Below are 117,455 nucleotides of genomic sequence, written 5' to 3'. Positions count from 1 at the left end.
ATACTATTTAAAACTCCAGTTGCTGGAAATCTCTGGTGGTACGAGAATTTCAGCTGCCTTTTTTGAAGAAAGTTTCACGTTCCCTTACTTCTTCCCTTCTCCCCACTTAGTTGTAGGAAAAACAAGCTGAAAATGCAACCCAAGTATATTCCTGAAACAGAAAGAAGCTGAAAATAATTGAGCACTTGTTTTCACCTAACTTCATGGGTTTTGGATCTCACAGGTGTCAAACCAAGTCAGCAAACAGGTTAATTATCTGTCTATGAATTACTTCTTACTGTTTCTCAAGTGATAAATAAAAGAAAGAGAATATAAACTCCAGAAATGCAAACAACTTTGCAAATCTGCCCCAAGCTCCGGGGTCCATCTCTGATCCTATGGACAGATGGTCATGAGCATCACCATTGCATTAAGCACAACCGCTGAGTCAGCACAGTCCTCAGCAGTACGCGTTAGCAGAGCTGAGCTCTCGCTCAGCATTACAACCCAAGGAGAAGCAACTGCTGACCCGACTGCAAGACTACATACAGCTCTCTGTTTTAAATGTGGGGTTACAGAGGGTCTGTCAACCGAAGTAAGCCAGTGGACTTAGATTTTATTAGTATTATTCCTGGTGTAGGTTAGGGATAAGGAATAAGGAACACTTTCAGTGGTTATTGCTGTACTGGATTGGACTCGTTCTGGGCTGGAAAAGAAACAGGTGATAAACACTTTAAATAAATACAAGAGCAGTTCAGCTTCCGAACAGCTAACATGAACAAGAAACTGGGCGTTCAAAAGCAGCCATCTCTGAGCTATAGCTCCCAGACACGTTGCACAGGACACTGTCAGGTACTGGAAACCACAAACATCAAAGCCCTGGCCAGGAGGAAGAGCGAAGCCCTGCAGTGGCTGCTACGTAGGACCTCCTCAGCATGGACCAACAGGCTTTGGAGTACCGCTTGTCTGGGGTTGAGATTTTCATTACAGTCTAAAATAAATCCTTAAGTCTGTGCTATCATCTGGCACATTTTAATCAAATTTAATGCTCTCGAGCATTGTAAGGATAGTTTCTATCACTTGATTTTAGTACATATTATCCTTCAGTGCTGAATGGAAGAGGACCCTTTGCCTCCACATCTGAGGGGAATTCTTGAAAATGGGGGAAAAGCATTGAAGTTGTGGGACAGAGGTTGCATCTGGTTCTAGGGCAGAATTTTCCTTCTGTGAGCGGTCATTGCCATGATACTAATTCTGTTTCATTGATCTTCCATGGCCAGCTGAGATAAAGCTGAAATCTAGGTGGTTTCTGCAGCATCTGCATTTACTACTGAAGTATACTGCTTGTACGTCAGTAAGAAATGCTGCGGCACTGATGGAGCATTTCCAGCTCCTGGATGTTCATCGAAAGAATTATCTGAATGGAAAGTACTTCTAAAAACGAGATTGGCATTAATGCTCTAAAATTACAGGCCCTGTGTAATGTTCTGAAAAGAGACACACAGAATGCTAAATCGCTTAGGATTTAAAACCAGAGATCAGAGACATTACAAATATTGCACTTCAGATGTTACAACAAATGCAGCACTTTGTAATACTAAACTAGCAGCTTGGTTAATACAAGCGGTTGGCAATACCCCAGAAAGCTTTCAGATACAGCATGTATCGCCATGTCCTCCCTGCGCTATCATGCCCCAGCTGCTCTGGGAGCTTACATGGCCTGGCTACTCCTGCGTTGGCTTCTGAAATATGTATGGCTCAGGGGACCACGCAGAGCCACTGAGATGCGTTTTCAGCTCTCATTGAAGATACTCCTTTCCCTTTCCCCCTTCCATTGCATCCTTCCCTGTTTATGAGACAGAAAAAGGTCCAAGAGCCTATGAAACCTATTTGATTTTATGGTATTATTGTCCTCTGCATCCCAGCAGCATGTGAAGCCCCAGGCCTGCTAGTACTGTACAAACATGATAACCAGGTCCTGGCACAACGAGCTGATAATCGACACAGGAAAAACCCAGGCCAGCCATAAAGGAGATCTTTACAGCTGTGCAAGTGAGATGCCAGGAACACAGGGCAAGAGGGGATTTCTGGCTCACTGAAGCTAATTCCTTAGTACTACAGCAACCTCATCATGTAATCCTTTCCATAAACTGATCGTGCTCTGTGTTAGAAAGCGGATGGGTTTCTTGCCAATAGTGTCCTCCACGTGAGACTGTTTGCAACCCCCCGTCCACTGGTTCACAGCTTCCCCACCTCCCGCCTGCAGTTCTTGAGTCTATTGCCATGTTTTTGCAAACCCTCACGGTGCTCCAGCTCGAATGGCACCTCTTCCCATGGATTTACCCCACTGGCAGGGATCTAAGGGTAGCAGAATCAGACCAGGCTGCAGATGTTTTTAGTGAGGGCTGTTTGTCCTCTGTGTTCACACTTGGGGAAGTTTGAGGGAAATGCTGCATCTGGAGGTTTGGCTCTTCCTCTGCACTAGAGAAGATTAAATAGGACTAAAAGTAACTGCTAGTGAACCATGAGTTAGAAGTCACACCTCCAAAAGAAAAATGAGTTCTTTTTCCGATGTTTCTGGTTTGTTGGAAAAGTCCTTTTTTCCTGCAGGGGTGGGATGGAGCAGAAGAAAGACAGAAAATTATGAGCACTTTAACATTGCCTTCAGCGCAGAAATTACATATGCCTCCTTCATAAATCAGGCCATCTTATTAATACCGTCCATTAATTCTGAGCAGTATCTCGTCTGCTACTATGTTTTAATTGCCTGTGCAACCTGTCTGGGAGCAGCGGGCATTTAAAATAAAATAAATCCTGCTAATTATTGCTCTCAGCTTTGTGCAGACGATGCCTGAGAGCTCACTGTTTTCCAGATCTGCAGTTTTATTGCTTTCTCTGTTATGTGACCGACCTGAATAAGGACAAGATCATGCTGCTGTTTGACTTGCTGGACCGAAACACGAGGGGAAGGATTTGCTTTAATGAGTTCTACACGGTGGTGTGCACCCTCCTGTCCCATGAGGTGTGTACCCTGTGGGTCCTGGAGTCGGTGCAGGCACATCCGCACCATCCAACATGCCCGTAAAGGGAATCAGCTCACTGGACCTGATCTTTACTCATGGCATGCAAGGGATGGAGAGGGTACCTGGGTCTATGCTGCTACATAGAAAAGGAAAGCAGGGAAGTGAGCAGTCCCCCTGTCAATATCAACCTTGCTCCTCTGGGATAAATCTACCCCTGAACCTTTTGCAAGGTAGGAACCATCTAAACACTCCTCCCAGCTCAGGCTGTCCATCTTAGTTCTCCAAAAAACAAGCCCTCGGCTGTGTCTACCTACGGGGAAGAGAGCAGAGCATCCGTTTTCACCTGTCTATTCTTGCTAGCTTGTAGGTGCAGGACGTGCTGATGCCCTTCTTCAGCCTCCCCGGCATCACCTACAGCCCAGGCTGGGGAGGGACCGATGCCCTCTCAGGGAAAAGCAGCGAGGACAGCAGGCTGCGGTGAGGGAGAGAGGTGGTAAAGCCAGGGTTACCCCCAGAGCTCAACCTTGCTGTTGGATATGTCCTGCAGCTCCGCTCTGGACCAGACACGTGGCTGAAGGCCAGTGCTCGGGACCGCTGCCTGCAGGACTCGGGGAGGAAGGAGACGAGTCGACCGCAGGACACAGCCCTACAAGTCGTTCGGCACGCGGGAGGGATGGGAAAGGACCTCACAAAGCAGCCTTGGAGCTCGGCTGGCTGGCGGTAGCTCTCCCCGGCACAGCCTGAACGCAGCCGGCAGCGGCCACGTGCTCCCGCATGGCTCCGCGGCAGGAAGCACCAGGATTTTGGTATTTCCTGCGGGCGCGACTAGCGGGAGGTCACCTTTATTCTTTGGACGCGAGCACCGGTTGGTATTCCACATATTCTATCCAAGCAGGAAATCAGTGCTTATCATCTGTTTCTAAACTTTTCTGCCCAGTAACAGAATGATCTTGAAAAGCAGTTCATCCACCGGCACACGGGACCCGCTTTTCAACTGCTGGATGTAGACAGGGATAATATGATTGATTTTAATGAGTTTGAAGCCAAAAGGTTTCTCTTCAACATCCAGAAAGAAGTTAAGAAGATATTCAAGGACACTGGTATTTCTGGAGATGAGGTAAAATTGGAGAAATTACAGTCAAAAGAGAGGCCGTGAAAATGCTCCTAAACTCAAAATTAATCCTTGGGATTAATTTTGTACTGCAGCCTGCAGCCAATTCTCACTCAAGCCTGAGTTTTCTTCCTGTTAACTTCAGGAGTGGGCCTTTGATGACTTACCACACAGTCTGAATTGAAAATGTTTTAACAGTAAGACGGCAACAGGAAGAACTAATTTTTTTGGGGGTAAACCGGACATATTCCTCTGTCTGAGGAGACTGATGGGAGGAGGTGGGCAGGACTGGCAGAAGTGTCTTTTTTTTAAGCCATTTTCTTCCAAGTTCATTACTTTCCAAGCTCTCTGCAGTCCATTCTCAGAGCTGCTAGCCAGGGGGTACCTCGGTGGGGTACACTCAGACTTGAAACTCCTTCTAGAAACATTACGAGTGCCTTACCTCGGCTTATACCCGTGCCATGGAGATGCCGATGCCAGAGAAGAGCCCCAGGGGAAGCTCCTTCTCTTCTCCGATGGATCCCTCATTTTGACCTTAGACAAGCTCCGGGTTCCAAGGAGAGGCCGTAGGGATCTCGCCCATCCCTGCCCCATGGCAGAAAGGGAACAAAGCTGGTAACAGCACCTCCCCTCCAGCTCTGCATTGACACAGTCCTCCTTACGGAGGTGCATGCACACATCCCTTGCCAATTTGATTTTGCCACCAGCTCACCTTTGTCCCCTGTCCGGTCACCGGTGCTCTTTCAAATCCCTCTCTGCTCTGAAGTACTCCCTGATTAATGACCGCCTGCCACTACACTGGTAGGGAATCAGTCATTCATAGACTGTAGATGTCTCTTATCTCTGTCACAGCTTCACACCGTCCTCATGACTTCAGCATCTCGGCATGCTCGGGGAGCACATTTAGCAAGACAGCCATTAGTAACTGAGGCAGATCCCTTCTCTTTCTCCTCTTTCCTGCTGCCAGGTTTCTGGGTTATTCTTTTCATCAGTAATTCCCCTCCTCTATGTTCCACCATCAGCATCCTCTTCAATTATTTGTTACGGGCAGTTGTTACACCTCTCCTGTAAGCCCTGCAGGGCTTGCAGTCTGGTTCCTGTGTGGTTTAGTAGTGCGGCGAGGTATCAAAGCCTCCATCCTGCTCGGGGCCAGCACATAGGTCTCTGATGCCCTCGGAGTAGTTTCCTGGAATAAGCTGTTCCAGCCCCAACTTGCATTGATCGTGTCCTTTCATCTTGAGGTTGCCTGATTAAGAGGCCACTTTAAGCAGGAGTACCACGGCTGTGACACAGCCGTGAAGGCACCCCGCTCCCCCCCATCCACCCGGCCACACCATAACCCCAGCTGTTATGAATCACTCCAACATCTGCAAGTCATTACAAACAGTAGAGAAACAGCCATGTGCCAGGGAGGTGCCCTGTGTGCCTGTAACATGTTCAGGATGAGCTGGAGGCAATCAGTTGAAACTAATTTGTCCCGAGTCAGTTGGGAAAGCAGAGCAAGTTGGAGAAGGGGATGAGAGCCTGGACTCAGGGTCTTTCCCTGAAATAAATGTTTACATTGGGCAAGGCTGCCTTGCTAAGGTAGGGATCTATCTCCTCTCCAGAACTAGCAACTGAACTACAGGGAATTCAAGATATTTGCAGTCTTCTGCATTGACAAACAACAAAAAGAGGAAGGGGATCATGAATAGCTTCCCAGCAGAACCAGCGAGCTCCTAACAGACTAACAAGAACCCTCTACCCAGCTGGGAACAACACAGCCTCAGTTCTCTGTCCCCCTGGGCTCAGCTTACAACTGCCAGATAGAGGTACCAAACTTGTAGGAAGTGAATAAATCAAAGTGCTGCAGTAAAGCAATTGCCTGTTCTGTTTTCGCCATTGCACATCGCCACTGGTGAGCACCAGCGTCTGGTGTCCGAGGAGGAGGAAAGACTGATGCAACTTGGACTTCAGCCTCGTGCCTCACAACTCTCCCCTGGACTAAGCCTGATGTTAGCGTTATCTTCCCCCAGGTACTGCAATAGGTGTGTCTTCTCGGTATTTGAGAGACGACCTCTGCTCGTCCCCTACGCTAGACACTGGTTTAGCGAGAGCCTTCCTCCCCAGCGCTGCCGTTTTGCCATGTGGAGATGCACGCAAAGCAAGGCTGGTTTGAAATGGGGCAGACTGGTCTCCGAGGCCGGAGCCACTCACGCCGGCAGCTTTCTGCTCCCACGCTTTCTGCTCCGCATTCCCCGCCTGCGCGCTCCAGGCTGGGGCAGCTCCCGGCATCCCTGCTGCCGCCCTCGTGAGGAACAGCCCAACGACAGGAAACGCTGTTTGCTTTGTTAACGAAACCACCTAATTAAGCCCATGTGGAGAGAAAGCGAGAGAGGCAGTTTAGTTTCTCTTGCCAATATTGACTGTTTACCCTCTGGGCACGGCAACCCGGTGAATTTATTTCCCCCTCTCACCTTACACACAGGGCATCACACCATTGAGCCTCCTCCAAACTCACTGCCATTAGAGAGCTTCCCTAATGAAGCAGCATGGCTGCAGCATAAGGGACCAATTAGAACAGAAAATTCCAGTCTCCAAGCGCCGCCACTGAACTCCCACGAAACAAGGTTTCGGCATGCCTGTAAGGCAGCATCCCACCTCTCAGACCTTTGCAACTGCTGAGTCCAGAGAAAATAAACTACGCAGCTGAAACCCCTCCCAACTTTCCAGGATTATTCAGAGGAAGAGAGAACACAACGAACCACTCTGCAGAGCAGAGATGAGAGCTCAGTGCCTTTTCCGTAAGGTACCTTGATATTTTTAGCCCAGATGTGGAGGGATGAGCCACCCCAAGCTTTCAGCCAGATGCTTCCTACAGCATCCCGCGTGACTCTGGAGGTCTGCCCTGACCAGCCCAGTTCCTCCAGCATAAGCAGCAGCAGGAAAATCAGGTCCACAGTTAAAGACCGTTTCCCTCAGCGCTGTCTCTGGAGCCCAGCACCAGGTATTAACGCAGCACCGCTCCGCAGGAGCGCAGACCGAGCACTGGTCAAACTGGGATGCAGCTTTAGCCAGCAGAAAGCAACCAAGAGCTTGGCACGGGGCCAGGAGCGAGGGTCCAACATCCACCACGGAGCACAAACCCCGTGCTAGTTGTAGCATGTTATGCGATGCCAGATAGCGAGATACAGGTCAATGAAATACGAGCATAGGCACAATACAAACATTAATGATATGTTAATGAGGAATAGAAACACTGTCATCTATGTAACATAGCTCGAGAACTCATACATTGTCTTCTCCCCTAAGCTCGTACGCTGCAGGGTGCGAAGCCGCGCTCGATTTCACCGCTTGCAGCAGTGACAGTGAAAATTTCAACTCTCGTGCACTTTTGACCTAGAGTCCACATCCTTTTGGGGTTTTGCTCGAGTCAGCAGTCAGCGCGGAATGCCCCAGCCCACTTCATACACCAAAATGTGCTACAGCTGCACGCTAAGGACAGCGTGGCGTGGTGCGGGTATGTCTGCACACGCGCAACGCCACAAGACGGACGTCCCTCTTACTGCTTGACAAGCCACCACGCTTTGCTCAGCTAGGAGATGGGTAAAGGAAGATCACGCGTAGTTTTATAATCCTGGTGTTTGAGGAGATCAGCTCCGAGAACTTCTCTGTCCGTGCTAGGGGAGGTGGAAGCAGGGGTGTCCCATGGGTCAGAACAAATGGCTACAAACAAGCCTTTGCACCTGTTATTTTACATATATATATATTTAAAAAGGGAATATGTATATATGAAAGAGGTTATATACACACACATATAAAAGGAATTAAAAAATATAAAAATATATATGTATAAAAGGGAAAAAGTTCCAGGAAAATCACATGCTTGCTTGTTTGTAACTCGCATCACAAATTCTACCATAAAATTATTCTAACATTTAAAAAAAAAAATTGAGATGTTTAGCTCTGGTAACATTAGACCAAGATGGCCCACAAAAAATTATTCCTACTCCTCTGATACCTTAGGTAGTTAATCAAGACTATAAAAGTGGTGACCTGAATTAAGACGACATGTCATTTAATGTAATTATAGGACAATTACACAGATCCATTATTTTGCATTGTTCACCAAGGAGCCAGAAGCACATCTGCAGACAGCAGGAGCCTGGCACAGAGGAGGCTCACGCTGGATGTCTAAGTGCATCTCCAGGCCCTGCATTCTCCATGGACTGCACACCTTATTTGCAAGATAAAATGTTGTCACACACCAAAATTACTACCCAAATGCGCCTTTAGGGTATCAGACAGGTAATGAAAAAGTTGCAGAGCTCCAGCTCAGAATTAAAAGCCCTACTGAAGAAATTTAAAAAAGAAAAACAACACTGAATTTATTTCTTAAGGCATGGCATTTCCAGGATTACTTTTATTTTTTAAATGCAGGGGAAAAAAAAAAAAGAAAAATCTGTTTTTTGTTTTAAATACAGGAAATTTTGTACAGCAATTCCAATAGAAGTTCATGATGGTTTGCTCTCAATGGTAAAAGATCTTCCCTAGGTTAAAACAAACAAACAAACAAAAAAATCACATAATTTAACAGTCTAAAGACAACCTGCTTGTGCTTTGCAGTTGGTTAAAAATACGTGCACACACTACTGCGATATGTCAACCAAGAAACAGAGGTACGACAGAAAAATACATAACGCATTTTAAAAGTTACCTGATGTTCACAGCATCTTTATATTGACCTAGAATCCTTCATTGACTGAAGGAGCCAGGGAGGGGAAAAAAGTTAAAAAGCATGTTTTACACAACTGGTATATTTGATTCTAAAAGACTTTATAAAAGTTACGGGGGGGTGGGGGGGGTGGGAAACGGTCACATCACTGGAATCCCCTCATCCTTGTTTCACTGCATGTTGGAGCTATGTATTTTCTGTGTCAGTACCAAATCTAGCACCGTATCTTACATAATATGAATGTTTGTTACATGGCACACACAAACAAACTGCATACAAAAAGTTTTACCATAAAAATGAAGATATTTATTCAAGAAGTACAAATTTGATGGTACCAGCCATCTTTGAAAGCCATTACCATGAGGCAGAGAGGACACAAACTGAAGTCTCTTGCTCAGAGCATATGAAAGCAAGTGTCTTACAAATTGCCAGCTAATGCAGTCATTTCAATCATTGCTCAAAAGCCACCTCCACTTTTTAAACATTCCCTGGACTTGAGAGGCACAAATAGGGTTTTTAATACAAGACCAGTTAGTTATTTTAATAAAGCCATCAGCTAGAATTTATTTTGTTTTAAATTTCCTTAAACTGTCTCCAGCCTTTGACTGGATTCAAATTTCCTAAAGAAAAAAGGGACTTGGGAACAAGCAGGTGCAGAATTTTTGGAGCTCAAGATGAACAAAAAGGTTTAAGGCAGGAGTCAGGATTTTAAGTTCTCTATTTGCCCCATGGCTCCGATTGAATGGTCTTCATCTGTAAAGCATACAAATACCGAGTTCTACTGGATAAATACCCAACAGGTGGTCCTGGTTGGAGGGCAGGAACATACTTTTTCATGGAGAGTCCAGTGGACACATTTATTAAAAGTCTCAAAGTCCACGGTAAGAAGCCCGCTGGTTAAAACATCTCATCTTCCCACTATTTGACTTTTGTAGGCTCAGTGGCATGTATCTCCCTTGGAAGGAGAGCTATAGCTCCATTTCCTATGAACAAGAGCAACACACACGCGGCTACGGAGTATCTAAGCAGATGAAATATGGAAGAGGAGAGCCATTTGCAGAGCAGAGCAATCAAAAACACTTTATAAAAAGGAAAGTTTTAAAGCAGGCAGACTTGTATATACAGTCATTAACCAACAGAAGTGTTTGTAGCTGCAGATATAATAGCAGGACATTCATCTTCTTTGGGAGAAGACAGAAGCACGGTTGCTGGAAAGTTTAACTCCAAGGCTTCCTAGATCAGTTAACTTGCAAGGCAGACCAACAACATCTAGTGGATTTGAAGCAGTTTTTTTCTTTTTCCAAGAAAGTTACAGAGCATACAAAGCTCATCCCCCCACCCAAAGCAAGTTTTCAAAAACGCCTTTCTCAAATACCGCTACATCCTACTCCAGGAGAGCGCAAGCTGTCCAAGAGCTGCCAGCCATCATCCAGGAGGGAGTCAGAATTACGGGGGAAGTGGTGAAGGGCAAAGGAAAAAAAGCCCCTTTTTCTAACAGAGGCTACTTTCATTTCAACAGAACAGGATCTGAGCAGCGCAGTGAAAAAGCCAACGAAAATCTTTTTTTTTTTTTTTTTTTTTTTTAAATGTAAACATTCTCTGCATAAGGTGCAGGGTCTTGGATGTATGTACAGTGACATAGAAAACAGTTTGTAAAATATAGATCAAGAGTCAGAAATGTAGCTACCACTTAGGCTTCTGAAGATAGAAACGGAGAAACGTACAGCATTCATTTTGTCAACACTTAACACAGCGAAAATGCTTTCAAAACTCCATGGCTAAAAGCATCCCACCATTGTAACAAAGATTTTTTTAATAGTTTTTAAAAAGTTTTTACATTATTTACTAACAATGGATATATATGCAGAAGCATGTCATACTACAGCAATATTTTATCAGTTGGCCATCTGCTCTACCAAAGGTTATGCATGTTGCCATGTGTTGCCTTGTTGCTCCAATGAACCCCTCTTTCCTCTCCTCTCAAAGCAACTTAGAAACTTTCTGTGAAAGGCAAAGAGGAGCTGAGTTTTGTTTGGTTGCTCCTAGGGTGAGGTTTTTTTGTTCTTGTTGTTGTTGTTACTACTTTTAGCATTGGGGTGTCTATTAAAAAACCCAATTTATTACACTGCTGACTCACAACATTTAGTTTTCCAAAACATTTTCCAGATCCAGAGAAGCAAAGGTTTTCAGAAAACTCTAAAAAAGTTCTCACAACGCAGCTATTCCAAGCTGTGTCTTCTGCAGAGGACACCAATAAACTGTGATGCACAAAGAGCCAAGGTAGTCAATGAAAACTTTTGGGAGCTGGATGCTCTGAAGGAGCAGCTGTCACTTGGTGTGGAGGACGACCCTGAGCATCCTTCTGTAGCATGCTGAGCAATGTATCTACAGCATCTGTGGCTTCTCTGGAGCTCCCTCTCCCCAGTAGACTGTGTGTGTTCATGCCTCTCTGCCCTTCAAGCTGTTCAGGAGTGTGGAATTTCACTAGGTTATCACTTCTGGGTCAGACAGAAGCAACAATAAAGAGTATAAAAATCTCAGTCACATCAAACAGACCTGTCACTAACATGGTAAAAAATGTTATCTACTGGCATCAGTTCATAGCCAGAGCTATGAATGACACAAAGGGCTGATGGGTCTAAGAAATAAAATAGAATAAAATAATCCTATTACTCCTCACTTGTCTGTACTTGGCATTGCAGTTCATGGCTGCATGCGTTAAAAAAAACCTGTTGCATTGCTTCAATTATACCCAAGACACCACACGGTGCCGGGCAGCACACCAATTACACGCCAAAACCCAGCCCAGGCCATGCTGCCAGCAGCGTTGAGCTGCAAGCTCAACAGACTCATGCTGCAAAATAAAGACGCACACACCAGTGTGCTTCCATCCATCCTCCCCGTGAGCAGCTACTGGTGTCCACCACGCAGACCTGCACCAGTCCTTCCCACCAGGGCTGCCAGCTAAACAGCAGTTTAGTTCTTGGTTAGTCTCACTTCAGCCATGCCTACTCTGCTCTGCAATTAAACCAGCCTTCCCTCCCTCCTTCCCTCCCTCCTCCAGGCACGCAGGGAGCTCTGCTCTGCCCAGACACCCGCACGAGTCCCACGGGAGCCCCAGCCCAGTCCCCTGCACTGGCATTTGCACCGAAGACCATCTCGTAGGATAAAGACAAGGCATTTCAGAGACAGAAATGACTGTTCTCTCAACGTATATTGCAACCTCTAGTTATATACATGGGATATGTTAGTCAACATGCTGTATGCCTTCATTACTGATTTTTATATATATATATATATATATTTCAAAAACTTAGAATTCTTTCCTAATACAAATCTTTTAAAATTTGTTTCCAGCAGGGTATGTGCTTAGTACATCTGTCATTTTATATAGAAGAGGTTGAAAAGTCTTACTTTCACCTATCAAAGCATTTTACCACTGAATTTTTTCAGTTTTAGATATGTGCTTAAGGGGCAGGAGGTGGGGGAGGATGTTAGAGAAGAGAGTATTTTCATGAACCAATTCGCTGTTCTACTCAAAACCCACTCATGACATGGACTTCAGATCATCACCTTGCTCCCTGACATAAAAGCAATTAATATAAAGCATGGTCATCTATTACGGCATGATATAACTGAACCTTTTCCAAATAAGAGAGGGGAGAGAGAAAGAAGGAGGTCTCCCAGACCCTACACGCTGTAATCTGAAAAACAACACATAGTGACAATAGCCTGAACAAAAATAGAAAAAGAAAAAAAAAAAAAATCAACAAAATGTATCCTACAAAAAAAAAAAAAAAAAAAAGTAGTGTTTTAGTGTTCACAGCTACAGAACTGTCACTCTGGTTTTGCTCCTCCTTAATCTATCATGATTCTCCCTGTTCCAGAAGGGACTGCAGGGAAATGACATTGTAAAGACCGTTTATACAGACATGCAAGTTATGCCTTACAAGACAAGCAGTGTCTTCCTGGCATGAAACCATCCTTTGCCCTGCAAAATCCAAGAGATTTTTGAGTTGTTTATATATCAAATATTTTTTTCCCCTCTGGAATGCAAGAGATCTGGCTGCAAAACCCCAGTATAGTAAATCATATTTGTCTTAAAAAAAAACCCTCTCCACAATCGAAAACTTTTGTTATAGATTAGTATTTATCAGCTTTGATTTCATCTTTAAAAGGAAAAAAAAAAAAACCCAAACCAAGTCACTTTGGTGTTTATGAGAACACGGAACTACTCGGCCACTGCACCTCAGTCATCCTGTACCAAACTGGGGCAAAAACTGTCAGAAAACCATAGGCTTAATACAACACAGGGACTAAAAAGAAAGCTGTATCTATTTGGAGTAGGGCGGGAAATGCATACAAAATGTGGATCCATTTTCCAACCATCAATGTAAATTCTGCACCTGCTTCCACGTGCTGGGAAAGACTTGTGATGTTGTACAAGTGACCCCTGCTCATTCTGGCTCAATGCTGATGCTCATGGAGCAAGAACTCCCTTCGAGTCCAAGAAACCGAGTTCTATGGAATCAATGAAGGAGCAAAAGTAACAAGTTTAAAATTGTCAATGTAACCCACCAGTTTCACTAGCAGACAAGAAAGAGCTGGCCAACTGTAGCTTTAGACCGATCATTCAGAGAGGGAAGACAGAAACCAATAGTTTTGGAAGAAGTCAAGTCATTTCAATGATGGCTTAAAACCCAAGCAAACTAGAAACTGTAAAAGGAACAGGGCGTTTGATCTCCAAAGGCATTGCCAGACAGGGGTGCAGAGCAGCCAAAGGAAAACAGAGAGCATCTCTGACTGAGGGAACAAGCAATTCGACTGCTCCTCTGCCCCCCAAATATGCTCCGATTCAGATTTTTGAGACTACAAAAGGATTTGTCGTTTGCCAAAAGGGTTGCTCTTACATTCTGAAGGGAAAGCACTGGCTGTGAAACACCACCGTCACGCTCTGGGCTGCGGGTGCGTGTCGGTGAGGATACCTCCAGTTGTCCTGGCTGGAGAGTCACCAGAGCTAGAAGACTGGCTGCTGTTTCAAATGACAGTCACAGGAAAAGCTGAAAACCGTGTGCTATCGTGTCCTTCTTACCATCTCCCATGCTTTGTGCCCTCTAGGAATAGAGGGGAAGCTGCAATCCATTGCATGTAGGTGTAACTGCAGTTTAACCTGGACCTATTACACTGGTGCCATTTGATGACGGTGATGCACCCAACCGTTAAGCACAGACCAGTGCATCACTCACCTTAGCTAGCCTGATCAATGCTTGTTTTAATGGTCTGAGTGATATACAGTAATTCAGCAGGCACGTACTCAGGTGCCAGTCAGCCAGTAAACTTCAGGCTAAGTCAGTCTTGTAGCAAGTAAGTTTACAGTACAGTACGAGAGAGTATACATTGACTAAGTTATTGCCTAAGGCTCCGGCAAGCTACGTTCCCAGCTCGGGAGCCAGCAATGGCACAGGACTGCGTTGCCATCTTGGAATGTACAATTGCTTGGTCTGAGCATCACCAGGAGCCGCCCGCGCAGGATGGAGACCAAGCCCCCAGCCCAGGGGCTGCCCGGGGCTTGCTGTGCCTCGGCAGCCCTGGGCGAAGCACGCGAGTTAGGTCAAACTAGAAAGGATCCCTGTGAACAGGCAGCGTGGGACCTATTCAGAGCAGCTGCGATTCTTGCGTGAACTGTATGTGGTGCTGATATGATATTTTATAAATTGATTAGTTTTTAATTTTTTATTTTTTTTTAAATAAAAGTGCTCTCTTGCTCTGGCTCCACATATCAGGACACCACCTACAGTTTTAAGAATCGTTACATATTTGTATTGTTTAAGCGAATGACAACCTCTTCCCTCCCTCTTTGTACCTCCTCTCTTTTCCCTTCCCCTTTCCGCTCCTTCCTTTGCCCTTGCCCTGTGCTGCTTGCTGTTGTGTTAAATACGAGATCAGGCAAACCCCAAAGGCCAGTTTACATTTTTATGTTTTGTTTTTGCAGATCTCCATCACAGATGGAATTTTTGCTGGTCATTTCTTGGAACCAATCCATTAGCAGGACAACCCAAAAGAAGAGAGGGCAGTGAAAACAAACCCCATGACAGAGACGGAGGAAAGAAGAATCAATAAACAAGCAGAAATCAGTTTTCCACCGGGGTGGGATTTGCTAAGGGCTGGCTCACGATGACTTGCACCACGTAGTCCTTTGGGATTTTCAGCTCCTCCAGTTTCATTTTGTCTGCCAGCGGCCTGCCCGAGAAAAACCAGCGCTGGCTGCCTGGCTCCACTCCCTCCACCGCGTGCAGCCGCCTCTTCATGTGGTACACCGTGTCCATGCTGCGGACCATGAGTTTGAGGTCTTTGCCTGTGGAGAGGCGCAAACGAAGCTGGCATTCGTGCCCTGAATTGGGTGGGGGATCAGGAATATCCAGAGTCTCCAGGTCACCCTTCTCCTCTATCATGTTGATAGGTGGGGCGAGGCAGTAGACGGGAAGCTGGTACCGGTTGCCCAGTTCATCGTAACACTCTGTAAGAGCACCTTTAGGAGATAAGAGGGGAAAAAATGAGAATGAATGCATTTCACAGTTAACACTGAAGTGGTCACGCTCAGAAGCATTTACCCTACTATTAAACCATCCGAGCAATGAATTCAGGCTTCAAAGCATTCATACAAAAATCTCAAGTTTTAATTAAAAATTGCTTCAACTTGTTTTCACATGGAAACTTGGGGTTCAGCTAAAAGCACCCCCTAAAAGACAAACACACCCCTCCCTCCAGATAAACCAGGATAAACTTCAAAAGCAGCAGGAAGGAAGAGACGAGGGAGGATGATATGATGTTGTCCCCATGTGACATTTAAAAGAGGAATCTTTCTCCGGCAGCACGGCCCGAGATTCAGGGCACACGTGCACCCAGAAAATGCTACTTGGATGAATTACACGATCCTGAACTCGAGCTGTGAAAAGACAAAATGGCAAAGACCAAAGGCAAAAAGACCACTGTGAAAGAAAGATTTTGTAACTTCTCAAACGTTCAAAAATTGCTGAAACAGCTTCATACAGGACTCATGTTTTAGCAAACACTGCCAGAACAAACAAAACATGACCACCCAAGTCGGACATCTCTGCGGCTCTGTACGGAGCCCGGTGTCACCACCAGAGCACCCAGCACATACTTTATATTTGCACGGCATCTGTAACTCCCCTATTCAAAGCCCTGAAGTTTCAGGAGTGATTTTTATTTCCCCAGACTCCTGAGAGGTTCCTCAGTATAATCCGGGTTTGTGGTAAAGATGACTGAGCAGCGGTGCGCTGCCTTGCATACGGTATTCCTTCCTACCAACACGGTACAATGCACACAGAACAGCTCAAGAATTGTAACATTTACTGAAATAAATACAAGCTGACTTTTTCACAGTATGAGACACACTTTATAAAGATATTTCAAGAACTACCCTGGAAAAATGGCAGCACATTTTTCATAACATTTTAAGGGTTAAAGAAAGAGGAGGCTGAAAGCAGAGCCCTGCTGCATACAGCACACGTCACCTCTGCAGCAAGCCAGGAAACCGAGATGCTGAGGAAGGTGTATCCTAAATCACAGCAGAAATCCCTTCTCGTTGTGGTTAAAAAACCCCAGATATTCACACCAAGCAAATGCTTCTCCCCGTTTTGAATTTACCTGCTATAACAAATTTCCACATTTTTGCCCCTAGAGGGGGCACATTCACTTGCAAGATTACCCATCCTTTTGTACTTGGAAATGTTTGAAGAGGAGCCAAGTCCTTGAGCTACAGAATATTTAAAAAACTCTTTGACTCGGCAGTTCTGCACACAACACCCAACAGCTCCTTGTTAGAAACTAAGGGTGTTTTTTTAGTTGAAGGTTTTTTCATGCTGACGGTGAGCTGTCTTTGCTGTTTGATCAGCAAAATTACCACAATATAAAATTATAACTTGGGGATATACTGTGTCACGTGTCCCACTGCGACAGCAGCATCTTGTGCTGGAAATCTTCTTTCGTTTAGACAGAAGTCCCCCTTTTTAAGGATAATTTGTGTTGATGAAAACACACAGAGGAAATCTTTGGCTAAAAGATCAATGTTTTAGGTGCAGCTGCTTTTGGAGGTTTTTCTGTTTGTACAGGTAGCACCAAGGCAGCTATGCCCTGAGATTTATTGAGAAAACAAAACAAGAAAAGGAAATCCAGAAAAATATAGTTACACCACTCATTACAGTCTTGTATAATTTATGAATCTCAGAGCACACCAGCTTTTATCAAAACTGTATTCGATCCATACCTTTAGTGGTACTTTGTGATTTACAGACTGAAGCTTCCATACTTCAGTTTTGTTTTACAATGTTCATTTCATTCTGTACACCTGATCTATTTAGTAAATGTCACAGTACTAAATTTTGGATCACAGTTCATAGAAACAAGTAAATGTAGTTTGCTGCTTAAAAAAAAAAAAAAAAAAAGAAAAGTCCAAACTTCAACAGCCTTTAAAATTTAGCCAGAGCAGCTAAAATTGTACCTTTCTTTAAAAGCCATGTATCTTAAAAAGAATGCTCCTACTTTAGAATAGCATACCAAAGAGTTAATTTTAAATACCATGGGGTAAGCTTGCTAAGGAATTTCTTCATCATTTATATCCTTGCCCAGCTGAACTAACATCAAGGTCAAAGCATATGCTATAAACACCGGGTTGCTTAATCATAATCAGATAAGCAATATTAAAAAAATCCTCTAAAACAGCAGCTAACTTGGAGGTCTGTCTTTTAAAAAAAAAAAGAAAAAAAGAAAAAAGGACAGCAGAGGAAACCTACTGCCAATAAAAACCGCACAGTCCCATCCCAGACTGAGAAACGGTTTATAAACAAATTCTTAATGTAACAGCAGGTTACCATAAACCTCACCGGTAATCCCACTCTTCTACTCACACAGGTAAAAATGTCCCTAAGACTCTCAAGTCCTATTACCTACCACTTAATGGCTTTCAAGACCGGATATACTGATTAAAGCACAGAAGACGACTATTGTGAGCAGAAGAGACTTTACGACAGTACCACCTCCTTACCGGCACACCACGGTGCTGAAGGCCAAGCGGGAGCTCCAAGGAGGAGATGAGGAGATGTTGGTCCTCGCCTCCAAAGAGACACGGAGCTGTGCACACACAGCCCCGTCCTCTTCAGCCAGCTAATTCCCACTGGGCTTTACAAGGCTTTCGGTTAAGTGATCTTTGGAGAGGGTCAGGCTCTGCTACAACCTTCAAGATATTGTAACAGGTAACAAACTCAAAGGCAGAACATGAAGCGGTGTCATGTTGGTTGGAATTCAAAAATGAGACGATGGCTGAATGTGTTAACCAGAAGGTGTGGTGAGTGCAGAGCTATTTTAAGCTATGCAGGCAAATGCAACTTCATCGGAGAGGAAGAAAGTGGTTGAATTACCCACAGCCGCCACAGCAAGGCCTATCTCACCAGCCAGATGGCAGCTCTTCACCGAGGCATTCGCTGCAGCGTCCCTTATGCAGCGCAAAGCACGCAGGAAATGAAACATTCAAACTACAAAACCCTTCGTAATTTTGCTGTTATAATTGAAAACCATGTTTCTGACCCTTCCTGCAAGATACAATCAGCATGGGCCAGACAAGTTATTCAGCAGGAAGGGGCACTAAAATAATGTCAAGCTTTTATAAGAAAACACAAAGAAAAAAGAGAAAAAAAATATTTTTTTTGTTTCCCCGTTACCTAGGCAACCGGGGTCCTCACCAGCATAGGAAGGATGCAGCCTCCCTTAAACCAGACAAGGAAAAAGCAAGCCAAACACATGTTTCGCAGTTCAGGCAGGCAGCCCTGTGCCCTCCCCTGCCTGCCCCACGCTCTGCCGGCGGGCAGGGTGCTCGGAGCCGCGCGAGGACAGCCAGCCCGCAGCCCCACTTATACAGGTTTCCCCTTCCCTGCTTCCCCTTCCTTCCCCAGATCCCGCAGCTGGACATTGCATCAGGCCACCAGACCAAGGCCAGATGCCAAAGCCTAGAGTGCGAGTCGGTACTTTGAATTTCCACTGCTGAAGCATACAAAGAAACCATGTAAAAGGGGCAGATTTCAGGAAGAAAGCAGCAGAGAGGATGGGTGGCAGGCATGCAGGTCTAGGCGGAGGATTCTGCACTGGACATGAAAGATCAAGCTGTTGTAAAAAGATCTTACAACGATACTGAGGAGACAAATGAAGCTTATCAATACTTCATGTGCTTGAGTATTATTTGTGTATTTAAATACTCCTCTAGACACCGACATGACTTTAATAAACTTGGACACAAAACGTCCTGGTAGCAACACGAAGAACTGCCTTTGAGGAAAGCCAATGACTGAAGCAACCAACAAACCAACCCACCCACCCAAACCCTAACCCTCTCCAATTTTCTATCATTCAGAATTAAGGCACCATGGCATGTGATCTAAGGAATGCTTTGAGAATCTCATTGACCGATTCATTATTCCGAAAATTTCCCAGTTAAAGATTTACACTGTCAAGCAAGCTCTAGAGTCATTAAGCGTGGATGCTGCAACATAGTTATGGAGTCAACTTTATAGGCTCGATTCAAGTCAGACAGAACAGAAGGTACAATGCTAGAATCAGAGCGGATGGGATTATTTTAGAACTTCAAAAGTAATACCGGCTTGGAGACTGAGGAATTCTGGAAGGATCTGCAAGGCAGAGCTTCTTGTTGGTTGTTATCCAGGTAGGAGACAGCTTGAGAGTTTCGGGCGGAAAAATAAGCAGATGTGATCATCAAGCATACAGTTAGAACATTTTGAAATTAATTGCCTTGCAGGCTGTAAAAGCTTTGTTTTACTAAAATTATTAGGATGGAGATATTTCTCTGGATTAGTAAGGGAAAACACTAAAAAAGGACAGGTTGAGATACTGCTTCCACCCCTAAGCAGTTCAGAGTTTGGACTGACTTGTCCTTCTGCACATGAAAGGACTAGCAATTTAAAGAGACCTAAATGACACAAAGCTAAACTTTTGCAAGAGTTATTGAAATCAGGCATATATTACCACACTCATCTAAAACCATAAAAAGTTTAAAGGCATTTTAATGGCATTTTGGCATTTCTGCCAAAAGCTGCATACCATTCTCTCTTCAGAAAAAGCAGCAAATTTTTTGTTTTCTGTTCATGATGTGTCTTCTATTTCTTTAAGATTTTGAGCAGTTTTGAGGAGGATTGCTCAGGAATGCCCAAAACTTAAGAACTGAGCAGATTTCCATCTCTTCTTCCCTTTCCCCAGACAGACTCGCTGCAGAAAGAGAAATTAAGACAACACAAAACACAACCTAGCATTACAATGAGACTAGCTAATTTAAGGAGCTTAAGTGTCTGTGTATAACACATTTGCCCAAGGAACAAGCTGGTTCATTTGTTTTTCTTACTGAAAAACTCCATTCCAAACCCAAGCTGAGCCTTGATCGCTGAATAAATTTGCAATAGTAGAGCTTTCACCTGTAGACTATTGGTTTGAATCTGATACAGGTCACTCATGCCTGAAACTCATTATGAGCATCAGAAAACAAGTGGATCTTCTTTTGGGTCTTACAGTACAGCAGTTCCTAGAGAGCAATGACCGAGGCAGAAAAGCTGAACTATCTCTCCATCTTTATTAGTTGCCAATTCCAGGTCACAGCTGGGAAACACAGGATCTTATAAGAAAAAACCCCATATACTGACGTCAACAGCATGCGAGAGCTGGTGAACGGTGACTTTGCTCAGTACATGAACAGGATTGAGACAAACAAGTGAAAACACGCAGTGGTTTGTTCCAGCTCACCTACAACCATCACGAACTGGGAGGAGTTAATAGAAAAAAAAGCTCTTTCACATTAAACCCCATATAACTTAATAATGACTGAAACAGCTTAATGCTGCAGTTAACAACTGTAGCTCTCCTGTTTTCTGGAGGGCAACGTGTGGGAGTACTTGTGCAAGCCTGTGCCTTGCACCATGTACAGAGAACAATAAAGCAGCTATGATCGTTAATGGTGTGGATGAAGCACTTCATAATAAACCACATATGTAAGCCCCCTCCCATGCTTCTTCCACACTAAACTTCCATGGGCTATGCAAATTTAAACTACTGTAAAGCTACTGTACAAAGCCCTTATAAAGCTACAAGCTCGCCTCCTAAGCCACAGCACAACTGCTTACGCAACACAGCTCTGCTCTCATCTTCAGCCTCCCTTTATAATAAAGAACTTACTCCAGCTCCTTCAAGAATAGGTTTTGTAGATAATAAGGGTTAAGCATTTAATAATTCTCATTTCAAATTCACTGAAAAACAGCTCTTCCATTATGGGAACATTATTGGTCTGGCTCAGTTCCACAGAGGAGAACAACTCCCAGAGCCAGCAGGAGATCCCAGTGCTTCAGGAGCTGCTCGGTGAGCAGGGACCAGCTCACTCCCGCTTGCGGCAACTGGCACAAGACAGAATGGAATTGTGCTTAGTGCATTACAACAAGGGAAAGGAGGAAAAAAATAAGATACTCTGCTACTGCCTTTGTAATCGTCTCGCCCAGTTCTTTGGCAGGAGAACTACCTTGTAGCTGGTTCACTGAATCAGCTATTGCACGGCTCATGCTCATCTCCGTGCTTGGATGTTCTTTAGAAAACCTGGCTCACCTGGCCTCCAAGATCACTGATAAAATAACGTACATTCAGCTGTCTGAAAATGCTCTGCAAGGCACTAACCTGAGACACACTTGCAGCAGAGGGTTGGACTACCCGGATTCTTGAGGTCCCTTCCAACCTGAATGATCCTAACTAGCTGCTTTTGCTGTAATAACACTTTAAAGAGCAAATCTCAGTTGGAGTATCTAGCCAAAGATCCCCCGTGTGTATCTTAAGTCATCCTGCTTCAAACTAAGCACACCTCACCCTAGTGTGGGGCAGGTTTGTGAACCAAGCTGTCGATCTCATGAGTAAACCACTCTTAAAACCAGTTTTGCAACTCACGCCTGCACACTGGCACATGGCAGGAAAACCCAAACCGCTATCACCGAATCAGCGGCGCCCGGTACCTACAGAAACCAGAGGGCAGCAGCACTGCAGAGAGCAAAGCTCGCACTCCAAGATGGCACTGTCTGCGCTTACCTGCCAAAGAAACCGAGATGCATCTAAACAGCGAAGCGAGACAAGGGGGTTTGTGCAGCTCCTTCCGCACTAATCTACTGGGTAAGAGGGATGTGCCATTGTCACTCAGTCTGAGGTATGTCTTGTCCACGTGTTGTAACCGAAAGCCAATCTGCCTGCATGCCACTGCTATCTATGTTTGTCAGAAACCTTTTGTTTTGGGTTGGATTTTGGGGAGGGGGGGCAGGGAAGGAGTAGGGGGTGTTTATTTCAGGAAAAAGCTGGTGCAGGTCTGCAAGGTGCATCACTGGGCACACTGATCTGCTCCCTTTATCATAGCAGAGCACGAGCATCAGTTAATTCATTAGCACTAATTAACTAGCCTGAAGGTGAAAAATAATTAAGATTAACACAATCTTCTAAAAGACAAAAATTTCTGCACTAGATAAGCAAGCCACTTTTCTTCGAATTTTAGCTGCAGTTAGCAGGTGTGCATCCCTTGCTGTCCCTGCTGTGCAGGAGCGGGGAGGGCAGGGCAGGGAGGAGAGAAGGATTAGCTGCTGTGGGAAGAGGGACGGATGGGGATGGAGAATGGTTTGGGAAGAATGCTTGTAGGGAAGGTGTGGGGGGGTCAGGGCCCAACTCCCTCAAAATTCCTCTTGAAAATCCTCACTTATGTCAACAACAGCAGTGGCAATCCTGTCAGAAGAACTGGGAATTGCAGCCCCACTGTGCTCCTCTGCCAGAGAAAGAGAGGACCTACGCCAGAAAGCTCAACTTGACAGTGGTCTAACTTAAAGAACACAGCTAATTCTTCCTTAACAGCTTTACTAGAGCACAAATACCTACAGTCTATGCAGTTCATTGGCTTTTCATCTGCTCTGGTTGTGGCAGATAGTAACTAAGACACCCATGGGACCGGTACACACCTGTAATCCACAACGTGGCTAAGGACTGACAGTTACTAGACCAGGGCTATGAATAACAACTACAAACTAAACAATGCAAGAAGATAGTGAATTTTAACCACAACCAATGGGTTCAGTGGCTGGTTAACCAGTCACCTAGTCATGGCATCCTTTACAATAAGTCTCCCCATCCCTTTCCTTGCAGGCTTTTGGCACGATACAAACTCTAGAACAGACCGACTCATCGGTGAATTGTTCTTTATCCAAATCAGGTTTGATAGAGAAAGTCAATTATGTATTAATGCCCAGTAGTTGTCATGTTAGCAATACCATATGTACTGCCACTTCTGTATCACTCTGTAGAACTTGGATCTAATATTGCAAGAACGTAACAGCTTCCAAGAAACATTACATCAGGGTTCAAAGATGACAAGTCTTTTTACTAATGAAGTATTCATGTACCGTTCTGCTTTGCATGCCATTAAAATAGATGCCTGTCTAGACAGGCTTCTTAGATAAAAAATTTAAAAAAAATATGGTGGGCAAAAGAGCTTTTCTGTATATCCTCTTCACTTACATTTGCTGTTCTCCATTATCCATCTGCTTAAAGGGGGTGGGGGAATTTGGAGAAAAAAAAGAAAGCATAGTATCACAATCATCTGAGCCTGCATCATATCCCTCCATGGACAGCTGATGTGGCAATGTTTAAAGTGACCAGGTTATCTGTTCAGTGTGAGGATGCACAGAAGCTGAACTCAGATTTACAGAAGCTGTCATTGCCTTTGTTACCACTGAATATTTAACTAGTCTGTTGTTCCCATAAACCAAGAGTGAATACCTAGCACTCAGCAGCCAAAATCCTATGTGTAACACCAGGGAAAAACAAATGGGAGGTTAACAATAGCATTTTACACAACTGATAGAGATTTTCCTTCTTCTTGCCAACCACAAAGACTTAAGCAGTTTTTGCTTTCTTTGGAGGTCTACAAAGCTTTTCCTCTGCTCTCCTAAAACAGGCTTGTAAAAGTCTCCTTCTGATGCAGAAGTCATGGATATTTGACTATGATGCTGAAGAAAGGCCACCAGAAAACATAGCATACTGGCTCTTGAGGTACAGACGCTTTATTCTTTCACAAAACAGGAGAAGGGAAGATGCCATTTGGACTGCAGAAGTTCTGTTAATCCTAAACTAAACCTCTATGTTTACAAAGGCTCCATCATCCTATAAAAAGCAACATGCTTTGTGAGCACTGTTTTCGGAGGAGAAAAAAGTCTTTCTCCATTACAGTAGGACGTTTTGCGTAATAACTATAGAAAACATAACTATTCAGTCTCACTTTCCAAATATGACAAACTACTTCGTCTTCCAGAAGTAACTGGAAATAGCGAAGTAACTGCTGTGCTATTTGGATTTTACTTTAAGAGTATTCTCCTTTAGCTAAGACCAACAGGACACTAGTGATCAACACTGTGGACCACTACATCATCCAACAAATATGCCAGAGCCTGCTGCATTCCTTTCCAAATAGGACAAAAGGCAAAGATAACTTTACCTTTGCTTAAGGCTAATCTCATGAAGTACAATCCACTTGTCCTTAACTGCATGTTCTACCTTGGAATGACTCTTGTAGCCACCTCAAGAAAAAACATGTCCTTTGCTTCTCAGGTGGAAAAGACACAGTCTGACCATGCTAAGAAGCCCTGCCCTGTGCAGGGAGGTTCAATTAGCAACTAGTGACCACAGCAGCTTGAGCTGCTCCATCTCCACTGCATGACCCTTGTCAGTGGGCTTAACCTTCAAACAACGCCCTGCCCACTGCAATGCCCAGTCTGGGCAGCAAAACGATATTTAACACTTAGTTTCACCTGAACTCAAAGTGGGTATGGATGGAAATTTGGCTTGAGACAACACTTATTATAGCTTCAGCTAACAGAGCAGCAGTGACAACCCCTTAGACTGAACACAAAAGCAAATGTTGGCTTTTATGGAGTGTGAAGTCCCGCACCAGTTTGCAATGAGAAAAGCATGTAGAAAACTACTTTCTAAACAACAACACTCCCCACAAGCTACCTATATGGAACAGGGGATAGAAAGAAAGCACAGAATGACCTAGGCAGAAGTTTACCCTGTACCATTTTTTTCTTACTGCTCCCAAACTTGCCTATAGCCCTGTGCTGACGTTCAAAGGCCTATTAATGAGCATGGAAGTCATTTATTTGCATGCCCAGTCTCCAAGGATAATCAGCAAAAATGTTAAAGGCTCTAGGGAGGTCAAGCAAACTGACACAATCGCACATTAGTACCTACATCCTAAAATAAAACTACAACACAAGGCTGTTTGAAAAGGTGGGGGCGGAGGGGATTAAAGAAGGTTACAGGAAAGATTTGAAGCAACAGAAGGCTGCAGCGTTGCTTTATCCCATGTAATGTGCTCTTCACCTCCAAGATGCTGTTCCTTCAGTTACCTTATTTATATTAAAAAAGAAAAAAAAAAAGTATTGATTAAGCATAAATGTAGAAGACTGCATGTTAGTCAGAGCTGCATCACACCCTAAATGTGCACCTAGCAGAGACTTTGGAGATCTGCAGACAGTGAGAGCCCAGACAGGTTAAACAATTAAGGCCTTGCTGCAGCTATGACCTTCTACAAAACATTTCCTTGATTGCTATGGAACAAATAAACGCAGGTCTGAAATGTCATTATTTTTGTATAATGCCTAATAGTCAAAACATGTATGGAAACACACTTTATTTTGTTCCAAGTTTTCTTTGCAATAATGCTACAAAACAAACATTGCTTACTCTGTACTAGGCTCTGTGTTAGGCTCAGACATGTATCAGCAAAAAAGCAAAGCCCACTCTGCTTCTCAGTGATAACTGTCAGCAAAAAGCAACTTCCAGCTCTTGGGCCAAACTCACTCAGTCTCTTTCAAGTTATGATTTAGAAGTCCCTTATTGTTTTAATCTTTTCCACCTATATTATCACAGGGCATGTTAGCAGTAAGGAAAAAATAAATTTATTGGAAATTAGTATTTTTCCCCTTACTGGCAAATCTGGATTTCACCAGATGAAGCTGGTGTCTATCACACGCTTTCATCAGGCTCTAGTGCATCCCTATCAGCCTGCTAACTGCTGAAGATATTCAAGAGTTTTCTCCTCCATTTCCAGAGGTGAATCTGTTCTGTAACACACTCGCTGAAGGCCAGTAATGACTTGAAGTTACCATCCCAAGGTATTTATTGAAAGAGGTTGTGGAAGATTTAGAAGTACTAAAATACCTCCTTGTGGCTCACTACCAGGATAGCAAATACCACCTGGGCTCTCTCTAACACAGCCCAGGTAGGACTTTGCTCAGCCATTACCTGGCCCTAAAAAGTTGCGCTAGGGAGAAGCCTTCTCCTGCAACTCAAGACACTTCTGACCATAACCATCTTGCCTTGGTCTTGGAGAAAAGTTACCATCTTCCTATTATTTAAATACCTGAAGCCAAAACAGAGAAAGATGACAAATGTCATGGCTGCTGCCAACTGGAGATCATGGAGGAGGAGCAGGATGCATCCACGGGCAAGGAGCAAGTGAGACGCCCAAAGTCTGGCCGAGCCCCTCATTTACCAAACTGAGGCACTGCAAAGGACACCAATTCCTTCAGCAACACCAATTTTAGGGCAAAACGCTCTGTGTCAATTGCAGAAGCAAGCAATACCACCTCTGAAGATCACCTTTTTACACAGAAGGCAGCACGTTGGGGGCTCTCATTGGCTTACACTGAAATTTTCAATGAGGAATACATTTTAAACACTTCATATTTCTTTTTCTCACTTTACTAGCAGACAGCAAGGCAGATGAAGCCAATACCCACTTTTATTACTGTAAGTGGCCAATGATGGAGTAAATGTGCACCCCTGTAAAGTATCTAATAAACTAGACATCATGTCCTGACCACTACCAGATACCAGAAGAATATTATTGACTTAAAACAGACATACCCCTGTCTGGAAGATCTGTAACACGCAGATCAACAAGCAGTCTGCAGCTTCTTATAGGAAGAATTTGAGACGTTCTTTTGTCATGAGTCCATGTTTATTTTAAGCATTTAATGGCCATCATGTAGAGTCAGTCTTGGTTTGTTTTGTTTTTGTTTTTTTTCCTTAAAGGACTTATCTGCACTTCCCTGGTCCCACACTAATGGTTAAAAAAAAAAAAAGGCAGTTCTGAAAAGTGTTGTACAGTTGTCCTCACTGCACCAGAAAAGGCAAATTGAAACCAAAGACAGGAAACAGACGGGCATATGCTACCAGGGGAAGAGACTTGAGAAGAGTCCAAGCAATTATGTTGACGAAGCTCCTCAAAATACCTTTCAAAAAACAAGAGAAGAAGTTAAAAATATTTAAGGAAAACAACTGTAGGATGTAGCCATAAGTGGGTTTATATTTGAAGGGTTGATAGTTTCTAACCTGCACTTAGATATATATTTCAGCCAGCCACAACTGCTTTACATCCTGATGATTTGATTCAATGCTCCATTTGAAGAAAACATGGAAATCCAGTGTCCCTCAGAAATGACGTTGTGCATCTATTTTAAAAATATTGATCACAGCAGAAGTGATGGAAAGCATCATCTTAATTGTAGCTCTGGACTGAAGAGGCTTTTGAGAAAATGGACTCTGTTTCAAGGTTAGGAATCTGCTGAAACACAACAGCGTAACGTGTCCTTTGCTAGCACCAACACATTGCACCCAGGACAGCAGAGAGAGCTTGTATCGTTCCTACAGAAAACATCTGACACGTGCGTCGGCAGCCACAGAATCACACATGTCCCAGTGCCACAAGCGCTAACGAAGGCTACAAGGGGGTAAAGAAATTAATGCAATTCCCAAATACAGGTGGGTCTTCACACCATCTTCCACAGTAGCCCTTTGCTTTAAAGCAGCAAAAGGTGCTTTTTACATTGTGAATACAGGTACTTAATTCCTCAGTGTCTGGGTACTGGCCCAAGCATGTCAGCTTTAAGCGAATGGGAGGAAAGAGTAAGAGATCCCACAGAATGATCTGGAATTTTCAAGAGGACAGAAGACAAAATTAAAATAACAGAAAGGGGTGTGCCATTAGAATAAAAGCACCTCCAGTTGTGATACACTAATCCAATTCCAACGATTATCTTTAATTGCCTCATTGATTAGCTATTGTCATTTCCCCTCACTCTCTACTCACAAGCCTCTGTACTCAGCTTTCCACCACACACTGTGCACAGCAGTTGCAATACAGAAAGAACACGAATATTGGCCAAACGTTAACCTGGCTGTTATTTGCTTCTTTGAGAACAAGAGAAACACCAACCCTGTGGAGCACTGCCTGGTAGGCGCTGCAGACGCAGCCTTCTCACATGGAATTCGCCAGTTACAAAAGAATTTATTGGCATTTCTCTAATTTTCAGCTAGCAAATCTCTTGAACAGCTCACTTTTACAAGAAGCATTTCTCTGATGAAAAATATCATACAAAACACACAGTTTTAATTCAGCCACAAGCTGCATGGTGACAGCCTAGCAATGGATGATACTCCAAGCATCTCTACCTCTCACTTCTTCTAACCACATCCCAGCGGAGCACAGTCCTCCCAGGACACAGGGACTACATCCCAGCACTCTTCAGAAACCTGGAGTTACACCCAGCCCAGGGGATGGAAATGAATAACCCATTTAATGGTGCTGTTAAGAATCACTTTATTACATGGTAGACGAGGGTTCCTCTGCAGTGCACTGCATTTTAAAATCACTGCTGGTTTACATCCTTCTCTTTCTAAAAATGCATGCAAGTCACTGATTGTGAAAATAAAGGCCCTTCATAAATGGTCCCTTCCCACCACTTCTGAGGCTGTGGGTGCACAGATGTTCTTCTGAGCAGCAAAACTATCCTAGAGTTGCCTGACTCCCAGCAACTGCTTGCTCCTGCTGTTGCAATACTCATCGAGTTGTCCTGCTATAGGTGCTTGCAGCTGTCTTATAAACTGGATGAGGGAACAGATGAATGTCAAAAGCAACCCAGCGTTGCGGCAAAGGTTATTTTAAACCTAGAGATGTTCACTGACCCTGCTCAGCATCCTGCAGCCCCATTAAGAGATGGGCAGAGGGAACAAGGAGGTTGTGTGAAGGGAAGCAGGCAGCCTGCTCATCTTTGCTCCACTGCTTAAAGCATTCAGGGTCCACAGCCCTGGTCAGTACCGGGAAGCCAACTCCACTTTACCAAATTGAGAATACTCATTCTTCTTTCTTCCATGCTACACCTCATACCCGACAGAAACACTGAACACACCCACACACTCCAAAGTCACTAGTTCTCTGCACTTCCCCTGCTAGGATGCACACTCTCCCCTCCAAAGTGCCAACAGCTCTAAAGAAGGGACTTGGCAAAGCAGGAGCCCCATCCTGCTGCACAGCACCGCCTCCCTGCTCCCTTGCATCCCTCCTCTGACTCAAGTGAAAATAATCCAAGGAATTATATCAAATGAAGGAAACCAGCAACAGCTAGCTTTGCTATTTAGGAAAGCTTCTACACCACTTCACATAAAAACAAGCGTTTCTCCTCCTCAGTTTACTTTGTGCTTTATAGGCACCTTCACAGTAACACTGCTTTCCACAGGTCCTTTTAGAGTAAAAAGATAGGACAAAACATAGCTGAAGAGCAAAAACAACTAGCTGTGAGACTCCAGGTCAATGCAGGATGGTGTTATTCACATTAACTCCCTGCCTCTCTCCCCTAGAAGGCTTTCAAAGGGAAAATGGGGAAAGTACTCAGGAGTGTTAAGGATTCACAACTCCACTTAAACATAAAAATCAAATCAGAGGTTTCTCCAAAGCTCTCAGCTCCCAGCTCTGAAGTGGTTACTATGAAAGAAGGTGGTTCTACTGCACTATAGTCTATAAATTAATGCTGCAAACTTGCCCTTTTTCAGAGTGAAGGTAAACAAATGGATTGCTTTAAGCATCCAGGAACTGAAATAGTGTGCTGTATTTTCAGCCGGGAAGAGCTGTTTTCTCACTCATATTTAAAAACTGAATCTCTCTTCCTTGAAGTTCCAGTTTAAAAAGAAAAATGCAGCTAAAGCTGCCAATTGTGCAACAGTCATGTGATGAGGCTTTACGGACTTGACAGCGCTGTTAAACCAAACGACAACACAAAGTGGCAAAAGAGAAACAAGGCTTTAGAAAAGGTTTGAACATTTTGCAGTTTGGATCTGCAGTTTGAATCCTCAGTTCTTTTTCCAAAGGACGGTAAAAGTTGAACTAATTGGTGTAATAATTGACTTTTGTCTTTTTAAATTTCACATGGATCAAAAGCAAAAATGAAACAATTCTCTTCCTTTTACCAGACAACTTCCTAGACCTTCTAAGTATCTAGCCAGTCTTCAGCTGTGACAACTACAGAGCAAAGGGACCTTTCTTGATTTGAGTGTAACATTTATAAGGACTTTCATCATGCAGCAGGGCAGCAGTTCATCTGCCTTTCCCCAACGCTGTGTGCACGCGTGCCTCTCTGGAAAAGGGCATTTCCCAAGAGCAATAAGCCATCTTTCCAGGCATGCTGGCTCAACAATGGACAGAGAAAATGCGGAGAATCACAGGGGCAAGAGACGGCGGAGAAGGAGGATCAGCCATCAGGAAGCGGGTTGGACCAGGTTGAATTCGGTGTCCCAGCAAGGAGCACACAGCCTGGAGGCCACTGGCTGAAGATCTCTAATTTAGATGAAGCCTTCTAACAAAAGGCAATTACTGTGCCCGAGCAGAAGTGAAACAGCCAGAGCATTTCAGAGATTTCTCACCAGCAGGATGTACTTTCTGAGGACAAAGAGGGCAAAAGGAGCATGCACAAAGTCCCTCCACGAAATGGATTTTGAAGATGAGTAGGTCTCCCCCACCGCTTTGCAGGAGCCCAGAGCAGGTGCCCATCCAGCAGTCGGGACAGTAGCATTTCTTTTCATGCTTGTCACGTCCTCGCGCCGTGTCCGTGCTTCCGAGTAATGCGACCACAAGACTGGAGAGGCATCACCGAAACTGGGACTGCAGCTCTTACGTGGGCAGGCAACCCTTTTCCAAAGTATCTATCGGTACTGTGCGCACACAGAGGCAGGAAGATATTAAAACAGTCTGGGCCCAGTCTTGTAAAAGCTAGACTCAATGTATTCACTAATCATTTTAGCAAAGAGGTAACTTGACACCAACAACTTTTCAAAATAGACACTAATATGTAGAATAAAAACCAAGGTACGAGCCCTCTCCTAATGCACACTCATGTATGTTCTCAGTGCTGACAGCAGCTAGCCTGGTTCCTTGCAAGACACCAGCAATTTGTGGGTTTTAATCCCTTACTTTTGGTATTTTTTTTTTAACTGAAGCAAAAACAGAAAAACCTCCCTTCAAACTAAGAACTGCCTTCTGCCAAGCAGAGTTTAGCACAAAAAACCCAACCAAGGCCAAAAGGCAAAAAGACTAGTAGCCTCAACTGTAAATTTTATGCTATTCAGTACAGAAAGATTTTAGTTTCCTTAACTTTTACAGCCTATATGCTCATCTCAGTACTACTGCTGATCATATTGACAGATGAGCTTTGATAGTCAGACCTCCCAAAGCTTTCATAACTCTGCTGAAATCTAAAATTAGACAGCCACAGTCACCAAAATACCATTCACTATCCTTTTAAAGAGACATTAGAGAAACCTGACCAAGCATTCTGTATCCACATACAAAAACACATTGTTCAACAACATTTCACGTGTGTGTAGACAATGTAATGCGTTACAGAAAAAATATTTTGTCAATGACAATTTAAAAGGCTCTTCAGACAAATGAACTACTGAGAAAGCAATTCCTACAGTCTTAACCCCTAGCAAAGGCTAAGCAATGGATACAGTAGCTTGCAGGCAAGGGTGGGAGAAAAAACACAAGGATCTTGTAGCTTAACGGGCAGCAATTTACAGAAACACATTCAATTTAAACACTAAAGATATCATGGCAAAATTTACTGTACAGATTCTCTCAACCACAGATTCATCAATACAAGAGTTAGGTCCAATATAGCCATCACACAAAAAGCACCGCAAAAATTACAGAGTTCCACTTCTGGAGCTACTTATTTTATGGGACACATACATTAAATGGTCAGCATTAAACATCTACTATATAATTTTATTGTAGATATTTCCTAATTATTGTACAAATTTAAAGACTAACTCCTGAGAGCCTGTTGACTACCTTCCACTGCTTCCTCTCCCATCTATGTCTGGCAGCCCAGTTTTAGCAATTACTGTTTTGGGAGCCTGGAAAATCAGTATACAAGTTGGATACAGAGGGCCTGTTTCAGAAAGCCCATTTACAGTAGCATCCCACCATCAGCACACTCACATGCAGCACTTCTTGGATGTTAATAAAGATCAAGCATGTGATGTGAAGAGGCTTAACTTTCACAAAGGATCAGGTTTTGGCAGATACTCCCATTTAATAGGTAAAAACACTGCAGTGGATGTACTTTCTAAAAGGTGATGCACAAAGTCTGCAACAGAATAAAATCTCTAATCATTTGAATCGGAGACCATGCTTCAACTTGACTTAGAAAAACTAAGTCTGATTTCACTCCTGGATGGTATAAAGGAGTGAAAATCTGATATACAATCTGGCTTTAATGCAAACCAGTTTATATGCCCGTGATATATAATAACTTTTACTAAATTAATGTGAAGTGGCACAGCCACTAATGGCTGATACAGCCTTAAAAGGACTGCTGGCACTTGGGTGCTAACTTTCCCTCTCTGGGACAGAGAACTGTCTGGTTCCTTTTCAATAAAAGCATTGAATGCTATTTTCATCCTTAGTTACTGTTTCTACAAAAATAAGCTACTGTGATCACTCCTCCCTTCCCTCACTCCAAGTCATACACGACCTCAGGCAGTTTTGTTGTGCAAAGGAAGGTCTGTACATCCTCTCCTTATAAGCAAGGATGAGGCTGGTTGGGATGACTAACTTACATTGGTGGCATATACTGCTCAGCTTTCCCATCATTTGTGTTCCTCAGCCCTGCAAGGAAGAAGAAAATGGTATTTTGCTTATGGTTTGCCTCTACCAACAGTACAGACTGTGTTGTCCATCCAGTCCCAAACACTGGGGACAACTGCTTTAGGCAAATCTTCTTACACCAGCACGATCTTGGTATGTAAACACTTCATAGAACTACTGCAGAAAAAAAGTTAGAGCAAGGCAAAACCTGTCAGCCTGAAATTTCCCCAAACACTAGAATAATCTCAGTAGGGATGAAAACAAGTAATAGCATCCACCGAGCAAAGTTAATAAAACACCATCCTAATAAAGGTAACTTATGAACAGTCTGTCAGCACTAAGCAGCAACACAGCACACTGATGCCCACCATCAATAATCCGCGTGCCCGTCCAACACTTCTGAGCATAGGCACAGCTTTTGTTTCCAAAAAAGCTTCAATAATTCTTCTGATTTACTTTGAGACCAATGAGAAAAGGTGAAATACCAGCTGCAGCAGGGAGCAGAAGTCTTCCAACGCTCCCAGTGATTTACCTAAGCAGTACAAAAACCTCCTTCTTGCACAATGAATGCAATCAATGTTAAAAGCAACACTGACATCTTGCCAAACACACCCGTGCTATGGGCTGCTCTCCTGTTTACCCCAAATCATACCATTCCATCAGCTTTAGCTATCACCCTCTCTCCCCTCCACCTTGCACTCCCAAGGTCTTGAGCAACAGCGTGAAATCCTTCATTTACAAACAAAAACGGAGTTTTCAATGCAGCAGAGGGTAACTTTATTTATCTAGAACAACTAGTAAGTGCTCACATAGTACTGGCTAAGTACTAACAACCCCCCCTCGAATAAACCAACCAAAAAACCCCAACCAACCAACAAAACTACCCAACCTGATCAGTAAGCACATGCATCCCGATGGTCTATTGAACCACAGGGCTGTGCCGAGACGCAGCTGAGCACTAAAGGAGCACTAAAGGACGGCAGGTACACGAAGTGATGTAACGTGTCCTCTCAGACAGCAAGAGTCTCCAAAACCCCAGAGCACACAAAGGGAAGGCAGTGTGCAGTGAGGTGCAGGACTGCAGGCACAGCCATTAAAAGCTGCTCTTTAGTACAGGAAAACATCAGGCCCAAAGGCAGCAAATATCACAGTATGATGCATAGTTACAGCTCCACAGGGAAAAAGAAGTTTTGCTGGAATTAGGAACTTGTGTTCAGACTGGGGTGGGGTAAACAGCGGAGGCAAAACATACCTTCCTTTACACCACTGCTGCTGGCTTTAGGGTTTTTGGTCTTTTTTTTTATTATTTTTTTAAATGTTTTTCTGTTGAGTATTTCACCCAAAGGGGAAGAAAATGTTCTATTCATGGCAAGAACATTTCAGTAATTTCATCTACTTTTCCCCAGCATTTAAGTTAAATACTCACATCCCCACTTTTCATGATCTCGAGTGTTACACACAGTAAATGTGACAGGTCTGCTTGCACACAAAGAGCCAGTGCTGCAAGACTGCTCACTGAAAAAGCATGCTGCAAGCTACAGGAGCTGTATTTTAAGGCACACAGAAGTTGACTGCTCCCAAGCACAAAGCTGCTGCTTAACAGAGAAGCCCTTTTATCATTCACACAGCATTAAAGGAGTTAAATCCAATATGCAGTAACTATGCTACAGTGGATTAAGTGTCCATCCTGAAATTTAAAAACTCCACTTAACCCCAGACAGATTCCAATTAATATTAACTACTTTCAGGACAAGTTCAGCTCAACACTAACATTTGGTGCAGGCCCTAATAAAATACTACACACTCCAACATCTCTTTTTTGATAGCTGAGAAGTATGTAAAACTGTTCTTCATTAAATTTAAATGGACTCATTAATAAAATATTGAGGATGTGCTACTTTAAGACATCGGAAAAAGAAAAAAGTATAAATTGGCAATAACGTTATTTCTATTTTTAAATACATCCCACAGAGGCACCCAAGATAGATGAGAAGTGCTAAGCCCATCCCATAAGCTTATTTATTTATTTAATACTTCTTACATGCTATTTTTAACCGCAGAAGACAGCAAAAGGCATCCATTAGAAAAATTACATTGGTTAGAGTCTTCCTCACACAGGTTGGACAAGTGATATCTGGCTGAACGCAGTGTTAAGAAGAGAGGTGTTTTTTCCTCCCTTTCCTATAGGCTTCTGGAATAAAAAAAGCAATTTTATTTTTGCAGCATCAGCTAGGCCAGAATCTGTATCTGCAAACCTCTGTCAGTCCTTACTCACTCCCCAGCCCCCTCTTTCCACTTTTCCACTTCCCGCAAGGTTTAATTTTGTAAGTAATACACAGTTTGAACACATACACAACATGCTTACCACACAGGGACAGTTAAAATGTAGCTGTACGGCCTTGTTTTGTTTTTTTTTTTTTTTTTTAAGCCTCAGTTGTGCACATAGAAAATAAATGAGAGGAAATGCCATAGTCTCATAGTATTGCATCATTTTGCAGAGGACCTCTTCCTTCATGAGAGGAAAAAATCAGTTAAAAATTTTCCATTTTTTCAACAGAATTAAAGGAATTTATCTTAGTTGACGTTGGTTTTCCTCAGGAATCAACATTCTTTGGTGAGCTAAGAAATCAAAGGAAGACCGTCCCATCACAAATACAAGTTTTCACATAGAAAAAATGCCAGAGCTATATTATCCAATTATTTATTCAGGGGGGTGGGGGTGGAATCTTGACTTGATTTCTACATGTCCTCTTCCTAAATGGTTGCTTTCTTTGGGGAAATACAGAGTGTTTTCATGCACAGCCCGAGCAGTAAATTTTCCCTTTTCCTCCAATTTGAAGAAACAAACCCTAGCTCCAAGGGCGCACCCTGGCACCCCCGAGCAGTTTCTACCAGGGTTTCTGGTGGACCAGGAGACAAGACTGCACGCAGGCATTTAGGTGTTATTTCAGGAGGCTCCGCAAGCATTTTGGTTCTCATCCTAACTTTGCTATGGAAGACACAGCCTGAACGGGATGTGTATTTGCTGCCTGGCCAGGTAAACAGCTACAGACAATAAAAAGGGGACAAAAGATGAATCTGAGAGGTGACACAGATGCCCTGCCATGCTCCAGGTCCCTGCGCAGAGCCCAGGGCAGGGAGGGAGGACAGACCACCCTGCGTGGGGCACAGAACTGCCCAGCAGTTATATGGGTAAATCTAGACAGTGGTGCAAGTCAGGTAAGCAGAGGACTGGACAGTTAAGAAATCTAGCTGCTCTGTGTGCACTAACAACTGTTTTTACCTCCTTTTTAACTTTTGCAGAAAGTGAGTTTTTTGTAAACAAAAACATGGCGGTTTTTGGTGTCGCTTGGAACAAGGACAGTTTGATTGTTCTACCTGGCTGGAGATAAGCTCAGTTTGCTGAGAACAGGCATTACTGAGCCCACAAATGGGAGGCTTTTATTCATAATCTATTCATACATGGCACTAACAATGCTTGATGACTAAGAAATACTTGAATTTCTAAAAGTAGCAGCTTTCTCTGTAGTGCAAAGGTCACATTGCACAGAGACCTATGCAAGCAGCTGATGCACAAGACAAGTGTCACCAGCGGAAAGTTGAATAAAAAAGCAAGTAACGCAATTTTGTGGGTACAAAAATCATCACTAAACTCAAGATCCTGGATAAATATTCAAAATATTCTCTGTATTTGGAATCCAGCCTCAGGCCAGGTCTGGCTTGGGCAACAGAGCCTCTCACAGAAGTTTGATTCCTGACTTATTTCTGAAATATTCTGAATGTTCTGCACGTAGGCCTTAGAAAGCAGACTACAGTCTGCCAGTAGTAGGCAGGACCCCAAGCAAATTGTCTGCTGAAAAGCCGAATTTAAGAGTTCACATACTTCTTCCCCCTGAAGCATTACATTCAGTGACATTAAAAGGCTAATTTCCAGGGCACGGCATCCATCCTACATTCCTCAGGCTGCCCAAAGAGAAGAAATGCGAGTTATCTGCCCAGTTTCAGATTTTTGTTTGCAACCAGAAACTGCTGGGACTTAAAGCCTGAAACATGCCTATAAACTCTGAGCTTAATAAGCAGTTATTCAAGAAACTGAGAAAACACTGTTTTCAAAATTTGTTAGTGTTGAAACTCTACATCGCACATCCTCTCTTCTCGTAAGCAAGGAACACGGACACACAAGCGACTCCATCTCAGTACCCAAAGACAGACTTAAACTTCCAGGCAGGCTTAAACTGCTTAAACTTTCCCACTTGAATAAAATCCTCCTCTGTAATTACAAGTTGTTATGCCATTCTAAAGAGAGGAAGCCGAGGCCTAACATGTCAAACAGCTTCTTTGCATGACTTGATGCCACGTATTTAACATTTCCCTTGGAAGTGCTGTTCATATGTACACTTGTGCAACATTTAAACTGAATACATAATCTAATGCCATCAAAATAGCTCATTACTGGGGCCTCATCAAATTCTATAACCACATTATACAAATAATATCCCTCTCACTGCAAAAGCATACTCACGATTCAAATTTTCATTTGCTAAAAGAGTTATGTTTCTAGCAATCTTCTGCATATGGTCATAAGCAGACTCGGACCATCACTGCAGAGAGTGAACATTCGCACACTAACAGACAATTCTTTAAGCTAAGCTAAAGGCTGATCTGGAGAGCAACTCACATAAGCAGTAAGAGACCACAGCGGAAGGTAATCTGTATTTTGTTAAACCTGTCCCATATATAAAAATAGAGAGGTCAGGAAAACTCAGTGTTATTTTAGCAGCTAAGCAAAACAATGCAGCAACTACCTTAGGTCTGCAAATACAATCTCTGAGATATTATTTCTATTTATTTGAGTGATGACTTAAAATTACCAGTAAATTCGGTTATCTGTTCTGCCAGATCCCTTTCACCTATACAATTCCCTCCAGTTCATGAGCTGCCTAAACACCCTGCTGCTTCTGGGACATTCTCAGCAACGTAGAAGTTTTGGAAGGACAAAAATCCAGCAACATTATCAACTTAGAAGGAGAATATTCTGTTGTTTTCTGGACACAGAATAAATGTAATACGCTATTTAAAATACAGTATTGATATATAAAATCTAGAAGCCTTCTAGGTACTTTAGGATTTCCAGACTCTGACCAGTTTTATGAACTACTGCAAAAAAAGAAACACGGTATGACAAACACAGGCAGAAAGAGGTTTTCTGATACCAGTTCCACGCTAGACAGCTTGACTCCTTCCTCTCTCTTTGGAAAACCACATTAGCTTATAGCAGGGAAATTATTTTTCTCTCTCCAATGGATTGGGCCTAGAATGTATACAGACCTCCAACAGGTCTGTCAAAGAGGAGACCCGAGATCTCCTTGGCATTAGCAGGTTCTGGAAATAATTGACAAATTCCTCTTTAAAACTACAGCTGCTACAGAAACTATTTCTGTACGCATAACCACCCTTGACAAAAAACGCCCTCATTATCAGTCAAACCAGCAAAACACAAACCTCCTTGAAAACAAACAACAATCTGGAGGACCACAATAGACTGCCCATGAATTATGGAAAAGCCAGGTTGTGTTGCAGCACTGAAGTTTCCACCTCTCGGCGATGTTTCAGAGATCCTGACTGCTCAACAGGAGTGGGGAAAACACCACGTTAAGCCACAACTACTAGTAATGTTTCACACTTCAGTATGGCAAGAGACAGACAGGTCCCCAAATCCATCCCTTCCAAACTAAATATGTGATCGACTGTGACTTCTTAAGGAAACTGAGGACCTAAACACAACCAATAAAAGAAAAAAGAAGGCAATATGGGTAGCCAATCTCATGAAGACTAGTTAACCTGGAAAGTAAGATACACGATCTTCCAAATCATCCTTTTCCCCTTCCCAGGAGACCCTAGTCAGCACTATATAGAAAGTCTTTTATACATGTCAAGAACAAGTTCATTATTTGGTGCAAGCTTCTTCATGCCCCTTCTGCAAGAGAGGACACCAAGCAGAGCCTAACCAGAACACATGCCTGCTTCAGTTTAGCATGTTTTGTTATGGGTTGGTGGGTGATTTTTTTTTTTTGGTGGGTTGGATTCTTTTTCTTTATTTTTTTTGGTTGTTTGTTTTTAATTTCATCCTGATTGTTTCTGGTTACTGGAGCTACAAATATATTCAATTTTTATTTTATTTTTTTAAATAGAGAATTTGAACTGTATTTCTATTGGGAATAAAGGGAAGTGATTAGTTTCAGAAGGGTGGAGTGAGGGAGAACAGAGCTTGGGAAAAAAAACCCCAAACAAACAAAAGCCAAACACAAAACCAACCAGAATTCAGAACAACAGAGTGAAGGGGAAAGCACCTGAAATAAGTGCTTACAGTTTATCTCATACAAGATCTTACAGCAGATTGCCAGCACCAAGTTTTTGGGAAAGTTTTTCATATTCTTCAGAAAAGAAGCTTTAAAAAACCCAGCAATTCAAACTCCAAAGAAACCCATAAGATCGGGGGAAAAAAATTTACTCCCTTACAAAGGGAGGCTGTAAAAAATTGAAGAAAATTGTGCCTTCGAGCATCCAGGTGTTTCAAGAGATTACAGAAAGTCACAAGTATTGCCTACAGAGATCAGGCACTTAAACTGTGCATCACACAATGTACCAGATCATACATTCAAATTTAGGTTAACTATAGAAAGGTAGCTTTTCTTGGTCCCTCTATACACTAACATGATTTTGCTTTGAAACACCAAACAGGAAGACATGCATACTGAAATACAGGTATTTTAAACTATTGCATGCATGTCTCAATTGATTTTTCAGGTTAAAAACACATTTGCCTTAACCTGCTGTTACACTTCTCACAGGCCACATCCATCTTAGATGAACCTACCATGTGGTAGTGTTATGTTTGCACCATCAATGATTGCTTGTGCCAGTTCGTGATCATTGCTCTCGAAAGCGTGCGCTGCAGCCTTGAGGGCATCCCAAATCTCCTTGCGACCTTCAAAAGCTGGTGCTGTGTCCCAAAACTCATCTCTCTTACTGCGCAACTGTCCGTCTGTCATGGGGTAATCACTTTTCCATTTCGGTTTCTCTTTTTTCAAGGGCTGATTACGACCGAGAGCAACTGTGGAGGAGAAAGAGGAAGGGAAATTAAAAGAAGGTAATAGCACAAAATTACTGAAGTGCCCTTTGGTTATTCTGTTTAGGATCTACGGAGTTAAAAGTTTCCTTTTGGGCAATCCTGATCCCTTTTTTCCCCCTCCTCCAAGGCATCAGCTCCCTTCCCCTGGGCTCCAAGCTGGTTTTACCCCTTCAAAAAATTGAGGGGCTACCTCCTGCTTGCTGATTTCACCCACACCCCTGAGCACCCCACAACTTCTCCCCCAGCTCCACGGTAACTCCGCACCCCTCCGCCCACGCTGTGCATGCCTGGCTGGGAGACTCTCACCCGACACAGACATCTTCCAACAGCTGTAGCAGCGGTACAGCGAGACACCCGTTACCCCAACATCAGGGTGCAGTGAGACCACACTGCATCTGGACCTCCGCTCTACGCTGCTAGCAATGCTCTCTGCTCAACAAACACGATGCTCTGTTAATACAAGAGTTTTAAGAGGCTAAATTTTTTTTTTTTTTTTGCATCACCTCCTTTTAAACATTTTTAATTCAGAGTAAGTACATGTAGAAAGGCAAATAAGATGCAAAAAGGTAGAACTGTCAGACAGAAATCCCTAAAGAATAATCCAGGAATCCATCAAGCTTTAAAAAGTGGTTACCTCATTCACAATAAATACAAAAGCATTTGTTTCATTTTAAGTACAGCTATTTTTTTGTAATAGCCAGTTAAGATAATCACATAGGTATAATGTTGGTGGATTAAAACTACCTGCTCAGTTTAAATTACAGCACTGCTAAGACTGTGCTAACCCCTTCTCTTCCATTTGTGTGAATAAGGGGTTATTTCAACTTCTCTTGAAAGGAAAAAGAAGGAAGCAAACTTCAGTGCACACCGGGAAGAATTTCTTCCTGCAAGAGTTAAAACTCCATTTCCTTCAGCCCCCTCTTGGCAGCGAGAAGCTCGCTGCAGCGGGACCCTGCGGAAGAGAGCAGTGACAAACCACAGAAACAGTTCTCACTACAGCGCAGTACTGCAAAACCTTGAATACATGGTTTAAATGTCTCCAGAGGATATAAAGTGTCCTTCAACAGTTAAACTAAATTTAAGTGTATTTGCAACTGAAGATAAGCAGCTCTTCCATGGGACAGGTCATATAAACTGGGTGATGAGTACTAAAAGCTCTTGAAAGACAGGTAAGCTACACAGGACTGAAGTCAATTAAGGATCCCACCACATACGATGGTGGAGAGCCATCCTCTCCTACGCTCTCTGTGAAAAGCCCTTGCCATCCCAAGAGAGCAGAGGAACCCCAGCTGCCGTCAGGCCAGGGGAGCATGAAGACATGTAGTCTGTCACCCCACATCCATACTACCAAGGCCAAAATATCTCTTACAAGAACAAGACGCCACAGCTCCTGCGATATCAAAGCCCGTGGAGCAAAGCTGCTGCTTATCAGATGATCCTGGCTAGTCTTCAAGGATGGGAGAGCACGAGCACAAACACAAGAGTTTACGTTTAGCATTCTGTGTCCCATGTACATCCTTAGAGATAATAAGAAACATGTCCTTTCTCCAGACCCTCTTATTTTTCTGGCAGAAAGTTGACAGTAGCTGACAAAAAACCTGGTATCTCTCCTCAATCTTACTCCAGCATTCAGTTTTCAATGGAAAAATAGTGTAATACCTAAATATTCTTCATAGTTCTTAATTTAGACTTACGCTGTATCTCTACAGTTAACTACAAACCATATTTATGCCAAAGAGTGTGTGTGGGGGTGAGGGACATGACTGAGAAGACTAAGCGTCAATATATCAGAAATGCTCATTTCAGGTAAGCTGTAACACTTTGCAAAAATAGTATTTAATTCAAATATTCCCTCTCCCTCCTCGATTTTTTTTTTTTCTGCCACTGATGCACTCAGCAGTTTTCAGAACAGCACTCAACACTGAGCATTGGGTCTCAGGGGTGATCATCAGTGCTTGGTGTTGCAGCAGGCATTTCAACTTCACACAGGCTTTAAAGAGACGAAAACACATACATGAGGTTACATCTCGTGCCCTTATACAATCTGACTTTATATCACCAAAGAACTACCTACTTCAATTTATAACTCAGAATGACATTCACACTTAAGAAGCTAAGACTTAAGTCATTGAAAATAAGATATTTAAAAGAACTCCTGATGGGAAGGTGACGTTGCCAGCTATGTGAAGGCATAAGCCTTCTTCAGATTAAAAAAAACATAGTAGAGGATGTATGTTCATGGAATCAAAGTCAGATCATAATTAAAAGTAGCAAATGACAATTACATGGCACACATGCAATGACTCCAGCTGTTATTCTGTATCCCATGTAGAAACTAACAATAATAAACTTGTGAATCCTTTCAAGTGACCACAAACATTTATTGCTTTTTGTTTCCATGGGATTGCTTCCATGAGACTGCTTCCATTTGCTTTTCAAAGAAGTGCTGACCATTTAACAGATTTCAGAACAGCAAACCCAAGTGTTTACAAAACACCAAGTTTCCTGGCAAAGCCCAGCCATTACTAGTCCAAGTCTCAGCTGAGCACACGCAAGCTGGGAGCCGATGATGGTCCAGTCTAGAACAATAGTGAATGAGGCAGCCCAGACATGATGGACTGCATGCATTAAACAGTATATTATGAAACTGTAAAAACATATGTGGCAAAACACTTAAACAAGGAATTGTTTCCTTATTAAGGCTTAGCAGTCAGAGCATGAAAATTTCAGACAGACAGACTGAACAGGACACGGTAAGAAATTTGGGTCAGTGGGCAGCTTTTCTTCCATTCTACTTCAGCTAACATCTGTTTGCATGTACATTCAATGAATGCTAATTTATCCCACAGGGCTCTCTCCTTCTCCCCAAACATTAATTATGAAAGCGGGTTAAAGGCACTCCCCGCAGTCCCCGAGCATGGCGGCGTTTCCTGCACACAGCCCTGCCTGCCCGTCATCCAGCACGGCCGCAGAAACTGCAACAGGCCATTTCTCTCCTTCGCTTCCCCCATTGCCCAAGACAGCGTCCAAATATATTGCTCTTCACTAGACAAGAATAGCAGGGGAGAGACTAAAGAGACAGAGATCCTAACAGTCTCAAATAACTTCTCCCTGGAGATACAATCCTTCCTATGCAGACAGCAGTGATGATAAACCCAGCGATAAACTCTTTTTTTCAAGTTGGAAAAAAGGATGGAGGAAGAAAGTGACTCGACAAATGCCTCTAAAGCCAAATCCACTCTTAACAAGCCATCCATCCCAGTGCTAAGCCTTTAAACACAACTTGGCTTCACAAGACAGTATTTAAAAAGGTCTTTAGCACGTTTACCATTTATTAGAAGTGCTTCAAGAATCCCCTAAAAGCTTTATGTCACCCATGAAGAAATACTAATCTCTCTCTAGCTGTGTGGATAGATGGAGCAGAAGGGATACAAGAAACTTAAGATGTGTAAAAAACTTAATGTATGGAAAGGCCCAAATCTCTTGCTTTCCACCTCACATTTTAGTCACTAGAGAGAAACAACACTACATGAATTTCTGCAGTCAAAGTTTTGGACCACATCAAAAGACTTTCCTTTTTCTGCAATAAGGCCGATAAAGACTAGTCAGACTAGGCAATGAAACATCGGCAGTCTGAAACACTTTGTCAGGTATTTACAATGTTAGTTTTATATTCCTCACTTTGGAAGTAAACTAGAGCTCAAAATAAAATGTTGACTTCATTTAAGACCATGCACATCAGAGGCACAACCAGCTTGCAAGGTCTGGGAGAGGAAGTAACATCCACATTAATTTTTCATCTTACATCACTTCAACATAAGTAAGAAATTATTAATATCCTGCTTGAAAGTATTAATAGTTTTATAAATGCCAAAAAGACATGTTCTCTCTGAAGCAATACTGAAAGTTGCCCATCTCAATAGATGGCAGTGATTGATACTTCTGGCAAGAGATTTATTCAAAATTAAATCTTTTAAGACCATGAACAGTCTACTTTTCAAAAAAGAAAACATTGACACATTAGTGACACTTCAAAATAATTTAGACTGTTCTTGCTCCCATAGCTCACAGATATTCAGGTGGTGCTGTGGATCCCAAAGAGGGGTAAAAAGTTGCAGACAACCTGCAGGACCTTGCTTAAGAGCTGCCTTTCTCAGGGAGGAGCAACCATACAGGCCACTATGTGGCCTTATAAAAGGATTTTCCTAGGCTGGTCAGAGGGGTTATTGTGAAGAGATTACAGATAGCCTTTATCCTCCTGGATACATGGACTTGTGCTAGCCAGAAAGTTGCCTTAAAGATGCCTCCTGTGCCATTTCTGTTTCCCTCCCATCTGAACGGCTCCTACACAGAGCACAAACTCCAAACATCATTTTTAGGACTTGCTAAGGTCCATTCAGGTTAATGGCAGCAGAAGCAACAGCTAAGACGGTAAGAAGTCCTAATTACTAGCTACATAACGAACTTCCTAGGGATCAGCATGCATAAGAGAAGAAACCCCAACCTATCTAGTTAAGCACTCTAGGATGCAGCACGAGGCTGGGGCAGGAGAGGGGATTGCAATGATGTGCAGCAGGAGATGGAGAAGCGATGGAGAAGCAGGCAAGGAGAGAGGCAACTCTTGTCTGAACTCAGCATCCACCCATCCAGCACGTCTGCCACGCAGGTGTCCCTACGCATGCAAAATCCAAGCACTGCTCAAGCCCCCTTCCCTAGTAAAGCATCCCTTATTAGATTGTTTAATACTTCAAAGTGACCTAAGAACAGTAGCAGACAAGCAGTTGGCTGTTTCTATTCTATCAGCACGATTTAGTAGCATACAGTGTGTTTTCCCTTCACAGGTAGAGGAGTACCCGGGGATCCTCGAGGTAGCTACTACTGTCTATCCCACTAACCTCAGCTCCTGGCAAACTACAAAGTCTTACTTTTCACAAGGAAAGAAGTATTTCTCCAGTCCTTGCAGACTATTTTATAGCCTGAATTATGTAGGTTTGTTTCCCTTCCCCACAGCTTCCCATCAAAGCAATGGAATCAGTAAGGTTATCTACACTTCTTTTGAGAGAGCTTATGCAGATAAATCCAGATATTTAAATCAGTTTCTTAACAGAATGGCAAAAAATGTCTATGTAGAACTTTTTTTTTTTTTATAACAGCTGTTGTGTTTGTTATGTTGCTATCACTGTGGATCACAGTATTGCTGCCTCCTCCAAAGCAGACCAGATGAGTAGGAGCAGCTGGTAACAGAAGAGTCTCATACTAAAAGCCAATATCCAGCTAACACATTCATAATTCCTAGTTTATACACCCATGAACTGTAGCACTCGATAATCAAATTGGATAATATTTCTGCCCCAAAGGGCTTACTGTCAAACCAAATAACACAAACGCAACAGCTGAATGAAACATCAGACAGCTTATAGCCTCTGGAGAAGGACAGGTGGACCTTTGCTTCAATCGTGAATTAGATTTTCCTTCTTCCCAGTTATTGACCATGCAGGTAACCCTCCAAGAGAGGCCACAGGATCTGGTCCTCAGCCCAGAGTTACCTCCAGCAACCCACCTAAAACTTAAGCATTTGGGGAAATGTCTCCTTTGCTGTCAGCCAGCCTCACGTGAGCTTTTCCCTCCCACCCCATTTCTTCAAGTATCTTTCACCTATTTCTTAAAATGTCAGGAATAAAATTTGGCATGTTAAATTCATGCAAGTGCTCCACAGTGAATTTCTTCCTTTTCCTTTGGAACAGAAGCATATGTTGCTTGTAGCATTAGTCTTTTGCTGCTCTTCTAAGAGGCAGGAAAAACTCCCAATTTGCCCAAAACATGTGTTGGAAAAGTCTCCAGGCACACACAACCCACCCAGGGCATGGAGAGCCTGGCAGTGCAGTTCCCAGGAGGAGACATTTGGACTGGACATGCTCCATTTTATGACTGGAGGCCCAAAGCTGTTTATCTTCATGCATCACCAGCAGCTGTGTGCCGCAGCTGCAAGAACAGTGCCTTTCTGTGCTTCCACATCTCTGCAGACAGATATGAAGACTGACACACAACAAGAAACAAGCACTGGGGAAGGCTGGCATGGAGGGACCCTCAACCTGTGGAGCACAAGTTAAGAGCATATACAAGGAACTGTTAGAAGGTAACATCAAAGTGTTGAAATGACACTTGTATGAGGACAATCTGGCAAAGTCTGATAATATTTTCAGTGGTGGTTGGTTTTTTTCTTTGTTTTGTTCAGGAAAATACCTAAAAGATGACAACAACTGCTTAAATGTTGAGAGATTTAAAAGGTTTTGAATGAACTGCAAGGAAAGGAGCAGGAGCACCCAACAAAAGTGCTGAAGGAAGGACAGAAAAATCACCAAAACAGTCTATCTGAATGGGAGAGATGACATAGATGTTCAGGAATGGATCTCAGTGGAAAAGATGGGATCTGATGACTGTCAAGCTCCATAGGAGGAGGACAGAAATGATAAGCCGTCAAGGAAACAACACAGACCAAGACTTGCAGAGGCTGAGGCCAGCCAGGAGAAAGTGGCACGCAGTTACTGTTCAGTTTTCTTAAACTGTAGACATGCACAGCTTCAACAGGGGAAGCTATATCCTCCCAGGGATATGCAATTTGAGAAACAGCAATGGATAATTATTTGAAGACAGTCAGGAGATGCTAACTAAATATTATACAAATTGAACTAATGATCAAAAATATTTTCTTTACAAAATTGCTTCCCTGTTGAGGATCAGTTGCTAACAATGTATTTTTTAAGACAAATGAAATGCAAAGTAACAGTTTATTACCCATAAAGTTTCCTTCAGTAATAATCCCAAGGGTTTCCCTCCCCACAATCAGTACTCTACTCTATCAAATGAGTCTCATTTTAAATCTATTTTGCTCTAATTTCCTCATAACATATCTTGTAATTTGGTATCAATATCTAGATACAGTTCATCCTAATCATCACCTTTCCACCATTCCCTAGTGTAATCCTTTCAATAGTCGAATTACAATAGCGTTTGGAGGAAGAGTCAGTACAAAGGAGAGGTGCAGAAAACCAGCAAAACTGGGGAGGGGGCAGGGGGAAATGTATTCCATCCAAGAAGTAGACAATTTGAATTACATTAAGTAGCACAGGCTTACACAGTAACAGGAAAATGGCAGAATCTTATCTGTTTATTGCTAGTTTTCAGAATTTTTATTTCTTACGAAGGTCACATTTTTGCAAGGCAAGAACAGCGTTTTGGAAAGGAGGTGTCCCCGGACAGTAATAAAACACTTTCAGCCTTACAAATGAAGTATTTCACTGAACAATTAAATTTTCCTAACAAGGAAATGAAGGAGCACCAAGATTTCATACGAAAACTAAAGGAAATATCTATTAGTATAGTCCTGAGAGTATTCAGAGCAGTGTAACATTTCTGGGGACCCTGTGGGACTGAGAAAGACATGAGCTTTCCAAATGCTGTGTGTAGACAGAGAGATAGATAGATAGAAAGACAGACAGACAATGCTTGAACTAAGTATTAGGCTTTTTCATGAAGGGAGACCAAAGAGGGCAAAACGAACACTACAAGAAAAACTACATTTCCTGATAGAAATTCAAGTTATGTCTTTAAACAGATGTGTAATAAAACACCAGGCTAGAGACTCAAATCCATGTTATAAAGGTATAGGCAAACCAGTCAATTTTGAGCCAGACAAAAAGTAAACTTGAGGTGTGAAGCTTTTTAGAGCAGCAAACCTAGTAAAGATGGATCTGCACACAAGTAGCAGCCCCTGGGGCTGGTTGGTTGGTTGATTTCCCCTTTCTCCTACCTGAAAGAGGGTGAAAGAGGGAAGAAAAAAGAAAAAAAAAAACAGATGGAGAAGGGCAAGAACCAGCAGGGGACAGCAGACTGATCACCATCACTCAAAGCCAGGCTTGCACTCCTACGTAAGCTGCCTGCCAGACACGACATGTGCTGGTGCTAAATGATGCATGTGGTCCCTCTGGGGAAAGGGGGTGCCATCAATCACTCATGTCACCGCTTCGCTCAAAGCCAACCAGGCAAACAGCACTGTGTCCCCCGGACGCTGCTCACCTGTGCTGGCACTAGGGATGTCGTGAAGCACTGCTCAGAGCAGGAGCAGGGAATGCACCTTCCCTGATTCTCCAGATGTCTCCTCAACTCTTACCCAACACCTTCCTCCAAATGGAGTTAATTGCACAGAAGAAACTGTAGTGAATAAAATGCAAGTTACAGTGGTAATTACAGGCAGCTTCGGACAAGTCATACATGCACAATGCCTCCCTACCTCTCTGCATACACAAGGCGCTAAATCTTTGCTGAGTCAATCCAGAGGCTTCACAGCATGAGATATAAAACACATGAGAGGATGAGGGCATATTAGTGTGCTGGACAAAGAGGAAAATTGACTCTAATTACCAGCTATTACACTGTATTTTCCATTTCTCCCATAATTTTCAACAGGAACTGCAGAATAAATCAAGAGAGCTTGCTATTTCCAGGCCACTCATCACCCCTCACATTTCAAAGAAGCCAGCAGTATTGCAGCAACAAATAAAACCTTCAAACTTTGAGATCCACTCCTTGATGATATACCAGATCCAAACATCCCACCTCATCCCAACACACACAGGATCTATTCAGATTACCAACAGCCTTGATGCATGCTTTGTGCTGGGACATGCTACGATAACATAGGTTGCCTTTCACAGAAATTTAAACCACATCAGTGTATTTTGTCTAATGTGAGGTGCGATTCACAGATGAGAGCCAGCTGGCAAGAGGTGAACTTCAGCCTCATGTCTGTTCCTGCAGGTTTTATGAGGACAATTCCTCTGTTCCCAGAGCTGTAAGAGCAGTACGGTGAACCCCGACAGTTACAAATGCTCTGGATAAGTGGTCTCAGATAGAGCAATAACACAAACAAAGTGACTGTGAAGTTCTCTACTGTTATTTGCCTCAACATTTCAAACAGTATTTTTCAAAGGAAGTTTTTCTCATTGGTCTCCCACCAAAAGTTCAGCACAATTTCCTAGCGTTAATTGTATGGCTTTATTATCAGTTTACAAAAGCTTTGTGGTTACTCCTGAACTCTGCCTGCCCACCCAGCTGCACGCTGGAAGCACAAGCAGAATATTTCTTGATCATCTCGATTAAGCTCATGATGCAATACCTCTCTTCCCAACAGATAAAAACCTCTGTAGAGTCACCACCACCTCAAATCCTTAGTGCCTCAGTCAAGGGGTGACCACGGATGAAGCAGGAACACTACCAGGCAGGGTAAAGGCCAGATGATGCCCATCTGTTTCAGTCGGACCCTGTCAGAGGAATCTTGGAGGCACAAATTCTGCTTCTGCAGCTGATGGGAAGAACAGCAGTAGTTATACTGCTGCTCAGCCTTAGCTTCAGTGAAATTCTAGCAGCGCTATGGTGGAACAGCTTCGAGGGACAGACATCAACGCAATTACCTGTCAGCACTGTTTACACTAGAATTTAAACTGCTCCTACCTCTGGTAGATGCAGGTTTTCAGCTAGATGCAGAACAGGGTAAAGATTTACCCTTTCCCAAATCATGGCATGCAAGCTTCAAGACCTTTAATCTGTACCATCTACAGTGCACAACTAGACTATCTTTCTGGAAACCTGTGACAAGAACCATTAAGGAAGCTGTCAGCAACATGAAAAATATTCTATTTGAGATAGACTGCCTAAAGTACATGCTTCTTTTGACTTCTGCTGAGCATAGCTTAAGTGAAAACTCAATTGCAGCTGAAAGCTTGGCAACAACACAGCCTCTCACATGCAAAACAAAATAAGCACGGTACACAGCACAGCAGAGCTGGAAACAGTTGTGGGAATGCAGTGGGAAGCTGCACAGAGCTTACCTAAAAAAAAAAAAACAACCAAAAACCCAGTGCTTTCTGTCTCCTGTTATGAGGATGAATGCAACTCAGCAACTTGAATTTTAAAGTACTAAAACCTTTTTGTATCTTCCCCTCAATTCAGTTAAGAGGGAAACCTTAGACATATCAGATAAAACTGTGAAGCAGCAAGTTCCTCCAACAGGCCAACTCCATGCCAGTGTGTTGCCACGACACGGGCACCTGCCTGCTGCTCCACACCACCAGCACGGACCAACCTCACCCGCTAGCACAGACTTAAATACAAGGAAAGATCTAGTGTTCCCAGCTGCAAATGACCATTGTCTTGGCTTAGAAGCCCCCTTCCTCCTTGATAATGTTCTCCCTCTGACCACTGCAAAATAAGCATCTATACAAACTGCTAAGGAAAGATTTAAAGATGTTTACTGGAGGCTGATATCCCTCCTGTCAAAAAAATCTACAGTTGGAAGCGCTGCAAGTACTTCTCCACACACTAAAAGCCAAGTTCTTTGAGCAAGGCACAAATCAGGGTCTGGCTCAGCGGCGTTTAAACCAAAGCTTTGCTTTTATGTTGGCCTAAGCCATGGGAGCAGCATGGCCAGCGCCAGCCTCTGTCACGCAGCCACAGACTGACTACACAAGGTCATCACAAATTCTCTGAGTTCGGTAAGTGACAGACAGGGACATCTGCTGTACATCTGGTCTGCATTTAACGCACCACGAGTACTTTCAACATGAGCACAATTTTCATTTAAAAAAAAAAAAAAAAAAAAAAATCAAAGGCAGCCTTATCTCTCATCCTGCCAGAATTATAAAAAATATTAACCTGCTAATTTTTCTTTAAACAGTGCAGCTGGCTCTACCCTGATTAGGTGCAAGTGTGCTGAAAGTCAGCTAGCACACACCCCTCAGCAGACCCGCATGCAGTGTGTATACACATGATGCTGCAACTTCAGAGGACTTTCTGGACAATGCCACCAGTGAATTTACTTTATTACAAGTAAATCCAGAATTCTGCAGCTCCAGCACATTCACTGGGTCAGGGGGAAGGACAGCAAAGGAAGAGCAGGGGCACTTCAGTGCCCCAACAGAAACAAGCTCTGCCAGCACCACAGAGATTCAGAACTAGTTTCAACATAATTTAAAACTTTTTAGGTCACCGCTACGGCTCAGTGCTACGTAGGAAAATTTTAAAACCAACAGAGATCCTAGATATCCATCGGGTTCCCCTAAAGTAAAATTGCTTAGGAGGAGCTAGTCTCACCACAGTGTTAATTTGCACCAGGCTATGTTGCATTAATTTCTTCCACCAAAATTTGAAATTTAACACAGTGTGTATAATAAAAGGTATAATGCACAAGACAGATGGCCAATTTAATGTTCCTAATGAATACTTAGGTGAACATGGCATTGCTTGCCATGTCACTTCTGCCGTGCACAGCAGTCACAAATTTTAGAAGGGAGTGAACAAAAAAGCCTCCAACTTGGTAACTCTTTTTACAATGACCAATGATTAAATTAGCTTAGTTACAGGATCTAACACCATGTCTTGAATTTATTCCAGTGTCACAGTTATTGGCAGGGATAAAGTTTCACATTATCCAATTAACTAAATGCACTATTACTGTATCTCAGCTACTTAAGCTCATCAGTTAATTAAGAGCTCAGTATAAGCTGAAAATAGGAATCTTACCTGACACACATACAAAACATACATTATCTTAATGATTTAATTTTACAGTTCCATATTACGTTCCACAGGTACCATCTGGAAAACTGAAAGGCAATCGCTCAGTTTAAGGAACAGGTGAAAGATGCATAAGCAAACATTTAAAAAATTAATCTAAGAAATTGTGTTTCTTAGAATGATACTTGCTGCTTTCCTAAGCTCTATTTTACAAAGTAGTTTTTTATTATAAAATGACCATTTCAAACTCATTACAAATTACTTCTGTATCAATTTTTAGATGCTTTTAATTTGGTTCCCATTTAGGAAGTGTTTTATCTTAGTGTCTAACTAAAACCTACCATTCATTTTCCCAGGGACTATACCCCAGTAATTTTCAAGTTGTGCATCTGCCAGTGCAAGCTGAACAAGGCAGACCTGTGGGCACACAGCCATGCTAAGCACCTGCGGACAGATGTGTAACAGTAGGATAATGCATTCTTGATGCTCCTCAGATGTCAAGCTTGTTTCTGCAAAGTCATCTCTCAACCAGCTCTTAACAGTAGGTGGTAACGTCTTCTTTAACAGCTGTCAAGTCAGTCCTGCCATACACAGCACCAGCACACCATTGATTTAGGAGCAGAAAATCAAGTACCCCACTTGTTGATGTTCACGCAGCACAAGTCATGACACTACAGCATCACTCAAGACTTCCCCAGAATGTGGACCTGGTTTTCCATCTACCACCGAGCCCATCTTTTTGGAATATTTGTCCTTCCTGGCAAGTTTACAGCCATAGCATAAAAATACCCAAGGCCTTGCAAGGGTGAGACTTCATTTCTGTGGCAGGTTGATTAAAAACAACAACAACAAAAAGCCCCAAACCCCCAATCTAACAAACTCCCCCCTCTGCATTTCAGCTGCCCTGAGCACAAAAGGCTCTTCATCCACAGAGAAGGCTTCTATATGCTACAATATTTTAACTAGCAGGACTCATCCTCCTCCCCTCCTGTCCTTGTTTCCCATCAGTAAAAAGCAATTCGTTGCAACTGTAACAAATCAGTATGACCACAGAAGCTACTTGATCACATAACCGAGCCTCCAGGTGCTCCCAAACAGCAAGGTACCAAAAGAACTAGGTCCATTTTAATGTTCATACATTTGACTGTGTACACTGAACTTCTGCAGGGCACAAGTCTGATAGACTGGCGGCTTAACACCCCAGTGAAAACCAAAAACATTCATTTACTTCTCTTCTATAGTCAATACTTTCTGGATCCACAATCCAGTTAATAAGCTTGAAAATTTATTCATGGAAGTACACATGCTCACAGTCTAAGCAAACTCCAGTCTTGAGTTCAACAGCATGTCATCTAAAACAAGTGCGGAAAAAAACAGCTAAGGAAAAATGATGATGCAAGTTAGATGTTTAAATAAGTAATTTTGAAACTAAACTCCTATCTGTTCTTCTGGACAATCACTCTCCAAGAAACTCCAGCACCCACGAATGGAGAAAGCTCAGCAGCTGGAAGGTCTACAAATGGGTGTAAAGGCCAAGCAGCATCAATAGCTCTAAGGTGCAACACTTGGATTTCTCAGACAAGAGTGATATGGAGCAATCAGTAGATGTCTTGGGATACTGAGAAAGTCTACTGCTCCCAACATCCCCACCAGGTTAGAACATATGGTAAACAACAACTGAAAATGAATTTGGAACTATCTGCTCAAAAATTAACTCCTGCCAAAAACTCTGGTGTGTCCAACCCTACATTTGATTTTCACCCCATGTGAAGGATAGGAATTTGCCTTAAAACAATGTGTAAAAGAGCCACAGAATCTAAAGCAGACACTGGAATCTGCTTAAGTGACTGCATTAAGTGATATAACGAAAACAGTTACTTACAGGAGCTATGGGGACCCAGAAGCAGGTTATAGCAATTGACTGACAGCTCTGTTCTCCAGCTGAAGATGCTGGAGATAACAAAACACAGAAGGAAAACAAAAACTAAACCCTGAAAGGAGAGCAGTTCAGAGAAAGAAGCTCCATATTATGATCACCTGAGAGCACGGAAACATGATAAAGACTACCTTCTTCTGAGTAAAAGCAAAGTTGGATAATTTCCCCACCACCCATCCATACGTTCCACCCCCTCCGTATCTCACGGTGTATGCAGTTCGTTTCCCATGCCACATCTCTTCTCTAGACTGCTATTCTACACTGACAGGGTGACATCCATCCTCTTGCCTCTGGTTTCCATGGACATTTAATTATGCAGATCTTGGAAGAAAGGCTAAAACACACCATGAGTTGAGTTTTCATAGTTGAAACTTGTTTTCAACTGCAATCTCCAAGGCAAAACATTTTAGGGAGAGAACGAGCGTCACGCAGAATCAGAGGGTTCATCACACAGGTTGAACAAAGCTCCCATTTATTTTCCAATACTTACAAAGGAAGGGAAACAAATCATACCCAAGAATTAAAAAAAAAATAAAAAAATTCTGCTAACTATTCTTCTGTAATCAGACCAAGAACTTACTTTCTACACTGTTGCGTTAAATAATTTAATAAGTAACAATAGTTTAATAATTACATCATTAATTAGCACAATTACCTTTGAGTAATCCTTCTTTTGATGGTAAACACAGAGAATTTCCTCTTTTGTGCACTCCTTGTGCACAATGTGAGATGGCAAGAACCAGTAGCATACAGGGATGATGCAAACACAAACTCTGCATTCAAGGGTTTGGGGTGTTTTTTTGTTTGTTTGGGGTTTTTTTAGCAGAGGACAAGTCGGGCATGTTCTACAAGTTAGTTACTTCTCAGTGTTGTTCAGATTAATACTGATATAGTTTACAGGACAGGCTGGATATTAAAAAGCCTTTAAAACTATTCCCAATAAGTAATGCTTCAGTTCCATTAACTTCCATCTGCAAGCAGGATTTCTTTAAAATTGCACAAAGCGTATCTACAGTATTTTATGTACTATTTACTAATAATGCCCAGGTAACTTCAGAAGAGCGAACTGGCTTTTGAAAACTACACATGTCCGGCTATTTTATACATACCAACCTCTTAGCCACACGGAACTCCTACCTTTCAAGTACACCTTTTGTTAAGAAAACCATATTCATCCCTGAGTTAGAGACAAGTAATAATACCTAAGGACACTAGTACATTGCTTAGATAATTATAAAGCTATCATCCATCTTCCTAACCTAAAATGAAAAATAGGCAAGCCTTTGTTGCAACCTGTATATATCTATCTGTATGTCTCACATATCCAGGCAAAAATAAAACTCTGCTGTTAAATGGGAGCACTTGAACAAAGTAGCCTTACAACTACATCCTTTCAAGGCCATTTTAACCCCCTGTGGATGTACTCAGGGAAAAAAACCAGACCTATTGTAGTCTATGGTCAAGGATTGTTGATGCAATCCAACTTCAAGCATTTAACCGAAGGTGCCTGAATTAGAAGCGTAAACAAGGCAGCCTCCTCCAAGCAATGCTGAGTGTAGATGTCAGCTTCTGCTGTGAACCTCCCTCTGCAGGGGCCTGCTACTTTCCGTGAGATGGAATGACCTTGGAGTAGGCAGGGGAAATGGCCCTCTTTGTTTAAATTGCTCAAATGAAGATAGATTAAAGTAGCCAGAGCCTTTCCACCTTTAGCAAATTCATTTGATCTCTTTCAGAAGTCCCTGTGCACGTAAGTCTTTAGCTCTATTAATGGATTGAGCGATGCTTGTTCTGTACCGAAGGGCAGCGTTTGCAACAGACACAACAGCACATCCCTTAAGTAACTTCTCTTCCTTTCAAATGAAGGGATCACTATGGAATGTAATTTGATTGAAAACGCATTTAATTCTCAACAACTCAGAGCAAGCTAAAAACTGGCAGTGCAATGATTATGTTGGCAACCATATCAGCTGTTCCATATCCAGTAATAGCTGAAGTAGGCCTTGACCATGGGCTACACTTGTCTTTTCTAAAAAGGTACTCGCCCTAATGGTCAAAGGAACATTCTCCAGTGTCACCATCTACTCATAACCAAAAGTAGTATCGTTCATCAGGACACATGTACTTTTCCTACTTTTTCACATAACTTAAGACATGAGTGCTGTAATAGCAGATTAAAATAAGTATGTTGATTCTGGACTTGAGAGTTAAGTTTCTGTAGGAAAAGTATTTGGTTCTAAGTTAAGGCAGAATTGCCCAGTATTAGACAGACCTTCTCACTCCTTCTCCCCTTGAAGGGAAAATAAGCCTAGCTTCAAATTTAAGGGTGAGAACTTTGACTGGTAATGAGTAAGAATGCATTAGCAAAAAGAGATTCTTATTTCAGCCATTTGAAACCAAAATGGTTTTTCAGTCCAGGTATAACTATTTTGTTTAGGTGGAGGGACTTTTGAAAGCATTGAGAAAAAAACAAACAAACCCAAACCCAAAATGCTGATTGCTGGCTATAGCAGTTAAAAGAAAAAAAACAAGAAAAAAAAAAAAAAAAAAATCACAAAAATGGCTGGATGCAAGTACATTCCAGATTCACCCAGCTCGCTGTACTAATTACTGTGCTTTAATGAGCAAACCATGCCCATGAAGCGCTACTTCTGCAGCTCTGATCGAGGGTGCCTCAAACCCCAGACCCTGCAGAACTGGGGCTGTGTTTCAGACTCCATCACAGTAGCAATCAAATTGTAAACATGAAAGAAAGCCATTCAGATCCCCCAGCGAATAGAATAAATACACAAAGAAAGTATTTAGGTTTCCCTGCTTTTAAAAGCCTGTATCAAAACTCGGAATGGAAAGCATACGGCTGGGACTTGAGCAGACCGAGCAGCTCTGTTCAGCTCAGGCCAGGCCCCAGGCAGTGATTTCTTCCAACAGTAGTTTCTCTCCTGTTTACTTTCCAAGCTGTAGCTTTGGTTCATAGAACTACAGCCAGTGTTCAGGACCCTTCCCATTACAGCAATATTTAGGCACTACTAGCAACAGAGGCTATTAAAAATAATAATCAGAAAGGCAGTAAGAAACAAGAGACTCCTTTGCTGGGGGAAGAGTAGTCTTTGCTGGGGTATGACCAAGATGAATACCAACTACTTAGAGAAGGCTGGAAAAAATCAAGTAGGAAGAATAATCCTCTTTGCATGTTCTCTTCATAATAAACCTGGAAGTTTGACCTCTAGTATTCTGAACCAACCCCTATTTTAATGATAAAGCTATAATTTCCCCTCCCTGAAGCACAGCATTTTCCCCTTGGCTATCACAGAAGAGCTTGTGTCTTCCAATTTGTTAGATACCTACACCTGCAACAGCAAGAGCTGATCCAAACCGTTCCAAGCTCTCAATCCAAACTGCCACTCCAAGAAAGCCTTTGAAATATGTCTATTTTCAGCAATCACACTGCTTGGAAAAGCTAGTCCTAGGACATTTAAAGACTGGTCAATAAAGTACCTGTTACTCAGTTAATCAGCCTCAACTGTTATTTCCACTGAAAGAGCAGGCTGTAATATTAGCCACACGGGGCGGGGGGCGGGTGGGCCACGGAAAGCTGTGTAATCCTAATGTTTTGACCTGTGTAAAAGCTAAGGATGAGCATGAGAAAAATGCACCAGAAATTGTTCACATCTCAGCATCATTCATCCCAGCTCCCCCAGCTGAACAGAGCTCATTCATAGGGACTCAGCATTTAGCACCAAAATTGACTGTAATACATAATAATCTGCACTGAAATATCTTGATACTTGTTTTGTGAGAAAAAGGGTTCCTTATTTATTAACCTTCAACATAAGCAAGTGGAAGTTGAAAAGATTCAAAATAAGAACAAGAGAAGAAATGGTGCAGACACCTAAATTTGAATTGCGTGGCAAGAGTTCCTTCAGTTGGAAAAAATCCTCATATTAATTTATAATAATGAAATGAGACATGTGAAAGAAGGAAGAGTGACTGCACTGAACAGCCAGAAGTGCACTTTATCAATGGAAGATGAATTCAGCTTGGAAATTTGGCAGGCAGAGCAATCAGAGAGCGACAGCATACTTGAGTAGGCAAACCTGGAAAGAGTTTTAAGACAAGATTAGATCAGCTGGTAGAATTTCTAAGACAGAATATTCTGTTTGACACAGCACTGAACTAGGAAATACAGAAGGCTTTGCTGGCACTGCCATCTTGGACTTTGCACGACCTTGTTTTAAGCTGAATTGTCACTACTAAATAAAATAGGGTTTGTTTTTTTTAACAGGCTTGATTATCAGATAGCAGCGCTCTCAGCATCTCTCTGGATGTAGCCTGCCAAGAGATGTTAACAAAGTAGGACACTGGCAGGAACGGAAATGCTTCCTCCCCCACCCCCAAGTATCTATAATATTTTCCTAACTAACGTGGAGCTCAATGCAAATTATTAACTCTTGGTAATAAGTTTCCCACCACGGTAAGATAAAATGCTAATGTTGTTTCTTCCATAGTCCTGCAGCATACCATTCTCCCTGAATATAATCATCAGAAAGAACACAACTGGAGTAAAAAATTGCACTTGCATTCCTAAGATAAAACACCTGTCATCTTTGGGATGGATAAAGCCAGAAAAAAAGGGAATTCCATAAGTGAACAGTTATATAGAATGCAAAAGAAAGACTTGTTTATTTTCCAATGCAGTATTTTGAGAAAGCTGTGGTAAGCACTGCTTTAAATATGTTTACTTACAAATTCTTGAGAAAAAGTTGCTCTCTGGGAACTGATCATGACTGATCATGTCCTGGGATGGAAGAAGGCTGGGAATGGGAAGTATTAAAGAGCCCACCCATTCTGCATGTGTAATCACTACCCCAGGGTGAAGCAGTTAGCTAGCCCCATCAATGGGATGGGTACATTTGGGGTTCACCAACTAATACACCCCCAAATTTCTACTCCCAGTTGGTTTAGTAAGCAGTCTCTACATAACTGACTTGTGTCAGAAACCATTAGAAATCTCCACTGGCAGCACTAAGTGACACCCACTATGTTAAAGATAAACAAAGAACCCAAATTCCTCTTTTTTCAAACAGGGTTGCCATGTTTTCCATGCTGCTGGGCACTGACTCCAAAAACCAATGGAGTATTTCACTTTTCAAGCTGCCTAAAAAGCTAGAGTGGTAATTTAATCACAAACCATGACTCCTCCTCTTCCCCAACTTAAACCTAATTACTAGAAGAATAGTATTTAGGAGAATTAGGTGCACAACAGACCAGCCATTCTGCTAGAAAGGGCATGAAACTTCCCAGGCAAAGCACACACATCTCAAGACTCACCTCTACTAACACCTTACTAGACTTTGGTGGGTGAAGGACTATGAAGCCAATCAATGCAGAAGTGAGACGGTACCTTATAAAATGTGGGCACCTCGGAGCATTAATTACTGCTAAACAGGCAAGGTTAAACCAGCAGCAAGACAGTAGGGTTAGGAGTCAAGAATTCCCTTCTGGTCAAGCTTACTTGACCAAAAAACTGGGTAAAGACAGTTCAGAAAATACACAAGTTGCTTCCAGCAAACCTGCAAGGGCCAGTTATCAAACTGTAAACTCTTCGGGGCCAGTATTGTTCCTTTGGTTCAATCTATTCAGTATTCATGAGCTAGCCCAACAGAGACCCAGAGTACAACTTGTACTCAGAAATAGCACAATTCCAGCTCTAAGTGCATCTCCCACAAAGAAATGAGATTTTAAGAACAGACCAGCATAACAGAATCCATGAGAGATACACAAGGTCACAAAATGCTGGATTTTCCTTTAACTCTAAAAAGAATATTTTGGTAGTGTTTCTGTAAGAAACAAAAGGTAGAAAAGCTTTCGGAAACCTGTATCTGGACACACAGCATTGTTTACATCATGATCTCTCCAAGGCAGTGGTAGCCCAGCCAGCTCTGTCACAGTTGAGAAGAACCTGGTATGTTTTCCAAGGGTTCATGCCATTTAGAAGAAAAAAGATACCCCAAATACAGTTAAACTTGTTTCGGACATTTACAGGAAAATAATCTTTCTGTATGCTGGATTGTTTTTCTCATTTTGAGAGAAAGCACGCTGGTTTATAAAGTCTCCACCATGAGCCAGAGTTCAAGAAGTAGATTGTTTTACACCTAAAGGACTCATTCCGCTATTGCCTTGCAATACCAAACCACAATATCCACGCTTGCTTGTTCTGACAATGCTGCTGCTGCTCCTTTTTTCTCCCAGAGGGGAGACTAAAATTGTGTATTCCCTCTTGTTCCATTTTGAAGGAGTTTCAGTTAAAGCCAAAAACCGAGCTCGTAGTATTTTTGGAGCTATTTTTGTGCTGTAATATCAGTGCAGCAGCTGGAGTGCCCTGGATACATACAACAAATGCGCTTGTTTCGGTTGTGTTAAGGCAGGGATGGGACATTGCATTATAAGTAACATCGGCATGAGGCTATACAATATGTGACTGATTTAAAGCATGTGACTTTAATCAAGCAATGTGATTTCAATATGCATGTGGTTTTCTGTTGCAATTCAAGCTGTTTTGGCACCAGAACTAGTTTTAGATTTGGATAAAGATACAACAGAGATCTATAGATGTGAAAAACCAACACACAAATGAGTAAGAGAACTTATCTCAAATTAGCATTTAAACTTGTCTTAGTATAATATCTGATATTGATAAGCATTTTACAGAACATATTTTTATTTGATAATTGCTTGTATTTATAGCAATCCTTGTTCTTTTAATGTACTTCTGTAGGCACATAGCAAAAAAAAATTTTAACAAAAAAAATCATTCTGTTATGTATTTTACTGAGCCAAGTCATCAACATGCAATTCACGAGTGAGTTCCAACTCTTTAAAAAAAAAAGTTTAAATAGGTATTTGACAGCTTTCCCTTTCTTCGCCCCTCAAAGTGCTAACCCTCAGTTGGGACCTGTAATCTATCACCCATTCAGCAGGTTTGCTCACTACATGCACTGAATGTACGTAATGCACAGGCAAAGGAAGAGATTTGCTCGCCCTCACCAAGCGGGTCATTCGCATCACATCCCGAACAGGCAACCAGACCAAATCTGGGAACAGCGAAGGATGCTGCTACTTAGAGGTGTGAAGGACTGCGAGTGCTAAGCTTCATCTGAACGTATGTTTAACTACTGCTGCCACCAAATATAGCCTCCTTGCGAATACATCCAGCAAGAGTTAGTGAAATTGTTAGTCCAACCTTCAGATAACGTTTATGGTTTCCAAACTATTTAACACATATGCTATGCTTTGCTTCCCATTAACACTTCCAAACTGCTTTATTGCCCGTGTCTTCTCACCCTCGCTTCAGTCCGTGTGTTAACAAGCTTGCAGCAACCAGAGCCTGCAATTAGTAGAACCGAGACTTTTACCTGCAGTACGGTCCTGCACGAAAACAAGCATCTAAAACATGCTTCTATGTTCAGAGACATCGAGTGTCCCCCCCCAACTCCCAGCATGGCCCTGCACATACAGCAGCAGGTCCTTCCTGTCCCCCATGGGGTACATATATGCAATGCAATGACTCATGCAAGAGAGGCTCAGAAGTGTTTGTCGGGTGAGAGTCCAACTGAAAGCTAAGCATCCCGCATTAAAGAAATTATTTTGACGTACACAGCTTTTACTTGCACCAAAGCTAAAACAAATACATCTGAAAACACTCTGAAGGCATTAAGAAGTCCAGCATATATGACATATGCAACATTTCCCTAAACCTTTGCCAAGAAATATTTTATGCAGTACATATGAAGCGCGTGAATTAGCAATTTTTACTTAAACCATTTACCTTTTCAGCAGCCAGCCATTATCCTGTGATTGCTGATGCTCTACAGTAGGCTCAGGCGCTCAAGCAGCAGCAGGTTGCCAAAAAAAAATTGGCAGGAGAAAATGGCATTTGCCAGCTGCAGGTACTATCTGCTATTCTGAAGGTACTCTTTTACAAAAAGACTGTATTTACCCATACAGACAAGAAATCACAGGAGATGATAGTTCTGTGACGGAACACTAAAGTGACGAAGTAAATGCCATGAGAGATCTTTCTCATGAATCCAGAGTGCCCTTGATCACAGCGTGAGAGCAGAAATTGAGCTCCATGACTGAATTTTAAAAATACAAAGGTAACAAGCTTCCAACCTCAAACTACTGTACTCTGTTCCCAATGCCATCTCAGGCCCTAAGAGTGTTCTCAAACTGGGAAAAGGTAAAAAATGCCTTCCTACACAATATGTTGTCTGAACTAAAAGAATTATTTATAGTTGCTACATTTATTATTATTATAAACTGTAAGTTGTTATGAACTATAAAATGTTTATAATTTCATTTTATGAAAAATATTTTATTTATTTAAAGAAAGGTGTCAATAATGGTAAATTGACTATATATAAGTTTTACGGGTAATCTTTCCTTATTAAACATGTGCAAAGATAATATGCAATCTGCAGCATTGTATGATACATTTTCACATTTTAGTCTCTAATCTTCTTCCCCCAGGCAGCACCTGTTCTCACTGAAAACTACTGAAGCACTCTTCACTACCATTTGTAAAGTGCCTTTTCTTTCATGTTTGAGAACATGGGAAAACCACACGATAGATCAGAACTCCCCAAACCCCCTCCCTTCTACCTAATCTTCAGCACAAGGATGTCTTTTTATATATACACACATCTATATATATATAAAAAAATCCTTCAGCACATCTGAGTTTCTACAGAAGTGAAGAATCATTTCTTCAGAACTGTGCCCATCTCCTCCCACAAATGGCTTTCAAGCAGAGCTTTGAAATTTTCCTTTTAAATCATGTTCACTAAGGAGGTGGGGAGATGGGAAGAGAAAAGGACATTGAGAAAAGGATGAAGGGAGGAGCTGTTAAAGTGATCTAATACGCAAGCACAGCAGCAAGGATCCCTATCCTCACCAGTATTTCTACTTTATGAAGTACAATTTTCAAATGCTTTACATTAGGCCCTAATAGGTCAACTGGATATAGAACAGCTTCTGCAAATTGATAGCATGTATTAATTGGTCATGCACCTATTACCTGCAGAACCCGCAGTGCCCCTCCATCTCTCAGTACTGTGAAGTCTCAGGATGACAGGCTACTCATGTCATTTTAAATATTTAAGGTAGCCTAAGAAATTCCAGCCCCATTCAGCATTAAGACATAGCTTTTAATTTACTTCAAAGGTGGGAAACATAACATAAACCCTTTATGCAGTTTGTGCCGCCCCATCTTTTGTCCACCTCTCATTGCACAAACCTAATCTGAGTGTGCCAGGAGACAAAGCTACTACCTGGCTAATAGCTGCGAGATCAGCCCAGGGTCAGCAGAAGGCAGCAAATGCAAAATTCAGGCTCCAGCTGAACCTTAAGCAAACCACATTACATGTCCTGCATATTTTACTGCACAAAGTTCAAGACAGTAAAATATCAAGTTACATACTATGCTATAGGTGTTTTCCATGAACTGTACAAACAGTGCAACAAGCACTGATGCTGCTTTTGGATGCGCCACTCTTCGACTGATACTGGTAACTCAGTAAGAAACACTGAATTAGATTTTGCATCTTTCACACTGGAAACACAATCACAATATGAGCAAAAAGGGTTCGTCTGGGTTTTTTTCAAAACAAAAAAACAACCAAAACCAAACCAACCAAACAAAAACCCCCAAACAAACAAAAACCAAACCAAAACCTGCACTCTTTTGCTTCCCAAGTAGTGGAACGCTTCTTTCTTCAAATCCTAGATTTCAGCCAGACAACATAGAGGCAGCAGATTAAGTTGTAACTGAAAACCTCAAGAGTGCAAGTAAAGTGTTTCATTCAACAGCCAGAAACCAGGTTACTGACTTCAGCTTTTTTATTCTTCCTTGTACTCCACCTGCTTCACAGAACAGGTCACTTCATAGCCTTTCCCTTCTGATTTCGGGTAATTGAGCCTCCCATGCCAAGCGATGCCAGGCACCAAGCCCCCCACCAGTGGGGCCAGCAGCCATGGCACAGGCGTTTCCCCAGCAAGTGGATCCGATGTGCCCTGCGTGCTCCCTCCCGACATGCAGATTCGCCAGCCCTGCCAAGTCACAATACAAACGCCAAAGGCTTAGTATTGCTGTGAGCAAACAGAGCCCATAGGTTTTCAGTAAACAAAGCAAGCAGATGCCTCTCAAAGCCCACCGTATGCATGCAACACTTGCATCGCCCTGGCATCCACCCAAGGTCAGCACCTTTCCGCATGTTGAAATTCAGCATCCCAAACTGGCAAGACATCCCTGAGGACCACCTCATCCGCCTGCTTACTCTATTTTTACTACAATCATGATGACTACAGCTCTCTAAATGGAGCAGCTTTTAAAGCTAGAATTAGGAAGATTTAGAAAGGCTCAATTTGAAATCGCGACTTTTGCAAAAGAAAGAAGAGTCCTACAGATCTTCCAGGTGGAAGAAAAATAAAACCCACAAACCTCCACAAACTTCATCAGAAGCACCTGCATGTAGGAAAGATGAAGGTGAACAAATGGCTCCTGCCTTTACGCTGCCACTTAGGCACTATGTGCCCAAGAGATGCCACACGCAGACTTCCCTGCTTCATCCTGGCTGCTGGGTGGCAGAACTGCCCCACAGAAATACTCTTCCCTTCCAGAGACAGGGATGCACCAGCTCTGGGAAGGGAAAGCTCGCAGCTGTACACCCAGCTGCGCCTCTTCTCAGGGAACACCCCATGGGAAGGAAAACCAAGCCTTTCCTGCACTTTCTTTCAGAGCATGCATTACTTGGGAAAGCCATGCTGCACAGCTGCAGACGCACTGGGATCTGGCCTCTCTGCAGAGGAAGATGGACATATTGCACCAGTCATGCTCAAAAAGTCATTTTGAATCTGGCAAGAAAGAATTTGGAGGATCATGAAGCACCTACTGGCCAGCACAAGGTACTTCCCTGTAGCAGGCATAAGCAATTTAGGAGGGGGGGGGGAATTAAGGACTAAAAGGAAAAAAACCCCAAAACCCTGAAGTATTTGCATCAAAGGAGTCTGAATTTTAAGGCAGTGAAGCAGAGGTAGCAAATTGGAAACAACTGCCTAAAAACATAACTGACTTTTATGCACAGCGTTTCTCTGCAAGACAGGGTGAAAGCGCTTTTTACATCAAACCCTATGAGCATCAGAGTCCTTTTTTGCTTATAAAACAGCAAAGGAGCAGTCGTATTCATTTATCAAACACGGTCATCTGGTCTGAAGTTTTTCAGATATTTATTTTCTTTCTTTTTTTCAGGAGCTGGGTAACCAGATCATCTGTGGCCAACTTCATCCTTCTTTTTACCTGCAAGAAGACTTGCAGGAATTGGCAAGACTTAACTATAAGGCAAATCTTTATTTCTGGCTTCAACTATAATTTGTGACTCATGAATTATATTATTCAACATGCACATGAAAAATAATAGCTATCATATTACCTGCTGCAACAAGAGTGGATCGCTGCTTTTTAGAGTTTATTCAAACAGGCAACTAATAATATTTTCCATTTATCAAAAATCTCTAAAGCACAATGGGTGTTCAATTTATCATATTTAATATTCAGTGAAGGAGGACGTTGCTGCTTTCAACACTGAAATCCCAAACAGAGAAATTAAAACAAATCACTTCATCTAGAAACCAAACAAACAATTACATGGAGGAACAATGCCAAAAAGGAAACTGAACAGCTGTGTTCGTCAGCCCTTATTAACAGTAAAAATAACACCTTATTTCATTTTCTAGGAGTTACTTATTATCACCTGAGAAACAAAACAAAGTCTATTAGTATACAAATGAAAAGTGTCATACCATCAAAATGCTATTCCAGTAGAAAAATACTTGGGACTACCTTATCGGGTGTTCTCAGCACAAGATCCGCAGACGCTAATAATCTCAAGGAGGCTGTGGGTGCCCAGCCCTTAGGAAACCAAGTCATTAAAGGCTACTTTTATTCAAAGCCCTGATAAAAACCACACATACTCTTGTGGAGATCATGAGAGATTTAGAGCAAGTTGTAAGAGCCATGCTAAGCTTTTCTTATTATTCCATCAAAAAAAAAAAAAAAGCCACAGTAAGACCTAACAGCTAATGCCAGCTCTGATTTAATATTACTTTTGCAAAAACATGTCCAGCACCGTATTTCAGGGTTGCATTACAAAACAGCAAGAGCTACCTGAAGTCTAGATCTACCTCCTTCAGATGTCAATGAAACCCCAGAAAGGTGCTGTGTGCAGGCATGCACCATCACAGCTTGCAACCAACAGCTAAAATAACCAAAATGCAATCTGGAAGTGGGAGATTCTTTGTATGCTCCAATACAAGGGGTAGGCACTAAATGCTATTAACTGCTCAGTCATAAGATGCTTGTTTAACCCCCCCGCCCCGTGCAAGCCGTGCATAGCCCTACTGTATTAGTCCAATTGTGAGCAACAAATCTGACTACTTAATATGCAAATTCCCTTGGTCAGTCTTCCATAGAAGCACCATGAAAGCAGTTATTGTAACTTCAAATTAGACATGTGATATGCAGCACTGCACAGTACTCTAAGGAAAATATTTAAGAAACTGTTGTCCGGTTACTGAAAGCAGAGGTTGAGCACAATATTTGGCTTTGCAGAAGTTAACAAAGCGCTAGTACTGCATCAAATACTGCAGGAGGAATTTATATTTTTAGTAATCCCTATTCTAGCGTGTCAGTCAAATGTGCAGCCCTATTTCCACTTGTCCCTATTATCACTGCTGGGTGATAGGGGCAGCAGTAAAGAAGACAAATTTCAAACAGAATCAGCATCTTTTATAACAAAGAAGGGCGATAAGAACTCCAGCAGGCAGGCAAACATCATGTCAAGGAGAGCGCAGCAGCAATCAGACAGCTGCAGCCAAAAGGCTTAATCTGTAATGACTTGTCATGCCCATACTTCTAGACACTGGATTTCCTGCCCTTTCGTTATTCCACACAAATAACTGTCTCGCTGAACTTTACCAAGTAAGACAAAGTAATATGCAACTTCTAACAGGGGTAAGAGTTTGCCAGAAGAAAATGAATGGGTTCATGTTTCTCCTTTTCCATCCCACTGCTCCCCTCCAAAGAAAGAAAAGAAATTTAAGAAGAGCCCTCCAGAAAGGACTTGCCTGTGGGGATGGTAAGTTGGCAGCGCAAGTTCTCCTGTTTTTGCTAAACTGTACATACCTGATGAACTATTAAACCTTACACACAGGCACAAGCGCAGAGTTTTCCAGCAGTTAACTCCAAACCCAATGCTTTTCCGACCACACAACTGAAGAAGTCACATAACCTGTAAGTGGTTAGAGAACAGCTACTTCTCCCCAACTCTCACCATCCTGCAGAAACTCAGTCACCTTTGACAAGGCACAGCAAGAACAGATGTGGTGCTCGGCTCCTGAAAGCTTGGAATGCCGGATGGGAGACAGCTGAGCTAAATGGATGAGGGGGGGAAACCCTGTGTCTATAAACCACCTAGTGATCATGTTTTATTCTTCTTTGTATCTCCTTTAACAAGCCACCAATAAATCCATCTCACCATCCATGGCACCCACCCACCACAATACCACTTTGCAGGACTACAACGCACCAATTGTCGAGGCAGGAACTTTTCCCCAAATACAACAAACAATATTCTGTTAAAATGAAAACTTGGTAAAAAGAGCAGTGATAATGAAACAGCTGGTACCAATCTGCAAAGACCATTTCATTTCCAGCAGGATGGGCAGAGTAGCATCTGTTTAATTCTTGTTAAGGAACAGACTCCTCCTGCTTTGGTCAATGCGAACAGAAACACGCAATAAGCTGGTACACATACATAGGAGAGCTGGTATTTTTTATTAACTCAGTCTTACACACAGAGACACACTTGAGTATATGAAATGACTCTCCAGATACATGCAAGCATCTTGACCTTGAAAAATACCAATAGTAAAAGACAAAGGAAGCACATGCAGTCAGGGCACGCTGTCAGCTTTGCCAAGCAGCAGAGAAGTAATGGGAAGTGCCAGTGATTGACAAAAGGACTGAGGAGAATATGGGCACGTGGCAAATCCTGATCTCGAGTCCAGTGATTCTGTCGAGGAAGATTTTGCCAGCTCTCCACAGCACTGTAATGGATTGAGACCAGTATGAATTAGACCTGAGATCCAGCTCCCACTTTTACACAGCATCAAGCACTGCTATTACTGCCTAATCAATCTCTTGGCGACTCATAACTCTCCAAGAAACTCTTCCATTCTGGGGAAAAGACAAAGCCTCCCCAAAATCACTCCATCACTGGCAACGCTCTGGTTAGAACTGAGATGTTTCTGTTCCAAAATACCTTCCTGAGACTTATAAATGATCTGGCCCTGCTTATTGACAGCAATCTGAAAGCAAATACACCAGAGTAGGTCACAGCCTAGGAGCTGGAGGAAATGAGCCTTATATGGGAAACAGGAATAAGTTGCCTTTCTGCGCCATTCTAGTCTCCAAATTGTGTTCGCTTGTGCTTCAGCTGGTTCACTTGCTGGTGCCTTAAGACATAAGCTCCCTTGAGAGAGCAAGTCAGATTTCATACTTGGTGTGGGCACGTTTGCAGAATTTGTAAAGCTAAGAATTCCTGCAGGCTGGACTTTGACATCTCAGGAGTCAGATTTATAAAAGATATTCTGTGGTTCTTTCAGCTTAACCTACACCCCCTTTTTTTCCTTATTGAGAGGCAGGAACAGATACGTAACATTACAAAACAGGCTATTGCACACTGTAGCTGATTGTTTAAGACAGTCCTAAGCAGCCCATAATTCAACTGAAATTTCATCACTTCTCACTTCAGCGAGACAACCTTAAGGACCATTATCCTTAGAGCATGAATCAACACAAGCCAGCTGACATGCATTTTGCATCTCTTACATCTTGAAAAACCCAGCTGCTGTTCTAATGCACCAAGCACAATAGGTTATTTAACCCCAAAGCAGCAGTGTGTCATGCCATGTGAACGCCAAAGCAGGAATATGCTCCCAGTAAGTCCATCCGGGACAGCAATCTGTGGATAACTTGGATGGAGACTGCCCACCCCATGTGCTGCTACTGGGCATGTAATAAGATTATTTTACATTATCAGCCAAACTCTGATAGTTTTTTCCCTCCCACCTCATTCATTTGACATCACAGGCAAGATAAGAGTGAGGAAATTAAACTAAGGCTATTTCTGTGACATGATCTCACCTCATATCACCTAGCTACTGAAGCAGGTTTCTGAAAAAATGTCAACGTAGCTTTTAACGCTATTTTTCAGTCACAATTTTTGGGGTATGTAATGATTCCTGCCATTCTTTTTTTGTGACTTTTAGTATCCTCTGGTCACTTCCGCACTGACACTCTTGCATTTTTTACTGGTTGGTAAGTCTGCTTAGTACAGATGCATTTTAGATAACTCGCTTCTTCCCCCTTTTTTTTAATAGAGGAGAAGAGTAAGAAAGACTCACACGAGACAAAGCTATAAAATTCCCTTTAATGACAATGATGTGATTAAATCCTACACAGTTCTTAGGAGCTGGACTTTCTGGTGTTTCTATGAACTATGTATCTGGCATTAATCAGCAGGTGGCTGCTTCAGATGTAATTTTAAGTGCTGCATTACTTTTTTTTTTTTTTTTTTTTTTTTTTAAATTATGGAATGACAGCAAGGTCACTGATACAACAGAATATCTATCAGCTGGGGCATCCGAAATAAAACCAGACTGACAAATAATATTCTGTAAAGCACAGGGGAAAATGTAGACCTAGGTCAGCAATTTTCAACCTGAGATCTGTGGACCCTGTATGTGTGAGGACTACTTATAAGCCAAGTGTCCTGTTGGTAGGCTGACTTTAAAAGACTATAAAGCATGTACAGCTCAGCTGGAGAACATCAGGGGTCCACAAACCTAAGAACGTTGAAAAAGCAATCATTCAGACATTTAGGTAGAGAAAAACATTACGGGTAAAGGCCGCTTACGCTGCAGCAGCGTTTCCACATCAGCTACGCTCGCCGAGTAGGTGTGCGCTTGCACACGAGTGAGAACGCGCTGCTCCAGCACCTGAAGTCGCTGGAAATTGATTATTAAGCACGGGTGATTTAGGCTGGAGGAAAGCATCCATCTTTCTTGGAGAGAATAAAACGAAAACCCAAACCCGCAGCAGTGCCAGGATCTAAGTTATCTGAAGAATTATTTTCTGCACACCACAAGGAGCTGAGCCCAAGGAAAACAAAGTTTGGGAGCCCCAGGCAGGCCCCTTCCCCAGCCCGTCTTTATTTCATCAGCCGCCAGCCCCCGGGCCCCGCCGGCCCGGCGGAGGGGCCGCGCCGCCGAGCCCCCAGCCACGGGGCCGCGTCCGAGGGCGAGGAGGGGGGGGCTCCGCCCGCCGGGGCTGCGCCCACCCGGCCGCCCCGCCGAGCCCCCGGGCGCTGTGAGCGGGCCGGGGTGCCCCGCACACACACCTCCCCCCCCCCCCCCCCGCCGCCCCAGGAAAGTTGCGGCCCGGGAGGCCGCGCCGGGGCCGGCCGCGGGGTGTGTGTGTGTGTGTGTGTGCGTGTGTGTGGGGAGGGAGGGAAGCCGGGCGCGGCGCCCCGAGGCCGGCGAGGGCAGCGCGGCTCCCTCGCCCGGCGCCGGCCCCGGGCGCGTCCCCCGCCGCAGGCCCCGGCCCGCAGCGCCCGACCCGGGGTCCGTGTCCCGTCCCCCCCGCGACGCCGGGGGTGGCCCGGCCGCCCACCCCCCCCCATCCCATCCCATCCCATCCCAACCCCACCCGGGACCCGGCGCTCACCTCCGGTGCCGTCCGAGTTCTCGTTGAGGCTGCCCGAGGAGTCGTGGTGGGAGCCCACACACCCGCCCATGGGGCCCGCCCGGCCCGCAGACCCGCCGCCGAGCCGCCCCCCCACCCCCCTCCCCCTGTAGCCGAGCTCCGCCGCCGGCCGGGCAGGCGCGTTGGCTCCGGAGCCGCCTCCTCGCTCTGCAACACCGCCCCCGAGGCGCGGCCTCCTCCCGCCGCCCTGCTCCGCCTCCGGCCCGCCGGGGCCCGCCCCGGCCCCGGGCTCGCCCCGACCGCGGCCTCGGCCCCGGCCCCGGCCCGCCGCGGCCCGGTCGGCCCGCCGCCTCGCCTCGCCTGGCCTGGTCTTGCGCCACGGCGGCCCCTTAGGGCGGGATGGGCCTGGCCGCGGCCCGGCGCCGCCGAGCCTGAGGCCGCCCCGAGCCCCCCGCCCAGGGGCGGCGGCCCCGCGGGGCAGCGCGAAGCCCCGGTGGAAGTTGGCGGGCGGCCCCGGGGCGCCGCGATCGGCCCCGCCGCAGGGGTCGGGCTGTGCCGCGGGCCGGGGCGCAGAGCGGCCGGGGGAGGAGGTCGAGAGCCGCGGGCTTTCTCCGGGGCGTGCGGGGCCGACCGCCCCCCGCTGCGGGCAGCGCTGCGGCGAGGCCCCGGGCGGCCTCCAGGCTCGGAGGGCGCAGGGGTCGGGCGAGCAGGGCCGGCCTGGCCGGGCCGGCTGGGTCGCCGGGGCCTCAGGTGGCGAGATGCGAGTTATTTTTTTCTTAGTGTGCGGTCCGGGGCTTTCCCGTGGTTTCCTATGTTATTTATGTCTGCACACGGAAAGACGGTACACGCGCGCTCAGAGATAAATCCGTATCCCACCAATCATCCAACCACCTCTGTGTTAACAGGCTGACAGTTTAAATTAAAAGAAAACTAAGCAAAATCAGTACCTCTTGGTCAATCCGCACCAGACTTCCATCCCGAGAAGAAAAGTTTGACTTTTGTGCGCTTCACGCCTGGCGGGTTTATATTATTTTGGTAGCGATCTCGCCGTGGATTTGGGCAGTTACGGTTCATACACTATCAGATGCACTGTAGCTCTTTGAAACAACCAGCAGTAAGTCAGAACATTGAAAAATGGAAGCAGACAGTGCAAAAAATAAAGCATGGTAACAGACTGTGCTCTGGCTTCCCCGCACGCTCTGCTGTGCATGGCAGCATAATGTTCTGATACACAAAATAGCAGAAAACAAAAGCTGAGCATATTTTACCTCCTTAAAGAAGACATTGCAAATGTATTTTTTGGAACTAAAATAGCATAGCTGTTTGTAGAGCTCATAGTCACCACAGTGAAAGGAACAGATGGACAAACCCATTTTTCCACCATTAATTTTCCTACATAATCTTCATACCGAAAGACCAACCAGCCTTTGGGAAGGCACTTGTGTCGATAATTAAAATCCCAAATGTATGAGATAAGCTGAGTGCAAAATGCCGAGCACTTTATCATCCGAGAACAAAAAGATGTAGCGCTGGTCTGCTGTATGGGTCCAAATAGGAAGGTCAGGACTGGTAAGAAAACCTAAGGAAAGATCATTAGAGTCTCAACACATGCACATTAATTACAAGAAAAGCAAAAATTCCTTGCCTGTGCAGAAGTTTAGACCAGATAAAGGAAGCTCATAAAGCTCAGTTGTTCTAGTTTTCTTCTCAGGTTGTATCTGAGGGCCACACAGGGGTTTGCCTGAACATACACAGGTATAATCAAAGGTATGCAGGGTATATATTTTTTTTTATTTTGGATTGAACGTAGTTTGTTCAGAATTGTAGGAATACAGACGGAAGTTAAGGATGCTTGCAAATTTTCATGAGCGTAGGTGTTGATGTGGGTATATCATCATCGGAGTATGGTAATTCTGCAGAGAAAGCATGGGTTGCAGTGAGGCTCGCGGGATGCGTACTGGGAGGGCTTCTATGTCTGGATATCATCCTGCCCAGTGAGATCCCAAAAATGCCCATCAGTGAGGCTGAAGGGGGTTAAATATAATGTGACTCTGTTCCCTAACGGGGTGGCTGCAGGACTGCGAGCTGGCGTGGGAAAGTATGTCCACACTCAGACAGCAGTCTGCTTGTGGAGCTTTGCAATAACACATTGACACTTGTTATTCTGCATTTGGTATGAAACTCTTTAATTAGATACCTTGTTGTTCTCACACACATACTGTATATAATACAGATATATGTATTTGTGTGTATATAAACACACAGGATGGGCCAAAGTCAATATTGACTGCCTGACCCCATGTATCAGGATGTACTTGCAATGCACTAATAAAGTACAGAAGACAAACCAAGACTTTTTCTGAACAGATTATTTACTTTGGAGATTATATTCCTCCTCAAAATAAGTATCATGAAAGGCAGGCTCTGAGCTTTGGAATCAGAGTTTCTGCCCTCTAATCTTGGCTCTGCCCTAGATACCACTGTGGCCTTGGACAAGTCACATAACCTCGGTTGCTCTATTTCTTTCGGTAGATTAATGTTTGTCTACATATCTCTTGGGGGTATGGCTAGGATTAATTAATTCTTACTCTTTATTACTTGTTAACTGCCTGCAATGTGTGGGATGTAAAACACTTTGAAGATCAGAAGCGTCGTTTCACAAATTAAATGGTGTAATGAATTGACTATTCCGTATAGGTACAACTGCCCTATATGGTTGGAAATTATTCTTTGTGGGTCATAAACCCTACAGTGCCAACAGCTAAAGGATTTTCTTTCGGCATGAGCTGCTACTGGACTGCATGTTGTACCAGGAAGGCCAGAGTGATGGGGTTCACGGCCCAAGGAATGCAGCAGGTGGAAAAGCACTAAGTGGAATTACATTTGCATTGTCAGGGTTATTTCCTATATATTCCTGTATGTTAAAATATTTTGTATACTTCACCAGTTTTTCTCTCCAACTGGGATCTCGCTGTTTGCTTGCAGTCAATGGCGGTGGTTTTTGCCATCACATGATGATACAGTATGACAAATCCCTGTTCTCTGATGATTCATCTTTGCGTGGGAACAAGTATGAGATGCTGACAAATTGCACCAGTGCTGAAACTTCTGTCTCAGGCATCAACATTTTGATTTGTATCGGTGCTACCCGGGACTGTAGTATCAAAGTCTTATCACTGTAAGTGAAAGTCTACCCAGATCTCTTTCATCCTCCTTTGACAGATGGAAAAGGGAGACAAGAGAGATGAGGTTATTTGCCAAAGGTCCCACAGGAAGCAGAAGCAGGAAAAGAACCGTGGAGTCCAACCGCTGTGTGATGCTGAGTCTGTCTTCCTCCTCAGAAAGTCTGAAGAAATTTAGCAAGTTGCTATTTTCAGATTTACTTCCACATGGCTCTCTTCCTGAAAGCTAATGAGGCTGCAGCCTCATTTTCACAGGTGACATGATGGAGGTTTCCGTGCTGCCATATGATGCACAGTACTTACATTTAGATTCGATTTTAAGAAACACCGGCTCCCATTCCAAAATTCCACTGGCAGTTTTTAGGCTGACTCCAAGCTAGTACAATCCATCCCTTAGAAAGCCATAGAAAAGTGACTGCTATCAATCTCTACCACCTAGAGACTGCAAAGCTGTGTCAAAACAGTGTTAAACTGGGCAGAGTTTGTATTCCTGGAATGACCAAAGGAAGGAAATCTACTGCACAGGGGGGTCCCTGTGGCTGAGGAACCACATCAGACAGCAGGACTTCCAGAGCTGGCCGACCTCAAACAGACAGAGGGAACGTCTGCCTAGTCCTGGCTGTGCCTCCCCTGTGCCCCCCGGTAGCGCTTGTCCCGCAGCGGATCTCCGGAGCACGCACACGCCGCTCCCAATGCCTTGGCACCCGTCTCTGCTGCAGGAAATGCTGGGATGGGAAGTTGGAGCTTCTGAGGGAACTTCTGTCGACTGGAGAGTACATTGCTGTGAAGGGCAGGTTACATTTCTCTCCTGACCTCTGCCAAGCCCAACTCCTTCTCCTATGGACTACTTTTGCAGGCTCTTTATGTCTTCTCTGTTAATAATGAAGGAATGGTGATATTTCAGCTTTCTTTTATACATTTCTGCAAAGCTCTGTGGTTTCTATCCTCAATTGCTGTAGAAAAGGGGTCACTGGAAAGGCTAAAAATCGCTATTTAACGTGCACCATCAGAGGTGACTGTACGAATCTCCAGGGATGTTGGATTCTACTGCAGAAACCCACAAAAGTCCCCCAAATATTCCTTGCTGGCAGTTTTGCTTTGCCTGGAATGCACCAGTGGCACTACCCTCTGCCTCCAGCCTGTCTGCTGAGGGAAGGCTCACTCTTCACTGAGCATTTCAGCACCAATGTTATTTTACAGGGGCCATGGAAATCTTCTGCTTTTTAGCCTGAAACCCTTGAAAATGGACAAATGAATCAGCCCAGAGTTTAGTCAGATATTTCTCTCTGTGTGTATGTCTTTAAAACCAGAACTTTGTGAAGTTACATCTGTCAAATACTTAATTTATACAGGAAAAGAGGTGCTCTAACTTCAGACTATAGGTATATAAGCAATTCCACTACACATTCCATTTCTTGTCTGCACTGGAAATCAAGAACATACAAACCAAATTTTTTTAACTGGGTAGAGGGACCATCTATCTTAAACTATTAGCTGTTGGCCAGAGGTACCATTGTGACAGGCATGCATGAAGGCAGCTGCCAAGTGAGCTGTCCACTTTCATTTTCTGTCTCATGACAGCTTTATTGCTGCTTCTCCCTTTAAACATACTTCTCATTTTTAATCAATTCTGAATTCTGCAAGCTGTTCTGAAAGCAGGGATTTTTTAACCCACCGTCCCAACCAGCTCCTGTCAACTTAAATTCTCTGTATAAGGGATATTTATTGCTTTGTCACATCAGGGAGGTTTTTCTAATGGTCAAAATATACTTTTTTTTTTTTTAAATTAGCCTTGCCTACTAAAGAAACAAAAGTGAAACACTGCTTCCCTCCTGTGGTGACCTTCCTGATTGCACACTGAAACACTGTACAGGCAAAATACATTGCCCATTTTAAGTGATTTTTTATTATTGTTATTATTCTGATGACATTTGAAGAGTATCGCTTTCTTCCTAATCTGCAGCCAGGCAGTCATTCACGTGCCGCTGTTATTGTTACAGTGCTGGATTTTGGTTTTCTTTTCAAAGCTGAACGGTGCTGTTGAAGCACATGAAGGACCAGCTCCTGCTAACCAGCCGCAAGAGGAGCCGTGAGAACCTTATCTCATTACGACCTGCTGTTTGTGGACAAATTCTCCTCTTTCAGCTGCATTTGAATTGATTCCCTGCCTGGGTGGGTGCAGGAGTGTTATGTATCGGTGTGCTAAATAATGAAGAGGATTAGTGGCAGCAGGACAAAGAGAGCAAGCATGGATGAGGGCCCCGAGCCTACCTGCAAACTGCTCTGATGCAGCAGAGGCTGTTTTACGGGCTGCTGGGTCACTGAACCAGCACAAAAGGACAGGCCGCCCACAAGAGGTTATGTTATTACCATTTCTGCATTTGCCACTATTATCAATATTGTATTAGTATCTGGTGGGCTCAGCCAGGATCCCATATCTCCACCCGAAAGGACACTCAAGTTTCAAAGGGAAGACATGGGGTTGTAGGATGTGGTTTACTTTAGAAAAGGAACATAGCAGGGGGCATGGTAAAAATATCTGTGGTTATGAATAAGGGAGAAGAAACAGGGCAAGAGATTTGTATTTCCTTTTTTGTTTTCTTTTTTTGTCAGGCAAGAATGAAGGTATATACTAGCAATGGTAACAGGGTAAGTCAGGACTGATTAAGGAGCAATTTTTTTCATGGAGCTTGTAATTGAGTAGAGAATGGAAGAAATGCATAACACCCAGGACCCACTGCTTCTCTCTTGGCTTTGTCCTAACAAACACGAAAAATTCCTTTGGGAAAGAAGTTTGGGAGTTCCCTTATTCCTGGCTTTTAGTTCTGCTTCCCGAATGCAAAGCATTTGAAAGCAAAGAGCTAGTTCCTAGACAGAATATACAGACAACCTTCTCAGGCAGGACCAAAAGTTGGGTTCATTTGAGGAGAAATCATACAGGTTTTGGCGGGAGGAGAAGGAGGGGTGGAAAAGGAAAGATGCTACCTCCTGTCAAAATGCTTTTGATACAGTTAAAGCTGAGCCAGATGGTAATGGTACAGGCTAATGTTACCATATGGCAGGATCAGTCATGCAAGAAATATGCTACTTTAAGGAATGTGTGAAACTGATAGATGTTAATATTCTAAATATTTGAGATTTGTATCTTAAGCATTCTCATGGGCTGTGGAGCTGGAAGAAGATGCGTGTGCTCAGGAAGTGTTCGCTTGGACTGCAGTCGTACTCCGGTGGGATATTCGTTCCTCCTCCGCTCTCCTCGGCGGTAGGAAACATCTGGCCAAGCTATTGCTTTGCTCTCCCTGCTCAGGGCTGGGAGCACGTCTCAGCAGTGTGTGTGTCTGGGCAGGTGCTTACCCAGAAGGGAAATGGAGGCACAGAAAGGGGCGAGGGCTCACTGCACATGCGGGGCAGGTCAGGGACACCGGCATCGCCAGTGGCTCCCTGCTCTGCAGGTTTGCAGGCCATCCGGAGGAGAGGCACCGCGGGACGCAGCCGCGGGGGTCGGGACCTCCCGCACCGTCCCTGCACCAGCGGAGAGGAAAAGGGTGAGGGGTGAGTGAGCATAAGCCCCAGACCTGTTCATTTCTACATGCAGAAAACCAGAAATCACGACAGTGACGATGGTAGCTATCACTTGGCCACTGGTCAAGAAGAAGAGGAATGATACAACTTCTCCATTCCCACAGGTTCTTGCCAGCATTTAGTTCCTAATAGTGGCATGCAGGATTCAGAGGTGAAATATCTTGTTCTCTTTTGTATGACTGAGCTTTGCATGGAAAGGGGAAAAAAACCAAAACCAACTGAACGTCATCCCCAGCATGGTAAGATACATTCACACTGAATTGTGGGATGACTTTGCCTGGATGTATGTCGAAAGCTTGTCCCTTCTTATCACTATTGCCTCTTAGGAGAAGCTTATTTCATATAGACTTTAACTCCATTGAGTTGGTGGAATTGTATCAGGGGTGATAAACTTGGCTGAAAATCTGTTTTGAACTTTTGATGATGATATTAAAAAAAAACAATAACGACAACAAGAGATCTTGGCTCATGACAACTGTTGTTTGTCCCCCATGCTGTATACTGCCTTGGGATTTAGAATAGGATCCTATTGTTATCTCTCCAATAAACAAAGAGGCAGTTTCTTCTCCTGCCTTATTAGATAGGCTTTGTATGAATCAAGGAAAATAACACGTCTGTGTGAGACAGAGCACGGTATAAGTGACCTTCCTTGGCCTGTCCTGGTGGAGCCGTGGCCTCCAGTGCACGTGAGGAACCCAGTGAGGGCCACACAGAGCCAAGTTCAAAAATCCATGGGTTCAGGTAAGTAAGTGTTGCTTTAATTTTCACTTCAGCACTCTGCATTCTTCTGCGAACCATTTCCAGCAATTTAAACTGAAGGGACGCAGGGATTAGAGCGACTCTGGCAGGGTTGGAAACCTCAAGGGAAGCCAGTTCAGCAGAAGTGGTGCTAAGGAGTGATCGCCAGTATTTTCACCAGGAAACCTCCTCCATTGTGTTATGGCTGATACCGCAGCCTGGATTCATGTCAATTCATGTCACACCAGCAATCTGCTGACCAAAGATACTCATGATAGGAAAAACCTGAAGAGATGGGAAAATGGTTTAAACACTTGTATTAGTAAATGGGAGCATCTTATTACTGGGTATGGAAACATGAAAGACCTCTTAAACTTGTGCTTCAGGACCCTTGCTGCTGGATCTAAAAAGAAACACCTTTTGGGGAATGGTAACTGTTAAGTGACCATTTCTGAGGTTTCCTCTGTCTTTTGGCTTAACCAGCAAGCAGTGGTAGGTAGAGGGCTGGGCTGGATGAGTACAGTGAGCTCTGTCCTTCAGGGATGGACAGTCCAGGGCTCAGAGGGCTCATGGGCACACAACGGCACACTGCACACAGTACTGCTATGCCGAGAGTAAAACTCTGCCTTAAATGAGAAGGGGTCACTTCTATTGTGCGACACTGGCTTCTTTCTCCACTTAAGCTCCCCTCCAGAAAGTTACTTTTTAATGAATAAACCTTGGAAACAGAAATTTTCTTTGCCAAAAATAAAAAAGTGTGAACTTCCACCAGCTCTGTCAACGTCAACAGTATCTGTACATAGCAGTAAATTCTAGGTTAACCATTGTAATCAGAAAAGAAATACTCTACACACAGACAGAAGTGATAAAGTAATTGGTGTTATCATCTTTTCAGCGATGCTTTGTTAGTTATTTCTCATTTTGTATTTGTACATTCGATTTTTCCTGCCTAAGCACAGTATTTTGCATTTGTCCTCCTTGAGTTTCAGCTTACAGATCTCGTCCCATTATCTAGATCAATTTGAATTCCGATCCTGTCCTCTGTATTGTTGACAAGGCCTCCCAGCTTATAAAATTGTATTATCTTTGCTATCATACACATCAGTTATTAATGGACATGATGAACAAACCAGGCTCCTCTGTTCCCACTTGAAATGGCCTGTTTGGGAAGTGTTTTTTTCTCCCGCTTATGCACCCAAATTATGGTGATTTTGTTTATGTTCCTATTTTGCTCATATGCCCCTTAGTTGCTCACGAGACCGCCATGTAATACTGAGTACACAGTCTTTTTACAGTCAGGGTATATCACATAGGCTTCTCCCTTGTCCACCAGGTCTGTTGTTCTGTCAGAGGAGGAAATTAGATTGATTTGATGTGATTTGTTCTTGAGAAATCCATGCTGGCTTTTTCTTGTCATTTTATTATCTTCTAGGTGTTTATATTGATTATTTAATAATTTGTTCCAGTATCTTTCCAAGAAATAGAGTTAGGCAGGTTAGTGGATAACTCCTGGGGCCTCTTCTCCTCTTTAAAGCTAGGACACTGTTCGTTTCTCCTGTCCCTTGGGGCCTGCCACCACCACTTCTCAGAGATAATCACTAATGCTTCAGAAATTTCCTTGGCTGGTTCCCAAGTGCTCCGGGATGAATTCCATTAGCTTTGCTGACTTAAGGACATCCACACATTTCCACACGTGCTCTTCCCTTATTCTAGCCTGCACACGCAGCTCCTTTCCAGCCCATGCACCAAGTGATGCTTTGTGTGAGGGAGGACATAATGACGGAGCAAAGCGGCATCTCTCCGAAACGGAGTCCGGATGCAGACAGGCAAGTGCCCAGGCAGGGAACTGGGAGGTCCTGGTTCCCACAGCACAGCCGTGGTCTGGCCGATCATAATGAACCTCTGAGCTGCTTTACCCACACCTGCTCCTTTCAGTAAATGGTGCCTCTCACACAGATCTGCAGAAAAAATAAGACAGTGGTTTTGCAGCAATTAGCTTTAAAACTCATGCTACCGAACAGGGATTATTTCCTGATCATGTGTTTGCTCATCTGAGGTGCAGAATGCTATTGTAAGGCTACTGAATTATAAGACAGATCATGAAACTCTCTAAAATGTTGGTTATACACCCAAACTGGTCTGTGAGGACATCTGTGACCCAGAGAAGGATGCAGACGCATTCAAGGGTTTCTGGCAGTTTTGAACTTGCAACTCTAACTTTGAAAAGGAACTGGAGTATCAGAGCACAGACCCCCTGCTGCACTGGAGACTTTGGTACTTTTGCTGATTCAGTCATGGACCAGGTAACAGCCTGTGTCCTTGGGCTGTTGTTTTGCCATGTTATGACCTGCAAGAAGGAACAGGCATGTTCTGCAGCTTTATTTGGGTGCATTTTTGCCCAGGTCTGAACCCAGCAAACTCACATTAGTGCAACTTTACAAATACAAGAGACCCCACTGGTGCCAAAGGCACAGGCACAGTCACCGTGATATGAATGCATGGGGCACTCCACATCTTTATTTGGGTAGTACAGCTGGTTACGTTGGACCACAGAGACATCGGGGCATCTGACTTAAACATGAAAGTGTTAATTACCATTGGCCAGGCAGGTGGGGAGAGCACGGTGTAAGCTTGAAATTTCCAAGTAGTTTATTTCATTTATTAATTATTAACTCTCAGATTGTTAGGAATACATTTACAAGGTCTGGGAATAAAAGTGGGCAAGATTAGATCATGCTCATACCTTTCACAACGATTCAGCTTTTTATTAAATTTCCATCCAGGAGGAGACTTTATGCTGATGAAATTATTTGAGGAACTATTAAAAAGAACCATAAAAATCCAAATTACATTCAGTGCAGCAGAAAGAGGAGGTTTTATGAGATTTGTTAAAAAGCATTTATCACCTGGAAACATACCATAGTTAGCAAAATCCAGTTTGCTTTTAATTTAACTGCTCAAAAGTGACTGGATGACTTTTCATTAATACTTAAAGCACCCAAAAGCTATTACAGAGCATTACATACATCTCATTAAGCTTCAGACCACTAGGGTGAGCCAGACTATAGCCAATGCCAACTGTTGTGTAGCGTGAAATGAAAATGACATATCAGATCATGAGATTCAGAACAAATAAATCAAAATGTGTGATTAGAACTCATGCCCATCATCTCAGGACTAAGGTACTTCACCTTTCCTCTTGCCCTACGGGCCAAGGGGCAGCATACCACCCTTGAAAGTCTGGCCCCACCTGTGATGAAAGCTTGAAATGGTTCCTGCAAGTGTGTTGGAAATTCTGCCCTTTGTGCAGAAGGCACGTTGGCTGTCCAACACCACCCATTTCTTGTCCTGGGGCTCTCAAGGTGCTACATTTCATTACGTGTGTAGGGAGCTCTCTAATCTCACCTGCAACTGTGCCAGAAAAGAAAAAATCTTTTAAAAGGTTTTAACACAGCTCTTAACTAAGCAAAGTTAATGTGCCTAACTTGTGCAAGGGCAAAAATTCTACCCACTGAAGTGTCACTTCCGTCTGGGGTAGATATGAAGTGCTGTGCTAGAGGGGTTAATGTAAAGAGCAAATGAAGAACATTTCAGTTTAGATTTCGAGTCAACTGCCCTGTGTAAGGGCATGTTTTTGTGGCTGGTCTGAAGAACCTGCTTTGCCTGCGATCTGAGCCACCCAGCTGTAAGCCAGCTCCAATTTGGGACTCACATTACGGCATGGAGTTGACACTGAGCCAGAACGTATATAGCCTGTCTTTTGGCCAGTATGAGCACATGGCGGGCAGTCCCCTAATAAAGAATCAGTCTTATCCACTGGCAGGATAAACTGTGCTAAATCAAGTCCAGGAAAGAAATGGAGAAACTTGGTAGTGCTAAAAAAGTCAAGGCATGAGGAGTGCTTAGTAGTAAAGTCTGTATAAGTAACATTGATGATCTAAGGGTACGAGTGAGACAAAGTTGGCAGAGAAAAATAATAACTTTTATTAGATTGATATCATGGGGAAAGAAAGGCAGATGAACTCTTGGATGCGCAGTGGAAGTCTGGAAAAGAAAGAGCAAACAATGCTATATACAGGTTGAGATCAGTGGCTCTAAGTTTAACTTAATTAGCAGGACAAGTGGAGAGAAAGGGTGGGTGGTGCACATCTACCTCTGCGTTCCCGGCTGCTCTGCAGGGCCACGGGTCCTCCCTGGACCTTTCAGAGCTGCTGGAAAGAGCCTTGTGGGCTGTATGTGTGTATAAATGAGAGACATTCTCCCCCTTGGCCACCTCCTGGCCCCTACGTTGTGTGATGTGATACATATGTCCGTGGTGTGAGCGTGTGCTCCCGGGGGGCTGTCCCCTGTTTTGTGACCAAGCACGGGTGCGTGACTTACTGTGGCAATGAGTGTTGGGGGCTTTTTGCTATTGAAAGACAGCTACCTCTCCTTAGATGTCTGCCTGCCTGATTTCATGGGAAAAGGTGGCAGCAACAAATACGAAGCAAAAAAAATGTATGAAGTAAAACAGTGCCTCATTTTTCCATGCTGGGTGGAACTCTAGGTGATTTGTAATAACCTTCATTGGAGAAAATCTATGAATGCTTGCAATAGAGAACATTGCAAAGGACAGTGGGGCTCTCTTATTTAAGGAAAAACTTCCTGAAGTAGTTTGAAAAAAGCCTGCCAAATACTAGCATGTAGCATCGCTGGATAAACAAACAGGGCTCCACAGGCTAGCACAGTCAGCTGTGCATCATTTAGGTTAAACGGTCACATAATTCTCTCTCTTCTTGTTCTTCTAACACCAGAAAACAAAGCTGCAGTTTGCTATTATTTATCCCCTGCATTCATTGATGTCAGTCACTGAATAGCCCTTTAGGGGGTTTTACTGCCCTGAACAAACTGCAAAAAACGTGGCCTATTATCTCAGAGCAGGTTGAGCCCATGGATACCGTGGGACAGTAGTCCACCTCTGGAAGATCTCCCCTGGCAGTAGCATGTCCTTGTTAATGTTTTTTTTGTGTAGACCCCAGGTGGCTGAACTGGTTCCGTGATTGCCTTTCTTTCCCGAAGCTTGATTCAAAAATCTCTGCTTTGCTGTAGTCAGAGCTCGGAGACTCCTTTACCGTGCAGGCTCCCATTACGGTGAGAAATAATACTGGAAGCCTGTGGTTTCGGCAGGTACTTGGTGGACCCTGTGCTGCAGCACATTTTCTCCGCTTGACTCATCTCTTGCTCTGTAAGCATCCAATTCATAGCTGAATAGTGGAGCTCTCAGGTTTGCAAAATGAGAGATTTCAAGCAATTTTAGGAATTGGGATTCCAACCCCTTTTCTGCTATTTTGTGACAGTGGGGGTTGTGAAAGGACTGAGACTCTCTACCACATTGAAATAAATCTTAAGGGAATCCTGCCTCATAGCCACATTTTCCATCTGCGTTGCATGTGTCTTCAGAGCACGCTGCAATCTAGGATGGAGATTAGCAAACTCTTTCTAAATAAATTTGCTTGTTCAAGAGGCTATGTAGCTACATTTATATGGCCAGAGCTAACTCTTATATCCCATGACGTCCTGCTGAGAAGATATATCTTGCTCACGTATCTACGCACAGCAAACGAGCCGCGGCGTGGCGACGGGGAGATATGCCCTAGGAGCAAAACGAGCTCTTCAGATTGGCTTTGCATTTAAGCTGGCACTGGTGCTGTGGAAAGCAGTCACTGCCTCCCCACAGCCCGGACATTCTCTAGAGCCAGCGTGCCACCCCCTCTGCTCTGTGTCTGTGAACAGGCCCAGGTAACCCGGCATGAAGGGAAGGTAAACAGCCGGCTGGATCGATTGACTGGAAACCTCTGCTTAGGGAGACCTCATTGCAATTCTTTCCAAGGGTACATGGATATTTGTGCCTGCAAAGTACAGGAGGCATCACCGGGTGTGCCTGCAAGTGAGGGAATCCGGGAAGAGGGACAGTGGACTTTGATGGCAGTGCCAATTTAAATGTATATCAAAGTATGGACTGGTTTTGATTCCTCTGTTTTTATTGCTTCCTATTCCCTTGCTTCCCATGGTAGAGGATGTTTGAAGTATTTTGACCACGTGTATGTACATCATCTTTGAGCAGGGGGAACAGTCACCTTCTCTGTATCTTTCCAGAGCGCCTGCCTGGACTGACACAGATCCCACCGGCGAGGCTGACGTCCTCCCAGATATTTGCTCATACTCACTCCCTCACTGCGTTTGTGCACAATGCCCACTACTGCTTTCAGCGGCCCCTCCTGCTGGAGTGCTCTGGCACATGCTTCTTAACTGTTGAATTGTGTCACTTGTTTTCAGAGGAAAATGGTGGGGGAAATGGAAACTTCTTCCTCCATACCCAACTCCCCACAGATCCACCAACTACCAAATGAAATAAAGTAAAAATGTGCACTGATCTTCTCGCATGGCCAGCTCCAACTCCAGCTTCACACATGTGGTGGTTCTGGAAGCTGCAAATGGATAAACCTCAGCGGAGGGCACCTGGTACAACTTTATTCTTGTTATAGTTTTTGGCAGTTTTGACAGGACCCACCGTTCAGTTTAAATACCTCAAGTGTTTTAAACCTTCCTGTCAGTGTAACTGTACACAATTTTCTTGCTAACTTGATTTATGCAGAAAACTCACCCCAGGAAAAAGACAGCAATAACTGCAGGCCAATGCAAGTTTTTCACTTGCAAAACAGTTTTTACTCATAAGAACTGGCTGACAACTCCAAGAAAGCATGATCATAAACAACTTTTCTTTAGCAGAGCCATTTCATTCTGTTTTATGGCTGTGGCTTTGAGCAGCTCCATCATTGTCAAGGAAGCGACACTTGGCGCAAGATGATAAACATGGGACATATCAAATACCAGCACATGCTTGTAACTGAGCTTTTGGAGAGCCTATTTTCAAGAGCAAGCCATCCGATTTGCTTCCTGAGGGAGGGAAACACACACCAGAACAGCAGACATCCATAAAATCATCAGCGTTTAGCTTTCTTGGACAACAAGAGGCCACAGGGCCATTCCACAGGTCCTGCATGATGAATTATGAACGGTGAGAGATACGAATTGCTGTCTGTAGTGCACGTCTCTCAGATTGCTGTCACACAGCAGTAAAATCCATTTAAGAGGTCTTTCCTTCCCTCCATGCTCCACACTCCCATTCCTTCGTCCTGTTTGCAGCAGGGTGCTCCCCATCTCGGATGCTTTCAGTGTTCTCGGAACAGCCTCCATGTTGCATCTGCAGTATGGACATGACAGCAAAGTGGACCAAGAGGAGAGGTGGACAAGCATATCCATAGCTGCCTTCACTGCTGAAGGGAGTCGTTAGGTAATGACATCCTTGATCTCCTTAGGTCTCTTTTTCCTATTTTTCTGTGTAAGTCTGTGTTTCCTTTCTTGAACACCTTCCAGTTCCCACCCCACAAACTCCTCTTGCATTTCTCGTCATCTCCTTCCATTCATTATAAACATCAGCATAGAAATAATTTTGACAAAAACTGTTTCATTAGACTTTGGAGTGAATTCTTCAGGGAGTTTGAAGAAACAGATAATGTGTAATTTGGAGCCACTTTTCAAGGCTGGTCTGAGACTGAAGGAAGGACTGAGGCTGTCCTGCTCTCTGATGGAGTCCCTTCCATCTCCCAGTTTCTCAATCACATTGTGCAGAGATGGTTAAACTCCCAGGCTGATAAACAGACTGCTGAAGAATGTTTTTTCCACTTTGCCAGGCAGCAGAGGAAAGGCTCTCCTGATGCTCCTGGTGCCACGCAGAACCGTGCTGCACCGCTCTGTCAATGCACTTAGTGGGCTTTTGGGAACAAAGCATAAATATTTCAGAAGGGTGCTTTAATAAGTGTTTGTTTGCACAAAAGCTCTTGATTCCTTCGTTGGTAGTTGCTATGATAAAACACGTTGATTTAAACAGGGATAATGAACACAGACTGGAGGGATCCACTCCTCATGTCTGTATATATGTTAGCTCTCAAGATCCATCTCACTAGTGAAAGGGATGGTCCTGAGAGAGTGGCAATGCCGCTCTGGATGTGGCTTCAGCCACGCAGTCGCTTCAGTGGTTCACTCCCAGCAAAATACTGCTTTAGCCCACAAATTGCATTCATCCCACTTTGAAAGTGAGGTTTGCTGAGTGGCCTGAAGAGCGGTGTGATCTCTGTCATGCCCCTGCCATTTCCACTGCTTCTCCTCTGCTGCTGGAGAAGGACGTCTCCAGCCATAGCAGCGTGGCTGGACGTGAGCATGGCCTTCAGATGCTCCTTGCAGATAATGAAGACAAACCCAGTGTTTACCACTGTTACAACCATCCACACCATACTCTTTTTTGGCCTAAAGAATAGGGCTAAAGTGGAAGGGGATTTTTCTGGGACAGTCTGGACAAAGGATTCTGCTATGTTTGCTGCAATATGAGCAATAAGCCAGAATGAGTTTCCACTGCGTTTCTGCTGCAGAGTAGCAAAACAAGCATAAAGTATCATCAAAGTGCGACACACTATAAGTTCGCCAAGGCCAACAGCATCCTTCCAGCCACATGCAGCAAACAAACAATGAGTGCAACCGACTCAACAAGGCCAACGCAGAAAAGGGAGAAAGCCACCTCGGCTTCCTGCAGCCTTCTGACCCATCACCCTTCTGTGAGGGTGGGAAGGTGGATTTTGATCAGAGCGTGATTCTTCTTCCCCAGATACGGAAAGCCATGAGCCAACCATCGGCATTCCATGGTGGCTCTTCATGTAGCTCCTGGAGAAAGGCCACTGAAGAGCTCTGCTCTGGCAAGCCCCATTCCACGCTGGGAGAGGGCCCTGCACATTTCGTTTGTTTTGCAATACTTCACAAGTGATGCTCCAGGTCAGAGCCACCGGGCTGGGAGGAGGATGGGGCTCTCATCTGATGGGGTACTCCATGTCCTTCCCTAAGCTCCCCACTGATTTAGGTTTTCTGAGTTCAACTGACTATTTAAACACCCACCTCCCTTCCTCGCAGCCCATGCGGTGGTGCTGGGCCAAGCTGTGCAGGGGTGGGATTTGAAGGTTTGTGTTACTGTACACTCACCCTGTGCTCAGACCATGAAGTGATCTGAGAGGACACATGGTTGTCTCCATCTCCAAGACTTTAAATATCACAGTTTAAACCTCTGAAGTAAATCTGTTCCTCCAACCCTTCTGGCTCAAGAGGCTCATCATCAAGACCCTTTTAAGTACCGAGTCTCTGCTAGCACCTTCTTATTTACTGTTCTCTCTGTTCACATTGTGGTATTCAAGACAGCGATACGTGCTGGGGCTCAGCTGTCATGCCCAGGTAAAAAGGAGGCATAACATTTCACAAACCAGCCTTCTGCCTACCTGAATATAAATGGCCTCTGTATATCCAGAGCACCCCAGGAGTCCAAGAGCCAGGCAGCGTTTTTCTGCATACTTTCCCCATGATGCAGATGGTGTGCTATTTCAGCTCAGAATACTACAATTAGACTGGTTGGGGTTTTAATGGCATCGCTGGACTATGAACTTTTGAAGCACGTTGTGCACACTAAGATATCAGGGTAACAAAACCAGCTATTATTGTTGTTGTTGTTATTACACTGCCAAGAAGCCCTCGTGAGACTGGGACTCCTCCGGGAGGGCACTGTGCCGACGCAAGGTGAACCTGGTGCTGCTGCCAGCCTAAGTGCAGGCAGCCAGGGCAGAGCACAACCAAGAGAGAAGCAGCAGATAATGGCAGGGTTTAAATATATTTCCCTCCACTCTGGCCCACAGCTCTTCATATAGTGGGCTTTTATTGTTGCAGAAAGATCAGGAAGCTCTCCAGCAGCCTTGGACCCAAAACTGCAGCATGGCAGTGCTTAGTGCACAAAAAGCTTCGCGGGGCACTTTGGAAAGCTCCTGTAAGGACAGACCGTGTCTAATTCTCTGAGGCACATCACGGTGCTGCCTGCCCCAGCCCTTGTGTCAGAGAAGAACTAAGGCATTAAAACTACCCGCTGTCTCCCCTTCTGTGGGTGAGTGTCCAGGGCACAGGACTTTGTATTTCATCCTCACAGCATGTTATTTTTGGATCTAAAGAAGATCCAAACTTCTCAGGCTGCAGCGATGAGGGGTGTCATCTCTCGGTCTGTAGAACACCTTCAGGAAGGGAGCTGGAGTCGAAGCTAGAGAACTACTGCCAAAAAGTACAATACAAGTAGAGAAAATATGCTACAGCAAAGAAACAAAAATGAAAGGGTAACTTAGATAAGGCTCTGACAGGAAGCTAGATGGACTGTGCCACTTCAGCTGTGCTTGTTTAAACCTGTCTTTCTATATTTATTTAATAGATTCCAGCATCTCTCACTTGGAATCTGCTTCAGAAGTGCTGGCTGATTTCTGTTCAGCAGGAGCACACAACCCCGTGTCTTCACCACCAACAAGAGCGCTTAGCATAGAAGTGTTAAGAAGCGCGACCTGGACAGGAGAGGAAGTGTCCTTTCTGATGCTTTTGGGCTGTTGACATGGGAACGGTAGCTCACTATACGGCATGTTCCTTCTTTTAAACCAGCAGGGAGCTTTAATTATTCAGGCTGGGAAACAGGCTGAAGGAACTGCTCAAAATGCCTTGTGCTGAGGCCAGTCTGCTCCCCTTGGTGTTTGGTGTCTCTCTTCCCCATTTGTATTCCTGCTCTGTGCCAGAGAAGAACGGGGGCTGGCACATGCAGCCTCAGCAGGGTAGATGCTTGCTGAGATCTTCTGCTGAACCTCTGTGTATGCTCCGGGAAACCCAGCCCGGGGCTCCCCCCGACTCCTCTCCACTGCTCTCCGATGCTTGTACACATGGGATCCATCCAGCGAGCTGTGGCTAGCTTAGCGGCGATAAAAGGTCTTAAGACATACTGGGTCCAAAACCCCAGGAAGCAGGGTCCTGCACCGTCTTGGGGATTCCGTGAAGCCGCAGAACCAGTCGGTGCTTACTGCAAACACACACTGAAATAGCACACCTGCACTCACAGCCTGCCTTGCAAACACGGTCATGCTTCCTGAGAAATGATCATTTTTGACGTTTCATCTTCAACATTTCATCTGCAGAGCCAGTTCACTCTCCGCTATATGCTAAAGCCCTATTAACAATAATGCGACACCTACGAGATTCTAATAAAAACCCCAAATGTTTAGATCAATAGTTAATTAGCTGGGGACCTCTGGCAGACGGTGCAGTCAGATGGAGTTGTCAGAGCATAGCAGTCTCCTGTATTAAGTCTTGTCATCTTTGCATTACTGAAAATTTGAGAAGGAGATGGCATTGTGAGCTTGTTGTGCATACAGGAAACCCATCCAGACATCTATACATGGATACAAGGGACTATTAGGTGGTCTCAGGGAGTTGAGATAATGCATTTGTTACATCTCTGCACCTCCTTAATTTCAGTTCTGCAAAATGGCATCTGTGTGCTTTAAAGCAAATTATAAAATTCACGTGGGTCTGCCTTGCAGCTGCTAAGATTTGATCAAATCATATTGTCAGAAGTTAGAACAACCAAACCCAGTGAACGCCCCATGGAAAGACACAATAATCTTTTTACTGAAACCCTTTTCATAATACATACAATATAAAACATATGTTGTATTTTCAGTGATTTCTTTCTCTCTTTATGTGGGTTGCAAATTAACTTAGAAATAAACACTGCAAAAATCAATAAATACTTCATCCGTTGGCCTTTGGGCTTATTTATTCACCAATAACTTACACTGCATAGCCAAAGAAAAACAATTCTCTCTTCATTATTTTCTGGTTGAACAACTCTGAAGTAGCAGAAGAGGACACACTCCGCTATTGTTTTTCTCTGCTGCAGTAGCCAAAATTGCCCCTGATCTCTTCAAGGCAGAGCTGGGCAAACAATTTGCAAGTGATGCCAGGAACATAACACAGTAAGATGTCCTCAGGGCTTTCAACTTGTACAGGCTATTAGCGGCTGAGACAACGGAGAATTTTCTGAAATTCTTCTTCAGAAATAGCTTTTTTGGCCAGAAAATGCCAATTTACTCAAATGTGAACTTTTTGTGGGAAAGGTTCTGAAGGGGATACTAGAAGCATTGCTAAACCTCAGGTTTTGAGCTGGGAATGCTGAGAGAGGATCCTCTAAGGGATTTGCTGATTTCATCCAACCCAGATAGGCATTCTTGGATTTTAGCCTTCCCCGGTGAGTACCCTGCTGCCCACCAGCCTCCTCCCTTCCCGCAGTGCCCTGACACTGAGCAAAAAGGACCACTGGGAAACCTGGAACTGTTTTCCATAATGGAAAAAACTCCCTCCCACCTGTACTTCTGAGAACGGCCACCTGGCTTTGACCTGAAAACAGCACAGAAAATGGGGTCACCAAGGAGCCTCCCAGGCAGAGCAGGGATGGGAGGGGGCTTTTGGGGAGATCCTGGGGCTGGCTTGGAGGGCAGGAGCTTTTCTGAGGACTCAGTGCTTCCTCAGCACCTCTGCTGTTAGAGGCATTTTGACAATGCGGATCGGAGCTCAATTCACCAGGAAATCTATTTTTGCGGTTTCCTCCCTGCAGCGGGAGGTCAGGCCTAGGTGGAATATTGTTCGGTGTTTCATACGCTGAGACGCCAGGGAGAGTCCCTGCTTCCTTCAGTAGAGTTTGGAACAGGTTTGGGAAAATAAATAAAGCATACCAAAAAACCCCAGCCATACAACTTGTCCAGGAGCAGGGCTTGGCTGCTGACTTTGCAGGCACTATTTTTACACCTGAAGGGTTTCCAAGCTCCCGAGGCCTTAATAGAGCAGGTCCAGGGCAGACATTCACTGGGGAAGGGCTCTGCGCACCAGAAGAGATTTCTTCCTGTTTTTAGCTGGAGACATTCTGTTTAAAAGCAGGAGGGAGTGACTTTGACTCTCTGTCTCCTGCATGAGGAAAAGCCTGGATGCAGAGCATTTCCCTTGCCTTATTTACTGCCCAGTGAAAACAATTGCAAGACCCCCCCTCCCCCCCAAAAACCCCAGAAGAGCAGATTCCTGCCCTTGGGGCCATACATCGGCTTTGGTTGGGGGGGATGGGGAAAGATGTGCATTCAGGTCCCAAGGTGGACCCCATCACAGTCCTGTCCGAGGGCTTCTCTGTACTCGAGATGGTGATCCTCGTGACTTGTGTACGCTGGCCGTGGTGAGCCCATCTCTCGAGGCAGCCCAACTTGTGTACCCCATCGAGTAAACTCCACCTATTGCTCACAGGAGCCCGCTCCAGTCCAGGTGAGTCTGTGTCGCAAAATTCCCACATGGTCTGAATTGTCACGAGCAGTCACTTGGGCCACAGAAAGGCTATTTCGAGTGATATGAGGACCATGACTGACTCTTGGGCGGTTTTAATCCTAGTCGTCAAAATCCAGAGGACAAGTCACCTACCGCTGGGTGTTCAGTGAGAAATATCCAAGCAATTCCAGCCAGACCCAGCATGAGACATCGCTGTACAGACAGCAGGGCTGGTGCTGCAGGCTGGCGGGTGTTTGCCAAGTAGTTCTGGAGTGAAGTCAGTGTTGAGAAACCTCCGCAGCCCGCCAGGGCTAGGTCTACCTAATAACATGGGCTGAGAGAAAATGGATGGGATAATTGATACAAAACAGGGTATGAGATGACACAGAGCCCCGTAGCTTGCACTTGGGAGAATTATGCTGAGAGCCCTGTATCCACAGCTGATCCCGATGTGCATATTTATTGATACAGCAAAGAGGCCATCCTGGAAAGGGAGTTTGCAATTCCCTTTATAAATCACAGTCTAAGCAAATATGAAAAGGCTGCCAAGTGGGAATGTTTACCAACTTTGTAGCTTCCATTGTAAACTCTGAAATATCCAGAAGAGAGACGACCTCCTAATCCCAGTGGCTGGGCAGGCTGTTCCCATTCCGGGGCACTGCTTCTGTGTCCCACTAACCCCTTCAGGCAAAAATGTTTTGTTGGGTATCATAGTGTTAAACAGCACATGTTTTCAACACAGCATTAAAGACACAAAAGGGAAGAACATTCTCAGGCCTTAATGAACATGAGGCCTGGAGTAGCTGCAATAGTATCCTATGGGATCCTCTTCATTGTCTTCCCTCTTTGAGAGATATTTGGGCCAAAAGCTCCTGTGGTGTATACAGAAACAGTCAGGAAGAACCCAAAGATAAAGGAAGGAGGTGTCTGTGCATTTTTGCATTTGTATGACTAGATTTGTCTGAATGTGTATTTGTGAGCAGCACCATCACCACAGGGTACATGCAGCACATACCTTCTCCCTGGTATAGCTGAAACTGCCCAAATACAAGCCATAACCCTGTGCAGCTAAGAGAGTTTTAACTCACATGCCTAAAGGCCAGTGATATACACAGGTACATTTTTATATTTGTGTGTGCATCTGTGCACCCACTTGGGTATACATCTATATATTGGAACAGCCTGGAGAAGCGCTGAGTGGTTTTGGTCTAGCAACCCAGAAAATGTCTTTATGAAAGCTTGCAGAAAGAGGTGGGATGTACTGGGAAGGAGGAAATCACTGTACTGGCCTGATTATGGCTGTCAGCAAAGCCCTGCGTGCTGCAGGAAGGGTGACTGCACTAATTTGCAGCGAAGGGCACTGCTGGGCTGCCCGTGGGAAGGTGGGTTTGAAATGTTGACCTCATCCACTGCTTTCTGCCTCGGAAGAGAAAACACCACTAAATTTGTCTTGGATCACAGGTACGTCAGATGACTCTCATGGCAGCCCAAAGCTGATTGATGCGAATTATTCTGTTCACACCACAGGGTGAGGTATCACCCCATCCCCTTCCTTCAGAAAAGGGCCAGTGTTACGCAGTGAGAGCAGGCTGGGATGCAGGAGCAGCCTGATGTACACACAAAGGGACGTGCTGGGGTGAAGGACCAGCCTGCAACGATGGGGAGCTGCATGAGAGAGACAAATGGGGGGAGAGCTGTGAAAGTCTCCGCCGCCCCCGTGGCCAGCAGGGATGAACTGACAGGACAGCGCAGACCCCAACCACATGGTAAGGGTGATCAAGTGCAGTAGAGACTCCTCCACACAGCAATTTTCCTCTTCTTTTCTTCCCACAAAGCAGGTGGCCGTCTTTCCCCCTGCCCAGCTGGGTGGGAACTGCAGCCTTACAGAGCAGAGTGGTAATTTCAAGCGTTTAAAAACAATGCACTCTTTCTTTTCTCTGAATGCAGAAACATCTGATAGTCAATCAGCTCATTCTGCTCCGTTCCCAGAGCCATGGAGGAGTTTCTCAAGTGCTCCCAAACTCATTGAGATGATGCCTGGACAAAGTGCTCTATCTCTGTAATTGTTGAGGGCCTGGTACGAACAGCCCGAAATGAGCAGAACAAAAACCTCCTCAGTGGAGGGCTAAAGCCTTGCACCGCTTACGCTGCTGCACATCACACATCTGTTCACCCAGCGGGGGGTTGGCAGGAAAAGTTTTTTCTCTCACCAGCTGCAAAATAATAATTTCCCCCAAGTCCAAAGCCAGAAAAAGTAAAGGAGATATCTTTTTCCGGCTCCAAAATGCTCCGTGTTTCTGTTCACTCTAGTCCTTCCAGTGAAGAAGGACAGGGTGTGCGTGTCTGGCAGTCGCATCCTTCTTGCCTCTCTGACATGCTATGTTCCCCGTTTTCCAGCAAAGCCAGGGCGGACGCAGCTGGGAGGTGATCATGGGGATGTGCAGCTGCGTGGGTGCTCTCCTGGTACCCACCGGCTGCCAGGCACTGCTGATGGGGAGCCCACAGCCTCCTCTGCTGAGCTCTCAAATCTGCACCTGGCCACCGCTCACTGAAATCAAGGAGTCTGGAGTTGTCCCTGCTTTCCTGGAGCACCAGGCTCTGTGATGGACAGGCGGACACGCAGGGTGCTGCTGTATAAATGCACATGCTATTCCAGATAGCGCTGCACCACTGCATCCTTCGGGTAGCAGCAGTGGGAAAGTTTGGGTTTGCTTAGGATGATGTGTGCAAGTGTCACAGGGCAGAGAGTGGGCTTTCTACTGCACCATCCACAGGCACTGCAGCTCAGAGGTCCTTCTGAGGGAGCGGGGAGGGAACTGCAGAGCACACCACATGTGCATTAGCTTTTCAGGTTTTGGACATAGCAAATGAGGAGGGAATAACTCAGCTCCGCTCTCTGTCCAGCCTTTGGAGAGCTGCTGAATGACTTCAGCCCAGGCAGTCTGCTGGAGTCGAGCAGAGGGCCAGTAGCTCCTTCAAGACAAGGAAGCCAGCCCGAAGATGCAGACGGTGCTCTGCGTGTGTGCAGAGATGTGCAGGACCCTGAAGGCTGCAGGGCAATGGTCCATCTCTGTACGTGCTGCCTCGCATGTTTGGTGTCCTTTGGCCGAGCTTGCAAAGGATCGCGGAGGAGTGCTGGTCAAACCCCACCCAGGGATGGTCTGTGGCGAAGCGTGGCCGGGATTGCAGCCTGGGACCCCAGAGCCCAGGGTACCTTGGGACCACCATGACTGTGTCTGTGTATGTGCACGTTAGTGCCTCTGTGCACACGCAGGCATGAGCTGACCAAGTACCTTGGTAAAAGGCTGAAGGCTCGTTTGCTCACTCTCTCAGATTTTGTTGGGGTGCAGGAAATTAAATCTGAGAAGGAATGGTGCCTTCCCTCCCTGCTCTCAGGGGAGACCTTATCACTCTTTACAACTACCTGAAAGGAGGTTGTAGCGAGGGGGGTATCAGTCTTTTCTCCCCAGTAACAAGTGATAGGACGAGAGGAAACAGCCTCAAGTTGCGCCAGGGGAGGTTTAGATTGGAGATTAGGAAAAATTTCTTCAGTGGAAGGGTTGTCAAGCATTGGAACAGGCTGCCCAGGGAAGTGTTTGAGTCACCATCTCTGTAGATGTGTCACTTAGGGACTTGGGTTAGCGGTGGACTTGGCAGTCTTAGGTTTACAGTTGGACTTGATGCATCATCTTAAAGGTCTTTTCCAACCTAAACGATTCTGTGATTCTCTCCCAGGCAAACTTTTCATCTGGTAAATATCTCTGCTATCTTGCTATTGCCTGGTTTTCCTCAGCAAACTCACAGTTTTAATTTATGAAAATTTAGGTAGGTAAAGCAATAGAGAAAAAGTAATACCCAAAAAGGGCTCCATGAAATTATCGGCATGGTGTCATGTTATCAGACCTAAGTGCTTGCACTGCTTTGCACTGGCATTGCTGGGCTGCAGTGGGAAGCTAAATAAATGGAAATAGGTTCTAGCCTTAAACTCTTCCTGCATTTTTCGCTGCATGCCTTCCACTTGCTCATCTAGACTGATAAACTGCTAATCCAGACTGCCTTTTATGCTGCAAGGCTTTATTACTGCTCACAGAGCTGATAGGAAGTATATTTGTGCTACAGTAACTGAGTGCCAGAAGTCTGTAGAGCATAGGGAGGGACAAGCCTCACTTTGTGCAATTTGCCACCTACATAAGAAACAGACTTTGCAGGCACAGCTGGAAGATCTTGTGACCGTCCCACCACCGTGCGAGGTCCTCCAGACCTGGTAAGGGATGGAGGCTGCTGCTGGCACCCACCAAGGAACACAGAATGGGTGCTGCCAAAAGTCCTGGGGGGGCTGGCCCTGCAAAGCAGGGCAGGATTGTGCATCCCCTCTAGAGGAAACCTTTCAAAAGATGAGAGAGGAGCCTGGGGTGGGGGAATCTCTTTTTCCTTCCAGGAAGCCAGACAAAACTGCTAACACAGGATGCCATCTGTTTTGGAGGTGGGTCCTGTGAAAGGAACACCACCGGTACATCAAGGCCTGTCCAAAACCCACGTGAGGAAGGGCAAGATGTTTAGGAAACAGTCCGACGTCTCCTGCACTGTATCATGGCACTGGGCTGCCGGGAATGGAGCAGCGCAGCAGCCCTGGAAACCCACAGTGTAGCTAGGAGGCTAAGGAAGCAAAAAATCGGGGTATGCCTAACACAGGAAGGCTGATAAATAGGATGAAAGGAAAACACAGGCAGTGATGGGCCAGAACAGAGTAAACTCTAAATAAAGCAAAGAGATGAATCTCTGAGCGATGCTTCATCCAGATAAGGTTGTCGGTCACTGCAAGAGCCAGCTCTGGGCTTTGAGAGCACGTTTATAGCAGGTCAGGGGTACTGATGCTTAAAGGAGAATTCCCCGGACTGGGAAGGAGCTATCCAAGTGCAGGGACGGGGCACTCCCTCCATTTGCCTCCCCAGCACCCTGGGTCCCTCCTTCCCGCCGCAGAGGAAGGATAAAACCTTGCTACTGTTCGCTCCCTGTTTTTCCAGGGCTGAGGAGTTCCCCAGCCCATTTACCGGACACACCATGAAGGAGGTCATCTGCCTGCCCAGGAAGAGGGACAAGATGTCCTGGTACTGGAAGCCTTTCTGGGGCTGCAGGGATCTATTACCACCAGGAATAACAGACATCCTATTTTCCTGTTACAGACATGTCCGTCATCCCTCCTGTGAAGCCCTGTGACTGCCTCCACCCTGGCATGGAAACCCAACCCGCCACCCCAAACAAGGTGTTCTTTCACCATGCGGTGAGAAAGCCGGGTGGCCTCACACGGTACGTGACATGGGTGGCTGACGGAGAGGTTGTCTTCTTGGGCAGAGACCTTCTTTATAGAGACAGGCAGTGAGCTGTAAGAATTAATATATAAGCAAACAAAGTGGAAACAATCAGGAGGGAACATGATATCTGGAGTGCGTCACAAGCAAATACGCTTTCCAATTAAATGACAAGAAAGAAATGGAGGGGACTACATAAGAGGAGGGTAGGGGGGAAGGGAGGGCTGCCTTCCTCATTGCTTTTTTCCCGGTGTGTCGTCTTTTATACCTGTGGAAAATGACTGCAAGAAGCAAGTACATCCAAATGGTAACCTTTCACTCTCGTTCCAAACAAGTGAGATGCTGACTCTGGGAGCAAGGAGATTGCAGCCTGGCTGGTTTCACCTTGGAAGCCACGTCTTCAGTCTAGTCCTGCTCCTTGGTCTTACCTCTTGCAGGCGAGAATATGGTATTAAACCTGTGGTGTTGGAAGGCTACCTGGTGCTTTGGACTGAGAGTTAAGTTTACACTTGGTTGCAGGATTATTTTGCAGACTAGATGTTTGTGTTTGAGGTTGTTTTGGAAAATCCTGTTACTAAGAAGAGCAAGGATAAGAGTTTCATAACAGTTCATGCCGACAGTTACTGGTGTCAGGGAAGACTGCTTCTTTAATGAGCTGACAGTGGGGGTCAAGTACTCTTCTGAGATATCATCAGTGTAAAATATCCAGTGTTTCCAAGAGAAAAAGAGTGTCTGCGTCCTGCAGGATATTCATTCTGTATTACACACTACACCTTCTGCTTTCCAGATTTGCCATTTGGCTGAGTAACATGACTCGGCTCCTCACTCCCTCTGTGTTTGTACCTCTCTCTCACTCCAGCTCACACTGCCACGTTTAAAATATTCCATGTCAGCATCATATTTGGGGCACTTAAAACAAGTTCCATGCTACAGACAGAAAGATTTAAACCTGAAGGCTCCCATGGGAGCCAAAAGGTGAAGTCTGTGTGCTTGCAGCATCACCCCCGTGGGAATGGCTGCTTCATTTATCCATTTGTCCATTCATCTTCCCAGCAATGTGAAAAAGAAAGTCCTTTGCAAGGAACAAGCCCATCTCTGTTTGTCATCTGGAAGGCTTTGTTTGCAATGCTTGCTGGCTTTTTCCAAGCTGGAGGATTATGGCGCTGAAGGGAACCCTAACAGAAAGCACCCCGAAAATATATCCCCACATCAGTACAGAAATGCCAGTGAAATAAAACGAATGCAGTATAAGAGAGGGGGAAACAGCCCTATTTTCTGCTCGCCTCTGTACAGGGCAGGAGATCTCTGCATGCAGCATTCTCTGTGTCCTCACCAGCATGTCTCAGCTCCGCTGTCCTGGTCCTTGTTTGCCCACACCGCTCTGTCAAAGAGCTTCTTTCTTGGCCCTGCTGCACCATCCCAGTTTCCTCTGGGAGGAATGTGCTAAACATGCCAAGTTACAGTTTGGTTAAGTGGAAAGATTATTCTTGGTATGAAATGATGAAGCACAAATGAAAAGCTGGTTCTTGGGGCTGCACTGCAGCACTCTCTGCTCTCCCTCCCACCAAAAATGCTCTTAATTAGCATAGAGGAAAAAAGAGGGCTTTTTCTGATTGATGCTTGAATAGAAAAATCTAATAAAAATGTTAGCCCACACTGAATCAAAACATTTTCTTTTCCTTCTGAAATGAAAAAAAGAGGAAAAATATTATTCTGGCTCAACTCAAAACCTTTCATTTTGTTTCATTTTTGGGTAATTTAACACTTTCAAACCTCTGATTGTGCTTTACATTTTTCAAAGAACAGGTCAACTTTGAAAACAAAGGACATTTCAAAATTAAAATCTGACCACTTTGGTTTTGGCCCCTAAACAGACCATCTGATTTTTAAAATGTTGAAACAATGTGTTTTGACTTCATCAAAATGCTTTTTTCTTCCACCTCAACTTTTGTGTCTGGAAGAATTCAAAGAATTCAGTCTTTTTTGGGGGAGAGGGTTGTAAAATCTCCTGTTCCCTGAGAAACAATTCCCACAGCATTATCCTCAAGTTCCTTAAGCTTCAGCTAGTCTTAGCTGACTCACTCTCAAATGTTACTGTAATCACATGGTTTTCACACAATAATTGTTTACAGCCAACTTCTACCCATTTCCATCTGTGCTTTATCAGTAGCCACGGCTTAAACAGTATTTTCTGTCAATAGCTGTCATGAGTTCCCAGGATACTAATGTGTTTGGGCCACGCAGATGATGAGAAGCTCACAAAGTGTTCGGAGAAAAATCAACCATCCAAAGTTCCTTCCAAGAGAAAAAAAGGCCCCAAAAAGAAGATTCAAAGGCCAGAGGAGGTGAAGTGTCACCAAAGAAGTAGGGGCAGTCCACCCTGCTGTCGGTCCTTCACACCGTCAGAGAACCTGCTTCCCAGCCTTGAGGACCCCCCGCTGCCCATGGTCCCTCCAAGGTGCAGGGGCCATGGGGCAGCTCCACCAGGAGCAGAAGGGGTGGAAGAAGGAGGAGTTAAGGTAATCCCAGCCATCGTGGTTAGCCTTACAGGCACCCTGGTCCCAGGAAACAGCGGGGGAGCACAGGGACCTGCTCCTATCCTGAATCCTGCGCTAGCTTGGCACAAAGCTGAAGGCAATCCCTCAACCTCCGCTTGCTGCGTGACGTTGAACAAGTTGCTTCCCTTCCTTCTGAAACAGGGAGTCTGAGCCCAGCTCCCTGCGGGGCTGAGGATGAGAAGCGGGATGGCCAGGGAAAGCATCATGGTTCGGTTCAAGCCCTCCCAAGGGCAGCTGGCTGCCTCTGAATCTGCTAACTCAATAACTGCGGTGCCCTGCAAAGCCTCTTCAGGCAATGAATCCCCTTTTACTCAAGAAGTTTATTCAGTTACTCTCTGCTATTTTCAGTGGGGAAGGCATTTTTATTGTAGCAATTCAATAAATTAGCAGGGATTGGTGTCAGTAACCTCCTTGCAACGTCAGAAATGCAAAGCTTCATGTGGCACCAATCCCATTATGGGCCTAATCTCATCTACTGCTCTACAGATAACTGTGATAATGGGTCAGATTTCCTTGGCTGCCTTTATTAGTGTGCTAAGCTTATCCTCTCCTCATCCTCTACAGGAGAGAGGCTTTCACCTCCTAACCCCTCCCGTAATTATTCACTCTCTGTTAGCAGAGCATGGCAGGTCTGGCTCTTGAATTCTGCTTCATATGATATTATTTATCTAGGCAATCTTCTCCTCTCAGTGGGTTTCCACTGATGGCTTTTCTCTCTGCTGCTTTCCCCCCTCTCTCTCTGCGGTTCTTCCCACTGTGTAGTTTGACCTTTTAAAGTATTTCAAAGGCCATAAGGATCCTCCTGAAGAAATGGGACTCACAAGTAAAGAGGACAAGAGAAAAACCCTCTTTGCCAGGTTGTGTTGATTCTAGTGACATGAATGACTCCCTGCACAGCCCAGGCTGAGTTACTACCAGTTGCATCCCTCTCTTCATGTTCTCCACTGGTGATAAATATTTGCTTTCTTTTCTTGAGGCTGCATCATGTCAGGTTTCATTTGCAGAAAGCTCTTTTGTAAAAAAAAAACCCTCTCTGTTCAGTAAGAAGACTTTCAATTTCTGCCCTCAGCTATATTTATTTTATAGGGAATTTATGGTATGAATACACTTTTGTTAGCACAGGGGTGGTTACAAACGGCATCAGCTGGCAAAAATAGTAACTCTCCTGTCAGAGTGGTTGCAGGACAGGGAGGGGAGGCATGCTTTGGCAGACTTCTATTAATCGTGATAAGAAATGCTTTAGAAACACCCTTCCACAGAATGGAGCTCAGCAGCAGATCCCAATTACACGGTGAACTACACAGGCTGTTTTGTAATAGATCATTCCTCACTGGCCTTGCTGCTGTCAGCTGCGAAGCACTGCTTTCTTCCAGGGGGTGCACATTAACACCGTCACCATCACACATCTGCAAAGTAAATGTATTGATGGGCACCACTTCTATGCAGAGTACAAGACCGCATTTTTCCTGCCCAGATCCTCTCCTTTCAGATGTACGTGTTAGTTTTCATCACAGCTTTCCTGATACAATTATTTTCATCACCTGAACTGGTGGGGGAGAAAGTCAGGATGCTTAGTTTGGCCATCTGTATGCAGGATGTGTAAGGATGGGAAAGCAACTGGCAGCAGAACGAGCGTGCCCAAAGGTCGCTGCTGATGCTTCAGATGCCAAAGACCCTGCTCAGGTTGGGGTGATGTGAACACAACAGCGAAGCAGAGGGGCAACTCCCAAAGATCCTTCTCTCAAGGCTGAGCTCTGGGGCCTGTGTTGGTGAGCATTTCTCCTTTTCAGATGAATGCTTAAGCTAAAATACAGATGTGGCAGCTGTTCTAGCTCTCATGGCCCTGATCTGAAGGCATCAGGTAACAAAATGACGATGCTTGGGACATTTTACTATTTCTGAGAGCAGGGTTCCCTCCTTTCCCTGCTGAATCCCTGAGAGCCAGACCCTTCCTCTCCCAAGAGAGGAGCCTGGAGACAGAGCTGAGCTGCCTTCTGGGAGATGCCCCCGACCCTCCACTGATGGTGGAGGAACTTGATGCCTGAGTTCCAGACAACTAACGCTCGCTGAGAGGAATCCCTCCCTTCACATCTTCATGTCTGCAGCACTTCACACTCCAAGACAGACTTGACATGGAGCTACTGCTGACTCCAATGCTTCTTGCCTTCTCTTCTTCTAGCCTGGAGGTATCTAGCAGGTTTGCCTTTGACTGCCTTTCCATTCTGATCCCAGAGGCAGCCAGTGCTCACTGCACACCCAGCTTGTACATTGAGCCTAGACATGAGTTAATCAGCTGAAATTATGTTCTTTCATCTTGGGGCCTGTGTCCTTTCCTATGAACTGGGAAATGCACCAGGAATGAAACCCTCCATCCTTTGTCTCTATTGCTGCTCTCCTTGGCACAGAGGAGCTGACCAAGAGAGCAGAACAAAGGAACAGAGGACAAATCCATTTCTTAGGAGGCACCTCAAATCCACAGTGTGCTCTGAAATCACTGCTGGACCTCTTCTAAGTCCACAAAAAAGAATTTAAATGGATCTCAAAATGGTCTACAAATATTAAAACCCAACTCCTTAGTGTTCCACGCTGTTATTTTACTGTTACTGATGGAAAAATGGATAGAGAGCAGTCAGGAAACCTGGGCAAGCCTACATGTCAGTGTCAAATTAATAATAGAGCTAAGCGTAAAACTTAAGAGTCTTGATGTGCAGTGCCTGAATCTAACCACAGCATAGCACAGTTCAGTATTTTCCTATCTGCATCTACTTTTATAAAATTAAGTTTTATTTCTCTAGCTGTATTTAATTTTGGAACCCAGCTATATTCTCAATGGATATCAGAGGCAAAGGCAGTAAGAGGGAGAATGTAATCTCCACAGAGAGTCTTATGGTGCCTTAAACATACCTTGAACAGACAGAGAGGGACCAAAGCAGAGTACCTCCTTAGCCCTTCATGTGTCTCTGAACATGACCTGCCCTGTAGAAAGCAGGAGCAGGAGACTTAACTGGCAATTGCCAAAGCTACAAAATAAATGATCCCAAGAGCCCAATATTTAATTTTCACTTGGTGCAGAGACTGGCTTCTGTGAAAATGAGAGACCTCTCACCCCAGTGACACCAAGGGAATTGGCAGACTGGCTCCTTATCCTTCCAGTCATTTTTTAATGAAGTGTGATGGCATGTTGGGGCAACCCGGAGGCTGTATGGCATCCTCAGTCCTCAGTGACCTACAAATGGGGCTGTTTATGAAAGTGAGATGAAATGAAAGGAAAACAGCGTGGTCGTGCCAAAAAATGAACGTTCTGTCCTGCACATGCTTCCTCCGGGACATGGGTAGGAGGAGGATTGCTAATCGACCAGCTGTTTCTCACCATATATTATTTGCAGTCGCAGGATTGCTCATTTAAAGCCACTGTGCATGCAGACAGTTTGGACTAGATTTTGGCTGAGGAGATCCTACATTACCAAGAGCTGTCTCTTTTAAAGCATTTGAAACAACAAATTGGAAGGGCTGCTCGTACCCAGTTAGTCTCAAAGTCCCTTTGAGACCCCATGGTGCATATTCCTCTGCTCTGGAGGCTACGTGGACTGTGTAAAATAAATTCCTACCATTTAAAAAAGGATCATTAAGCTCCTATCATCACAGCTCACTGGGAGGGGAGGAGGGTTACTGTATAAATTAACACTGCAGGGCTTTTTGTTCATTCTCTCAGCAATGCCAGATAATCATTTTTCTCCAACTACAAATTAAAAGCTGATTTTCCTATTTACTCTTACCCCAGACTCAGCCTCGGGTTGTGGAACCTTATAGATCATTCCTGCCTCTTAATGACCACCCCAATGAGATGTGTCCCAGGGTCTGGGTTTAGCCGGTGGTGTCGCGGGGCAGGCTGGCCCTGCTTGCTCTCCGGGGGTTTCGCTGGCTGTGCAGCATTAGGCAGATGGAGGAGGGGGGGCACAAACGTGCATTTGTGGAGCCGTTGCATTAGTGCTGCAGACGTGGCTGCCTCCTGCTGCTCGCTGCTACCTTCCCACCGTGCGTGAGCAAGCGCCGCAGCAGAGAGACAGAGGATTTGCCTGGACCTTGGGTGCTTCGTTTCACAATCCAACACCTTTCAGTGACCTTGGGTGGGATGCTGGGCTCGGAGCTGGGGGAAGCCTCGGCAAGGGGTCTGTTCTGCAGGGCGCGTGACACGGGTGGAAGCCTTCCGTGGTGCAGGAGAAGCAGCCTGGGACTCCCGTGTCTGAAACACAGTGCCAGAGCTCACCGGGGGGCACCTGGTGCAGATCCCCTGGTCCAAACGTTCTTCAGCATTGCCCTGCAAAACACTCTACCCCCAACACCCCCCTTTTCAGCCAGGTACTGCCAAATCCGTTCAGCCCACTGGAGGAGACAGCAGGCGGGTGGCTTGAGGGATGTCAGCAGGGGAAAGGAATCACCAGGTTTGCAGCTTTGGCTCCTGAGTCACTTCCCCAGTTGCAGCCTGTGCTGGTAGGGAGGCCAGAGCAGCAGGACAAGCAGTAATAGTGAAAAACTGTGGTGTGCAGGCAAACACAGGTCAGCAGGATTTACCATCACAGTTCCCCCTCTCCTTCTCGACATCAAATAGGACAGCTTCATCATTTTTTAAATGTTCTTCCAGCAAGCTGGGCCACTGGGATGTGCTGGGGGCGCTCTTTAGCAGGCTCAAGGACTGGGAGGTCTCTGCTTCAAGCCCCAGCCTGGGGCACAGTGTTTTGTGCTGGCCCGAGGGGCTGCCCCGGAGAGAGCTGGAGGTCGGACACCAGCAGCATCACGGCGGGTTGGAGTCCCTCCAGGTCCTGCCCGGCCACGCTCCCCTCCCAGTATGGCAGCTGGGACTCCGTCCAATGTTTACTGGAATAACTACATAAGGAATCTGACTTCGAAGTTTGTTAATTCAGAACAAGCAATGCAGGCTTTGGGTTGGACCAAGCGTTTTGTCTCTCCAATCATATTTGAAACATGTATTGTGACATTAGATTTCATATCCTAAGATGTGCTCAGCAGCATATAGGAAACGGAGACTTTTGCTTTACCCATCAGTACCCTTTTGCCACAGAGCAAAGGGCTGGTGATTGCACTTTGGCAAAGCAGTCTGTGAATGGGGAAGATAGCTTTTTCAGAGGGTGAAGGGGAAAATAGCTTTTTCCCCTCAGAAGAAAAGCTACCACCCCTGTAGGGTTTAGGGATTAATCCGTGCGGGGCCCGGACGACGGAACACCAATGTGATGATTAAAGTCGCCAGTTTATTGAGCTTAGCTAATCATTTTTATACAATTCTCTAAGTTGTTGAGAGACTTTGATTGGCTACTACATGCAAGCACTTGGTGTCCACATGCACAAGCATAAACGGTGATTGGTTACATCGGTACTGTCCACGCGCACAAACATAAGACATAATTGGTTGTGTTAATTAGAGCATACAAGACTTGTCTTAGTCCAATTGGTCAAGATAAGCCCCTGAATTGAGGTTGTTTGTGCCCAGTTCCCTTTATCGTGGAATGTGCACCTGTGTTTTCCTAATTGGGATCTTTCTTCTTCTATCTTCTTATTTATTCTGTTCAAGGCCTTCTAAAGGCGCCTGGAACAATCTTGTGACCATGAGCTATTTTCAGGTCCAATAACTAACTTCCATATAACTGAACCCTACACACCCCAGATAAGGCAGGGAGGTAAGATGTGGTGCCACTCCAAGCCTGAGGTGCAGCTATGGCAAATGCAAATGCTGAGTGAAGAAGGCCAAACAATCTTCCAAAAGTTTTGGTACAGAGAAAAAAAATGTGTCCTTTCACCCAGCCTGTTCCACAGGGAATTGTTCCCAAATGCTTGCCCGAGCCATTTATCACGGACCTCACAAGACGCTGCTTGCCCTGTAACGATGTTCTCCAGCCAGCCTTCCTGCTGCTGTATCCCCCTGTGTCAGGCATCTCAGGGAGCTTTATAACAATAAGCTAAGCATAGTGGAAAATAAAAATCGCTCTGGTCCCTCTGTGTGCTTCTGAATATAGCACCAGCAGCTCTTCATAAACTTTCCTCATTTTTCTAGCTCATGAAATGTTTTACTGCCTTCAGGGAAGGGTATGGCCTGGGCAGGCAACACAATGGAGCAGGATCAGTTAGCAGGGATGCAGCAAGGCTTTCTCCATGCTCTCCTCCATCTGTACTTAAGCCAGCCCTGGGATTAGTGTCCTATTTCCATGTATCCTTTATTGCCCCACGCCACTTTGCCCAAAGCTGTTGTAACCAAGGGACTGCAGCATTCAGCAGCTGAAAAATACAAAGCTCATGTTTGGTGAGACATTAAGCAGGCAGGCAGCTCCAAAGCAGAAAAGGCAAAGGCAGCAACCCAGCCTGCACACCAGCTATCTACACTGGAGTGTGTTGCCTGCAAGTGGATGGATTCCCTCTGCCCCCAGGGCTGGAGTTATGTCCAGCCACACGCCAGCTGGAACAGACAAGATATGGGCAGGGCTGAGGTGTTTTAAGAGCTGCGCAATCAACTACTGTTTTCTCCTGTCTTTCTGACACTGACAGCAGTGGGCAGAGGTATTGAAATATGAACGCAGATTAAGAGCTAGGAAAGCCCTATTTCTTGATGCAATTCTGATAGCCAAGTATGGACCCTTGGCAAATTGTTTGTTGCCTTTTTTTTTTGTCCATTAGCTCCGTCAACAGTAACAGAGAAATGCTTGTGAAGTGCTTTCAACACAAGTATCTCTGGGGTAAATAAATCTTGTTAAGCAAGTGCTGCTGAGATGGCTGCCCTCATCAGGTGCTGCAGAGTGGAAAGGCAGTGTGGCAGAACTGGGACAGACACTTTGCTATCAGAAAACATGGAAGATGATAGTCTGTAATTCAGTGGATGACGACACAGGATTTGAAGGGTGCTGCAATACCCAGTTGTTTGCCATCTGCCTTACCTTTTGGTGACCACACAGTGTTCTTGGACTGGACAAGAAGCCAAGAGCATCACAGGCACAGGAGCTTGGAAAGTTGTTGTTGGGGCTGAGCACATTAACCAAGCACTGGGCATGGGACAGACAGACCCTAACTGTGGCTGTATTTTATCTTTCAGGGTTTTGAGCTGTATGCCATATGTTGCAGTCAATGTAAGAAGCAGGGTGAGGGCAAGCCAGGCTGGACCCACAGAAAAGAGCATAGCATTTAATGTAGTACTGTTATGAATTCATTACAGCACCTGAATGTGAAATGAGAGAGGGATTCAACTTGCAAGTGATCCAGAGCTGACCCGAGTCTAAGCAAGGGCCTTTCATTAGGGGATGTTACTCCAGCTGCTATCTCGGTGATGGATGCTGGGGCAGAGCCTATTGTGCCGCAGTGATTATCCAACTATCACAACAAATCCTGCCTCCTGCAGGGCCAAGTCTTGCCAGGCAGTGGGCAGGCAGGGTTCCTTACTCTCATATCCCAAATAGCCATGCTAAGCAGCCTGGGAACCAGGCTTCAGGTTGACTGTGTGGCTATTCACTCTCCTGCTTTCCACACCGGGCATTGAACAAACCACCCAGTGTACCAGGGCTGGATATTTGCCACCAGGACCAGGGACTGGAAAGCTCTTTCGTTCCACATTGATCTTCCTGCTTTTCCATCCATCACAGGACGGACTCCTTGTTTCATTGCCAGGATTAGTGCTGGCATCAGTCCTGCTTTGGTCTGAATGCCCTCCTCTGAGAGCAGTTCGCTCCCTTCCAGGAAGGACGTACAGGGAGATAGGCAGACTTTTATTTTATGGCCAAGAGGGGAGAGCATGTGGCCAGGTACGTCTCACCGGTCAGGCGAGTGCCTGGAAAGAGCCTGGCATCACCTTTCTGAATACCCAGGAGAGGTTCAGGACCTGCTCGGAGGGGCCAGAGTGACACTCAGCATGGCCTTGGGCTATTCCTAATTGTCAGCTGAATGCAGCTGTAATAATTATACCCAGTAATTTCAGATTGGGGGATAAACAACACAGTAAGGGCTTTTTTTGTCTGGTGTTTTAAGGGAACAAGGCTTACCTGTTGTTTTGCTGTCTCTCCTCATCCCCCTAATAACTTTGAACTTGTTGGTTAAATTCCACCAAACTTAACAGAGGGACACAGGTGCCAAAAAGAATGAAATTCCAAAAAATGTTGTGAAAAATTATGTCTGAGCAGCAGAAAGCAAATCTATCAATATCCTCTCTAAAGAAGAGGTTGCAGCATCAGCACAACATTTCTGAGGTCTTGAAGGATGGGCGTGGGCATGAGATGTAGGAAAGTCTCCACCAGTGGAGCTGCTGGTAGGAGCTTGTGTCTTATTAGACACCAGCGATTCCAGTCCTCCAGCAAGGCTGGTCTCCCAGGCATGCTCCTTGGTGCCCTGTGCAGGGAGACTCAGCCCCAATGACACAAAGGCAAGGCAAGCTGAGGTGCTTCTGGCTTTTTGCACCTTGGTCTTTGCTGACAGCCACTTTCCCTGCCTGTCCTTCATGCCAACAGCAGTGCCACTCCAGGAGACGCCTTCTTTGACCAACTACATCATGCTTATCCATCCCTCCACTTCTTATCAGAGCCATCTGTCTTCCTGCACGCTGGAGGCTTTCTTGGAGGCAATTGCCTGTGTGCATACCTCGGGTAGTGGGACATCTGCTAGCAGGCACTTAGCTTATGAAGGCAAGCGAGTTCCTGCTCTCTCTGGTGACCCTCAGCAGATTAACATGCTGGCTTAATGGGAGTAAAACTCCATTAGTCATCACCCACCTGACACATCTATCCCCGAGCTGAAAACGCTTCACTCTGAGTAGGTGAATAAGAACAAAGTGTTGTCAGAGGATGCAAAGCTACAAACAGGCAGGTTGTGGACGCTGGCAGAGTTCTGGAAACCGTCTGGAAGTGACTGGGGACTTGGGAAAGTATGGGTCATTTTGGTCAAGGTTTACCTGAGTTTGACTTTTAGGACTGCCTCTGAAGCAAATATGACTGGGCGATGTCCAAATTCAGGCTTGGAGGCTGGGATACACTGTACACCCAATTTTGTGGTCCAGCTCTGGTTCATTCAGTGTTTCCAGAGCTCCAGAAATCAAGCTGTGGACTAAAATTTTAAGTAAGCAAAAGACTTTTACAGAACAGGTGTGCTAAGACACATTTTGGACCTTGAGAACACCTTAAGGTGTCTGTTAGGATGCAGGCTTTGTCCGTCACTGAGCAGGTTCCCCTCTCTGAATTAATCAAACAGACGGATACTAGTGAGTAAAACTAAGTCTGATCCTTAATTCGTTGCACAAAGTGAACTGCTTGGGAAACCCCATCAGTTCAGTTCATATTTATTCTGTGGATGAGCTGCCTTGAGCAGTCTCTGGAACCCAGAAACAAGGGACGCACAAGGTCCCTCCACCCGTGCTGCACACAGAGGGCAGTGTGAGAGAGGCTACAGCACTGGCAGCACTGAAGAGGCAGAGCTGACACGCTTCGGAAGCAAACAAGCCATCCCAGAAACCCGGCACAATTGTAAAGGTCTGGGTTTATGTGGCCAGTGATGCCAAATGTACTGAAACTTATTTCCCCCAATGTCTGCCAACAGCACAGCTGAGTTTCTAATGCTGTTCCTTCCTTGCAGTGTTGTTAGATTTCATGGATGTCTTTTAAATCGCTTAGCCTCAGCTCCACAGTGCTACAGATCTGCAATGCCTTTTCGCTGCCTTTAAAGCAGAATGATAACAAGAATGGTCCCCATATTTCTTTGTGCCTCCAGCGATCAATAGATATGTTTTTATCTGTGGCACCCAGGAGACTTTTGTGGGCAGGTCCTACCTTCTGACTAGAACTGACAGAGTTTTAAAGATCATTCTCTACATTGGTGTTGACATTGTCTGGCTTTCAGGGCAACACTGCTGCTGCTTTGTTTTTATAGGGTTGCTCATACACCAAAACCGCAGGCATTGCCTGCCTGCCCTAAGGCAATCAAGGTATCTGCACTTTGGCATCCAGATTCAGCAGTTACATGCCAGGCTTCTACGTCCCTGCATACATATTATTACTGTGCTGTAGGGATTCTGGAAACCTTAGCCAAGATCATTGCTTCTTTTGTAAGATGTTTCATGTTCTGAGTGAAACACTTCGTGATTATATAGACCACTAAGAATCACGTGGGGTTTCCAAATCAAGAGGGGGTGAAAAATCACTGGATCGTATTTCTTGCCTTTTTTCTCTGTCTTAGGCCAGGTGTCCTTTGTCCCGTCCTGCTGACCCCACCAGCTTGGCTTGCTGTGCCTGTAAAGCCGGGCGGTAAATGGAGATACACTGACAAGAGGGAGCTTTTGCTGGCTCAGCGTCTGTGGTATGGACAACATCTGCTGCCATTCAAGGTCTCGTCTTGTGCTGTTGTGAGCGAGGGTCTGCAGCACAGACCTGCTCAAGTGCAGATCCTGCGTGTCTCTGGCTCCTGTCCCCCCACTCTGACTCGCAGAAGGCTAAAAATATAACCTGGCTCATAGATGCTATTTTGGGGGCTCTGTGTTTTTCCTTGCTTTAGCTCCCCAAGCATGCGCTGCTATTTTTTTCCAGTAATGATCAGCATTACCCTATATATTTCTCTTTAGAATATAAAATTTTAGACCAGATTATGCAATTATTACCACTCTAAATCATTTGCTATGTGAATTGGTTTTCTTAATTAAAAACAATAACAAATTTGGCTTCATTTATAGGACTGCTAAGTGGTTAGCCCTAGGATTAGAGTGGGCTTCTCCAGGGACTGTATGTTTCCCAACACACATCACTCCTATCCATGTGTTTCAGCCTGTGTTCCCTGAAGAAAATCACCAAACTGTGCCAGCTTTCATGCTCTTGTACGAGGTGGAGAAATGGAGAAATATTTATAGGAAAGGAGGACAAGACCATTTCTAACTGTAGGCACAATTACAACATTATTACCAATCGGGGGTGGGGGAGTGGGGTGGGGTGTTGAAAACAGATCACCAGAAGCAAAGTAACTTCATTGTCTTAGTAAGTTGTGGTCATGTAAAAGCACCATGGGACAAGTTTTTTCTATCTGAGGGAATGAGAGTATCAGAGATGCACTGGAAGCACTAAAATGTTCAGTATTACTAAAGAAAATGTTACAAATTATTAATCTTTTTGTCCCGGGGTTGGCAGGTCCCAAGTACTCTGACCAACGAGATCACTCTCAGCACTTCCCAGAGAGGAGCAAAATGAAGGCTAACGAACACAAAAGAGCAAGACACCCTGCAAACCCCATTTCCCCCTTTGAGTGAGGCAGCGAAGCCCATCAGGAGCTTCAGGTGAGGCCCTTTGCCATTCTCATGCCTTTATCCCCTCTGTGCCTCCCCCTCCGAGGAGCAATCCTGGGCTAGCCTTGTATCCAGCAGTTTCAATTGTGCTTCTGTGCTCGCAAGGGGGTGGCTTTGTTGGGATGCTGGTGCTCTGGGGGAAGGCTGTGAAGAGCTGGGAGGGGTGGCTGGGGAGCCTGAGCAGCAAGAGTCCCTTGGGACTCTTTCAGGAAAAGCTGAACCTGCCTTGGAGCAGGGGAAAAGCCTAGCTGGCCTCTTGCAGTCTCTTCCAGTTCTGTTTTTTATGATGTTATTTATTTCTTGCAGATCTCTTTTTGTCCCCTTCCTCTGATTCCGGCCATAATCTACAATTTGCTGCTATTAGTGCACAAATTATTCCCACCTTCACCCCATACTTGTGCAATCCACCCACCCTTAGCAAAGGCATAAAATGAAAACAGCACAAGTGACAGTATGTGGCATCCTACAACGTTTGGAGAGCAAACCCTCCATCTGGGTTAATCTCTTCCTTTCCTTGCCAGTTCAGGCAATGCACTGTTCAGGCAATGCACTTGATTAAATAAGTCTTTTTTACTGGCTATTCTCTGCAAATCCTCTAACCTACAGACAGTCTGGATCTGGACAGCTCGCAACACATGTTTCTTTAACATAAGAAGTCTGTGAGACCTTTTTTGGTGCTATTTCTGCAGTTTTTAACATTCAGCCTTTTCCCGTGCAGCACAGGCTCCCCTCTGCCTCTGTTCTCATCAGCTCTGCAGTGAGCCCATCCAGGCAGTGCTGGCAGAAGAGAAGGACTTGCTGGGTCACTTCTGTCCCTTTAATATCATATGAGGTGTCACCTGCGGGGTGGGAGGCTGCAACCCTGCTTTTCTGCAAAGCAGCACCTATTTCTCTACTTTCTCAGGGTAGAAGGGGTGCAAGATCATGCAAGCGTTGCCATGAGCTGCCATGCTTTGATTTATGCCAAGCTGGAGTTTGCTGCATCAGGATTCTGTGGGTACAAGTGTGCAGGGGGTCATTTGGCTTTACACTCGACTGGAGATGTGACGCAAGGTAAAGGGAAACACCTCCTGGGAACGCCGGTGCCTTGGGGACTCTGGGGACCCAGAGATAGGAGCAAGCTTTGGGTATAAGCGCCAGGAGCCCCATGCAGAACACTGCAGCCAATTTCAGTGTTCTTCCTAGTGCTGGAACCCAGACTGGTAGCTGTCCTCCTAAAAAAGGAGTAAAACATAGCCCAGGAGTGTGTGTGTGGCCCTGTCTACCAGCTGCCAGCTCCACCGGTTCCTTTCCCTTTAGATGCCCGTTCAGCAGCGTGGGCTCTGTGGCCTGGCTGGGCTCGGTGCCGGGGCTGGGCTGCAGCCATGCCTGCCTGCAGGGCTGCCCAGGGGCACCCTGACGCCCCGTGGGAAGCAGGGGCATCACAGCACGCTGCCCACGCTCCGCTTCAGCTCCAGTCCTTCTCCCAAATCAGGCTTTTGACTGCTTTTCCCCACTTGGCTGCACAGAATGGTAGAAAATAAAAAACTCCCACTATGAGTCCTATACAGTGAGAGCTGGCCAAAGAACACTTTGTGGGTGTTCTGGAGCCTAAAAGAAAATTGAGAAAGCTCCCAGCATCATTTCAGTTGATGCTTCTGGGATGCTTTCTGGGTCTCTGCCCCTCGTGCTCTGCAGGACCATAGCTCCCAGCAGCTGGCCATAGCACCAGTGCCTCTGCAAGCCAGGAGCTCAGCAGCTCACTGAGTGTGTGTCCAACCTGAGACACCATGGCCTCCTGTGGTCCAGCAGCTTGTCACTTTGGCTTCTCCACTCTCCTCCAGCTGACAGGGTTCCCAAGCACTTCCCAAGTGTCCTTCCAACTCCAAATATCAACATCAACAGCTGTTCTCTCATCCTGGCCCCAAGGAGGAATGACCTTTGCAGGCCCTGTTGGATGGCGTCATGTTTGCTGGTGTGAGTGGTGGCGGTGCTGAGCTTCCATACACATGCACACACATGTTTATGTGAGGAACACGCCAAACAAAGGCTAACGTGATGCAGGTGGGCCTTGCTGTCTCTTATGGGGTAGGGGGGCTACAGCTGCACCCCAGCTGTCCTCTCTCCCATTTTGGTTGGGATCAGCAGCTTTGTGGTTCCAGTGCTGTGGTTGCTGCGATGCATTGAGGTGGACCTAGAGGGACAGAGTCTCCTTGGGCTTTTGTTGGGGGAGGAAGAGTCTCCAAACCCTGTGTGGGTTTGGTCAGAGTGCCAGCAGCTGAGCCACTTGGGACACTTTCGTTAGTACCTACAGCCCCTTGGAGACAGGTCCAGGGCAACTGCTGCTACTGGTATGGAGCAGGAAAGGGATGTGAACTTGGGCACAGTCACCAGCTGGTGGACTGGATGTCTCTGAGGAGAATAAGCATGATCCAGGGTGGTGGCAGCTGGCATATGGTCCTGAATGGAGGTTCCTCCTCCTTCCTGGGGATCAGAGGACGACGGGGAAAGCAAAGACCGGAGAGTGCTTGTGCATCGATATCACCCAGGACAGAAGCCAACGTGGGTCATTGACGTCAAATCTGACCCCCGTCAAAGTCGAGTGTCCCGTTACATTCAAGTAGCATTTAGCTTCAGGAAAATGCCTCCGTGCTGAAGCTGTTACTAATGTGATAAATGCCGGAGCTCCTGGGAGACTGAATAATTACAAAGTCCTCAAAGGAAAACAGCACAGACCTCCTTTAAAGTAAAGACAAGATAAAGCTTCAAAGCTGGGAGAAGTGAACTGGCTCTCAATACATTGTAAATGCTGGAGTTAAGTCTGCCTCCGCACCCTCTCTGGTCTCACATAACCACTGTGTTAAGAGGCTCAGAAATTGGCGCTAAGAAATCCAGAGGGCTATTTATCCAGACCTGGAAATGATGATACCATCCCATGAAAGATGTGTTTGTGCTTGGGGCTTTGTGGAACAAGGCCAGCAACCACAGCCCCAGTGTATCTGCTGCAGAACAGTGTGTTGCTTCTCAGCCGTGGGCAGTTTTCTCTGGTACCTGGATGGAGCTGAGCCAACAGGACAGGAGATGGTGCTCAAAGCCTGAGTAATCCAGCCAGGCCTTTACATCCCAGTGCGTGGCTGTCTATACAACTTAAAGCTTGATGTCAGGCCAGGGGGAAATACAGAAGTTTTCATGTAGGCCTGGGATTGGGCTGTGATACTCAGGAGCAAGACAGCTTGCACAGGGATGCTTGCTAGACAAGCCGGTCCTCTTCCAGCCAGAACTGGAGGTGAGCAGCCAGGGCTGTGCACGGTGTCTGGACATGCCTGGTGCTGGGGAAGGGATCTAAGGCAAAAGAAAAGAAAAATACATTTCAGACTGTCTAAGCAACAGCATGAGGTTGTCTGGGAGAGATGCTTGGAGGTACCCCTAGCTCCCATGCACTTTCTTGGTGCCAACAGGTGTGACATCCACTGTAAGAAGGAAAGCACATTTGACCTGCATCAAACTGCACCTTCCTTCCTTTTTTCTTACTGTCTCTTGCCTTTGCACGAGAATGCACTTTCAGCCCTTTAAAGAGCCTTTTCTGGGAGAGGGGTGATGTGCCAGGGAGGTGCTGGGTACTGTCCACACCACCCTGGCTGCCAGCAAATTCAACATGGTTATATATAGGCTCTGAGCTGAGGCCTTCGAAGCAGTACTTGGACCTGAGTTCCTGAAACACGGCTGGAAAAATTCCACTTGGCATCAGGCAATTCACCATATGCTGCTGTTCCCTCCTGCTTTGATCCAGACAGTACCTCCAAGCCCTGCGCTGTGGAATAGCTGCTATTTTGGGGGGAGCATTCGATATCTTTCCATTCCCTAACCATTCTTGAAGGGGCTGTGTCCCCGCCTCCAGGCTGGGACACAAACAAACTTCCCAACTTGCTGCACTAGCCCAATGTCACTGGATTGCAATGGTGCATGACCAACGGCTGGACAGTGGGCGCTCTGAGAAGGATGAAGGTCTCTGTCATGTGCCTGCCTACATGTTGGGAGGCTGAGGCTAGCAGGTACCAGAATATTCACCATCTGCATTGGGTTTTCTCAGATACAGCCTGTAGGTCCAGTAACTTTCATGTACTACTTACACGTTTGAAGAGCAAGACTTCTGCATTTCTATTTTGAACTGCTGGTTTTCTGTGAAGTTGTCTAGGAAGAAATTCTTGTACCTTCTATTTCCACCCAATGTCTAAGGCTTTTTAAAAAATTTTTGCTCTCAGAAGAAGAAAGTGCCTTGAACATCTACTCTAGTCATACACTGAATCACGCACAAAGTCAACATACACCTAAATCACCAAAACACGTTTATACCACCCAGTGAGTTTGGCTGAGATTGCTAATTGGAGAACATGGGTTTCATAGTAGGGCTGATGCAAAGGTGGTGTAGGTAACCTCCCACAAATCCTGGGGGGACCCTCTAGCTGGGTCTTTGCTATAAACCTTTCCTTGCCCATCACTTCCAGGCAGTTGCAAGGCAGGGTGAGCTCTGCTCAACGCGGGCATGCAGTCCAAAAGCCCTTAATTTAGAAGCAGTAGGACAACTCTGCTTGGCAAGTCTGGAATAAACCTCTCCAGACAAATATAGCTTTCTTGAAGGCGGAGAAAGGTGCCTCCCTGCAGAAGTGTGGGAGGTGCCTGAACGTTTCTTTTGGTGACCTGTACACTACTCTGATTCCCAGTTTGACACGCTTGCAAAGATCCTGATGGTTTTGTCTGAGCTGGCTCCCATCACCAGACTTGATCCTCATTGCTATTAACTCACACTCCTGTAATCATGAGTGAAAGTAAGGAGATGGAGATGACCTAGCAAACACCAGCTGACTTTTTTAGGAGATTTATATAAGTGAGTCTCTGTGTTGTAAAGCTGTCAGGAGGGAGAAACATGCAGATCTGAGGAGCTAGGCATTGCTCCACCACACTAGCCACGCTCCTGTGCCGTACTAGTTTCACTGGCAGTTTTGGAGGCAGGACCTCGCTGGCTGGGGTCTCCCATGCTTTTCTATTTATTTGCCTGGACACCTCACACTTCCCCAGCTGACTGTGCAGAAAGGGGCTGTCTGTTCCTCAAAGCGCTTTCTGAACTCATCATTGCAGGGGCTGCATCTGGGAAGAAATTAACTTTACCCAGACTTTCTAGCCCTCACTCCCCAAATGAGGACAAGCTAGTACACCTCTCATTCATGCCTGCATAGCATCCATCTCCTCTTGCTTACATGGAAAACAGTATTGGGAGAGCATTTGTGTATTTTTAGCTAGTTTTAATTGAAGTAGCAGCTGGAAATAAGGAGGAGAGCCAGCACCGTGTTGCCAGCCAGCTCCTCACAGGCATCCAGCAGCTGCCGCGGCAGCCCTGCGCCTGCAGTCACTTGGCAATTCAGGAGAGGTCCCATGGGCACCTGGGGACATGTTTGGGGCAGCTCTGAGAAAAGACACAGAAGCCAAGAGCTGTAAATACTGTGTGTCCTCCCATACACAAACCTGAGCTACAGGTAGTTCATTGACCCTGCAATCATCAGCCTCAGCAGCACAGCCAGCACCTTGTCTCCCGTATTGCTGGAGGCTTGACAAGTTTACAGCAATGAGGGTCAATATTTACTACCTCTTGTGTTTGTCAGTGTTAAGAAAGCATCTCAGCCAGAGATGCTTCCCTGACTAATCCACGTAAATGCTTCCCTCTTAATGAGGGAGAGTGATAAAAAGGTGGCAGAGAGAAGATGCCAAAATAACAACGGGTGTCACCCATGGCAAGAAACAAGAAGGGAAACTGCACACTGCTGTCAAGAGATCAGGAAATTAGGTGGGTTTGGAGAAGCAAAAGAAGAAAAGTCAGTCAGTGAGACATCCAAATGACTCTGAGACCCTGGGAGAAATTCAGCTGCCAAATTCTTAATGGACAACGCGTCATCCTCCTTCGCTGGTTGTGTCAGCAAACACAGTACATATTTCCTTGTGGATGAAATGCTGCCTAATGTACATGCATATGTGTGCATGCTATATGGACTGGAAATCAGTCAGGGCATCTCTCCCTGTTTGTAGCCCACCTGAGGAAGGTTAGGAGGACAGGACATGGAGGGCAAGGTCTGGGCTGCCAGTGGGTGAGCTGTGCAGGGTCCCGCTGGCTGCCTGGGAGGCTCACAGCCTTCCTGGGGTGAGGTGGGGTGGGAAATCGGGTCTGTAGGGAGGGAATTCTGCTGCAGCCTGCTTCACTGATCTTTACATTTCTGAAAGCAAAACATGCGTCTGTTCATATAGCAAAGAAACACATGGACTCTACTGTGTCTTCTTTGGCTTGATGTCAGGAATTTAGTCCAGAATCCACATTTTGATCATCTGATTTCTATGCAGAAAGGCAGCTAGGCTAAAGGAAACAGACCCTAAGACACTCCCCATGCCCCCAGTCACGAGGAGTCTCCTACCACAATAAAAATAGCACAACTTTCACTAAAGAAATTAAAATCTACAACCTTTCTAAAGAACAAAGTCTGGTCTTCTTAGAAATCCTCCCTCTGCTCGAACTGCTTCCCCACAGAGCTCTGTCTCCAAAGTAAGGCTGGAACCACATCTGCAAGCCCATACACCTTCCCTGAGTGCTGCCAGGTTCTCGGGTTCTCTCCATCACAGTCCCTCAGCCCCGGTTGAATATCAGTGAGACCATGAGATCTGCACTTGACACTGTGCTAAACTCATGCTTAACAGCCACTGCACAGAAAAGAGAAGCCCAGTTAACTTTCAGTACACCAGTTGGAGGACTGGCTCTCATCCCAACCCTCTTCATCTTCCCCTATTTCTGTGCGAAAGGTCTGTGAGAGAAACCTTTACCACTGGGGATTTGTCAGCCTGCCATTTTTATTCCCATGTAAACACTTCCTACAAACATCGGATTTAGCGGCTGGCAGGAATAAGTAATTTCTGAAAGGCAGGAACACAGACCAGGCTGGCAATTAGGAAAATCCAACTCCAGCTGAGGAAACATGCTCTGCAGGCAAAACATTTGGCAGCGCAGGAGGGGGCTGCACATCTGGCGAAGGCAGGCAGCAGGCTGGCCAGCATTCAGCATACAGCACGTCTGGGTGAGTGCAGCCTGCAGATGGGATTTGGGCTGTATCTTTAAGTAGATCCTAGCTAATCTGCACTCCTTAGCCTATGTGCACTGGAAA

General features: G+C 44.8%; 1 protein-coding gene and 1 long non-coding RNA gene across 2 annotated transcripts; one reads left to right on the top strand and one right to left on the bottom strand.

Moving 5' to 3' along the window:
* Window positions 1–9,110: 9,110 nt before the first annotated feature.
* UBTD2 (ubiquitin domain containing 2) lies at window positions 9,111–70,474 on the bottom strand. Its single transcript, XM_049829982.1, has 3 exons — window positions 70,380–70,474; window positions 39,781–40,017; window positions 9,111–15,356 (listed from the first exon to the last, which is right to left on the bottom strand). The coding sequence occupies exons 1-3, from the start codon at window positions 70,447–70,449 to the stop codon at window positions 14,959–14,961; spliced, it is 705 nt and encodes a 234-aa protein (XP_049685939.1). The 5' UTR covers window positions 70,450–70,474; the 3' UTR covers window positions 9,111–14,958.
* Window positions 70,475–84,831: 14,357 nt separating this feature from the next.
* LOC126051151 (uncharacterized) lies at window positions 84,832–89,386 on the top strand. Its single transcript, XR_007509727.1, has 3 exons — window positions 84,832–84,917; window positions 85,046–85,193; window positions 88,188–89,386. It is a non-coding gene; the product is annotated as an uncharacterized LOC126051151 (long non-coding RNA).
* The last annotated feature ends 28,069 nt before the right edge of the window (window positions 89,387–117,455 follow it).

This window comes from Accipiter gentilis, chromosome 26 (assembly GCF_929443795.1).
Source record: "Accipiter gentilis chromosome 26, bAccGen1.1, whole genome shotgun sequence".
NCBI lineage: Eukaryota > Metazoa > Chordata > Aves > Accipitriformes > Accipitridae > Astur > Astur gentilis.
Note: the sequence above shows the minus strand (reverse complement) of the source record. Positions and strands in the feature narration are given on the sequence as shown.

What these genes read in the sequence shown, in the direction of transcription:
- UBTD2 (XM_049829982.1), bottom strand. Translation starts at nt 70,449, where the DNA reads ATGGGCGGGTGTGTGGGCTCCCACCACGACTCCTCGGGCAGCCTCAAC. An exon ending in GAACTCGGACGGCACCGGAG is followed by an intron (nt 40,018 to 70,379) that starts GTGAGCGCCGGG and finishes TCTCCTCCACAG; the next exon opens with TTGCTCTCGGTCGTAATCAG. An exon ending in AAACATAACACTACCACATG is followed by an intron (nt 15,357 to 39,780) that starts GTAGGTTCATCT and finishes TATCTCCTAAAG; the next exon opens with GTGCTCTTACAGAGTGTTAC.